A 119,595-nucleotide genomic window follows, 5' to 3' on the forward strand; every position below is an offset into this window, starting at 1 on the left:
AGAGGTACTTCAAGCCGTCTCATCATTGCTACGTTTCACATATTTGTGTAATCGGTTGTAACCGTCACATTATGCCAATTTACTGTCATGCAACCTATTTAGACAAATATAACTGAGTTTATATCGGACAGCAAACAAAGTATCCTCGCTCGTTTTAATTTCTTTGCGCAAAACTTATAAACTTTACAGCTATTCTACGTCATTTTGATGTCTCAATGTCTCATGGCACTTTGTTATTTATGAGATGAAGAATACTTTGAATAAGACACAAAGCATTCCTGGTTATTGCGGCAAACTCTTGAATTATGTAAAATCGTAATGATAAATTCCTCTAAAGGTGCGATATAGATTGTCTGCAACACGTTTGCAGTATATTTAGCTCTGGGAGTATTATGAGCAACTGTCCAAATAAAACGACATCTACGCTATATGCTAAATACCAACGTTGAGAACAAGAGTAATGTAGAAATGCACATAATACCATGGCGATATTACAAGTCAGGTTACATCATTATATGAAAAAAATATGTTATTATGGCTCAACTAATTTGATATTGAAAAGGCCAGAAGTAAAGTAATAAACTTTGGAGCATAACCGTAGGATTTAGAGGAAATTCGGACAATGAATATCAAAGTTAACACATTAGCGAATATTTTATTCAAACGTTTCGAAAACTGCTGTTTTTATCGTCAGTGAAAAGTAAGAATGAAGCTACGTTTTTACAATGGCAAAATCAAGCGAAAAAATTGCGATACAGTAGTTGAGTCACCTCGGCTAGCAAAATCAGTCACTCAACAACGATTCAACGTCGTTCAACGTTGAATCAATGCAAACGGCTGACTCCGCCAGCAAGGGACAGTATAGAGGTCTGGGCAGTTCATATAACATTAGCACAAGAAAATTTGTAATCCGGCGTCTTAATAATTGTAACGAATGTCTGCTCCCCCTCCAATTATTGTAAATTTAACTTCTTCATTTCTCAGAACACGAACAATTAAAGAAAAAAAATTTCTCACACCCTATGTTGAATTTATTTTTCTGGCAAAATGTAGTTATTTTGTTTGAGCAAATGGCCCGTATGTGCCTTATAATACAGTTCAAAATTATGGCTTCAAATGTGTGTTATGATGCAAGGCAAGCGGCAGATTTATTAGTAACCGAAGATGAAAGAGATGCAAATTTTTCGGATGGTGATGTTGATTTGCCTCTATCTGATGGTGAAGATGATCCGCTAACATCTTAGGTCTTTCCGCCATACAATGTCAACATTTTTGGGACGAAACTATAGATAAACAGCAAACTCAAATTTTCTATTACCAGTGGTTTTCATAATGAAATAGCGGATTATCATAAGATTTGTTCTTATCATGTTATCGTTGAGCAGAGATTAGATATTTTAGTCACAGTATTTGGCCATCACCGTTTCATTCAAAAGCGGGTATTTTTCTATCTATAAATTGATCGAAATATTACTTGTAAAGCTGTGCGGTTCAATTTCATTACCATTATACTTGACGATGCTAATTTACTACACTTGCAATACGGTCTGTTTTGTACAATATTTCGCACAAGTCATATTTTTTTGTAACTGGAATTTCTTGTCTTCTAAGAATTTTGATAAGTCATTTTTTTCTCAATGCGATGACGAGCTGCATGTCTTCATTTTCAATAAACAGTGCCTGGATGACATTATGTGTTTCCATTATCGCTGATAGGAATTACTTTCACAGATCAAATCTTTATACTATTTCAACGTCTGACGACGGTGAACCCCTGTAAAGCGACCGACATTTCCTGCGAAAGTTTTGCATAACAAAAAAGCATTCATTCAAGAGGAATGCAATTTGAAACAAACGCATGACTTTCTTAGGTTTATCGCAACACTGCTGAACGTTGTATCGACGGACATAAGCAAAGTATCTATGAGCTGTTAGCACTCGCAATGACACTACAGGACATATCAAGCTGTGCTTGTTTCTCTAGGATGAGAATTAGGTCAGGACAAGAGCGACAAACCAGAGTTGACCTTTCGCTGCTTGATATTTGAGCAAACAAATTATATGGTAGATTATAAATATTAGTGCAATTGCTTTGTAATGTAAAAACGCCCAAAAATGCCTTATATTTATGAGCAAAAGTAAACTTTTGTTTAGTTTAGCATTACTCAATGCTATAATTCAAAAATATGCGTTCGAACGGTCAATTTTGAAGCTATTTTCAGGAAATTAGAATAAAAACCGACTTTCTGACGTTTTTTCATCTCAAACACTTTATTTCAATAAATTTGTTGGGTAAAAATTTAATTTCTATACCCACAATACACATGACTATTATCTTGTAAAATATATTGGCTCTGTGATTTTCATAGCTCCCGTTATTAGCGATTAATTAGCACGGGGCTAAAATAGCCCGTGTCGAACTTTCCGCGTACGAAAACAGCTCGTATTAAGATAGGGTTAAAAGACAAAATTCACACAATAACAACACAAGATTGGTAATAGACTGTAAGATCAATTTTTTTCTAGCTTGGCGATATATCTTTAATCCAAAAATAATAACCAAATACGTAAGTGCCATTTAACTTAAAAAGTTAACCCATTTGTGCCGAAAGTGAAAGTATCTACTTAAAAAAAATTCGGGCAATTTAAATATTGCATAATTATGACCTAAAAACCATATCACAATTATTTTTTTCCTTATTGTGTTTGTACTTTTTGAGAAAAAAGCTGTCCTATATATAGGATGATAGGCAAATCCGTTATCAAATTTCACAACTTTCTTGTGCGTAATGCGTAAGCGTTATTAGGTTTTACTTATCGCTCAAAGTGATAAATGGGAAATGTCTTGTTCATGTCCTGTCATTATTGTCATCAAGCATTTTATTAAAATGAAAGTTCAAAAAATATGAAGATGAAAATTAGCAAAGTAACACAACATCACTGAAACAAGTCATTGCGGAATATGATATTGCTTGAAGCATTTGACATGCAGACAGGGTTGAAAAAACCCGGGTTTTTTAAAAAAGCCCAACCCGTCCGTTTTTTTTTAAAAAACCCGGGTTTTTTTGGGTTTTATTGGGTTTTTTTTAAAAAAGATGCAAAAAAAGGTAGATTTGTGCTTATTTCACCTCAAAACTACTTTTTACGAATGAAGTGCCTTTCACTCACAGTACATGCTTGCATAACTCAATAAAATAATGCACTAGGGCTGTTGTTGCTTGAATGTTGCATCATCCATTAATTTCAAGATCAAGTTGGATGTTGCATCATCCACTGATTTCTATACCAAGTTGATGCTACCGTGGTAGGAATCACATTATTGCATCATTTGCTTTAGATTTGAAGGCAAGGAGCATCATGTTTAAATACTTTTTATCATTTATATATATATTATATAATATATAGTAATGGATGAGCAATAGAGCGATTGCGTGGCCAACGGCCATTTAAGCAAATGCTCTGAAACAGCCATGCGTTAGAATCCAGAATCTGTAATTGGTAAATAGCCTCCTAAATTGCACGGTCCACGACATTAAGACAAACAAAACGGCGCGAGACAAAACGGCGCAGAGACAAAATGGCGAAGCAAAACGGCGCAGAGGCAAAACGACGCAGACAAAACGGCGCCAAAGTCAACGTAACAAGCTCAGAACCTTTTCCTTATTTTGTTCACATGTTTTGGTCAATTCCTCTTTGTCATGAGTTGCCAAGGGTGGTGGGGGGGGGACTTGTATACCAGCTCCAAAAATCCTTATTCACACATAAACTTTCGTTATGGTTGCAGTGTATTATCGTTCTATACATTGACTTTGGCGCCGTTTTGTCTGCGCCGTTTTGCCTCTGCGCCATTTTGTCTCTGCGTCGTTTTTTCTGCGCCGTTTTGTTCGCGCCTTCGCGCCTTAATGTCCTGCTTCGTAAATTGCATTTCACATCATATATACAGACTACAGTAGAGTAGTACTTTCACCAGTTTAACTATAAGGCCTTCTTGCATAAATGAGTTTTAATGTAGTATATATACACAAAGTGGCATTACTTGATTTTTGTGTACTATACAATATCCACTGCGTTTTCAGTTTATTCTTGGAAATTTACTTCACAATCACATTCTTAAGTCCTAATTTAAAGTTTGTTTTAAGTGCCTTGTAGTGTTTTTGTTCATTTTTTTAATTTTCTAATAAAAACTAGACAAATATGATGCTCTGGGTATTTTTATGTTTTTTTTTTTGGGTTTTTTTAAGTGTTTTTTTTGGGTCGGGTAAAATACCGACCAACCCTGCATGCAGACCGACATCACATTTTTTGCATCTTGTGAGTAGTTTTTGCATGACAATAGGGCAATAGGGGCATCGAGTTGTGTGGTAAATCTATGCTAAATACAGTATAACCTTTCTCATTTACCTATGCGACATAGCCTACCTCAATCAAATATTTTTATTCCCACTACAGTCGCACTCAAAAGTTTAAAGACCACCTGTCAAAATTTTGGATTCTTACAATAATCTATGGAAATCATTTTAAATGTTATGTCATATTGGGTTTTATGCCATTACTGCAGTGTTATGTAACAGAGCCTTCTGTTTAAGCCATTATGAATGAGCTATTTTTTTCAGAAATAAAAAATTTAAACTCTTTTTCAAGATTTGTTGCTGAAAAAAATGGGCAAAAAAAGGAGCTATTCAGCTGTGGAGAGGTCAAAAATTGTTATATTAAAGGAAAAAGGGTACTCAGAAAGCAAAATATCCGAAAGACTAAAGTTCAGCAAGACAGCAGTCCATCAGGCAATAGTTAAATTTAAAAAATTTGGAAGTTTAGTGGACTTGAAAAAGGGTGGTAGACCCAGGGTTACCAGTCCAACCATGTGATGAGGAGGGTGGTAGTGCGCTCACCCAGGTGCTTTAAGGCCAAATTCATCGCTAAGACGGCGTTTTATGGTAGATGTACTTACGTATCTTTACACAACAAAACCGATCTATTTTTTTTACTGGAGCACGTGGGTGAGCGCACTACCACCCTCCTCATCACATGGTTGGACTGGTAACCCTGGGTCTACCACCCTTTTTCAAGTCCACTAAACTTCCAATTTTTTAAAACTTAACTATTGCCTGATGGACTGCTGTCTTGCTGAACTTTAGTCTTTCGGATATTTTTCTTTCTGAGTACCCTTTTTCCTTTAATATAACAATTTCTGACCTCTCCACAGCTGAAAAGCTCCTTTTTTTGCCCATTTTTTTCAGCAACAAATCTTGAAAAAGAGTTTAAATTTTTTATTTCTGAAAAAAATAGCTCATTCATAATGGCTTAAACAGAAGGCTCTGTTACATAACACTGCAGTAATGGCATAAAACCCAATGTGACATAACATTTAAGATGATTTCCATAGATTATTGTAAGAATCCAAAATTTTGACAGGTGGTCTTAAACTTTTGAGCGCGACTGTAATACACTGCCTATATTGTAATTCTTATCTCATCAACTCAGCGTTCTGCCATTGCTTTAATGATAGTGTTCACAATAAAAACAAAAAAAAATTATCAGTAAATTACAATAATTATGTTACCGGTATTGTTCTAAAACAAACACGACTAATTTGACCAGCTTGATGGATTTCACAGTATGCACATTTTTACTACCAATATCATAACGCTTAAGATTACTGATAAATTTTCAAGCATTTTGCGTTTTTTGGAATTTTTTCAATTATTGTTGACTTTGCTGTACACAGCCCTTTAAGCAGAAAGCAAAATACAAAGTTTGGAATTTTTTATGGTATTTTCATTTGATTTAATTATTTGCCTACTGCACGTAAGCGGCAGTGTAACTCAATTGATAAAAGCATTCAACTGGTATCTGAAGGCATAATTATAAGTACGGCGGTTACCTCAGTGGTTTGATTCTGGATCAAGAGGTTAAAGAATCGATACCCACTGCCGCTGTTGCAATTCTATTCATGCATAATAGACTGGCCCAAAAAAAAGAAAAATCGGAAATGTCATGCTCCACAAGCATTTTCTTGTTGCATTTAACCTAAAACTTACTCCTGCCAATTTTTTTTCGATTTGAAGAATGTTTGGAGGTAACTCATAACTTTACATTTTAGGGGAAAGTAGGCGAATTTACGAAATTTGATGCATTTCCAAAATTTTAACAAAATTTTCCTTCATTTTCAGTTGTTTAGTATAGTACATTGCATATTGGAAATTTATAAGGATAATATTTTATTCTGTGTTTGATCATGCCATCCAAAACTAGAAGTTCTCCAGAAATTTGGATGCTGGGGCATTTCCAAGAAGATATTACCTCTTCCGGATTACCAACAAATAAAGAGGTCCTTCGAAAATCTATGTTTCAGCATCAAGAAAAAGGCTTGTGTATAAGTGAAAGTGCTAAAGTTGCAGAAAATGCAACAGTTAGTTTCTGGAACAAGGCACATATACCTACCCAAAGAATTGGTTCTGCTATCAGAAAATTTAACAAACTTCTCAAATATTATCATGCTATTAAAAGCCAACCAGCTCAAACAGCACGACTGCTATAGAGCAAAGGAGGGATTATTCAAAGCCGATTTAGATAATCTATTTGATATCTCAGCAAAAAATTGGGAAACAACAATGTAAATGAAGAAGACAAGAAATTCCTGCATATGCAGCAGATTGATACCACTAGCTGCAGCATGGCTGGAATTGATGGCACAGAGTCACATAAACGAATGCAAAGTGAAGCATTTGCATGCCAGATGCAGCGCTCAGCAACCGACAGCCAACAAACTGTACCACTTGCTGAAATCTTATCAGAGTCTGGTAATTCAACTGAATCATCAGAAGATGATTTCAACCAAGCAGCAAGCACTGCCATCAACTTCAACTTCGAAGATTAGAGTTGTCACCAGTAAAGTTGCAGCTTCTCTGGATCGCACCAATGTTTCAGACCGTAATGCAATGTTCATTATGGGAGCATACACCCAGGCCATGGGCTATAATCTAAATGATGTCGTTCTCAGGGAACACTATTAAAAGATCTGTATTGTAACACGTAAAGAAACAGCTGCATCAATCAAGGCACAGTTCACACCGAAAATCCCACTTGTTCTGCACTGGGATGGAAAATTATTGCAGTACTCAGTAGTGTCAAAAACGAGCCCTTGAATTTTATCTTTTAGCTTCCACTCTTCAAGTGCATTTAAGCATGAATCAGCTTGTGTTTTCCCAGTGCCTCTACCAATTTTTGGTACACCAAGAAGCTGCTCTACTTCTGTTCCTCCAGTGACTGGGATAGCAATGCAATCTACCATTCCCTGGCCACTAGCATCGAGTAATAATTTTCCATCCCAGTGCAGAACAAGTGGGATTTTCGGTGTGAACTGTGCCTTGATTGATGCAGCTGTTTCTTTATGTGTTACAATACAGATCTTTTAATAGTGTTCCCTGAGAACGACATCATTTAGATTATAGCCCATGGCCTGGGTGTATGCTCCCATAATGAACATAGCATTACGGTCTGTAATATTGGTGCGATCCAGAGAAGCTGCAACTTCACTGGTGACAACTCTAATCGTTGAAGTTGATGGTAGTGCTTGCTGCTTGGTTGAAATCATCTTCTGATGATTCAATTGAATTACCAGACTCCGATAAGATTTCAGAAAGTGGTACAGTTTGTTGGTTGCTGAGCGCTGCATCTGGCATTCAAATGCTTCACTTCGCATTCGTTTATGTGACTCTGTTTGTGCCATCAATTCCAGCCATGCTGCAGCTAGTGGTATCAATCTGCTGCATATGCAGGAATTTCTTGTCTTCTTCATTTTACATTGTTGTTTCCCAATTTTTTGCTGAGATATCAAATAGATTATCTAAATCGGCTTTGAATAATCCCTCCTTTGCTCTATAGCAGTCGTGCTGTTTGAGCCGGTTGGCTTTTAAAGCATGATAATTTTGAGCAGTTTGTTAAATTTTCTGATAGCAGAACCAATTCTTTGGGTAGGTATATTGTGCCCTGTTCCAGAAACTAACTGTTGCATTTACTGCAACTTTAGCACTTTCACCTATGCACAGACCTTTCTCTTGATGCTGAAACATGGATTTTCGAAGGACCTCTTAATTTGTTGGTAATCCGGAAGAGGTAATATTTTCTTGGAAATGCCCCAGCATCCAAATTTCTGGAGAACTTCTAGTTTTGGATGGCATGATCAAACACAGAATAAAATATTATCCTTATAAATTTCCAATATGCAATGTACTATACTAAACAACTGAAAATGAAGGAAAATTTTGTTAAAATTTTGGAAATGCATCAAATTTCGTAAATTCGCCTACTTTCCCCTAAAATGTAAAGTTATGAGTTACCTCCAAACATTCTTCAAATCGAAAAAAAATTGGCAGGAGTAAGTTTTAGGTTAAATGCAACAAGAAAATGCTTGTGGAGCATGACATTTCCGATTTTTATTTTTTTTGGGCCAGTCTAATGCATAACTTACAAAAAGTTTTGTCCCTTTACAGTAGCCTATATTATGTTCGATTTTTTGTCATGTTGATGAAAACAGTTTGTGCTGCATGGGATTGGGCAGCGCTAATCAAGAAAAAAAAAATTATCGTTATCGGACATTATCGGCGATTATTTTATCGTTTATCGTTATTGCTTAACTTTTTTTTGGTTTATCGTTTATCGTTATCGCTTTAGGCATTTTTCGTTTATTGATTATCGTTATCGCTTAACTGAAAAATGAGTTATCGCGCCCAACACTCAATCCTCGAAATTAGCGGAGGCATACGGCAATTGTCGTGGTAAATGCCGCCGCAAACGTCATAATGGTCATTCTGCTACAGCAATAAAAATGCCGTCGCAAAACGAGCACTTAATTCGGACAAAAAGTGTTCAAAATTTCTTTCTGTTTGATTTACTCGCAGTGGGAGTTTAATCAGCAGAAACATCACACCAAGGCCTCACCTCGGACTATTTTACTTGCTGTGAGCACTCACGCAGTCTTCGAAATTAGCATATTTTTACTTCGCAAAAACGTTGACAAGGCCAAACGGCAAAAGTTGAGATTTTCTCGGCAATTGCTGTGAACGTTTATTACGAAAAAATTGTACCAAAACATGTTAAACGAGAAGAGAAAAATACAATCGAATAGGCTAGTCTATCACGACTGCACTGTTTGATTTGTTATGATGTAATAATACCAAAAGTAGCGATAAAGCGAGAAATGCGATACGCACGCTGTTACGGTGATTCACGTTAAATAACTCATTGAGGGGGGAAAAAGTAAGTTATTTTGGGTTGATTCAACGTTCGAGTTAGCACAAATCGATTTAATTTTCCCGGCGGGTTATATCACGTAACAACAATGCCCAATAAGAAATTTACGTTTGTTTTACATTAATTTGACATCTAGCGACGTTGAGTTATCATGAAATAACGTTAATTGCTCAATCAGGTACCGGTAACAAATCAATAGAAGATTACCTCGATTTACGTATACAGTACACTAACATTATTTCGGCACAATTAGGATACTGCGAGCAACACAAAGTCTGTTGGATAAAGAACTAGTCGGAATCGGAATCATCGGATGCTGTATCGGAGGAAGAGGTTGTCACGTGTCACTGGATACTTCAAGACGCAAAACTGCCTGTTCATGAACGCGCGATGCCATATGATCGGAAGGATTATTTTTCTTTACTGCCGAAGAACCATTTATCTAATTTTGTATCACTTTTTATACGCGCAACCACACCGGTAAAAAATAAGCATTCGATGAAAGAATAACTTTTGCGTAACAATTAAGCCAGTAGCCTATTTATAAGGTTGCAAACTTTTTACAGTTCACAAGAGCATTGCCAGCGCATAAAATAGCTTGCGTAATGCTCTGGGTTACCGCCATGTGACACGATGGGCAATTGCCGCCGCAATCCAAGGTTTGTTGATTTGGCGACGGCAATATTTTTGCCGTCGTAGATGGAAGCTAATTTCGAGGGCTGAACACTGCCAATGTTGCTATCAACCTGTAAGCTGAAAAGAGGATTAAACCATAAAATTTTCCAACTACTTTTCCTAGATGTGCACGAGTAACGATTTCTTAGCAGGGTTGTAGCAAACTTTCTCTGCAAAACCACTTTTTATAAATCATAAACAGATGCGGTCTTATCAAATTCATTTTGGCCAAATGATGTGATTATAGTCTTTCGCTGCTTCCTGTCTTGTTGTGGAATCTGGATTGTTATGGTGCTATTTTATTCGTATTGTTTGTTCGCAATTGTATCATTACACTATTCTCGCAACAGAGGAAATAAAAGGCTTCACTAAGTTCACTCTCTCTTATGGCGGCAAATAAATTCAGCGGAAAGATTAAAAAGTGGTGATGCGGAAATAAACTTGTTGGTTTTTCAATTTAGCTGAGCATTCTACGTCTGGATGCATGCGACCTGCAGTCAGAGGTGGGCATCCGCTACCGCTACTCGGGCTAACGTAGCGCGAGCTACCGCTACCTGTTACCAATCAATAAAAGTATTGCGCCACCACCTACTCGGGCTAACTAAAGTAGCTCGAGCTACCAATACCAGAGGTGTACAGCAACCAGATCCGGACCCTGATCTTACTGCTTTTACCGGATCTGGATCTTGTTTTTTTTATAAAGGAAACAGGATTCGGATTGGATCTGGATTTTAAATTTTCATGAATTTTTAAAACTTAGTGTACAAAGATTTTAATTTTTTCATGTAGGCTACTTCTAGCAATATTTCCAAACCGGAGAAAATTTTTAACCACTGCATTTGTGGCAACACTAAAATTTTAGCAGGTTAAAGTTGATGTTGTGAGATCATAGTTTTTCCAAATTTAAATCATTAGTTTTGCTTGTTGCATGTTTACTGCAACCACCGTCATTCTGGCAGAATACTTCTGCGCGATCCGCCTAAAAAAATGATCCGTAAAAATTTGCGCGATAAACAATGCGATGACAGTAGCAACACTCGGAAGCTGATAAAATCACTTCTCGTTAACACATCAAAGCAAATCTTATACTTTTTCTATAGGCAAATGAACAGTGAACACAGAAATTTCAATAAAAAAGTCGGATTGTCAAAGATAAAGCAAGTGCAACTGCGAAAAGTAAAACATAAAATCGTATTGGCTATTAAGACTGCTATATGTAATTTGGCAAGAAAAGTAAGCATCACAAAAACGTCTATAAAAATAATTTCCCGAAATATTTTTCGGAATTTTATTTTTGAATCGTGTTTAAAACTAAATTTACTTTCCAGGGGTGGCAATCCCGTGGTGCGGCAGACGAAAGAAACGCGAGCAGAATGGTTTGAAAATGGGGTAAATATCTTACGTATTTAAAAATAAATAGAGATTTTGACGTTCATAGACGCCTTCCATTAAGCGTCTATAAAAATATTTTCCCGAAATACTTTTCGAAATTTTATTTTTGAATCGTGTTCAGAATTAAATTTACTTTCCAGGGGTGGCAATCCCGTGGTGCGGCAGACGAAGGAAACGCGAGCAGAATGGTTTGAAAATGGGGTAAATATCTTACGTATTTAAAAATAAATAGAGATTTTGACCTTTAGAGACGCCTTTCATTAAAGCGTCTATAAAAATATTTTCCCGAAACATTTTTCTGAATTTTATTTTTGAATCGTGTTCAGAATTAAATTTACTTTCTAGGGGTGGCAATCCCGTGGTGCGGCAGACGAAGGAAACGCGAGTAGAATGGTTTGAAAATGGGGTAAATATCTTACGTATTTAAAAATAAAGATTTTGACGTTTAGAGACGCCTTCGATTAAGCGTCTATAAAAAGATTTTCCCGAAATATATTTCGGAATTTTATTTTTGAATCATGTTCAAAATTATATTTACTTTCCAGGGGTGGCTATCCCGTGGTGCGGCAGACGAAGGAAACGCGAGCAGAATGGTTTGAAAATGGGGTAAATATCTTACGTATTTAAAAATAAAGATTTTGACGTTTAGAGACGCCTTCGATTAAGCGTCTATAAAAACATTTTCCCGAAACATTTTTCTGAATTTTATTTTTGAATCATGTTCAAAATTATATTTACTTTCCAGGGGTGGCAATCCCGTGGTGCGGCAGACGAAAGAAACGCGAGCAGAATGGTTTGAAAATGGGGTAAATATCTTACGTATTTAAAAATAAATGGAGATTTTGACGTTTATAGACGCCTTCCATTAAGCGTCTATAAAAATATTTTCCCGAAATATTTTTCGGAATTTTATTTTTGAATCGTGTTTAAAACTAAATTTACTTTCCAGGGGTGGCAATCCCGTGGTGCGGCAGACGAAGGAAACGCGAGCAGAATGGTTTGAAAATGGGGTAAAGATCTTACGTATTTAAAAATAAATGGAGATTTTGACGTTTATAGACGCCTTCCATTAAGCGTCTATAAAAATATTTTCCCGAAATATTTTTCTGAATTTTATTTTACATTATTTTCTGGGTGGGCCTGGCCCACCCACTTTTGAAAGCCAAATTTCTTTGAAAAGGTAGCGAAAGCGGCAAATCAGAGAGGGAGTTCCAAAAAAAGGTCTTCACTCATTTGATACACAGTAGTTTGATTATCTTTGATAGCTCAATGATAAAATCCAATCTTCAAACTTGTCTGTTGAGTCCATTATTTGTGTGCAGCACGTAGCCTACGTGTGGGTGTGGTTGCGTGTGACTGGTGGAGCAATCTATCGATCAATATAATTATTCTCTATGCTCTCTATGGTTAGAACAGTGATATCATTAGGCCTACATATGCACATATCATACTGTATAGGGGAGAGTGGGGCTAGTCGGAAAGTTTTTTTTTTAAAGGGAAATTTAAAAAAATTGGTGCATAACCTGACAACTTGAAGCTGCTTAAATTATCACCTATGGTGTCCGTTACCATACAATCAAAAATAAGTATTGAGTCATATCAGCTTTTAATAAAAATTTAAAATAAACAAACATACAATTGATTTTTCAACTAACCCCATGCCTGGGGTTAGTTGAAAACCGTCAGTTTAATGTCCACTAATAAACTAGATATTATTTTTTCAACCAACAAACATTTACATGGGGTTCTAAGCAAATATGTTTAGGCCTACTTGCTTTAAAATCAAAATGCAATCAATTCTATACCAAATCATCGTAAAAACATTTTTTAAATAAACGCACTGTTAAACTTGTGATGCCGCCTATAGCACTTTCCAAATTAAAGTTTTACAATGTATGTCTGCTTAAAACAAGTAAATTGGAGCTTATACTACTTATTATCATACCACGACGATATACTCGTATCATACTACATAGTCATACCGTTATCAAAACATTGTCCAACTAACCCCACCCACTATTTTCCAACTAGCCCCATTAGCATATGACAAACTATTTTCCTAAAATATTCAAGCATGGTGCATTGGACTAAAATTTGTTTATTTCTTAGTGTTGTAGAACACCTACAGCTGACACACACCAAAAAAATCTTGCCTATCTTTAACGATATTGACGCATGGGATGTTTTTTAATACGCCAAAAATTTTACTTCGAAAGAAAGAAAATACAAGATTGTCAGCCAAACAGGCATACCTTGACCCAACAAATCGAAACTAACATGGATTAAGTGTTTTTATAAAGTACGGTACTTCACATGTTGGCAGTAACTTACATATTTAAAAAAATTATCGAGAGTTAAAAAAATGATAATTTTTCAACTAACCCCGCCTTCCAACTAACCCCACTCTCCACTGCTTCTTATTAGCCTACTCCCCAGGTGGTATTATACAGAGATGTACGTATACGCCGCAAATTCTACGCCGCAGACGTGCGGCGTAGACTTTTTGTTTATGCTAACGCTTGCGGCCACATTTTTTGGATAGTTTGTGCTTGAGGCTACGCCGTAAAGTTTTCGCGGTTTTTTAGCGCATAGCGTCAATGCATACTTTTTATGTATTTTTTTCGCTACAACACGCCGATACCTTCCAGCACTGCAGTTGAAAGAATGCTTTCAATGGGCAAAGACATATTGGAACCAAAACACAGCAAAATGTCAGATGAACGCTTTCAGATGCTTGTGTTTCTTCGTGGAAATTCAAAATAAAACTTGTTTGTTTCGAGTGGTTTATATACCGTGTGAATGTTTGGCACCAAGCAAACAAAATTAGTTTACGTTGCTGTATGCGCCGACGCCGCCAACTTTTTTTACAAGTTGCATAGCCTACGGCGTATGGTTTTTCGAACGTTTGCGTTTACGCTGACAGCGTCAATATTTTTTGTATGCGCGTACATCACTGGTATTATAACTGTGTGTGTGTTGTTGCCTTTTTATTTGTGTGTAGGCTACATCTCCACATTTTGTACAGTGCTGTAAAGCAATTCAACAATTTTGTAAATTTTTTGACCAAATCCGACCCAAAAATGAAAAATTTTGCCTGTTGGCACGAAAGGCAATTATGAAAACGCAATGTGTAAACCAGGGGTCGGCAACCTTTTTCTAACAACTGGCCAAAGCTAAACTTTACATGGTCTTGGCAGCCGTAGCCTATTAATACCGTACCAGTATTGATAGATTCAGAAGAATGATTTCAAGGCGTTGAAGTAGCCTAATGCTTTCAGAATATCGGCTAGTAATATCCTTGACGGGAATCAGCTGAAAAAATTCTTAAACATCAAAATCTTTGTTTACTGCACGCACAAATACTGCCAGCTCAGCTGTAGGCTTATCTGTCGTGTTTGTGCTCTTATCTATTGCCATTGCGTAGAACTGCAGATATAGGCTACAAGTACAATAACTTTTTGCTAGATGTTACGTTCTCCGATATCTCTTCTTTTTGTCTAGTTACGGTTCTTGATGAAAGACTTAGGCCTAACTTATATCTGAAAAATAGTTTGTTTTTTTGTCTGGACATATGTTTTCAATAACATCCATCTTTCATCTTTTCCCAAATTCTCCATCACTGCATACGATTTCTTGTCTTTTGCTATTGATTGTGCTATCTTGTAGCTAGCAAAATAATTTTCTGATTCATTGGTTTTCCTTTCCTTTGTAACAGAGAAATTTGCTGTTTTAAAGCTATTTTTGAGTAAATTAACTTTGCCGTTCCTTGTTTGACCCATTAACTTGGAAAAAATAATATGCTTTGTTTCATAATGGTGCTTCATATTGAGTTCTTTGTTTACAAACAGAAACGCTGCAAATCAAAGACGTGGGCCTACTAAAATGATTAATGAAAACTTGAAAAGTAGGCTATACTTGTTCTTCTATTCGATTATAGCCTACTGTAATAAACCACTGGCCTGGCCACATATTATTATAATTTGTAAAGGAGCGGTGAGCTGGATGATTTTTCTTGGCGGGCCAGATTCGGACCGCGGGCCGTACGTTGCCGACTCCTGGTGTAAACGATTTCAAATATTAGGAATGCAACAATGCTATGGAGGGCGAAGCCTCCCAGAAGTTGGATTGACTTTGACTGTTGCGCCTCTGGGCCCACCTACTTTTAAAATGGTTCCTCCATCCCTGCAAGGCCTGTCCGCTACTCAGGCTAAAGTAACCAGCGCTACCGCTTTCCGCTACCAATCGATAAAAGTAGCGCTCTACTCGCTACCTCTATTCGGGCTAAAGCACCGCGCTCTACTGCTAATATTTTTTTAAACTAACACAAAATGCACTTTATTGTAACGTAAAAATGACCTTCTGTCATATATTGTTTTTTCGTTATGATGGTCAGAAATAAAAACAAACTGAACTGAAAATCTACGATATCATTCGTTAACATTGTAATTTCAACATCCTTAGAAAACACGTTCTAGTTGAAATTTATTGTTACGCATCTTTTAAAAACACTAACATTTAGAAATGCGAGTCGCTGAGTCCTTCCACTTGGTCTTTTCCAGCAGAGAAAGGTCTCTCCATTGCAGCACTGGAAGCAATGGGGAGTTACATTTACTGAAGAGACGTTTTAAATCGTCACTGGGAAATCTCGAGGACTTGATTCTGTCTGAAAAATTGAATCCGTTCACCTAGACCCGGATATTGCTTCTTTTGACCGGATCTGGGTTGGAATCTGGATCTCGCTTTTTTTTAGCAGTTTGAAATTGATAGGCCCAAAAATAAGAAATGATTTACCTTCAGAAATAGTCGGGGCTACGATTATAAAAACGTTCACGAAAACACTTATATAAAATTCATTGCATGACTAAACTTTGTCTGTGATTGTTTCTATTGTCACAACATTGGCGGCTGTTTTGTAATTTGTTTCGGTTTTAACATTGTTGGTAGGCTACTACAGTAGGCTATGTAGGCTAACCTACTATATAGGCTGTCATCTTATTGACTGTATTTAAGTCGGCCAATATACTGACTGAGTCTTTCTTTTCCAGGTTTGGTGCAGTGGCGTGACCAGAAAAAAATTTGGGGGCGGGCAAACATTTCAATCAATCAATCATTTTATTTTTCGTCATTAACGCGTCCGGGACGAAAAAGATAGCCTACTAACTACAAAAATCGATATAAACCTACCAGCACGTTAACGAACGGGAAAAGGTGGCAAAACCTTGAAAGGTTTAAAACGTGCCTGAATGAAACATTATGTAGTAGGCTATATATCAGTAGTTAGCACGGGCGGCCACAAAACCCAAAAAAAAAACAAATAGCAAAAAATAAAACAAGAACAGAGAGAAGCACACATGTAGTAATGAATGACAGCCTATAATGAAAAGTGTTGTGGATTGAATTTGCCAGTTCCAATATTGATGTGGATGAGCAGTCATAATAATAATAATAATAATAATAGGATGGAGAAAGAAAACCGGACATAAAAGAAACCAATCCTCAGGCAAAAGCCCGTTTCAATGTGGCCCAGGAGAGCAGGTGTTGAGCTCTTTCTATGGTTAGACTGCACATCACACAGTAGCCTAAGACGATTGAGGTTTGATATCCAGTTTAAGTTATTGTTTCTTGTCCTGGTGGGTGACGGAATGGATGACCTGGTAGATGATGATGTCCTGATGGTGTTGATGAAGCTCTCATTCCCTTTTGCGACGTGTCGTGTTGATTATGGAGTATTGCGTTTGCTGTTAATATCTACAAACATAAAAGTACAGCACAAGCAATCGATATTATTGTTAGGTAAGCCTAATATTTTGTAAATAATTTCGGATTTCTACTAATATCTTCACAAGAATGCAAGAAAGCCTTTCTACGTTGTCTTTCTATTGCGTGTCCGTTTTGCTTAAATGTTGTTTTAGTTTGTGAATAAAAAGTGACTTTGTATCAGTCTTTCTAATTGAAGAAGGAAATTCGTTCCATGTTTTTGCACCTGTGAATTCTATTGAATGTTGAGTAAGCGTTTTTGAGAAGTATGGAATGTTGACACCTATATGGAATATAGACACCTGTTGCAATTTGATGAATTGAAGATAACGACAAAGTGTTTGATCAAAGCCATCGCCCTCTGATGTGCAGTGGCGTATCCTGGTGGGGTTGAGAGCGTGCCCAAGGCACGCGTATTCTAGGGCATAGCATCTTTTCACATATAAACTAGGTGGGCAATTGCCCACCTAGTCCCTTTGCTTGCCCCCCTAGCCCTTTCTTTGCCCACCTAGTTTGAAACTAGGTGGGAAATTTTTAAGACTTAATTTTTGTTTAAGTTAGATCCAAGTTAAAGAATGAACAGCTAAATGGAAAGCTTCAGCATACATTTAGAACTTATCAGCCTACCTTTGACTTTACTTATAATTTCCTTATAATGTTCCATTCAAGCAGATTAATTATATTATCAATTTGTGTTGTGAGTACCGTACCTCAAATTTTGTGTGAGATTCTAAATGTCTGAATTACCGAAGTTTCTTTCCTGATTTTCATTAAAATAAAATACCAGCTCTTTAGAATCATCTAATTCTGCAAAGATTCAACTCACTGTAATATCTTAGCAGTTGTGTTTCATAAAATTATCATCGCTGTTTCTTTTATGGCTATTATCATAGTTGTTCAAGTAGCCTATATCAACTAAATGTCGCTAGATTAAATTTTGTTAGATTATTATTTATAAAATATTGTGGGCAGGGATGAATATAGGAATCAATTATGGGTCTCAAATGTTTAGTCTAGGTCAGGGTGGTCCAAGACTGCGAACATGAAGGGCCACATTAGGGTCTGAGAAAAACTTCACGGGCGGCATAGTGAGAAATGATAACGCGTTGCTGAAAGTAGAAACGTTGTGAAATAAAAGCATAACTAGGTTGCGATTTGAACTTCTTTTGTATAGATTTCGATCTGTTTTAGCTATATTCTTACTGTTCGCACACTGCCGGATTAAGGGTCTGCTGGCCTGTAGGCACATTTTATAAGTGGCCCGAATATCAGGGTGGCCAACTAAAAAATTAGAATTATCAGTGTTGCCAAATCATTGTTGCAATTATAACACAGGGTACCGTGCAAAAACTTGGCCATATGCCTAACTAAACAAAACACCTTTGCTCGTTTTTGCGATTGAAAACGCGTTAACTAGTTTTTGGAGGTCAATCTTACGGAGTAGATTGCTTTCAATACACAAAAGTGCCAGAGTACCAAGACGTTGTTGACACATTGTTGGTCGTTTAACGTCTTCAATTCGTTTCAGTTGTTTAAACGAGCGTTCCCCCAAGCAATTCGTAGCCATTAGAAACAAGTAGCCTACATTCTAAATGCTACTTCAGTGTTCGGAAATGCATTATAAACACCAGTAGTGTGCAGCATTTTTAACATCATCTGAGCACTTCCTGTTGCTGCTGTTTCATCGCGTCTTTGCTCTTTATAGTCTTTATACCAGCACATGAGCTGACGAAATTCTGATGGGAAGTCGGAAGACAGGTCTTTTGAATACACACCAACCAGACCTGCAACAGCAACATCGATGTCTTTAACAGACTGTAATATCTGTGCATATATATATTTTATTAGCACGAAGCCGTTCTCCCAGTCATTCACTTACATCAGACAAACTGGTGGTCAGGTGACCTCAAGTTCAATGAATACACGTGGAAGGCATTCAACCGTAATAAAATAATAAAGCAGTGTTGCAGGGGTCGGCTACATATAGAACATCTTCCCCAACAAAAAAATGAAGCAAATAATAGTAATTGTAAAGAAAAGATAATCAACAACAATTTCATATTTTTGTTCCTCACCGTCATCAAAGCGAAACGAGTTATAAATTTCTGTGGCATCCTCGCCCAGCGAATATAACAACAGCGAAGTCTTTATCTTGTCAGGCTTTGAATCGTAATTGATGGCGGTTACGTAAAGGCGAAATCTTTGAATGAACCTATCCCAATTCTTGCTGATATTATCAGACCACTGCATTTGAGCAGGAACTGGCACTGTTCGATCCATGCTGTAAGCTACGTAGGCTATACAGTACTTTAATTCACTTCTGACACCATGTAATATCTGTGCATATATATATTTTATTAGCACGAAGCCGTTCTCCCAGTCATTCACTTACATCAGACAAACTGGTGGTCAGGTGACCTCAAGTTCAATGAATACACGTGGAAAGCATTCAACCGTAATAAAATAATAAAGCAGTGTTGCAGGGGTCGGCTACATATAGAACACAGACATGGAGTCGTACTCAGTCAAAACCCCAAACCTCTGCAGCACCACGGAAGAGTGCTTTACAGAAACGTATCGATGCATTGATACGTTTCTGTAAAGCACTCTTCAGTTGGTCGATGATCACATAAAACGCTAGGAAGTTCATATCAATAATCAAGTAAAAACTTACATTTTTTTTCTTAGAAGCATAAAACGTCCGATAAGAAACGGTTCACAAGTCACACTCACAGCTTCAATTGCACTATAAAACTAGTCTATGGAAAATTACAAATATAATCGTTAGGATCTGCTATACAGTAGCCTAGCCTAAATGCACTCGAGACTCAATCTTGCACTACCTACGTCCAAATAGGCTACTCAATATGATCTGATCATCATTCTGAATCTTATTAAAAGTTAGTTCTAATTTCTTAACACAACACACAACGCCACGTTTTTTCGTTGCGTTACATAACGGAAATGCAAATTTTTAAAAACATCAAAAAGGAAGTGGCAACATGTTTCAATTTGTCTTTTTTAACGATTTTTGCAACCTTTAGAGTTTAGATCATCTGGAAAAACAGAACTATTAAGATAAATACTTAATACTAGTTTAGAAAATAATTATCATGAAAACAAGACTAAATTTTTACTGATTTCAGAGTGGCCTGGATTTTTGACTGGCCTGTAGGCACGTGCCTACTTTGCCTAATGGTTAATCCGGCACTGTGTTTGCAGGCTATGAACATTAACAAATCTTGTCGCTGACAAAATACAGTTGCAATGAAAGGACTGAGTTTGCTGTTCTGATCGACCTAATGTTTTGGTGCACGCATAACTCACTTTTTAATCTCTGCTTGCGACTCAAAAAGTGATTTTCAGCTAGTAAAAAAGATACCATACATAACACGTCAACAAATTAGCAAACCAAAACAATTTATTGTTTTTTGCTTTTGCATATAGTGTCGATCTCTGGTTTAAATTCAGCGGTCGACAGACGTAAGCAGGCATCCAGGGTTTCATCAGCTATTCTGTTCCGTGTGTCGCTTTTTAATCGCTTCATAACGAAGCTATTTAGGGTTGTGGTGAATGTAATGTATTTATGAAACGTAGGTTTATTTTTAAACCTTGGATTTAGCACTGATTATTCCGGCATGCACAAAGTGTTCGCGGGCCGCATGCGGCCCGCGTGCCCGGGTTTGGACCACCCTGGTCTAGGTATAATATGCCTTTTTAGTTTTTACCCACAATTAGCCTGAGAAATCTACATTTTTAAGCTTACGTAGTTTACGCTCGGGAAAAAATGCCCTTTTTCCCATCATCTACGCGCGAAAAGTGCCCTTTTCAACATAACTCTCGCGCTAAGTGCCCTTTTTTTTTAAATTTGCCCACCTAGTCCCAATTTGTGAAAAGATTCTATGTTCTAGGGGGGTCCGGGGTCATGCCCTCCCGGAAATGTTTTGCAAAATTACACTCAAATAATGGATTATAGCGGTTTCTGGAAACACTCTTAGGGTAATATTTGTATGAAATTTATTAGCAGATTAACAGCTATTAACTTATTAAAGGTAGCTCTTACACACAAACGGGCAAAAACTGCGGCTAAAATTAGAGAACACCAAAAACTCAGCTACACAATAACTCAATAATTACACAAAAACCCAACAGAGTAAGCCATTCTGAAATTGCTTCCACAAATTAGTTAAAAGAAACGTGTAAATCGCTTAAATTTTGCGCGATTTACGATTTGCAAAATTTATTGGTGTCTTTCTGTGTGTCTAAAACAAGTCCTTGGGGGTGTTAACAGTGTTGTACGCGTCAATGAAATAAATTGACGGCGTCAGCGCGAATTGCCTAAAAACTTTACGGCGTAAAGTAGCCAACTGCGTCAGCTCTTAAAGAAATTGACGGCGTCAGCGTCAACGCTATTTTAGCCAGGGTATCACAAAACAGAAGTATTTCAACCAAGTTTAGGCTAACAATAGTTATAAATAAAGACCAGGTTTTATGCTTTGAGACTGTATTGTAATTAGCTGCTTTAGCTTATTACAGTACAGTAGAATTTGCCTATAGTGACTTTGGCTATAGTGACACTTCGCCTATAGTGACACCTGTTGCAAAGTCCCGTTTGCAAACCATATGTTTTGCATAGAAATGACTTCGCTTTTAGTGACTTCGTGTATAAGAACACTTTGCTTACAGTGACACCACATTTCTGTCCCTTGGGCTCAAAAATTTCCGTATAAGGACACTTTACGGTGTATTTCCACTTTAAGTTGGAATCATATTTTGTCCTTATCAGCATTCGCCAGTTCCCAGCCAGCAAATCCATCTTTTTACATTGATTTAACGTAGGCTATGCAGATTTTGAACCATAATGGATTGATTTGCTGACTGGTTTTGAATTAAATCAACATGGGATGCGCATGCGCAGATACTGCACAAGTGAAGTTATCAACGACGTCATCATTCGTCTATAGTGACACTTCGCTTATAGTAACACTTTTTCCGCGGTCCCTTCAGGTGTCACTATAGGCGAATTCTAGTGTAGTTATTTCTTTGTAGAAACACAAGCATTTCAAAACGTTTGTCTGAAAATCTGCTGCGTTTGGGACGCATAATGTCCTTTCCAAGCGAAAACATGCGTTCCACAGCAGCGCTGAATTGTATTGGTGTGTTGTATTTCAAAAACAAGTCTTGAAAACGTTTACTCGGAAAGGTATCACTGTTCCAAGCGTGCTGTGATGGCTTAGCATAAATCTTTTTTTAAAACGAGGTCCACTGCACCAACATCACTCTTTCAGGGCCATAGAGCTTTTGAAATGAAGTTTCTTCAACCTCCGCGATGACATTCATTGATTTTTCGCTTTCTCTCTCTGATCTCTCGTTCTCGATACTGCTCACGATATGAGTGATCGCCATTTGGCGAACTTCTTCCGCTTGTATTCCAGGTTGCCATTCCAACCAACGCGAAAGCGGAAAATTCGGATGAATCGCGCTGGCCAGAATACATTGTGGAACTCTCATTGTGAAACGAGATTTTCCATGAAAAAAAAAAATGATGCATAGCGCTTGACGCAATTGGAAAAATAGTTGACGGCGCTATATCACTTCCGTCAACTAAAAAATAGACTGACGGCGTTAGCCTCAGCGTCAACAAAAAGTTGACGTCGTCAAAGTACAACACTGGGTGTTAATAGCCAGATTAGCCTGTCAAAACCGAACCTCGACCCGGAGCGCTCAGCACAAGACCCCACGAGAACCGCTCTTTTCAGAGCGCGGCAGTCCCACTGTCGACAAGTACCGTCGTCCCACCATCTTACAGCTGAACGCTGAGGGCATCACATCCAGCAAGATTGATGTGATCGAGCAGCTCGCTCATAAGAACCGAGCTCTTGTCATCCTCCTCCAGGAGACCCACTGCACTTCTGCAGACAAGCTAGTAATTCCACACTATTCACTAGCTGGGTCAACCCAAAGCAGGAAACATGGCCTCGCCACGTTCGTCCATGAGAGCTTGAACTGGACGCTTGCAAACTCCTCAGTCAATGAAGAAATAGAATGGGTTTGTGTGAGCATTGAAAATTACAACATCATCAATGTATACAAGCCACCATCCTCACGCCTGAACCCATCATCTATAGGCTACCCGCATTCCCCTCACCCAGTATCTATGCTGGTGACTTTAACTGCCAGCACACCGACTGGGGTTACAAATACATCAACAGCGACGGAGAAAGCCTGGCTACTTGGGCTGCGAACAACAACCTCGCCCTCCTCTACAACCCAAAAGATCCAGCCAGCTTCTGGTCCGGACGCTGGGGAACGGGCACCAACCCTGACCTGGCCTTTGCAAGCATGGACACAGACAGCTCTCTTCCTGACAGACGTGTGCTGGAGAAGTTCCCACGTTCCCAACACCGACCTTCGCTCATCACTGCTCCTAAGCTTGTCTCTCCCATCCCAAGTGCCCCAATGAAGCGATGGAACTTTAGAAAGGCCAATTGGAATCGCTACAGCCTCATAACCAATCAAAATGTGGCGGAACTACCATCACTTTCTACCGCCAACGTGGATGAGGCCTACCAAGACTTCTGCCGTGCTATCAAATCCGCAGCTAAACAAGCTATCCCTCGCGGCCGCCGAAAGAACTACACGCCGTGCTGGGATTCAGAGTGCGAAAATTTATACCGCTCTTATGTTCGTGCCTCACCAGGTGCTGCCTCTACCTCAGCCGCAACAAAACTGCTCGATCGGCTAGACTCAAGGAGGCTTGAGAGATGGAAAAACACCGTCAACACTATCGACTTTACACACTCTAGCCGGATAGCATGGAGTACTGTCAATAACCTTACAGGTCGTTCAGCACGCCCCTCCCGCCAATGCCCCGTTACTGCCAATAACATCGCATCAGAACTGGTGAAAAATGGGACCTACAAAATAGGCGATCGCAAGTTCTCCAAACTTGTAAAGAGGGAAACGTCTGATCTCTGGAAAATCCCAACACCAGACGAGGAAAGCATCTCTGATGAGTTTACGTCGGATGAGTTCACCGCTGCCCTACAATCTACTAAGACCCGTAAGGCCCCTGGTCCCGATAACATCTGCCCCGAACTTGTACTCCATGCTGGCACCGCCATGAAGTCTTGGCTGCGAAAATTCCTGTCTTCCTGCTTATGCCAACTCAAGATCCCCAAAATTTGGAGACGAGCCAAAGTAGTCGCGATCCCTAAGCCTCATAAGCCACAAGAGGATCCGAAGAGCTATCGACCTATATCTCTTCTCTGCATCCCTTTTAAAATCTTCGAACGTCTTATCTACACTCGAGTCGAACCAATTATAGACCCACTCTTGCCCCGGGAGCAAGCTGGTTTTCGACATGGAAGATCTACTGTGGACCAAGTCACTCTCTTGACTCAAGACATCGAAGACTGCTTTGAGGCAAAGAAGAAGGCTGGTGCTGTGTTTCTCGACCTCACAGCTGCATACGACACTGTATGGCACCAAGGCCTCACCTGCAAACTGCTCCGCCTGCTCCCGGACAGGCACATGGTCCGCATGATCATGGAGCTCGTTTACAACAGAAGCTTTACTCTCACCACCGGAAGTGGTAAACCAAGCAGGTTACGACGCCTTAAAAATGGCGTCCCTCAGGGATCTGTCCTGGCCCCCCTTCTGTTTAACATCTACACCCACGACTTGCCAATCACGGTATCCGCAAAGTATGCCTATGCCGATGATTTGGCCATTCTACACTTGTCGAATCATTGGGAAACATTAGAAGGGACTCTAAACCAGGACATGTCGACACTTTCGGCATACCTCCAGAGATGGAGACTGAAGCTCAGCGAAACCAAAACAGTGACGACAGCCTTCCACTTAAACAACCGGGAAGCAAAGCGTGAGCTCAAGATCAGCACCAATGGAAAAACCCTGCCCTTCTGCCCAAACCCTAAATATCTAGGGGTAGTCCTGGACAGGTCGCTCACTTACCGTCAACATTTGGAGTCACTACGCAAAAAGATCTCAACACGCACAGCTTTGCTAAGGCGTCTGGCCGGCTCTGGCTGGGGAGCCGGAGTTGATACCCTGCGCATTGCCACCATCGCGCTAGTTCACGCTCCAGCAGAATACTGTGCACCTGTCTGGAGCCGCAGTGCCCACTGCCATCAAATCGACACTGCCATAAACGACGCCCTGCGTATCGTGACAGGATGCCTGCGACCTACACCATCGGAAAATCTCCCTGTCCTTGCAGGCATCCAACCAGCTGAGCTTCGTCGTGAAGAAGCCATCCTGTCTCTCTCTCGTCGAGCTATGAACCCCAACCACTTACTCTACTCAAGTCTCTACGAGTCTGTGAACGAGAAACCTCGGCGACTGAAATCGAGACACCCATTTGTACGTGCCGCACAACTCCTGATGAAAAGTGCTGAAGACCAATCCATCAGTGCGGCAACCTGGGCGGACCACCAATGGAGCTCGGAGTGGAAGAAGAACTCCTCAAGACTCCAAAGTTTCATCTCCGACACCAGCCACCATCCAACCGGAATGCATTTGCCCAGGAAGGCCTGGGTGCGGCTCAACCGCCTTCGTACTGGCGTCGGACTATTTCGCTTCAACATGCACAAATGGGGGATGGCTCCATCCGCGATCTGTGAGTGTGGCATGGAGGAACAAACCGCAGACCACACCATCTGTAACTGCGCCATCTACCATGCGCCAAATGGTGTGCGTGGACTGCGTGAACTGGATGACGAATCAATTCAATGGCTGCTCGACACCTGCCCAAACATTTAAACCGCGTCGCCGCCACTGCCCAAGGGTGGTAAAAGGCAGAGCCCCTCGACCCTTGAAGTGGCGAAGAACAAGGTTCAAACAAAGAAGAAGAAGAAGAATAGCCAGATGTCTGAGAAAACGTTATAAATTTCTACAAATTTTATTATATTTTCAGCAAAGGGTTCAACTTCGGAATTCAAAGTTTGAAAATTTGGAGGGGCCATGGCCCTGTAGCGGACGCGTCGGTTAGTGCGCGCGCTCATATGCTGCCGTCCGTGCTGACGGCGACATTCCTGGGCAGAACGAGATTGGGACTGGCAAGGAATGACCAGGACACGGTGGTCTTCACACTGTCTATTTACTAACTGGCTTGACAGCTAATGCTTGACTACGAGATTGAATTCTCCAAGGCTCCGTCGTTTATTAATTGATCCACTATTTTCAGGAGAACAGAAATTTAAACATAGCGAACTAAGAACACCGAACTTTCAAAAAATAGAACTTCAACTTGCAGAAATCAAATAGCCAGCTTGGTTGCAACCAGAAAATAATAGCGAACCTTCTTGAATCGTCTCGAATAATATAGTTGAATAGTAAAGTAAAATCTATTACAGTAAAGGTCTAGTAAAGTTCTCAATTACAAGTACCATATCCTTTACACCAAAACTAAAATTCTCTGTCTGTCGAATGGTTGGCCAAAACGCGATATACATAGTCGCTGAGGAATGAAACATCTGTAAGCTATAACGTTGAAAAGACGAAAACTACGCATATGTGATTGAAGCTACAGGTTGTAAGAATGCTTTTAGCTGATTGGCGAACGATTTCTTCAGAGGCAAGCAAATTCCTAATCAAATTCCTAATCATACTTCAGGAAGCCCGAAGCATACTTGCCAAACTACCTGAATTGGTTGACTTACAGAGTAACATTACATATATGCAACAGAACGATGATATCAAGGCGGTAACAAGCGTTAAGGAAGATTGAAAAGACCTAAAGTGAAAACGCAGGGCGCTACAGCCCCTTTCGTCCCGCTGGCTACGCCTATGGTTTGTTGGTTGTGCATTTTTAAGATATTGTTTTCCAAACAGTGTTTCATCGATGCACATTTTAAACCTTTAGGTTTTGTCATCTTTTTTTTGTTGTTGTTGCGAAGAAATTTGTGTATTTACCTTATCGTTTTCTACATGTTCGCGCCAGCAATGAAAAATAAAATGAATTGAATTCGACGATGCTTGACATTTGCTACATTAAAAATACATTAAGCAGCTGACTCGATGACTTATATGGTCTTTCGCTGCTTTCTGTCTGGTCTGGAATATACATTGTTATGGTGCTGTTTTATTCGTAATGTTTATAATTGTACCACATACGATTCTCGCAACAGACGAAATAGAAGGTTTCATAATCTCTTTCTCTCCATCATTTGTTTGTTACGTGTTCATGCGTGACCTTACTTTTTGCAAAAACATACGCTTGAGTGCGTATGTCATGCTCGAGCGACGTACGGTGAATTTAGTCAGAGAGGTTATTATTTTCACCAAATGTGGTAATTTTATCCGAAATAGGCTAATACCGGTAAGTTCACTTTGTGCTCATTGTAACAATATCTGTATAATTAAAAATGCATCAACTGCAAAGGATAGCTAGAAGCAGCAAAAAACACAATCATTGAATAGATTTTCAAATTTAAGTAAAGGTTTCATTCCTGCCGAGTCAGTGTCTCCACTTGGCTTCATCAACTGATTGATTGATTGAATCTTTATCCTCGGACTGGGAAAGCTTCTTGCAGAGCTTAATCCTGGCAGTTTCGCATACTTGTAGAGGCTTTGAATTACTGACGCAGGCCCGGTCACCGAGATTGACAGAGTGAAGTTTCCGATTGTTGACGTCTTGTTGCCGGGGAACTATTCCATCCATTAGATGCCGCTGAATGGAGAGCAGTCCTTAACGTGCGTTTCTCAAGTGCACACCCCGAGAGTCGAACCAGCGCCGCTTGATTTTTGAAGCTTCTTCGTGCCAGAATTGAATCTTTGTCCTCAGACTGGGAAAGCTTTTTCGAGAGCTTAATACTTCCAGTTTCACGTACTACTAGTAGAGGCTTTAAACCACTGAAGTAGGCCTGGTCACCGAGATTGACAGAGTGAAGTTTCCGGCTGTAGAAGTGTTGTTGCTGGGGAATTATTCAATCCATTAGGCTGAATGGAGAGTGCTCACTGCTCAGGCACACAGCTTGAGAGTCGAATCAGCACTGCTTAATCTTGAAGTTTTTTCATTCACAAAGTCATGCTCTAACCAACTGAGCTATCAGGGTGCATATCTGGCTGATATCTACAACTGGCACACATCCAAAAATGTTTTTCCCGCACTTTTTCAGAGTGAACAGCAAAGTTTTTGCTCTCCAGGTCTAAATATATAAGTTGGAATCTAGAAAAATTTAGGCCTGGAGAATAGCTAGATTTTTACAAATTGAGAAAGGAATTTAATTGTGGTCATTTTAGTCGAAAAATTTTCAAAATCGATAAAGAACTCACGGAGAAGGGACAATTCAAAGAAACCTTGATTTAGCCTAGCTAGTAGCTACAGCATAAAGGCCTACCAGTGAATTCAGCAGCCATTTTGTTATTTGCATATTCTGAGTAGGTTCGCTCATAGATAGCCACTTTTATTATTGAATTTTGAAGACAAAGTAAAGAGAAGTCACAAGAAATGTTTTTGGCCTTTTTATATTCCACCCAACCGTAGTCAACCTTCATTTTCACTCAACCAAGTTCAAACCCTACCCAGGCTTGGTGCTGCAATCATCAACTCAAAAGAATGTTGTTTATGGTTACCAAATCAAATTTTTAAAGAATTGAATCTGGACTGTTCATTGTACTGTATGTTACAACCTCGTTTTTGTTTAATTTTGTTTTTGTTGGCCAATAGTTTGTGGATCTGCGCAATTTTGAATTTAAAGGAATGTAATCAGCTTGGTCTGACTGATTTTATAATTTTTGTCTAGTTTTCATATTTTATGACGCAACAATACAATTTTTGAAAATTGGACCTTTCGAGCTGTTCCTTTTCTTGTTTTTTCTATTTTTGTTTTCCCATGTTACAGTAAGCCTAATTGATGTCTTCGTCGTTGTCGTGTGAGCCTCTGGGGCCGCCCGAGGGTCTACCGTATCCTTTTACCATTCCAGATTCACGATGTTCCCGGACTGCACTGGAAGGCTATTAGAGAGCAGCCAGTCTTTGGTTTCATCATCCATGACACGCAGACCTTCCACTCCATTAGGTGATTTGAAGATGGAACAGTCATTGATGATGTAGTCTGCGGTCTGTTCCTCGGCACCACATTCACAGGAGGAGGAAGAGGCCTTTCCCCATTGGTGCATGGTTGAGCGGAAAAGCCCGACGTCCGTACGAAGACGGTTGAGGCGCACCCATGCCTGTCTAGGTAGTGTTAGGCCCATGGGGTGTGTGTCGGCGTCGGGGATGAACGAATGAAGTCTGGTGGCGCTTGACTTCTATTCAGAACTCCATTTATGGTCTGCCCAAGTAGCCGCAGAGATGTCTTGTACATCAGCTTCGTTGATAAGAAGTTGAGCGGCTGGCACGAATGGGTGTCTTGATTTCAGTCGATGGAGTGCTCGTTTGGGAGAGCAGAGATCTTGTGGTGGAGAAGGTGGTTAGGCTCCAGTGCCCGTCGACCGAGGGACAGAGTGGCTTCTTCGCGACAAAGCTCAGCGGGTTGGATGCCAGCGAGAATGGGGAGATTGTCCAATGGTGTGGGACGCAGGCATCCGGTCACTGTGCGCAGGGCGCTGTTTATGGCAGTGTCGATGTTGTGGCAGTGAGCACTGCGGCACCAAACAGGTGCACAGTACTCTGCTGAAGAGTAGACAAGGGCTAAGGCTGCTATACGTAAAGTGTCAGCCCTCGCCCCCCAGCTAGAGCCTGCCAGGCGCTTGAGTAGCGCAGCACGGTATGTGAGTTTCTTGCGCAGTGACACCAAATGGTGGCGGTATGTGAGCGATCTGTCCAGTGTTACCCCAAGATATCTTGGTTCGGGGCAGAAGGACAGAGATTTTCCGTTGTTCTGGACTTGTAGCTCACGATCAGCTTCCCGATTGTGGAGGTGGAAAGCTGTTGCCACAGTTTTGGTTTCGCTGAGTTTCAGTCGCCAGTTCTGGAGATAGGCTGAGAGAGTTTTCAATCATGTCCTGGCTCAAGGTGTCTTCTAGATTTTCCCACGACTTTGTGGAGTGGAGAATTGCCAGATCGTCCGCATAAGCGTATTTTGCGGAGACCGTAGTTGGCAGGTTGTGGGTGTAGATGTTGAAAAGAAGTGGAGCCAGGACCGATACCTGTGTGACGCCGTTTTTCAGCCGTCTCAGTCTGCTTCCCCGTGAGCTACCGGTGGTGAGGGTGAAGCTTCGGTTCCTGACAAGTTCCATAATCATATGAACCATATGTCGGTCAGGAAGCAGGCGAAGCAGCTTGCAAGTAAGGCCGCGATGCCATACGGTGTCATAGGCAGCTGTGAGATCTAGAAAGACAACGCCGGCCTTCGTTTTTGCCTCAAAGCAATCCTCGATGTCTTGAGTTAAGAGTGTGACCTGATCTACGGTGGATTTTCCGCGCCGAAACTCAGCTTGCTTTTTTGGAAGGAGCGGGTCGATGATTGGGTTGACGCGGGCATAGATCAGTCTTTCGAGGATCTTAAAAGGAACACAGAGGAGGGATATCGGACGATAACTCCTTGAGTCCTCTGGTGGCTTGTGAGGCTTAGGGATCGCAACTACTAAAGCTCTTCTCCAGATTTTTGGGATTGTGAGGTGGTGCAGGCAGGAAGAGAAGAATCTACGTAACCAGGACTTTAGGGCATGGTTACATAGATTCCTCTTTAGGGCATGGTTACGTAGGGCAATCTGCGTAACCAGGACTTTAGGGCATGGTTACGTAGATCAAGTAGCCTAATTAAGACATCAAATATTGATGTCTTAATTAGGCTACTTAATCCATTAACTGCAACAGACCACATTTTGTTTTCAAAGCTGCATTTTAATTGCGTAGCATTTTAACCTAATTCATTTGTTTTAATACCACCGTTTTAAACTGAAATTAAATGATTAAAGTTTGAGTAAAAAGTAGTACTGTACATCAATTACAGATAGGCTAATATTCACTAATTACCTTAGGCCTATATGTTATTGCGCTCAATTGTATCTTTATTTTTTTTCTACAAGTTGTGCGGTCACGCTGAACCGGTTTCCTTAATTTTTTATCTTGCGGCCCGGGTCTTCTGTAACATCACAATTCATTTTTTAACTTGCCTATGAAGACTCAAAGTAAAAAGTTCAGGAAACTTGTAATTTTTTTAATTTTTTTTCAATTTTATTTTTAATTGTTGGCACAAACACGTAGTGAACGGCAAACTAACTAAAGGGAAACTGGAAAAATAACTAAAACGTAATTTACCGTTGCTTGACATTTGTCACATTAAGATCAGGGAAGCAGCTGACTCGATGACTGATATACCGGTAGTCTTTCTCTGCTTCCTGTCTGTTGTGGTACCTAGATGGCTATGGTGCTATTCTATTCATGTTGTGTATAATTGTACCGTGCTATTGTTGTAACAGACAAAATAAAAGTTTTCTCTCTCTCTCTCTCCAGTTGCTTTCTAAGGTATGTGTAGCCGACTGTTTCTTTTATCTATGGTAAGTACTTCACCTGGTTTAATGGCTGTGCTTAGCTGACTTTAATCTACGTAATCTATATCGTGTGCACTTATTTGGTTTTGATACCTTTTGGTTTTGTTCCTGAATGATAACCTATTTTTTAGCTTTGTCATTTATATACTGTTGTACTGTAGTCCCACAAAGAAAAATAAATTGAGTGAAACCTAGTCTCTTCACAGAACTAGAACACAGCCACTGCAGACATGCCGCACAGGTGGATGGATAAACTGATGATTTACTGTGCAAGGTTTTAAATCTAGCGTTTTTTTGTTTGTTAAAGAGTTGGCGACAGAAAAAAGCAAGAATCATGCTGAATGTGGTTTGGTGTCCATCGCCTTAAAGGCTATGTATGGCGGAATGGCCTGTTTCGGTGAGTCCGATTCGGTGAGTCCGATTCGGTTAGTCCGATTCGGTTAGTCCGATTCGGTGAGTCCGATCCTTTAACCGGGGATTTTTTCAATTTTTTTTAAAAATTATCGGGTACCATGGCCTAATTATCAATGCCGTTTTAGGGTTAGGGGTTAGGAGTTAAGGTTAGGGGTTAGAAGTTAGGACCTCACCGAATCAGACTCACCGAATCGGACTCACCGAATCGGACTCACCGAATAGTAGCAGACCCAGGTATGGCTACCATATATATACCGTAGTAAACCGTAGGCAATTGTGTTAAACTTTGGGCACCAGTCACAATCATAATAAGCCTAGGCTATTTTGTGATCACTTTTTAGACCATTGTTCACATGCTTTTTTCGCTTGGCTATACAGTAAGACACAAAAGGTTTTTTTTGTGACCATGCTAGCTACAGACATATACCAGTCTAGACCAGCGATTTTCAATCTGGGGTGTGCTAACCCCAAAGGGTCCACAAAACTTTTTCGAGGGGTTTGTAAAAGTTTTTGAATTTTTAGCATGATTGATGAATTACAACACTTAAAAATTGGTGATGTTTTATTTGTGCTTTACAGTAATTCTGAAACTGTGCGTATGGTACGACGTATGAAATTTCAAATGACGTTGTACAAAAGTTCAGTTTCCTACCTAAAAAAATTATTAACAAAAATTAAATCTTTTGATAAGGCTATGTACATTACATACTGTATGTTCATCTTAATTCTTTTGCGACAGCAGGTTGTTGATTATCGCTTAATTTAAAAAGTGCAGATGTTGGTTAGCAGCCTATTAGCACTCACAGTTTTGTCATGGCACGATTAGAACAAAATATAAAAGGAGAGAAATTCTTTGTAGATAAAAGACGCAAAGGTTTGTTTTAATTCTTGATATAATTCATAGAAAAATATTAAATCAGCATAAAGAATCCTGGACTATATGTATATATTTGCAGATAGAAAAAAAGATTAACAGTTCAGTTTATTGTTTTGCTGGCGATAAACAAACAAAAAGTACATATATACAAATTGAGTGTCCATCAGCACAACAGGATGGCAACGAAAGACCTGTAAGGTCATCTATGTCAGCCGGAATGGCCCGTTTCGGTGAGTCTGATTCGGTGAGTCCGATCCCTTAACGGGGGATTTTTTCAATTTTTTTTTTAATTATCGGGTACCGTAGCCTAATTATCATTGCCGTTTTAGGGTTAGAGGTTAGGGTTAGAGGTTAGGAACTCACCGAATTGGACTCACCGAATAGTAGCAGACCCATGTCAGCTGCCACCGTAATAGTGCTAAAGTTTGGTTCATACGAAGAATAATGGGAATTTCCTGGATTGATAAGATCATCGATGAAGAAGTGTGGTGTCGCTTTGGGTGTACCTAATGTGTACGTACCTCTGCCGTACGCATTAGAACTGCTATAAAAAGGCAATGACATTTATTGGGCACAGAATTGAGCACTCGGTAATGATAGAGCAGCTTCTGGGTCAGAGACAACGGGGACGTCCACATTTGGAAATTTTTAAGAAGCTTTTAACATGGACAAATGTCGGGATTTTGTAAATTTAATAAAAACAATACACGATCGATTGTTGTGGAAAATCACTGTAGCCGACACCTTATTTAGGCATGGCCAATGATGATAGGTTACTAATTTTTGATCCTTTGTGCCAGCATATAGCTCATAACATAACTTTGTCAATGTTATTAATCGTCACAAGTGTGGTCGCTTGTTCAGCAAATTTTTCTAAGTGTAATAGTGTATCCCTTCGAAATTTATAAAACATTTGTTTCTGTTACTAGATAAACTTTTTAAGAGTCCGTGACTGCTTCAAAGCCACCAGAAGGGGTCCACAAAAACAAAAAAAGTTGAGAACCACTGGCCTAGCTTACATGAACAACTACTGTACCGTACATATAATATATTTAGGCATGTCTTAAACCTTTTAAGGTTTTGCTACATTTTTCACTTCATTGATATGTTGGTACACTGGTACAGTATATCGATTATTATATATCGCAGTTGGTGCTATTTTGTTTTGAACACTTTAATGACGGTGAAAGATGTTCCGAAATCTCATGACAAACTGCTATTACTACAGCAAAGCTCCAGCATTGCCATCAGGAGTGGAGCCGGAGCTGAAGTAGTGGTATGAAAGAGCTCTGGAGCTATGCTCTGTTAGAAGAAAGCTCCGGAGCTGGAGCGGTTTCATTTTTATGCCGGCTCCAAAGCCCTGCTGATGAACTCCTTCCATTTCGTTCAATCTTCAGTTTTTATTAGTATTATACTAACTCTTAAATGTTTTTCAGTCTCGTAATTGGCTTGACGTGTTGAAAATATTTCAATTTTGTGATCATTTTGTTTGTTTGCCTTGCACCAGTCAATATTGAATTTTCCAATGAGTTGCCCCTAGAAATGTGTCCAAAATATCATAGTTTTCTGAGATTAATGTTGCTAACTAGATTTCAGTTATCATTTATTTGTTGGGTAACAAATTCATTTGTTTTCTTTCCATTAAGCCAATGCGTAATAGCCTCCTGTGACACCACATTCCAAAAAGTTTTCAAGTCTCTTTTTTGTATGTGTCAATTAGGACTAAATGAGAGTTTGCAGTAATCTTAATTTTGTTTTTTTACCAGTTAACCTTGTTTTCCCACTGCTGTTGGTGATGTTACAGCTGGTTTTGCTTTAGCAATCCATCATACAGAAACAGGAAGCGCAATAATCAAATGCTGAAAAAAACAACCATATTTGCCACTCCTGTATTTCAGCTGATAAGGGTAGTGTGGTATAACTTATCAAGTCTTGAAGTAAACTACAGCACCTGTAATCAGAAATGTCAAAGCTGAAAAAGATTGTTGATGAAGCAAAAAATCATAAGCTAAAAGAGATTGATCTCAGTGATCGGGGAATCCAAAACATTAATGAAGTCCCTGGATTAAGTGAGTGCTTGGTATTTTTTTACATATTATAATATAGATTATTTTATAACTGCAGACAGGACGTCACTTGTTCGACCCTAAGGTCTCATCAGTGCAGTAAACGTACACTAGACCTGAATGCCTTATTACTATATTAGAACTTCAGATTATTTTATAGGTGGGTGAAAATATCCAAATATGGTTCCTTGCGTAGCCTATCACAAATGGAAAAATTACCACACTGAATTATTTATATAGTAATAAGGCGTTCAAGTCGAGTGTACGGTTACTGCACTGATGAGACCTTAAGGTCAAAACAGTGACGTCCTGTCTGCAGTTAGATTATGTTATATATATCTGTACACTGTACAGTTTTACATAATTTGTATATATATATAATATATTTTGTTTTAACAATGAACTGAATCTATTCACCAACATTTCCAACCATAAGAAAAATATATGCACCTGGTTGTAGAGTCAGTTAAATTGTCAGGAGGTTCTTCAAAGACACATTGTGCATTTCTTATTTAAGTGGTGCTCAATATTTTTTTGTCATACACTCATTTCCTAGAACCATCAAGTGTACAAACCTCTAAATTTCCTATAAAGATCTTGTCCTGTCACTCATGGAAACTAAATTTGGCACTTAGTCCTTCTTGTCGCCTTATTACTAAGTGACTGAAGCCTACAAATACCAACAAACTTCACCTGCTTGCTGGTATGGTATTTGAAGAGATGTTATCTGTGAAGCTGAAGGGTGAAGGGCTAAAGCAAACATGTGATGAAAGACAAGCTCTGTAAAAACAGGGTTGATCTCTAAGTGGTCAAAACTGGTTTTGACCACTAAGTGGTTTAAACCTGGTTTTAACCGGTCAAAACTAGGTTTAAACTGGTCAAAACCCAGAAAAATATTTTTATGTAGTGAATGTTCAGCTACCTGGGCTATGGGCTATTTAGGAAATATGTATATATATATAATATAAAAGCAGTTGTGAGTTGTGACCATTTTGATATGCAGGCCTCGAAATAGCTGGCGGCCATGGCCGCCTGAACTTTCATTAATGGCCGCCAATACCGACCTGTCAGGCAAAATTTGATGGCAAATGTATTTCATAAAAAAAAATTTGTTGGAATAAATTCTTGTACTTCAGTTGGCTGTGCAATTTGTTCATCGTTCTACCAAGCATTTTTTGGTTCATCAGAAACTTATTTTTAGAATTTGAATTTTCTCAATAATTAAATACCCATATTTTACGGACCATAAGGCGCAATTTAAATCCTTTTTTTCCCTCATAAATTGATCGTGCGGCTTATAAGCTGGTGTGCCTGATGTATGGATCAAGTAGTGCTTTATTGCCTACACTCAAAACCAGTACCGATACTATTATTATATAAATAAACCACTGTCTTACACAATAAATTACGGTAAAAGCAACTAGCAACTGTGATATCCACTAGGCCCATTTTTTTCTTTTGCTCATTGTACTATTGTGGGAGCAAGTCTTTTAGGCGCAGACAGTTGGGCGCCGGTCAAATAGGCGCGCACACTGTGGCGTCTGGATATTTAGGTGCGGAGCACTGTGGCGCCCGTTTATTTAGGTGCTATTCCTAATCCAGTCTGCAGATTGTATCAGCTTGGCAGGTAGGGCAATGCTTTTCACACAAAATGTTGTACCTATTGAACAGAAAAATATGTCATGACTTCCATGAGTGAAGCTGCTTAAACTGGCAATGCTTTTCACACAAAATATTATATTGAACAAAAAAATATGTCATGGCTTCCGTGAGTGAAGCTGCTTAAACCGGCAATGCTTTGCACACAAAATGTTACATTGAACAGAAAAATATATTGTATTTTAATGCGCGTGTTCGGCATTTATTTGTTGTAAGTCCAGGTTTGCGTCGGCAAAGGCGTTATCAATAAATTATTCAAGTTTCCGCACATGACTGAGTTCACTTTTAGTGAGTCAAATAATAACTACGGTACACTAAACATGATCACTTTGATCAGTGAAAAATATACCGTAGCCTATATTCAAGCGGGTGGTAGGCTTGAGCGAAGAGTAACTTAGTTTTCCGTCAAAACCCTGACTAGGTTTAATAACGAGCAAAGTCGCACCAGTATGCTTGCAAGTTGTAGCCAGAGTTCATATGCCCTATAGAAATGTATTCATGAAGTAGTGCGTTGTCTCATACGTACTCGCCACACGACCAATCCATCCCGAGTAGAAGTTATTGCGAAAGATAACAGATTAAGTAAAGTTCCATCTGGCTGCAAGCTGTGTTCAGGATGCATAGCAAATGTCCTGTGGAGATGTGCTAATATCAAGAGTATTAGAGCGTTGTCTCGCACATCTCCACAGTCTACACTCCACACGCGTATTAACAAAACATATTTTTCTGTTCAATACAACATTTTGTGTGAAAAGCATTGCCCTACCTACCAGGCTGATACAATCTGCAGACTTTACTAGGAATAGCACCTAAATGAACGGGCGCCACAGTGCTCCGCACCTAAATATCCAGACGCCACAGTGTGCGCACCTATTTGACCGGCGCCTAAAAGACGTGGACCCAATATTGTGACTTGCTTACATTTCTTACGCATTGTTGTTTAATGAGCTTTATATAGTAACCCATACTCCTTAAAATACGTTGCGTTCTATAGCCCTGTGCGCCTTATGTCTGAAGAAAAAAATAATCAAAGCAATTTATTGACAGTGCGCCTTATAATCGGATGCACTTTATGGTCCGTAAAATACGGTAACCAACTGATTGAAATATCAAAAATAAACAGAGAAATTGAATATTTTTTGTTCCAAATCCAGCATTTAGGTTATTGTTGATCAAAACAAAATATAGTTGAACATCATTACTAAACATGGAGGGTAATATTTTTAATTCAATTGAAAATCAACTTGATTCATACACTAAAGGGGTTTTGATCAGTTTTGACCAGTAATAGGTAGTCAAAACTGCCAGGTTTTAACCGGGCGGTTTAAACCGATCAACCCTGTGTGAAAAACTGCTGCACAGTGCACGTCTTTGGTTGAAGTAAAGAACAAGCTTTCTAACACACGTACAGCCATTATCCTTAACGGAAGAAGAAACAAGGTTTAAGCAATAGAACATAAGCAACTCAAACATACCCATTCTACACTGAAATGAAGGTTCCACAATCAGAATCCCTCCCTTCCCCCCTGGAGCTAACCCCCTCGAGTAAAGTGGGAAACACTAATTCGATAGAAGTGTTGTTTTTTTTCAAACCGTTGGAACTTTTATGCATTGATTGTTGAAATATGCTCAAATCAAATCATAATTAAAGAACAATTGTAGACAAAAATAAGTTTAATACAAAAGATTTGTTTTAAAAAACTTACCGTACCTTTTAATTTTATTTGTAACACTGCAATGTCATCTGCATCACTAAATGTGTCAGCAAAAGGCAATTGTATCATAGTTGCATATAGTGTTGAACTGTTGAAGTATAAATACATTTGTGTCAACTCATAAATACTTTGTTTAGTTATGCTCGAGCATTTAACTCATCTTACAATGAGTTACAACAAGCTATCAGCTGTACCTCCAAGCATTGGAGAACTTGTTAATCTTGAGCTGCTTAACCTCTTCAGCAATTCCATCGAAGAATTGCCAACTTCACTGAGTGGCATGCAGAAGCTGAAAATATTAAATTTGGGGTGAGACACTTTACATTTTAGTATAATTTGTATGAGGAGCAATAAATCAGCAATGATATAATCTGATTTGACATTGTCTGATGAATGAATTTTTTGTGGTCATTTTAATCACGTTGATTTATACATCTAAACTACATGTATTGTATATATTTATGAAAAAAGTATTATTTGTTCCTTTTTTAGAATGAATAGATTGGGTCATCTTCCAAGAGGTTTTGGTTCCTTTCCAAAACTTGAGATGCTTGATTTGACGTACAACAATCTTAGTGAGCAGTCACTCCCGTCCAATTTCTTTGTTATGAGTATGTATTTATGCATTTAGTTCTTGACTGTGAATTTTAAAGCAACATATCAAAATTTTCATGCTTTTACAGAAATGATATTTTAAATGCGAGATGTGTTGCTGTAATTATTTTGTGTGTAGTTTTTGTTTAATTTCTAAAAAGGTGTACAAACTTGCCATTGCTGTGCTTCCTTCCTACATACTTTATCTTGCAATATCTTAGAATCCAGTCGTTTTTTTTAGGAGTGGTGATTTACAACCATCATATTCATATGACACCATGGATTTGTGATACTGCTTCCAATTTTATGTTTATAAATTACAATAGCAGTATGCTCCATCGAATCACTTTGTTTTTTTTGTATGCCGTAGGCTATGTGTTAACCGATATTTTGATGTTTCCAGCTACTCTTCGAACTCTGTACCTTTCTGACAATGATTTTGAAACTTTCCCTGCTGAAATATCAAAATTGCAAGATCTTCAAATTGTATGTTGTCGACTCTTCATTTTTTGTGTCTAAAATTACATTTGTAGTATTGGAAAAAGTTTGTTTTATTATATTAAAGCACTATAAATTGATTTGGAATACTTTGTGTTGGGTTGTTCTTGGTGTATTTATTTTCTGGCTAAGTTAAGGCTCCACTTAACAAAAGTATTCCGTACCTAACTACGTATATAATATCCCACCATGTTTACAGGCTACAGCCAACAGGCGCTTTAAATCACTGATGCCAGCTAGATTACCGCAAAAGGCATGTTTAAACTTCAGGCATTAGCTCAGTGCTGTTGTCTGTAAACTACCAGTATTCTATCTTTTATACTTCTTTGTATGAAACTTTCCTTCAAGTATGTTACTCTACGTCCTCGTTAATTAAAATCGTTGCCAATGAACGTTTTGTTTTGCAGTAATGAGTGTTTGTAAGGCATAGATGAACGGCCGGTCTCTTTCTCTCTAGGATAAGGTAGCCTACCCCTTTTAAATGAAACATGATCCTTGCGCATAGTTTTTCCGCACGAGTAACTTGCTCTTTTTTATCAGCTTGCCTTGCGAGACAACGATCTCATATCGATTCCAAAGGAGATTGGCCAATTGAGCAAGCTCAAAGAGCTCCACATTCAAGGAAACAGGATGACAGTTCTTCCTCCTGAACTAGGTATCATCATCATTTTCAGCCTGGGCAATGGGCATCTGTGTTCAGTGAACAACTTTCGAACTTAGGTTAATCTGATTGTGTTTTTACTAAATTGGATTGCAGATAATGAGCTACTAAATGTTTCTCCACTGTACGTATAATTTTCTGCTTTTCCATCACTAAAGTGTAATGATATACCCAACTGAACTACCAACAAGATTTTGTTCAATATTTCACTCCCACTACTAGAGCAAGTTTGGTTGTTTGCTACATCAGGATTTTTATTGTTTATTCGATCTTTGTGTCAGGCAACCTCGATCTCACTGGTCCCAAGAACGTGTTCAAAGCTGATCGAAACCCGTGGGTATTCCCCATCCAAGAGCAGTTCATGCTCGGCGTCACCCATGTCTTTGATTACATTCGCTCCGACACCTACGGATAGTGAGTCGCATTGTTTTTACTTCATAGTTGGCCCGCTTTGTATCTTCACCAGTATATGTTCGCTTCTTCTGATCATTATTCTTTGATAATGCGCTGCTGTTCCACGCATCTTTTCTATAGCAATGGTTACAGCTATTGCTACAAAAAGAAGTTAATCGTGAACACTCAGGCTTTTCAGCATTCAATTTTCTTGCGTAGTTAATCCTCGTATTTAATTCAGTATTGAGAAAGTGCGATTTCATGAACATACAGTAGATACAGCGTTTTAAGTTTTTAGAGCTGTACACTAATTGAAACACCGTAAATGAATAAAGACCAGTCTTACATTTCCGTTAGGTTTCTAACTCACGTCGCCCGCTTATGTTCTAAATGCTGTCACGGAGACAACAATCTAATAACGTTATACTATAAAGAAAACTGCAGATAGCGTCCATACGGCACCGCATCCATTGCACATTGCACAAACTATGTCAGTACAAAACGACCCAAGAACTCTGCTAGCGTGGATAAACGCTGGGTCTCATGTACTAAAGTTGAGACAAACGAACAATGGTTCAGGTTTTATTGTCGTATCCAGGCTTATACGCACGCTGGTTTAAGGTTTAGATTAAGTTGGACGCAAGGAAGCGAATTTTCATGTCCACCTTCAGGCATGCTCTCAAGTATTCAGCTAAAGATACATACGCATTACGCATGCTCTTGAGCGGTGTCGAACCGGCGCTTTTTAAAGCATCCTACCAAAGCTCTCACTACTTATCCATGCAGCCGACGTATGGCTTAGTTGCTATCCCTCTTAACATCCACAATGTTTTACTGCATAGTTTGTACAAGCGACACATCCACGCTGATCCTGCTCCTCCTCCGAAGAAAGATGACAAATCCAAGAAGATCAGTCGAAAACCCCTCAAGAAATAACACGGGAACGATTCATGCCTTTTTGCCTCTCGCTGCCAGCAAGCTCATTAGTTATCTTTCAAGTTGTACCCAGATATATCAACAACTATGTGAAAATTTATATTTTATATTTTTCAATTGGAATTTAAGTTGCTGCTTATCGTGATGCAAGGTACTAATTCTAATAATTTTAACTTTAAAAATCATTTTAAGATTTCTTTTGACAAAGCCGACGTATTGCTTGGGACCCCCCCCCCCCTCCCCGGTCTTTATAGCACACATTTTGTAAACACCTTTTATAGATAGATGTTTAATTTTGTTGCCGTTGATTCGATGCGTCATAGCTTTCACGACAACCAAATATAGCTATTTTTCTTTATATTCTAATCATTTCTTTGCCACCTCCAAGTATATACAAATGTGTTCTTGATGTTACAAAGGATCTATGCGCGTACGTTAAAGCAGATCAGAGTAGCGCACGTTTTTTATTTGAAATATGTGAGCCTATATTTTCACGTACGACATTTTATCGTCACCATTAAGACACTTTATAGCAAGTACTTCACTTGTACTAATCATCAGATGCGGCTGCTTTGTATGTGCAGAATTATACTCTTCGCTGCTATCAGAATGCGCTACTTTATATGCTCACCATAATAATATGTAATGATGAAATTTCACTATTTCCGTGTTGCCTCGTTTTTTTTTCATTTTGTTTGCACACGGCAACAGGTCAGGCAAGTTTGTATGTACCGAACACTTCGAATGAGAATGGAACATTAGATTTTATGTGGTTTCGTTTCCTTTGTCGTTCCCGACAGAGACGTAAACGCATTTCAACCACACGTTGTAATGCTATTAAACTGGCGTGCTGTTGTGTATTTTCGTCATTGCATTTTGTACGAAAGCTTATTATATTTACCGTTTAAACAACCCACTATCTAAAAGTTGTGCTGTGCCGTCTATCGACGAAATCTGTCTTTGTTACTTCCTCCCTTTTTACAGTGTCAAAAAGGATGGGATGTTGCTAGGTGGGTAACTAGGTACATTTATTCTTGTTATTTTCATTTCCATTTTATCAAGGAATAAAATCATCTTCTTGTTATTGATCACATGACCAAATTACATTTCAAAAGCCTTTTGTGTTATCAATGGAATCTTGACAAACGACTTATTTCAAATGGTTAACAAAGTTTACACCCTCGTATTTAATCTCGTTCGCATGTTTTATTCTTTGTGCAAACTGATATTTCTATACTCAGACGCTTGCTGGTCGCTGCTTAACAGAACAACATAGATATAGCACATGACCAGAGGTGGGCATTTGCCACTTTAAAGGAGCCCGCTACCGCTGCTCGGACCAAAGTAGCGCGCGCTACCGCTACTTCTTCTGCTACTTTTGCTTAACTGACGCTAGGGAGCACTATTCAACCACCTTGCAAAGTCAAAAATGACCTTGAAAACGAATGACGTCATTGTAAATGGCAGTGTATGTGATGTTAATCGTTTACACTGTCATGTCAACGTCGCAATGGAAAACACGTTCTAGATGAAGTTTATTACGCATGTTTCAAAAATACTAGCATTTCAAAAAAGGAGTCAGTCGCTGAGTCCCGCCTGTTTTAGTTTCAACACGTCCTTTCCAAACGAGAAAAGTCTCTCCACCGCAGCACTGGAAGGAGTGGGGTGTTTGAATGGACAGATATTTTAACTTGGCATTGGGAAAGTCCAAGGCCTTGCTTCTGTCCGCAAAAAATACTTCCACAAGTGACTTTTCTTTCCGTGCCGACGTTTCATGAGATAGCTCCAACATATTAAACAATTCATCTTCGGAGTTCTGACTGGTGTTGGTGTCACTTTTGTGGGTCGTCGTCTGAGCTTCTGGGGCCGAGGGTCTATCCTTTTACCACCCCAGATTCACGATGTTTCCGGACTACACTGGAAGGCTGCTAGAGAGCAGCCAGTCTTTAGTTTCATCATCTATGACGCGCAGACCTTCCACTCCGTTAGGTGGCTTGAAGATGGTACAGTCATTGATGATGTGGCCTGCGGTCTGTTCATCGGCGCCACAACGTGGCTTGATGTTTTCCTCAATAGTCGAATTATTTCTACTTCGATTCTTTTACGCATTATTTCAATAAAAAAATCTTTAAAACGAGTATTTTTTCTTCTTTAAATTGAAAAGTAGCGGAGTGCACAGAAAGAAATGTAGCGCCTCTCCGCTGCCGCTACATTGAAAAAAGTAGCTGCACTACTGCCCACCTCTACCAAGTTTACTTAACACAGTTTTGTTAAGTAAACTTGGCAGCCCTGACAGAAAAGACGAACGCTTGTAATTTACCCCGTTGGATTAACTACCCTTGTTACGATGGAACTTTTTACATAATATTCTTTACTTACATATTTTGGTGTAGAAATATTAGGACATTCTACTTGTTTTACTCAGAAAATTGCTTCTCACTTGGTAATTTTAACATCTTGTAAAATTTGTTAAGAAATAGATGTGACCTTTAAAGCTCAGCAACCCAGTATTGTTTCGAATTCTGGTACAATAGACCCTTATTTTCTAAAGTGTTAGCACTGCCAAGTGCACATGTCGTCTGTACCTTAGCTTTTCAGTTGTAATTTTATTGTTTTTCGTGACTAGTTTCTGTTTCACAATTTAATCTTTCGAAAACTCGCGATCATTCATATTCCATGTCCAAGCCTGATGATTACAATGTCCTCATATTGCTCTTTCTCTGTCGAAAATCTATGGGTCACCCAAGGCTACCGGGAGTCTAAAACAATTGCCCATTTGGATGCGCCTGATTAGATAGCGTGCATTAGATTTAGGCTACGTTTGAGCATTTAGACATTCAAGTGAAGTAGGATATCCTTTGGGACGAGTGATCTCAGAACCGGTAGCCTTCCTTGCTTCTGCAAGTGGAATGGAATTATTTTGTAGAAAGAAATATATAAAAGCTGCAGGTTTTTCACGTAAATTATCCTACTAAAATAATTTTTGAGACAAAATTAACACGGAAAACTCCTGAGGTTTGTAGAACTTTGGTTTGGTCCAAATCTTTTTTTGCTTTTGAAACAATGGGCTGCTTTTTTGTTTAATCTACATTGCACCGCTCTAACTCGAAAATGTTTTGTGTCGCAAGAAATATTACTGTTCTGTTTCTTCAGCAGAATTTCTGTAGTTTTTACAAAATTGAATAACTACCGTGTTGATGTTACTGCTACAAGTAGGAATGTTACTCAATTAGTAACGGAGACGTTGCGTATGATAATTACTAATTCAAGATTCTCGGAATACTTATTTACAGTTGTTTCAATTGTCCGAATGAGATCAGCGTGTTTTGGTTATGAGAAATCGTCCATGTGTTTCGATTTTTCGCATTTTATTTGGAAAATATTCCGTATGCGAAGCAAGAAATATATCACGCATCAAGATCAGATTATTGTGGTTGTAGAAAACGATTTTCACATGAGATTGGGGTGACGATGCACCGGCGAGGTGGGTCCACCAGCTTAGGTCGTGGCACCCACTTGTAGCGAGTGATCGAACGGATAGATGCAGAGAGTAGATCGAAAACTCCATAGGACCCGCCCGCAAACTTAAGAATGGCGGACCAGGAAGACAGGTTGGACTTTTCCGCAAGGCAAAAAACTTAGGCGGCCGGTAGTGGAATGGTTGGAATCGGCAGTAATTTGACCTGCGTGCCGCGAACATGACTTTTGCATCGGGTCTGCCAGAAGGCAGGCTCGAGACTCAGGGTCTCCCACTAGGAGAAAAAGCTGTTTTAGGTTACTTGATAGCCAGGTCAACCCATTTTGATTAGGCTATACATTCACGAGCGGTGTTGGCTACGGCATTATAAGAAAAATTACAGTACTTTTTCCCTTGATTCTGGATAGTTTGCCTGCAGCATAATTTTAATGGCAAATTAAACATTAGTAAACGAGTAGTTCAAAACTTAGGTCGGCGTGCGATAGGAATTGTTAGGATACCACCCTTGCAAAGCTACCTAATGTTTGCTTGGAATCGAGCAATGTCCAATCTGGCTAATTCTTTTTCTTGCTGACACTGACATCAAATCGATAAAAAATTAACTAAGCTGTGAGTAAATGTTTGTTTTTCGTAGTGGTCAAAATCGTTTAATTAAAAATGAATGCACGGCAGGTATGGAACACATTGCGTTGCTATTTTCAAAACAAACAAATTTGTTTGTCATTTGCAAATTATTGTAATCATGAACAGCGTAAATAAAAGCAATATTTTTGGGAAAGTTGTAGCACATGCCCTGGTGACAGTTGTGATCAACAGAGATGAAATTCCATTTAGGCTTGCTCGTAATTTCCTTCTGTCTTCATTGGATATCAGGTGGATAGGCTGCATAATAAGAACCTAGGCCTAACAATTACAGATTAGTGAGTAACAAGAACAAAAGTGTTGGTATAATGGTAACTTATCTGATTTGCTTTATCAGATGTAGACCAAGTTGTTTCATAGGGCACTGTACTTGCAATGTAGCCTAATAGCCTACTCAATTAAATGTTTCGTTCTGGACTGGTAGCCTTCAGCTCAGGGCCGTAGCCAGACCGCAGAGCAAGGGGGGGGGGGCAACTTTTTGTTAGAGGGGGCCGAAAAAATTTAAATGATTTTGGCATTTTAACCTCTTAAATACAGGTATCCACAAAAATTGCAATATATCAGATTAGTGTTAAGACCAACACTGGTCTCTTATTTTATCCTCTAGTTAATCACGGCAACCATATCACAATGACCAACATAACACAGCAATTGTTAACTTGTTGTATAAATAGCGGTACTTGTTATGAGCAAAAACTTTAACTGGCTCGAAGAAGCTAGTGCCGAGGATTTTGATATATATGCTTACATTCCGCCTATACATCCGTGAGCTAGTCTATTGTAATTGCAGTCGCGGATGTTTGGATGCAAACCGTCTCACAAACAAGTCTAAATCGATAGATTTCGATACAGAATGTTCAAAGGCCATAAGCACCAAGTTTGCCTGTCTTGGTTGTAACATGCCCCGTCTAGTGGGAGCGTCAACCCTTGTTAACATTGAGAATCCACACTCACAAACAGCAGTGCTAGATCCAAATGTAGCAATATCTGCTGCAAGGTTGAACACTTCACAGATCAGAAAACTAGAAACAAAATTTATTTATACTGGTTGGATTGAAGAGAAAAAATAATCGCTGCTTAAAAGATTACGGTTTATATTTTGCATGCGTTGTCTTCTAAAACCACTTGCTTTACCACTGCACATTTTGCGATTTATCACTGTACAAATTGGTTAGCACTGACCCTTAGAATTAGGTATGGTACCGAGAATAGCGACAGCTGATATCAAATAGCCTAATTTGTAGGCTACCGGTTTGTAGGCCTGCTGGAAAACCATTCCCTCTTTGTTAGGTTATCATTCTTTCCCAAAACATTTTCATTTTACACAGTTTCTGACAATTTTTCTACCAACCTAACACGTGTTAGCCTTGGTTGAATTGAACATGTTGAGGTTGCCAAACGAGGGGGGAGGGGGTGAAATTGTTTAATCATCTTAGCTGTTAACTAAACAAAACAATTGTAGTTAATTGGGCCTAGGTTGGAGCTCTATAACCGGAAAGATGGGCAAAATCATTATAATTGTAACTGTTGCTCGATAATGTTGGGATTTTGCCAGGGGGGCGAAATTTTTTCAGGAGGGGGGCAAAGCTTCCCCTGGCCCCCGGCTGGCTACGGGCCTGCTTCAGCTCTGACGAAAATAGCAATAAGCTTAGGCTACTGACATCTTATAAGTCATCGCGGTACGGCCACTCAATGTGATGCATGCCTTCACTGGATTGGTGATCGATCAAACCGGTCTAGTGAATAAATTTATCACATTAGGAGGTTACTTGGAAAGAATGTGAATTATTGCACTTTCTCAAGTCCATCATTTCCGTTTTACGCTTCTTCTTAGTCTCCACAACAGTGTAGCCCACTTTGATAACACATCCAAATGTTATCAATGTGTCCTTTTAAACTATGCACAGTAGCCTACCTAAAGCGTGCTCAGAAGTAGAGTAGATAGCAGTAGGCCTAGGCTATAGTAGATATTTCGTATAGTGTAGCTGCTTTTTTCCGTTCCTTATTTTTCTTCTACTTCTGCTTCCCCTGTTGCTAGCTTACCCCATTCAGAGTCGCCATATGAAATGTAGGAAAGTCCTAAAATCCTTTATAGTCTAGCTCAAATAATTACTTTTAGGTGAAAACGTTCCATTCCAATGCAACTTTGAAACTGATGGTTGTGGATTCACTTTCGATCCATCTGGCGAGCTGAGTTGGGAATTAGTGTCTGGCTCCACTCCAACAGATCACACAGGGCCAGATGCAGACCACACAACTGGAACTGGTGAATAACTGAATATAGGCTACTGTGAGCGTAGAAATAGAAAAGTGCGTAAACTGAGTGCTCTCTCAAAGTATAGTGACTCTGCGGATCAAAATGACTGCTTTTTTTTCGTTGATGAAATCGAATATTGACAATGTTCAGTTCAGTTTTGTTTTTATTTGGTTAGATTACAAGGGACAAAAATTTCAAATTTGCAATTTTTTCAGTTATATTTTGGAAATAGCCTACTCTGTCTATAATTGTTTAGCACCTTTTGCATGGCATTGTTGTTGATTTGATCAAGTTATCTGGTAAAAATTATTTCGAAAGAAAAAATTCGAAAAATAACCTATCGTAAATGCATATGAAATTAAAAACGCATATACTAACTAAAGCCTAAAGGGGACGGCTTCTATAACAGAGGAGCCAGGAAAATTGCTTCATTTGCCTTTACCTAAATCCAACTCAGAGTAATAGTATTCATTTTTACTGTAATTCAAAATCTGCCGGCGTATTTCGACGTAAACAGGACCAAATTTTCTAACGTGGTACCTACTCGGATAAGCTTCCTCCTTAAATGGAAACTGAAGCTCGGTGAAGGCAAAAATGTGACCGTCAATCTCATCAATTGGAAAGTTATATTGTAGCCTACCTGTGCTGACAGTCATCGCTAACAACAGATCGATAGTGTTTTAATTTAAAGTTTAGCTAATGTCGCTAACGGTTTGTGATATTTTGTGTACTCTTCTAGGAAGATACATGTACATGGAATCAAGCAGAGCAAAGAATGGGGATTCGGCAAGAGCAATAAGTCCACAGATTGATGTGGCAATGCAAACCTGCACCACAATTTCATTTTATTATTATATGTATGGCGATGATATTGGGTCTCTCAACGTTTATATTGTCTTGGGATCTCCTCAAAGTCAATATCAAAATCCGGTATGGGGAGTAACGGGAGATCAAGGGAAAGGCTGGATGCGGGCTGAGATTAACGTGACTCTTCCCGAAAACTTTAAGGTATATGTCTAGTCTAAGGTGTAGCACTTTGTTAGATACAGTAGTTTATTTTACACACACTTGGTGCAATAGGCTAAGATGATTACAGTTGGTTAAGCTATAGGCCTAACCTTAATTCCCGATAAAAGTTTTTTGTTGCAGAGGTGTATTTTCGTATAGAAAGAGAAGGAGCGTATGCAAACAGGCATGAGTTTGTTTCCCTGGAAATTAAATTTACTGTACAGTAATAACATTCTCGTTCCTTTGCTTATGCAGTATTTTGTGTTAGCTAAAAATAACCAAATTACATCATAAAATGTTGTAGCCGTACGAGTTCCTTTGGCTGTGCACTCTTCCTCGGCTTTCAGAAAAATATCAATTGAAACACTGACTCAAGACCAGATAAGTTATTGACGAGCAATATGTGTCAATGCAGAATGTTAGAAACGCATTTGTTGCAAATTAAACATAAAGCAACACCATTGTAATTGTTTAATTGCGTTATTCATATTAGGTTTGATCACCCTGTATCATCAATGAGCTGATCTAACTTGCCCACGTTACATGTTTCTAAAGCCAATACAATTATGTGTTTAGTTAGTTTTCGATGGCATTGCAAAGTTAGGCATCTTGGATAATACTGGAGACATTGCAATCGATGATATTATGATAGAGATTGGGAATTGCGGTAAGTAGCCGATTAATAAAACTATTTGCACTTTATTCTACTGCACATCAGGCAGCATAGGTTGCATGAAAAGAAGGTTACGCAGCTAGAAAATAAATGTAAATTAGGCTAATAAGTTCCCAAAGTAGCCTATATCTTTATAAAATTTCTTTTTGGTTTCTTTTTCCTAACCAGTAAGAAATCATAGACTGAAGGTAAAAAATAAACTTACATAACTAGTTTGTTAACTAGTTAGATTCTATTTGAATAAGAACCTTCTGATGATCCGTTTAGATAAAACAGGTTGTCAAGGATTTAGATAGTAGGCCTAATAACTATATTTGATTTAATTTACATAACTATACACCAGCTTCATACTTTTAAAAGAAGGTAAAAAAGTAAAACGAAATAAAAACACGTCGGATCGACAAATAATTTTTTAATCAGAATGGGCGTAAAGTTAGAGACAAAATTTTAGGCCGTGGTTACTACAAATGCTATGATTTGGAGTAGGCCTAACCACGGCCTAAAATTTTACAAATGCTACGAATACAAATGCTACAAATGCTTACACGGTACAAATGCTATGATTTGGAGTAACCTCTAGCAACTTCTAAGAAGTCTTCAATTCGGAGATTTAGAGAGCTAAGTCCTTTATTCCCCGATAACACGTTTAAGTGAATAACTGACAAGTGATAAAATGTCGGTAATTTCTTTTCACATAGTTGAATGTAATGTACTCTATTTCAAGTTCATTGTTTTAACTGTTCATGGTTCAACGCGGACTGAAGGGAAATAATAAAGTTATTGTTTTATTTATTGTCGCTCTACAGCAGCTAAGATCTTTTAGCGACAGAGCTCATTTTTAATTTTATATCTGGTTGAACATGTCATCACATTATTATCCGACTTATTCTCATTGCGTTATGCAAAAAAGAACGCAATAATCGGTACCGTTTTTAAAGTCTTCGGTTTCACCCGACCTGGAATCGATCTCAGATCTACCAGCACCAGAGCAGAAAGAAAAACCACTCGGTCACTGGGCTGGTACCAAATAAACTTTATCCTGAAAAAACCGCAGCTTTTCAAATTGAGAAAAGCCTAGCAAAACGCTGATTGATCAGCCGAAATTTATATTTAGGAATACAATCCAATCCCAAGCTGGCATCAGAAACACGAGGTGTTTTACAAGTTTCACGCTGAAAGATATACGTAAAAAATACTAGAAAATTATGTAACACAAGATCACAACACTGTGATGAAACTTTCAACAAACAATACAATTCATCACTGTGTGGTAAAGTCTCAAAGCACATATATAAATTCTAAATTTTCCGCCTTTCATTAAAACGTTTTAACCAAAAACAACTTTGAACTGAATTACAAAAAAATCGAAAACTATAATCTTTCACTTCACATGGGAAGTTGATAATTGAAAATCTACAAATTAAAGTCTATGTTTTTGTGAAGACTGCAGTATTGTAATGAAAATAGTTTTATGACAAGATCTTTTGTTCCAAATGCAGAACCATTAGTGTGCGATTCCACGATTTCTTGGTGCCAGAACGGAGGAACTTGTATTGATGTCACAGACGACACGTCATCGGACGATTATTACGTATGCAAGTGTCTCCCTGGCTGGGAAGGTGTGCATTGCGAAAGTGATGTGGACGAATGTGCAACGAACCCATGCAAAAATGGTGGAACTTGCACGCATGCTGTCAACAGTTACCAGTGCTTTTGCGATTTGGGCTTTCATGGAAATGATTGCGAATACAGTAAGAAATTGTGTGGTTTATTAATCAGAGATATGCTTATTCACTCTGATAGTTAGAAAGTCTATTACTTTTTGGTTATTGCGTTTCCGATGCCCACGGTACATTCCTCATTTACTTTTGGATTCGTTGTTTAAAGTTCAAACTTTACGAGACAATTAATTGCCATAGCCTACAACTCATTTTACCGTTTTAATTGTAGTATATTTCTTAAGAATTGCTAAGTTTCTAGCTTACTGAAAAAAAGACAGTAAAGAGAAATAAGCTTTATGCATAATGTAGGCTGCGTAGATTAGCTAATAGTAATAAATATGGGTTTACATTAAATGTTAAGGCTCAACATTAGGCCTGCTTGGTTTATTTTTATTAAGCTGTCCGCCCGAGTGGTTACGTTTCTGGGTCAATATCACGCGGCGCTGGTTCGACTCTCGGGGTGTGCGCTTGAGCAACGCATTTCAGGACTGCTCTCCATTCAACGGCACCTAATGAATGGAATAATTTCCCGGCAATAACACTTAAATAATCGGAAAACTTCACTCTGTCAATCTCGGCAACTGGTCCTGCGTCAAGAGCCTCTACAAGTATGCGAAACTACCAGGAATAACCTATCAAGGCTTTGTCAGTCCAAGGATAAAGATTATGTTGACGAATAAGGAATAATTCTTAATATGTTGACGAATAAGGAATAATTCTTAATTTCACAAGTTTAACTGCGTTTATGCATATTCTTTAGTCGACCAATGCATTAGCCCTGAACTTCACCGATGCGAGAACGGAGCCACTTGCATTCCAACGGGAGTTACATATAACTGCACGTGCATGCCCGGCTTCTCGGGAAGCTATTGTGACACCAACGTTGATGACTGTGCTCCCTTGCCATGTGTTCATGGAACATGCAATGATCTTGTGAATAGTTACACATGCTCATGTGAAACAGGTTGTGCATTCATTAGTTACGATCTCTACCAAGATAGCAAATTAGTCATTTTTGGCATTGCTTCAACGTCTGCAAAAAAAAAAAACTGATTTGCAATCTGGGTAACAAAATTTGAAAATGTGACTGCTCATGGTCTGCTACCTTTGCTCTTCTTTATGGATTTATGTTTACTTCGCATTTAGGCTTCTTAATCCGGTGCAAATCTTTACTAGACCAATTCCAGATCTACATAGAAACAGCTTTCTTAGTTAAAAACACGCCGTAATCTACCGTAACAAGGGGTTGTTTAGTAACAACTTTAGGTTGTTTAGTACGGTACTAAACAACTTTGGGTTGTTTAGTACCGTAACAAGGGGTTATTTAGTTTCACGGGGTCTGAAAGTGCATTTATTTTCAGGGAAAATACAATAATTTAAGCACTAAAAACCAGTCTTCAAAATTTTGAGATAATTTTTTTGTAGACTTGATAATAGCCTACTTGATAAATGGGATCCTTGATGTGGAAACCACTGGTTCAGAGAATAACCAAGAAACTCTGTATCAACATAAAACAAACGGAATTAAGTGATGGTGGAGATGTTGGAAAGGCAGTTTTTCATTTTGGAAACCAAATTCTTCACAAATATATGTTTTGTTTGCTTTGAACAGTATCAGTCGATAGAACAATAAAGTAATTATGATGAGACACGACAGATCACTTAGTGAAGGTGTCAATGCTGGTTTTGTTGAAGCTCAGCCATCAAAACGAGATTGTTAAATGGAATTCATATGATAGATTTATAATACTCGCTATTGTGTTTGCTTTGTGCTAAATTGGTAGGCTTTTATATGTTATGATGAGTATGTTATGATGAGTAATATTTTAAGCTATGCTTGTTTGGGTCATTCCGGACAACAGTGGGCCTTGGTCAAAGGTAAAAAAAAAAACTTTAAAACTCTGTTATTAAGGATGGACTGGATACAACTGCGAATTACTTGCTGGGGAATGCAATTTTGACTTGGGGGCCAAAGTATGCAACTACAGCACAACACCAATTGTTGACTATGAGTGGGAAGAAAATACAGGGTCTACACCAAGCTTTGGAACAGGCCCAGATAGAGATCATACAACAGGAGACGGTGAATAGCTAAATATTTAAAATCATAATTCTGTCTATGTTGGTTTCAGTTGAACCAGGGATTCAGAGTTGAACACTGGCAAATGTAAAATTAATCATTCACTAAATTGCTAAAACATAATTGGTTTGTTGTGCAATGGCAGCAGGGCTGCTTTTTTAAGTTTTTTTTTTTTTTTTTTTTAATTCTGATTTCTTCATGAGAAAACAGACAGTTGCATTAGCCTACTATGCGATTTTGAGTATTGTAGTATCTCGTGCTATCAATTTACATCTAGTAACCTTTGTTTTCTTTTCTTGACTTTTTGATCATGGACAAACTACAGTATTGGGCAGCCTATTCCAAACAATGTCACCCTTTTCTACTTGGATCTTTTTCGGAACCCTCCAGATTTAAACCGCTCTCATTTAGTTTCCATGCTTTTACTACAAATTTTTAACATCAATGCTCTGATTTAGAGATCTTCTGCCATGTGGCGTATATTGCAGGGATCTCCAAACATACGATTTGCCCTGACTTTAACTTTTGGTCCAATTTTGTCCGGTTCAGATCAATCTGTCTCTGTCGCAACACACCATAGTTTTTCTTTTCATTGTTGATGGCATTATTTTGTTAGGAGTGTATATGTTTGCGGATTCAACGTCTCGAGAACAAGGAGAAAGAGCTCTTCTCTACTCTCCGATGTTAAGCCCTCAAACCGTTGATGTTTGTACGGAAATCAAATTTTGGTGAGTTATAAACATTTTGACAGTTTAATGAAAAACTAACAATCGGAACATCAAATTGGATCGAAAGTACGTACGGGTAGGGAAATTTTCTGGACTGACTTTTTGTTCTGTATATAGTCAAAACTTTAACTTTAAAAAACGATTGATAAAACAATTCTCGAAAAATTTTTTTACTTTCAACCGAGTAAAACATTTTGAAAAGATTTTCGTTTCATTTTACTTTGGTCGCTGGCGTAGCCCAACAGAGATCCTGCCAAGTTCTTTGATGAAACATTTGTTTTGCACCGCAACATGGAGCCTACTTTCTGCCGCACAATCAAAGTAACGGTTCAAACACTTTTTTCTTCGTGTTGACAAGAGTCTAATTTACGATATATTATTCCTGCAGCGGGTATTTGCCATTAGCTTCCTTCTTTTAAAAGGCATAGAAGATCACAACGACACAATATAGGAAATCTGCAAAGTTATATTTTAATCAGAAATCAGTAGCTAAACCATTGAACAAAGATGACCATCTGTTGGATTTGTTAAAACCGCTTATAGTTCAATTTTTATAGGATCTTATGGTTGATTAAAAGAAGTGCATAGTAGGCTACATCATAGACTGAACTGTTAAATAGTGGTAAAATTTAATTGAAAAATTGTATTGAAATTTTACTGTCTATACTCTATATTGATATCATCCACCGGCCATGCTTTCAACAAATGACAAATGGCTTACAATTTTAAACGTAGCCTACCGTATTCTCATACATTTTGCCACAAGATTGGAACAATTGGTGCAGATCAACGTCAAAAAATATATTATTTATATGTTTAAATCAAATATAGCTATTACTCTCTACTAAACCCTTGACAGCCTGTTTCACCTAAAAAGAGGATCATCAGAAGGTCCTTATTCAAATAGAATAGAGACAACAGCCGCATACTCTTGAGCGGTGTCGAACCAGTGCCCTTTCTAGTACCGTGCCAAGGCTTGTTGGTTTTTCTGGTCATTGGAGTTTTTTGGTCTTCAAGTCAAAGACGTTTCCAGAATCCCACAAACACAAAATCTTCTAGCAGCAAGTTTTGTACTAAGCTATTGCGTAAATAAAGGTTATTGTAGAACAATGACACTCGCAAGAATTACACAAATAAAATAGCACACTTGTTAGAACATATAATGTAGCTTGCCGTGGGGGTATGCCTATTGATTGTGACAAATGCTAAAAAACGATTGTCAGGTATTATATGAGCGGGAATACTGTTGGCACACTTAACGTATATGCCTCCGGTACTGGGAATAATGAACTGGAAACTAATCCTATATGGACAATATCTGGAGAACAACAAGACCAGTGGCTGCCTGCAACGTTTCAATTAAGCTCCAGTGTTCCTTATTCGGTAAGTTTTAAACAACATTTTTTCTCATAGACCTAGACTAGAATACAATTTTGGTAAAGAGGTCACTTTCTTCAACCACAGACATATGCAACCAAGAAACCACACGGCATTTAACATAATCCATTAAAATTGAACATAAGCTATAAGCTACAAACGTTTTCGGCCATACACACGTTAGCCCTTATCAAGTAACCAAAAAAATAACTGCTTATCATATCTACAATGAAAATGAATAACTGATCTAAACACTGAATTGAAAAGCGAAATGCAAAAAGAAACGGCAAAGCATAGGAGAAAAGCACAACCTAGACTAGAGTATTTTAATAAAATCGCTTTATTTTTCCTATTACTTCTGAAACAACATATCAGAGAAGTCCTCCATTATTGTTGCAATCAGTTTATTGTCTCGATTTACAGTTTTTACTAGTTTGTTGTTTAGGTGTCTGTTTCTTCGCAATTGTTTGATTGTTATGGACACGAATAAAATATCAGCCTTTTATGCCTTCAGATTATTTTCGAAAGTGTAGCAAAAGCTGCTATTACGTACAGAGGAGACATTGCAATTGATGATGTGACAATTAGCCCAGACGTGTGCCGTGAGTATAAAGTTATTTAACCAAAACAAAGCAGTAAAGTTAATCGTTTTTAATTGATTTGTAGCAAAAATTTCTGAAATAAGATTATACTGTATTGCATATTGGTGGACGGCCGACAATAATGGTCGACGGTGGACAAAGCACGCTTAGCCCAATTCCTGCTTGACGAACTGCCGGTTAGAAAATGTTTTGAATACAGAGAGACATACTACAAACTACACCACCTGTCAAACACATCATCTTTGCCTCTTGGATGAGGAAACCAGCAAAGAATGAATGTTTTCTTATAGTTTGTTCATCTAACTAAGACCAGGAAACACATCAACACTGTGGAGCAATAGGTTTTAAAGGTTTTATTGACTGAAACAGCGACCATGACCAAAACCCATAGCATTAAATGAAGAAGAAGCTTTATAACAGACCTTTTGAGCAGATGTGAAAATTTCGTTACCTATAAAAAAAATACTAACATAGCAACAAATAATTAAGATAAGGTCTTACCATTGGTAAACAATATAAATTTCTCGGCCTTATAATAAGAAACCAAAAACTGGAGCATCTCTCTTTAACTGGTACAATTTTTGGGAAGCGGGCATCTGGCAGACAAAGACAAACTCATCTGAAACAATTTAACGATAAGACAGAAACAATTATTCATGCAACATACAATAGGAATATTTGGTGTAATTATTTATTTGAGGCCGTCGATGCCTGGTTCAGGCAAGGCAATTGAAAAAGAAGAATCCGCTTCTGCAAAAAAAAGAGAAGAAAGTAAGCTAGTCCAAAAGATAAAGTGATATTTAATCAGGTCGTGTTACACTCGTATGAAAATGTGCAATTAGGTGTTGCACTTTAATTACAGTATAATAAATTATTATTCCATAGCCTACATGACACGACACGATGGCAGTCGCGGATCCAGCAAGTAGCAGCGGCGATTTTAACAATACACAATGTTTGTACAGTAGATTTACAATAATTCGACCATGAAAATACAACCATGAATAAAGTTACTTTACTGTGTTTTTTAAGGGAGCGATCACCCCAATCCTTAGATCTGCCACTTCTCGGAAGTGAATAAAATTAAAAAAAACACAAAAAAACGTGAGTTATCAACCTTTCTCACTGGACTAAATTGTTTAAGCTCTCCACATTTTAAAAGCAAGCTTTTCGCTAAAAGCCATACTGCCAAAAAAAAGTTTACTTCTAAACACAAGAATTTAACCAGGAACAGTTCAAACAAACAAAGAGTACAAAAACGACCTTTTTATCAATTGTCGTAGTATCTTGGCAACTACACGTACGAAAAAGCGTTGGGACACTTTACAAGTAACGTAAAATTAGAGCAAATGTCTTTTGCAGCTTTTTTACACTGCTCTGGGAGGCCTTGTCAAAATGGGGGAACTTGTTTTGAAGACAACGCAGGGAGTTATACTTGCGCCTGCAGTGAGTTGTGGACTGGAACGACTTGTACCGAAGGTTGGTTGCTTTCCTTAGACGAAAGAAGTGTTTGTAATTATAAAAATGAAAGTGAATATTTGTATCATGCTAATAACTTTATAGAGTAAGCTACATGAATAATTTTATTGCCATTGTAATACAAGAAAGTTAGGAAAGAAGTTATCTCTAAATGTTTCATATGCAGAAAATGCTGTAAAGCTAACCAATCAAGTTTTTTTTTATTGATATTCAAGTAAAGCTTTGGTGAAGAGTTTGCTTTTTTGAACCATAAACAAGCAAAACAAAGTAACCTTAGCAGGTTTAACATTATGTACACACAAAAAATATATAACATATAACATAACATATAACATAATAACTCAATCGTTTTCGACACGTACGTGTGTCCTCATCAGGAATTACATAAATCTGCGTCCTGCAGAGATAAAGAAACTAAAAGTTTTAAGTAGCCTACTGTAACATGAAGCTATTGAACAAATTCCGAAGCCCAAAACAAATCTTTTTATGTGTTACAGATTCCAACCTATGCTTGCAAAACCCATGTCAAAACGAAGGTTCATGTTTTGACGAAGAGAAGGATTTCAGTTGTGTCTGCGACAGCTTGCACGTAGGAAAACACTGCGAGCATTGGACAGGAAGCTGTGACTTCGAAGATTTTGACAAAGGGGGATGTAGATACGACGATGACCACACAGGTGACTGACTTGATTATTCGTTTTTAAAAACGTGGGAAACGATTAACTTATTGCTTTAGACCTGCTTTGGGATCTGTAGAATAGCACAAAATGTAGCCTAACAATTAGCCTATCATAGGCCTACAGGCTAGTAGGCCTACGTTTGTTCAGTGTAAATTTAGGCTATAGAAAAATTTGAAGGCTTTTCCCGAAAAAGCTTGCTTTGAGAGTTACCTGTTTGCCATATCGTACTCACGATAGCTTGTAATGAAACAACAAAGTTTCAACTCAGGGAAAATAGTGCCAACTGTTTGTTGTCCATTTTTGGCAAGGAATTGACGTAATGATGTTCCAACTGAAAAAACAGTTGCACGCTACAGATGATTTTTGTGATCCTGCATAGCTTAGACTGCTACAACGAACCTACTCCAACGACTGTCAGTTTTTATGGTTTAAAAATAACTGTGATCAGATGAACTATAATCACCGAGAAAGAAGTGCAAGCCGCTATTGACTGTCAGGAAGATGAATGTCGATATTGAATGCTCAGTTGATTGTTTGTGTATGAATACAGAGCAGGGGTTTTCAACCTGGCGGTCGCGAGAAGCCTGAAAATCCAGTGTGTTGTTTTCAATTAAGTTTTGTCAGAAAAAGATTAAAAACTGTATTTTTCCCAATCGACCATTCAAGGGAACTTGACATGAGGTTATTCTATAAAGCTTTCAGACGTTGCAAAGACTTTGAAAATAGAAAAGCAGTCGATATTTTTCACCTACGAAAGTTCTTGTAGGCCTACGTTGCTTTGTGCAAACTAAAGTTAACGAATAACGCTATGGCAAAACAAGGTTATTTGGAATCCCATATCAAATATAGACGTGTCAGTATCGTTTCCAACGCATTGAAAAAATTCAGTGCGTAGGCTATTTTGTTTAAAAGTTCTTTCAAGCTTGCTAAAAAATGCCGCACCAACCATCTCATCGAAGCTGATTTGAATAAATTATAAAAGATTGCAGCAAATTCAGTCGATAAAATTTCGAAAATGTAACTTATCATCATTATTTTTTTCTCCCATAATTTTGCCAAGCTTGATAGGAAATGGAAATAATGATAGGAGGAAATGTAATAAAACCATTATAACATCGCGAAAAGACGTTTTTGGTTTTAGTAGTTTGCATTAGAACAGGGAGATGAGACAAAAATGGATGTAGTCGTGAAACAAATTTAGTAAAACTTGGCATTAAATCTGTTTTTGTTGAAGAGTTTTATAGGGTGGTCGTGAGGCTACGTTGAGTGCTCTGAGGGGTTGCGGTGAAAAAAAAGGATGAAGACCCTTGACATAGAGCAAATCAAACAGTGTTGGTTTAACTATCTGGGTATGCGCTTGAGCAACCAATTTCTGGACAGCTCACGTTATGTAGTTGCCTTGTGGTGAAGCTTTTACAGGCAACAACTTGTCAACAACAGGCGTAAACGTCGCTTCGTTTGTTAATCTTAGTGCTGAGTTACCTGGTCTGCTGTGTCCTTGGTTTAAAGCCTCTGCAAGTAAGCGAAACTGTAAGAATTAAGCTTCCAAAGAAGTTTTCTAATTAAGAGGGTAGAGCTGAAGATTTCCAGTATTAATCACTCAATTGTTTAATTAATACCATGGGCCTACATACATTTCAGGAGATTTTTATTGGGAAACAAATACTGGAAAAACACCTTCAGCTCAAACTGGGCCAGACAACGACCACACCACGGGAAGCACAGGCTACTATTTGTATGCGGATGCTACTGACAAAACAGCTGACCAAAAAGCCCGTGTGAAAACTCCCACAGTTCCAAAAAGTGGAAATGATTGTACGCAGCTCAGTTTTTGGTACGATATGCTTGATAGTAGAAATATTAAACTTCAACGATATTTCAACTGCTTCGACGTCGCTTTGATTAGTATGAGTATCTTTAAATATGTACTTTTAACATAACAACGCAGTTTATCATTTATCTAAGTCGGTTTTCAGCAAAAAAAAAACTCGGGCTTGAAATTACTAGACAATTCTTGAACACGGTAGTTCAAATAAATGTGCAAAACTATTCTGTAGACAGGAAAAAAACACGTTTTAACATAAAAGTTTGAGAACGTTTAGATAATATAGTTATCCTTCAACGGTTCTCTACTTGCAAACTTTGGTATGCTGCATTTTGTTGCTTTTTAAAAGTAGACCATAATGGGAACTTGTAATCCTTGTCCATGCAAAAAGATTATCCTGATTCGCGTTTTTTCTGCAGTACGTTAATGGTATTTGTCGAGAATGTTTTACGAGTGAAACAAACATTGTATTTTTCTGTAAAAATAAACATATACATGAAAACGTTCAATAAATGATTGATATGTGCTACTGGCAGGTACTACATGTTTGGGGCATCAGTGGGACAACTAGCTGTTTATCTCGAGTTTGAAAATGAACCGTTGGCCAATCCAATATGGACAAAAATGGGAGGGGACAGAGACGGATGGACGAATATCAAAGTAAACATTAGGTAGCCAATTTCATATTGCTATTTTAAATACTTGTGATAAAAATAAATAGCTTTTAGCACAACTTTTAGTCAGCTGCAAAGCCGAGTGGTGAATGACCTTATAGGACGTTCGAAAGATAGTAGTCATCTGTGATAGCAGTCATCTGTGATAGATGTTTTTTTGCAGTATCGGGAAAATTGTAGCCTATCAAAAAATATGAAATCAACTGTTCTTCTCACCAGGTTTCTAGTCATGGCGCGAAGCATCTTGAAATTTTCTTAGAAATACTCAATTGAAAAAACTATTGCTTTCTCTTTATCTAAAAAAAAAATTATTCTTGAATTTCTGCAACATCAGTAGCTCATATAAAGTGCTTCATATTGTTTACTGCATTGTTCCGTACGACGATTTACATATTTTACTGCACAGTGCTCCTCAAGATTATCTGGTGGTATTTGAGGCCACCATGGAAGACAAATCTCTAATAGATTCTGACAATCGTGGTGACATTGCCATTGATGACGTAGAGATACTTCCTGATGTAGGATGTTGTAAGTAATGAAATTAAACTCTTAGAACTGTTATTGTTTTTAATACAAATAATGAGTCTACGGTATTATGCAGTTTTTGCAATTTACAGTTTTAATTCGTACTTGGCTGATATTCCGCTCGTGAGCTACTAACTTTACCCAAGAAAGTATTAAAGTCCTTCGTAACTATTAAGGAATACTACAAAGCTAATTTTATGCTCAGGTAGAGAAGTTTCAGTACTTGAAACATTTTTTATGAAAATACAATCTAACGTTGGGAGTGAAATGAAATCAATGCATTTACAACAAACCAAACCTAAAATCATTTCAATCAAATACTTAGGCCACAACAAATCGGCTGCTTGGCCAAGTGGTGCAGATGTCAGTTTGATGTTTATCGAAAACACACGACTTTGTCTTAGAACTTACAGACATCCATAGAGTGGATGTAAAGGTTTAATTGGTTTATTTTCTCCCCAACTCAAATAAATCTTGAATCACAAAGCATAACATTAGTAGATGTACTCAGTTGATGTACTTATAGTGCAGATATGCTCAGTTGCGCCTCTATACGGTTGCATTGACACTATCTGCTTAGTAAAGCTCTGAGCAACGCATTCTGCGATGGATACAGCGCTATATAAAGACAAGCATTAATTTTATAGATAAAAAAAAAATTCTGCGCTTCGTTTGGCCACGTAGGAAAAAGCCTGCAGCAGAAATATAAATTATTTTTCAAATTTACATTCGTTTTAAATCTACGAGATTGTGCACAACGGCTTGCCATAACATTTTTGATGATTTTTTTTCAGCTTACGACGGATGCTTCATTAAACCATGCATGCATGGTGGGACTTGTATTACTGAAGACGCGAATTCATTCACGTGAGTTTCAATTGGCTATAGCTCGGTTTCATATGAAAATGGCAAAGTTATGGTTAAAAAGTTACATAATTTTATGTCACCCAGTCGTAATTAATTGTTTGTCTTCATTTGTGGGGTTGATTTATTTGCTGTATTCTGTTAATGACAACTTATGCGCCGCATCAGTGACCCTAAACTGACCCATGGGTCAAGTAGGATGCTCTACAGCTTAGTTTAAGGATTGAATTGATGTCTACAATCTTAAAGATAAATATAAATATTGAGAAATGATTGTTAGACCAGTGAAAACACTTACTCCAATCAAAGTGGTTTTTGAATCCACAATAACGGTTTCTGCCTGCCTGTAGTGATGTAAAACGTTTGAAAGAAAATCACGACGAAGAATTCGTGCGCCAAGACATATTTTGTTTTCCTTAAAATTGATTCAGAAATATTTTCATTTGGACCTTGCAAGCATCAGCCGCTCGCAGAATAGTCCACGCAAAATTCCTATTTCGTGTTTAGCTGCCTCTGTCCAAGCGACTACGGGGGTACAAGATGTGAAGTGTTCAAGCCATGTCAACCCAACCCGTGCAAAAACGAAGGAATATGTGAGATTGGAAGTGACGGGATGTTTCAATGCCTTTGTCCGAGTGGATTTCTTGATCAAACTTGCGACAAAAGTAAAATTTTCAATACCTTGGTTATGTATCAGCAAAGTAACCTAATTTTTCATTCGGGATGAGTGTGCATACGTGGGCTACAACTTGAAGACTTGATTGATGGGGCAAAACTTAAAGATGATAAGGAAAAAGGTGTATCATGGGGTTTAGGCTATAGCTTTGCGCTATAATCTACCTTCTCGCTGGAAAAAAGTCTTGTCGGCTGATTTAAGTTACAAACTTCTAAGTTAATTCTGAATCAACGAAACCGCACCACGTTGGTATAGGAGTGAGGTGCTGTACTTTCGTACGTATCATGATATTTTAAGCCAGTTTTTGGAAGTATTTTCGCATTGGTAGAAATTTCAACATTGGTAAACACTAGCAACAGATTTGTTGAAGTTTTAGAACAAAGGTTGTACAGTAGCCTACTATCAATGACACTGTAATTTCTCACCGTATTTGTAAGTTACCTTATTGTAGGGAAACGATTTTGGCTGAAGCATAGATTTTATTGTTTTGCATTTCAGTCGATTATTGTACTAGCTATCCTTGCAAAAATGGTGGTACTTGTACTTCGGAGGACTACGCTCACAACTGTGCATGTGTCGATGGGTATGAAGGTGTCGATTGTGAGAAAGAAATCGACGAGTGTATGGTTTACAAGCCCTGCATGAATGGGGGGACTTGCATTGATCAACTTAATTCCTACTCCTGTGATTGCCTTTCAACATTTGTTGGTGATAATTGTGAGAAAGGTAAGGTTTACAAGACAAGGCAAGCTAGGGCAAGGCTACAGAGGACGCTGAACTGATATATTTTTGATGAAATATTTATTTTTACATTAATCTTGGCTGCTTGTAATACCAAACCAATGAGGATAACCCATCAGACTACTACAAAAATTACTAACCAATAGTCATCTTTTTGAAACTACTTGTTGCTGGAAGCAATAAGCAGAATGGCTTTAAGATGACGAGTGATGTAAAAATAATAAAATGCACATATTCCCTTTCTTACTTGCCTTGTTTCACCAATGGCAGGACTTATTCAAAGCGATGAAACACAAAAATTGAACGATCAAACCTGTTCACCTGGTAAAACAGTTTGGCTTATCGTCTTATTCAAAAACTTTTCCGCTGGCTTCCTTCATGGTTTCACATTAATACAATTTTCACAAGGAGAGAAATTTCATGTGCAAAAATGTTTTGATCAAAGTGTGTAGTTAAATGGTACCTACAGCTTTCTGTGCTGTAGTGCACATGCCTGTCATCCATGGTACACTTTCTGCTTCACCTTTAACACGATTTTATCATTCAAACAGTGTTAGGGAGTTGCAATTTTGAAGGACAATCTTTTTGCAACTGGGTCAAAGACACCACATCGGATTTTAGTTGGACAATACATACTGGCCCAGGTTATAGTTATCCGCTCAGCGGCCCTCAAATGGACCACACTTACCAATCAAGAAGTAAGCTTTGGTTTCAAAACGTTATTGACAATTAAAATATGCAAACTATATTAGTTTTTAGGCAGTTATAAAATATGTTATATTTTACTTGGCTGGTTGTTAGCTTACTATCCTACTTCTGTGGAAAAAGAAGTTTATTGTAATTAGCCTAAGTGGTGAGAACGTCTATGTGACGTTTGAAAGGACGTGGGATCGACACCGCTCCAGAGCACGCGGGTATTTGTCGGCAAATCACTTATTGGCATGACAAAATAATGGAAGCAGCTGACTTGATGTAGGCTACATATGTTCCTTCCACTGTGTTGCATCCGTAGTTTACTGTACTGTGCAGCGTATACATTTTTCTGTGTGTTGTCGCAAAATAAAGCATGATTGTTTTTAAATTGCAAGCAAGTTCTGGTCATCTGTACTTCTTGTGTATTGAAAAGATTCAAATAGCATTTTAGGGTTGGAACTCTTAAAAACATAACTAATCTACTATTTACAGATCAAGGGTACTACATTTTTACTTCCTTGTCCCACGATAACCCAAACGATGGAGATCTGTTCAGACTTCGTTCACCTTACATTTACCTTGCTGACTACGCAAACAACATATTCGATTTGGAACTATATTACCACATGAAAGGAGATGGAATTGGAATTTTTAACATATATATTCAAGGTATTTGTGGAAAGATAAAGTTCTATTTCTGTATTTGCATTCTTGTATTTGCACAAGAGGTCGGACGTTCTTGTAGTCGCTTGCTCAGTTCGCAACTGCAGCTGACTTGTAGGAGATTCGAATCACGAGATATCGGACGCACGCCAACCGGATTATCTATTAACATCCTGGCAGTAGTTTATTAACTCTTTCAGTGCAGTGATATAGCTTGGTCTGCGCAAAGAAAAAGACAGTAGCTTTCAGTCTTACCTTATCTTTACCAAGACATACATAAGTTACTGAATTCTACCAATAGCCTACTAGTCTTGTTGACTTATAAACAAATAGAATTTCTACTTTTAACCAATCCAAAAAAGACAAGAAAAATTATGTTAAATGTTTCAGAGTCAGGAAAACCGGAGTATTCTATTTTACGGCTTCAAGGGGAGCAAGGAAATCAATGGCTGAGGTTCAGTCACACCATTGAAGCAGCAACGGATTGGGCCATAATCTTGGAGCATCAAGTAGTTAAAAATCTGCTTGATTTGGGAGATATTGCTGTCGATGATGTGTCTATAACGTTGATTCAACGTAAGACAATATCACCACTTTTATTCTTGTTTAACACTTTTTATTCTTAAGATGAAACGTAGGCTATTGTGGCATAACTAAATCCATTTATGCGTATTTGAAGTTTTCTAATTAATGCTTTGAAGTTGTAGCCTAACACTACAAATTTCCAACTAGCGCATTTTAAATTTCCGTTGACACAGCACAATCCATACAAGTAACATAAAGATGGTGGTCCTACTTTTTTTTGGACGATTTTCGTTCTATGCATGTAAAAAGGTAACACAAAAAAGTGGTTGAAATTACGACAATGTACGGTAAGCTTCAAAGTGCGGTGTCACGTTCAACAGTTTTGAAACAAATCTTTGTAAAACCTTGGGTTAACTATATGAACTTGCTGTATTGTACGTTTTATCAATTAAACTTTGCAAACCTGTAGCTCGTTCCTTCTTAGTGACTCTAGTTTCCCATGCTAATAGGTTTTAACAAATTGCACACAAACAACACTGACGATGTTTTTTTGTTTTTGTTTTTTTATCTTCTTGCAATATTTTCAAGTTTTTTATTACCAGATATTTCTCAATCATCTTTCGTTTCTTGTGAAAGCAAAAATTTATGCAAAAAAAAAGGTTGCGATTCTTTTGCAGAGCCCGAGACCACTACTCAAGGAGATACGACAGCTATGAAAAGTGAGTATGTGTGTTTAAAACGTGAATGACTTTCCTGTTTTTAGTATGTTTACACAAATAAAATGCTTATATGAAAAACAGTGAAGTGAAACGTGACGTATTATGATAAACAATAAGAGAGAAAAACAGAAAATAAAGTTTTGCTTACATTATCGTAACACTACACCACCGATCTTCAAACAGCGAAAGATGGAAAACTAAAAAATTAAATAGAGTCCGTAAGTTTGATTGATTCCATAAGTGGAATCATGGCCGCCTAAAGAGACGGCCTGATTTGTCACATTGTGCAGAAATTTCCAGATTTTGCTAACTTTGGGCGAATGTTTAAATAAATTTTTCTAAAAATTATATTTTTTCGCCTTCTTTACTGTTTTCCCCAGACGACACAATAGGTTTTAACATCCTCACATGTTGGAAAACTAAGATAATTTGATTTGGAAGATTTTAGTCAGACTGTTAATTTTTGAATAACAGTCTGATTCAGCTTTTTTCAACTTACTTTTTCTCATTTTCTACTGCTTTCCCAAGACAACAAAAAGCTTTTATATAATTAGGAGACAGCAAAAAGTAAAAAAGTCTCAGAAAATGTCAGTCAAACACTAGCAGTAGCTGTAATCAAAATCTGCAAAATGTGACAAATCAGGCCGCATCTCCAGGTGGCCATGGTGGAATACAGATTTATTTATTTTTTTTAATCTGAGGTATAACCAAGACTGCATGTAAATTAACCACGACAACACACATTGCATATTTTGTTCAATGATTTATAATTTTATTATACATTGTCTTATATTGGATTTGGTTATAATGTTGCAGCAACCACCAGTCAATCGATGACAAGCAACGCAATAACAACTACAACCGTGACAACAACTGCAACAGTGACAACAACAGCGTCTACAACCCTTCAGAATTCAATGCCAACAACTTCAACGGTTTTGTCAACCAATACAACAAGAGAAAGTGCAGCCATGACAACAGGTATGTTGACGTAACGATATATTCTGTGTCACGTGATGCTGAAAATTCTGATAGAAAGCAATTGACTTACCTGTCAAGACTACACAATACATAAAAAACCAAGAATATTGCTTTCTTGTCATCGAAAATAATATTTTACTGGCTGCATTTTTCAAAATAGTCATCTAAGTTTAATTGTAATTGAATTGTAAATATTTCAAGTTTCAATTTTCTGGTCTCTTTTTTCTTATCAGTCCGTATCAATTTCAAGCTAAAACATAATTTTGACATTCATCCAACGTATGCAGATGAGCTGTGCATTGTACTGTGTTTTGGAACTAAAACAAGTGATGTTTAACATTAATTTTCGTTTAAAACTTCTTTTAAAACTGATAGTATTAAAATGAACTATGTTACATTAGATTCTGACATCGATGAACCACCTAGCGGCGGCAACGGATTAGATGCAGGTGCTGTAGCTGGAATAGTGATTGGAGTTTTGGTTGCTGTTGTCCTTTTGACCGGAATTTTGTATGTCATGGTTTGGAGACCACAGAAGCTTGAAATTGAATCAAAAAGGAAAATTTACGTAAAATCATACAACGCGGGAGTAGACAACCCAGCCTACAGTTTGTAGCAAGGATGTGACATTCTAATTTAGTAACTTTACAAATAAACCAACAGTCTCCACTAAAATGTCTTGGCTACAGTTAAACCAACTTTTTTAAAGTCTGAAATAATCGGCTAATGAAAAACACGTGGGCTTTTTTAGTGATTAATCACCAATTTTGTACAATTTAAAGCATTTTATTTTTGTTAAAGATAGTACGTACATGATCCGAAAATCAGCTGACATGTTTCCAGCTGGTAAATGGTGATATCAGTATTATATTATTGTAGGCTACGAATGTACAGTGTATTGTTATAGACTATAATATTAGTATTATATTGCAGTAAATATTTGTAATACATAATTAATATTACACTACAACCGTTGAGCGATAACTCTTAAATATATTAAGGTTTTAAACGATTGCCAATTGAAATAGATTTTAATCACTTCATTTCGTTTGAAAGGTTTCATTTAAAGGAGTTGCATAAGATTGTACATATTGTGAAGTGCAGTGTATCCGTTGTAAGCAAGAGCCTTATTCACAAGGCACTTCCACTACTAAAACAAAAACCTGAAATTGAATGCGTGTCCTGTCGCCTACGATAGTTAGATGATGTCCAGCTCATTTTATATCAGACTCAAATTCGTTGGTATTATGTTCATTGCTATAGAAGCGTCACTGGTGAAAAGTAAAGGTGGTCTCATACTTGATTCAAGTGTCGGCTATGAGAAGATAAGGTTCTACTTGTACTAGCCTTTGGTACTAAAGAAAGTATAGGGTGACCAGCTGCCTTTCTTTCAGCAACTACGCCCACTCAATTTATTACACCCTAGGTGGAGGTGAGCGGCGTTTTCAACAACCAGCTTAAGCCGGGTGTCGAACCAGGTTTGCATTATCGGAAAGCCAATGTCTTATCCGCTGCGCCATCCCATGCGTCATTAGAGATGAAGCCTAAAGGAATTAGCAGTGCAGGTAGAATACATTGGAATAGAGCACACAAAATCTTGAAAACAGTAGCTGAGGACTTATAGGTCAATATAAATGATTGCGGAGATATTTATGACACGACTGAAGCTTGATTCTTGTTCTTACTACCAACATATAATAACGACTAATAATAATGGTATTATTTGGATACGGTACGTAGATTTATACAGACGTTATCTAACTGCTCAGGTCTTTTTGCGACAACATTTGTTTTCAGTTTACGATCTGAACAAGCTAATTTCCCAATTTATCCTCATTTTTAAAATAGAAAGGTAGACTATGTCTTTCGTAATGACACGACCTGAAATCGAACACAGACCTACCAGCATTACTAGAGCCGAAAAAAGAAATCACTCGGACACTACCTAACCTGGTGTCTGGTGAAACCCTTCATTATACTGTAGGTCACTTCGGTACGTTAATCAGGCTAATCAACTGTCCGTATGCAACCCACCTGCTTTAGGTAGTCTAGTTCTAGTGAGTTGCAGCAGCTGTCACGTTGATGATTTTCAACTGTTTGGGTTTGAATCTTTATCCTCGGACTGACAAAGCCTTGATAGGTTATTCCAGGTAGTTTCGCATACTTGTAGAGGCGATTGACGCAGGGCCGGTTACCGAGATTTGCAGAGTGAAGTTTTCCGATTGTTGCCGTAGAATTATTCCATTCACTAGGACTAGGTGACGCTGAATGGAGAGCAGTCATAAAAGTGCGTTGCTTAAGCGCACACCCCGAGAATCGAACTTGCGCCGCGTGATCTTGAGCCGGACGCGTAACCACTGAGGTAACGGGGCGGACAATGAAAATGAACGAACGGGCTTAGTGGCAAAGCTCTAGTAGTCAACTAGTTTGTGTTTAAGAGGCAGATGTATGCTTCTGTAGCGAAAGGGTAGATAATGTAGAAGCTAGTTTGTTGTCTTGGTCAACTCAATATATAGTGTGATGTCACACTTACTTGATATGATGCTGTTACCCACTGCACCCACTACAAATCTAAATGAAAATCTGTCTTTTGAAACTCGTTACTTAGCAAGCCCGGAATTGAACCTCTGTCACTTGATCTTATTGTGTTTCTTTTACACTTGAGCGGATGCAAATTGATTGCTTTGTTATAACACATCGTCTGCAAATGTTGAATCGATATTGAAAAGACTAATTTTACTGGCTGGTGATGTCTTGTGTAGTGAGTCGAAAAGACTTCGGCATAAAATCTTTTTTATTGAAAATGGAGACCAGATGTTCAAAACAACAACAAAAATTAGATTAAGACTATAAAATGAAAAAGTACAATTTGCAAAATTATGAGATGCAAATTACAGGCAAGTTTTATGGTCTTGTTTTAGATTTTCACAATTATCACGAAGGCGAGAAAAATCTGTCACATCATCATGCTATGTTTTCTCATTAATGATAAATAAGACGGAATTTTATTGTTTTATAAGATTTGAATTAAATTCCGAAAACTGTGCGATAACTGATATCGAAGACAGCAATTTTCGATGCTGCTTCGGCAATTTATTTATAAAAGCTTTCCTTGCACTTGACGCAAGTTTTCAAGTCACAAGGCAGAGAAAGAACTCTCAACAAGTCGGGAGTTAGTTTCAATTACAAAAGTACAGACTCAAGCCAAACGCCAGAAGGTGATGACTTCTATTTAAAAGATGCAATGCTACAATTTGAAAAATTCACTTGGCAGCTGAAGAATACCACAACCGAAGCAAAGCTATGCAAAAGAAGTAACTTCGTCCATTATAGTTTATGATTCATCCTCAAAGAAATTCAAGCTTGTGGTAAATATGCAATGCATGACAGTTAGACCTAAGCATTAACCCTGATAAAAAAAATAATTACTTAAAGTTTCGCAATCATTGTTATGTTGCTTTCATGAAGTAACGGGCTAGCGTTAAAAATGCAAACACAGGGAAACACTCAATAAAACAACAATTAAAAAACATAAATTTGACGTATAAAAGTATTATCAATATGCCAAGGGAAAACAAAAAGGAAATATTCCACAAAGCGATCGAAGATAAAGTCATGCGTAGCAACAGGAAAAAACCAACGTTACAACGATGTAACTATGATACTGACAGAGCACTACAAAAATGACTGACATGTGGCTTGTTGAAGACTTACAGTGGCCTGAAACTGAGAGTAACAATCACATAGACATCGTTTTTCAAAAACGACGTTTTGTATTTGTTACAATGATCAAACACATCTTTTAACACTTGATAAATTTGTAAGCTATGTCTTATTTTTACCCAGAACAATTAGAGTTGAAAAAACGTGGTGGTTTGAAATGACTTACATGTTTAAAACAAAATCCTGGTATTTTATGAAAACACATTCACGTCCTAGTGTATCAGGAAAAAAGAGAAATCAAACCTATTGTCTTCCTTGTGAAAGTGGAAAATCGTTGGGAGAGGCAGCAAAAACACAAAACTAAAAAAGAAAAAAGTGACAAACACATCTACACAAATGGTAAAGATTTCATCTTACAATTGCACCACGCTCGAGTTGTCTGAATCCTCTGGTTCATTTAAGAGCGGTAAGGAATCTAGTTTTCCGGTTTTACCATTTTCAACAATTTCGTCGGCCATATTGTAATCTAGTTTAAAACTAATCGGTTCTTCATAGCCGTTTGAAAGTGATTCGTTACACGACTTCTGTTGCATGGGCTCCAAAAGCTCTTCGGATGGACTAGAAATATAGTCTGTTATATGATTTACCAACTGAGAAAAACTTATTCTATCTTTAACCTGTGGATTCCAACAAGGGTACACAATTCGATGCCAGACTTCAGCAGAGCAGAAAGCTGGCTTCGTAAGTCGTGTTCCTGTTTTAAGCAAGTGATAAATTTCATGGTTAGCAACTCCAGGGTATGGATTTTGGCACAAAGTGAGTATTTCCCAAAGCGTAACACCAAACGACCACACGTCAGTCTTGGAAGTATAAATGTTATCTGATAAACTTTCCATTGCCATCCATTTGACTGGAAGCTTGGTGATATGTGTCTGACGGTAATAACTTTCCGAGTACAGGTTACGCGACAGTCCAAAGTCCGAAACTACAACTTTGAAGTTTTGTGTAAGCATGCAGTTTCTGGCAGCAAGATCTCTGTGCACAAAATTACGATCGGAGAGATATTTCATACCGTTGGCTATGTCTAAAGAAAACTTCAGTAGCTTAACAAGATTCAGTTTTTCACTGTTTCCTGACGTTCTGATTGCGAACAGATAACTTCTCAAATCGCCATTCGCCATAAAAGGAAGAACCACCAATGGTGAAACGTCATTTGAAGTTCCTCCAAACTCACTGAAATCGGACAAACATATTCCAATTAATCCCATAACATTAGGATGGTCAAGTTCTTTCATCCTTAAGCCTTCATTTACAAATTCTTCCTTTTCTGAAAATGATGTGTAATCCATTTTTATAGATTTGATAGCTACATCAATTGCTGTTTTAGAGCTATCGTTGGGTTCAATTAAGTTAAGTTTTCCTTGGTAAACAACGCCGAATTCTCCTTTTCCGAGTTCTTTTCCAACAAACAAATTTTCTTTTTCTATCAAGACACCACCGAGCTTTTCTTTCAAAAGACTTGCTGCAGAAATCGACACAATTCCAGACATGGGCGTATAAGCGTTCGAGGTCGAGTGTATTGTTGCACTGTTTCCATTGTGACATATTGGTCGATCATCGTGAACAACCCCAGTGCCCATTTTGCGGGTTCGGCATCTTTTATAAGCTAACAATCCTATACAGATGACAGCAAAAATAGCAAAAGCAATACCAATGGAAATGTCACGGGTTAAATCTGACTTGTAAATAAGAGCCGTAGGACTTTCATCGCCTAAAGTAGTTGTAAACTGTTCGCTTGTATAAGGGAAACTATAGTCACTGAGCGCAAAACGTGCATCAGAGCCTGGTCCGCAGATATCGAGAGCTGCACACGCGGACACGATAACTGTGTAGTCGACACCACTGACTACAGGAACCATCAGGTCAGGGTAATGAGCTGTCACAGAAATAATCTCCCCATCTTCAGGAGTCAGCTCCACTTTGTAAAACAATACTTCTTCTGGCAAAGAAGTCCATGATATAACAGCAATTGAATTATTTAGCAGATCACATTTTACATCCTGTACTTTCGCAGGAATAGTTGGAGCAGTTTGTTTCGTTGTAAATGCCATAGGGAAACTTGGCATTGAGTTTCCAACAACATTTGTGCAATAGATAGTGACGCTGTAGTTTGTTTTACTGTTCAAATTTATTAAGCCAACTTTTTCCAAACTGTTAGTAGTAACAGATAAAAGAAGAAAATCTAGAATATGATGATAAAAAACGTTAGCTTGGCACTGAGTGACAGGAAAGTCGTCAATATCGGAGACCGCAAAATAAACAGATGCCGAGTTCTCTTCGGATACAATTCTAGTAATTATAGGCGTCGGAGGAACCCGAAAGTTTGGAATTACAAGAGTTGTGTTGCCACTAAAAGGACCACACCCGACTGAGGTAAAGCCGCAAATTGAAAGTGAATAGTTTGAGTTTGAAGTTAGATTATAAAACTCGACGCATTCTGATGAGACGTTAAGAAATCGCGATATATCATCAGAAGCCAAATGTACAGTGTAGCCAATCAAGGTTCCGTTCACTTCAGTGCTCGGTATGCGATCCCAACAAACTGTAGTTAAGTTCTGTGCGTATTCTACTGCAACGTTTCCAGGCTCTTTGCTTGGTATGCCTTCTTTAGTGACAAAAGGATATGGCACGCTCCATTGTGAAAATCCAACCATGTTTTCACACCTTATTTTAACAGTGTATCTAGACTTCCAGTTTAAGTTATGTAAAATAACCGACAACTCTGAGGCAGCAGATCGATGGTAAGAAACAAAATTAGTTCCATCTTTTTTCCATTTCACATCACAAGACTTTAAATTAGAAGGGCTTCTCGTAAACCATTTCACAAAGGCGTTATGTACTTCTGCGCGCACCAGCAGTACAACTGGCCTTGTCGGAACAATCAATAATGTCACATTACCATAGCGGGAAGTTGCAGTGCCGAATCGGTTTCTTGCAATGCATCTGATTTTATACCACTTTATATTTCTTTCAAGCGCAATCTTGGTTTCTGGAAGTTTATCTAAATAGAAACCATCGGTACTTGGAGCTTTGACCAATGAATTAGAGTGCTGAAGACCACGTACCGAATACATGGAATATTCCCATTCTATTTCAGTAGGTCCTTTATCAGCTTCACACGGCATTCTAAGAGATTTAGTGTCCGGTCGAGCTTGCTTGTCATATGGTTCCCTCACTAAAATTGGAGGCTGATTTCCCACAATGGTCACCCTGGCTATATGTGACACTGTAGAGCTATCACGTTGAGAAAAGAAAACTTTACAACGATACAAACCCCTGTCTGTTCCAAGCAAACTGACAAATGAAAGAGTGCTGACGTGAGTCTTTAACCTATCCTGAATCACGATAGTGGATTCGCTTATTCGAGGTGCCAGTCGTTCAAAATCAATAGGGATGTTATTTTTCATCCATGTAATCTTTGTGATGCTTTCCCCAGTTACGCTACAGCGTAAATTATTGTCTTGGGAGCTGATCAACCAAGATTGGTCAGAAGGCTGTGAAGTGAATCTTGGCTTCCCTGAAAGCGCGTAATTGTAACAATGGCACAGACACATCAATATAAAATAAAATCTCATTGTGGGCTTCATTAAGAGTAAATCGAACAAATAAATCCTTATTACTTTGATTCTGAAACAAAAAGTACATAATTGCAGTAAAATAAGTTAGTGGGTTCCCCTTCTAAATCGAGAGGCATGGGTTCGATGCCATGTCTGGTCATACCAAAGACTTTTTTTAAATGCTACTGAATATTATTTCTGCTTGGCACTCAGCAAAAAAATGTATTCAGGATAATAATGTAGCTACTCGACTGCGCCTCTATGGGCCCACATCTGCACTGGCAATGTCTGCTTTGAAAAACAAAGCGCTGAAAGCAGCGCGTACCTGCGATGGATACAGCCAGGGCCGGATTAACCATTAGGCTAATAAGGCTATAGCCTTAGGCCCTGAAAAAATTCGGCTCTCAATTTTTTTAAGGTTAAATTTTTGTAAGGCTGATAGCGATACAGATCCAGTAGGCTACAGTACAGTGTTTGCTTAAAAACGAATGACCGAGTTGAGTCAATACATATGAAGAGCTCATTTCCTTAACCACGTAGGCGCCACTTTTTTTTTCCGAAATTGAGTTTAGAGCAGGGGTTGTCAACCTGGGGGTCGCAAGCCGTTTTTCGGAGAGTCATGAGGCGCTTGAAATTCCAGTGTATTCTTTTCAATTCTTTTTTGCCAGAAAAGATTAAAAACTGTGTTTTTTCGCAATCGACCATTCCTCTAGTTGAGGTTGTTATATCGTTTAAGCTTTCAAACGTTGCAAAAGGCTTTAACTATAGGAAAGCATTCGATATTTTTCACCAAGTTCTTGTAGCCTACGTTGCTTTTTGCAGACTAAAGTTAACTAGTAACCACGCTATGGCAAAAACCAAAATTATGTAGAATCCTATGCAAAATATAGATTTCTCAGTATTGTTTTCAATGGCATTGAAAAAATTGTTTGAAAGTTCTTTCAACAACAGGTGCACGCATTGACAAACTTAATACCGGTACCGTAGTTAAAATATGCAGCACTAACCAAAGTAACCATCTCACTGAAATGGATTTAAATAAATCCATAAAAGATTGCAATAAATTCAACCGGTGAAAGTGCGAAAACGTAGATTATTCTCATTTTTTTTCTCCTTATATTATCTAGCTAAGATTGATAGAAAATGGAAATAACAATCGAAAGAAATGTAATAAAAGCCTTAATAAGATCGTTTTTCGTTTCGGAAGTTTACGTTGGAATAGCAAAACTAAACATAACTGGATGTCGGCATGAATCAAATTTGGTTAAATCTTGCATTACGTAGCCTATATGCTTTTGTTGAATACTTTTATGGGGGATCGCGAGACTACATTGATTGCTCTGAGGAGGTCTCGATGGGAAAAGGTTGAAAACCCCTGGTTTAGAGTGTTATTAGGTAGAGTATTACCATAGGTGCCTACTATCCATTTCTTTCCAAAATCTTTTTCATCTGCTTCAAATTTGACAGAAAAAATTGCGTTTGTTTCCAAAACCAATTACGAGCTATTAGCCATTTTTCTGTTAGCCTATATTTATGTTATTTTGCAGTAAATAATTTGAATATTTTTTGTATCTATGCTTATTACTTTTTGTAGCTTGGTTTGCAAAATTAGGCCCTTCTCTAGTAAACAGCCTTAGGCCTACAGTACCCTTAATCCGGCCCTGGATACAGCGCTATATAAAACACAGATTGTTATTATTTTTACATCCGACTTGATTGTTGTTGTTTGTTGGCACAACTTTAATTAATTTTTATGTTAGTTTTATCTAGGATTTTTGAAACAAAAATATTTTATAATTACGAGGAAGGTTTTGCTGTGACCTAAAATCTTTGTCCTAACTTTAATTCTTTGAGTTTGAATTACAGTTTCTTTGTAACAAATTTAGCTTCAACCAAAAATTCGTTTTAAATTTAAACTTTAATCTCAATACTACTGTACAGTGTACACTTCCAGTAAAAAGTAGCTTAATGTTCAATCAACAATATGTCAGCTTCCGACAGAGTAAGTCTAGCCAAATAAGAATTTAGCCAGTTTGCTATATAGCTAAAACATAAACGTATTCTATAGAAAATGATAGATTACCGGTTCTGTAGCCCTCATTCAAACAATAATAAAACAACGTTGATTTCCAAATAAAAAAGTAGTCAGGCCTATTGTTCTAGTCCTAGTGTATTTTAACACTGTTGCAGCATCAACGCGGTCTTTGACTGTCATTCATGGTCACATCAAATTTGGAGTGCAAAGGTGTCTAACATATATGTAGCATTGACGGGAAGGATATGGGAGCATTTTTATATTCAACCCCGGCATGATTTAGGGGCCTAGAAGTTTTTAAAGGGCCTAGGAATAAAAAATAATCACATTATTTTGCTGCAATGCATTAACTTTGTAATGCACTAAATAGTCGATTTCGTTTTAGAGATAACTCCTCCTTTTGGGGTAAACTACCTCTTTTTTCATTAATCTTACTTGCTTTTGCCCTTATTAGTTATTTCTTTTCTGAATAATTTATGGGTATTGCTTTTTTAGACATATCGTGTTTAAGGGTCAGGGATTTCATTGGTACTGGGACAAAATTTATCCTTTCAACGGCCCTGGTTGTAAGTAGCCTAACTCATGTTGTCTACGGCTAATAAATAAAATCTCACACTGTGCAAAGCTGCAAATTTTATGACTTTCAGTGTAGGATTAAAGAAGCGCTAAAATAAATTAATATCTGTTCTCGGTTGTCAAAACATACTGAGAAATTTTTAAATTGAAAGTTTTTGCTACTCTCTTTTTTATGGTGACATAACAATTTATTAACAGCTTCACATTTACGCGATTTTCGCTTTCTTTCAACGCAAAACTCTGTCGTTTTGAAGATATTCTGTGCTCTTTCAGATGTAGTGTCTCAGTGAAGGATTTCTCATCAAACTGCATTCTAAGCCTATACGTCTATAGGCCAGGCCCGTAATTGCCGGGGGGGGGGCTTGGGGGGGCATAAGAGATCATTTTGGCTGGAATTACCCATGTTTTGGCTGGAATTATCTCAATCATTCAAAATTACTGCTATCTAGCACCTTGTGACTTTATAACGTATGCCGTGCCTTTTTCCAAAAAACCGCAAATTAGACTCATTGCAACTACAAATGTTATGTGCATAGCCTTTTACTTCGCAACAGCTTTTGAGCCCCCCCCCCCCCCCCAAGCTAAAATGTATAATCACGGGCCTGCTATAGGCGTAATAGCCTACGTCTAGGCGTAATAGCCTACTTTTAGCAATTACTAATATTGCAATCACTTGAAAATTCAAGATTTCTAAAAGCTCTGTACATTGGCAGAATAAGGCAAAATTATTTACTGCATGAGCCCATTAAAACTAAGTGATTGTGTCAGTTCAATGGAGTGTACTATTTTAAAGCTAGGTGTCGATGTCCTATAAAAACTCTTCAGCCAAGTTTGTTCAGCTAACAGCAAAAACCTAAACCTAAACTAGAATTAGCGTTGGCTAAATAAAATAAAACAATACTGTAAAACTACTTAAATAGTCACTATTAAAGACCTTTAAACTTTTCGTAATAAAATCTTTCAACTAAAACTAACTAACTCTTCTTGAACATCACACAAAACCTGCTGATGTAGGCTACGCATACTTTGCACGTCTACTCAGCAGTTAGCAACAAACATGCTTTCGTGGCATTTCATGCCCATGTCCATTCCTCTGCTGATTGACAAAAGTAATTTTGTCGGTTTTAACTCCCTTGGCTTAGTGTTAAAATCACGCAATCAAACTACACAATATTTTCTTGCTTATTTCGTTAAAGCATGTGAAATAGAGTCATTTTGTTGCTAACTTAATATTTACTTCTACAAGTTTGTACTTCTGTAGCCGCCTAACACCCTCAGGCTGCAAACAACGCTGGGAAACAGAAGATGGTGTGATGCAATCAGAAAGCCTGAAACCGCGTTTCGCGTTGTCACCAGCCACTAACCAAGCGAGAACTGTTGCCGTAGAAATAAATTCTTTCCATATTTTGAATTGCAAATTCTTAGTGGTCATGTCATTTTTAACATGGTTAATTTATTTTTCGCTGGTGACTAATGAGGTCTGGGGTGAATCTAGTTTTTTGACTTAAATTGAACCTTGGTGGTTAAAAGAAACATAAAAACATCACCAAATCGAGTATTAGATGCCATTATTTTCGATGAATAAAAGTTTTCGTTTTGGCGTTTGTAACACTGCTGCCTCTGCGAAACACTTTCTCCATTTTTAAAATCATTTCTATTCAACAAGCTTCATTGCTGATAGCTTTAGCCTATTTCTGTTCATAAGATTTTTGGTTTGCTTTTGAATCTTTATTCTCGTACTGATAAAGCCTTGATGGGTTATTTCTGGTTGTTTCGCATACTTGTAGAGGCTGTTGACGCAGGGCCGGTTACCGAGATTGGCAGAGTGAAGTTTTCCAATCGTTGAAGTGTTGTTGCCGGGAAATTATTCCTTTCACTAGGTGCCGCTGAATGGAAAACAGTCCTGAAATGTGTCACTCAAGGGCACACCTCGAGAGTCGAACCAGCACCGCATGATCTTGAGCGACGCCTGGCGGACAAGTATACCACCTATAGTCAATTAGTTATGTCTCTGAAGAATTTAAGAGGATGTCATGGTTCCTTTACTCTTTCGTTTGTTAATTGAACCATAAAAGTGGAACGCGCTTAGCTCTACCTTATACCAATCTATTGAACCTCAAAACACACAGAAAAGGCAAAAACAGAAATTATGGTTTCCTCAATAGATTTTACATGTGGTCTTGCTTCAACGTCGACTAAGTTATTTTCGTTTTAGAGCACGCTTTTTAATTCAAATAGCCTATTTGTGCTCATTAAGTGAACCCCAATGCCCAACACCACATTGCCTAGTAGCCTACCAATCGAATAGGTCTATTCTCTTATAAGTTTAGAACAGTGGTCACCAATCTTTTTGTAGTGCACTTTTTAAAGTATCAATCCCCCAGTTTTTTGAAGGTGTCTATCTTATGGCAGAAGTTTTTGTGATGTTAAACTTAGATGATTGAATTTTAGTGTCTTAATTTTAATACCCAATAATGTAATTTTAATCGATAGGGTTTGTTGAATTCATTGAAGGTAAAATCAATGAATTCAACAAACCCTATACAAATTTTCAAGGACTTTTTGAGGTCAGAATAAGTTGGAGAAAAGTAGGGAACCATTGACTTAGAAGATATAATGGTAGCCCATCGCATTTATGGTTATTCCTTTTTGCAACTTGTTATTTCTGATATCAACCTCAATGGTTCAGTCAATAGAACAAGCCCTTTTCCGCAATAGCTCCTCACTTCTTCTTCTTTTGTTTGAGACTATAGATCAAATCAAATTTCAGGGCAGGTGGTGGAGAGCCAGGTGAGTGTAGCTTCGTCCAGCGTTGCTATACCATGCGTTTCATTTGGTGCCTTGTAGATGGGGCATTCGAGAACGACATGGTCAGCAGTTTGTTCCTCCGCGCCGCATTCGCAGGCCGATGAGAGAGCCAGATCCCACTTGTGCATGTTGGAATGGAAGCGACCGACTCCGGTTCGGATTCTGTTGAGCTTGACCCAAGTCGGCCGAGGCAGGTCCATACCAGGGGGCGCGCCACCGGGTGGGGTATAAAACCATGTAGTTTGGTGTCGGTGGCGCACCACGCTGCATTCCAAGTGTCTTCCATGAAGTGTGCTGCGCAGATGGCATGATCGCTGAATGGATGTAGTAATTCAACAGCAGCTGGCACAAAGGGGTGTCTTGACATTAGTTGCCGGGGAGATTCCTGAGGTTGGATGTTGAGTTTTGCATGAAGCAAGTGGTTAGGATTCCCCGCCCGGCGAGCCAGGTGTATGATGGCTCCCTTTCGGCGGAGCTCAGCAGGTTAGATGCCTGCAAGGATTGGTAAATACTCTGTTGGAGTTGGGCGCAGGCATCCAGTCACAGTTCGCAATGCGTCGTTGATTGGGCTGTCGATGAGGCGGGTGTTGGCACTGCGGCACCAGGCAGGGGCGCAGTATTCAGCAGTGGAGTGAACCAAAGCCAGGGTTGCAGTGCGCAAGGTGTCAGCACCTGCGCCCCAAGTTGTGCCTGCCAAACGTCTCAGCAGGGCGACGCGAGATGTCAGCTTTTTGTGTAGTGGCTGTAAATGGTGACGGTATGTGAGTGACCTGTCAAGCGTAACCCCAAGGTATGTTGGTTCTGGGCAGGGCGGCAGAATTTTGCCGTTAACGGTCACTTTCAGGTCACGTTTTGCCTCCCTGTTGTTGAGGTGGAAGGCTGCCGTCACAGTTTTACTTTCGCTGAGCTTCAGTTTCCATTGATGAAGGTATCCACATATGGTCGTCATGTCTTGGCTCAACGTCGTTTGTTATGATTGCCAGTCTTTCGCAGAGTGCAAGATGGCCAAGTCATCAGCATATGCATATTTGTCAGATGTTGTTGATGGTAGGTCGTGCGTATAGACGTTGAAGAGGAGGGGAGCCAAGACTGATCCCTGTGGGACATCGTTTTTGAGTCGCCGCAGTCTACTTGGTTTTCCGCTTCCGGTAGGCTGGTAAAACTCCTGTTGTGGATGAGTTCCATGATCATTTTGACCATGTGCCTGTCAGGGAGTAAGCGGAGTAGCTTGTAGACTAGGCCACGGTTCCAAACAGTGTCATAGGCTGCTGTTAGGTCGATAAAAACAGCCCCCGCTTTCTTTTTTGCCGAGAAACTCTCCTCAATATCCTGAGTTAGTAGTGTGACTTGGTCTACAGTTGACCTCCCGTGTCGGAAACCAGCTTGTTCTTTCGGAAGCAGTGGGTCAGTGAGGTCCTCACTGTTCAGTAAAGATGGTTTAACGTTCGGGCTGTTCAATTTAGTATCGCATTTCATAGTTTCCCATTCGGTCTCCTTCTGTACGAGTTAGTGTGCAGAAAATGTAATGTATTTCACCAACGAGATGCCACTGTGTGCTGTAGAATGTTTACATAAACTTTTATTTGCCGTATTGTCTTTTCAAAGTCACTTCTTACAATACTGCGGACGCATTGCAAGAAGAAACTCATAAGAAAATCTTATGTTAGATGAGAAATGGAAGGCAAACGAACAGAAAGACCACAAAAAGAAAACTAGACAACATGAAGCAAGTAATAAGAATGAAATGGAATGTTAAAATTATTAACAAAAACGATAGATAGAAGAAAATGGAGGATACAGCTGATCAAGCATGGTCAATCTGCCGTAGAAGAAGAAGGAGTCACGTTTTGATTAACCACTTTAGCTGTATAAGAAAAGTGATTGATATTATTGGTTGATAAAAGATAATGGTCTGCATAAACCTTTTAGCTTGATTTTTAGGTAAGACCTAAATTTTGTACTACTTTTAAAGATATTTGTTTAGAGGGTCGGCTTACCCGGCTAAAATAGCATACCTTGATACATAGCCTACCTGTACGTAAGCCTAATGTGTAGCCTACTACTGTGCTGTACTCGGGTATTCATGTTTTTTTTAAATATTTACAAAATAGTTTAACATTCAAACGTTTTAGGCTTAACCTAAGCCCTCATCAGAAATCTGAAAATATTGATAAAATGCAATAAATTTCAACTTCTTGAAGGTAACTAGCTAACTAATTGTAAGCATCAAGAAATACGCAGCGGTTAAAAGCAATAGTGTGGAAAACAAACAGACGGACGGAAAAGAAAATTACATTAGAAAAAGGCAACCAACATGACTACAAACGAATTAGCACCACAGGGAACGTGATCCATCTAACTTAGTAAATGTTTAGTAGAATGGACGCGCCGCCAGCAAATAATTGTTTGTTTAAATTTGGGTTGTAGCGTTTGATTAATAGCGCTTCCTGAATTTTTGTGTCAAATTGGGATTTGCCTTTGCGTAAAATTTTAAATGAGTCAGCAGAGAATTTTCGATTTGTGCAAAAGGAACACTCCATAATATGGTCTTTGATGGCACTTTTCTTTAAGTCTCTAAAGTTCAAATGCTCCCGTACTCTCGTGGTCAAATGTCTGGTGGACATACCGATGTATGTCAATGCCGAATCACACGGACATGTAAAACTGTATACGACATTTGAACAGAGAGGCGAAGGCGTCTGGGACTTTAGTTGAAAATACGAACTGATTTTGAATGTTTTATAAACAGGAAAAACGTCCACATCAAATTTACTTTTCATAAACTGTCCGATTTTGCGAGCAAACGTTTTAGAATCTTTTCCCACAAACGGAATGGACAAACAATGCTTCATATTTAACTCATTTTCAGCCTTTTCTTGTTGGTCGGAATTCGTGAAGATAAAGCGATTCAATATTTTTTCAAAGTATAATTTTGGATAACCATTGTTATAGAACATTTGTTTTAATTTCTCTGTTTCAATATTAAAAAGAGCATCATTACAGCAAATCATTTTAGCCCGAGCTAATAGGCACATGATCAGACCAGATTTCCATTTCGATGGGCATAGTGCATCAAAATTCAAAAACAAACCAGTATGGGTTGGTTTGCGCCAAACCCAAGTATCAAATTCGGTAGCATTAATTTTAATTTCAACGTCCAAAAAAGGCAAAGTTTCGCGTGCTTTTTCAATTGTAAATTTGATGTCTTTATGTTGAGAGTTCAGCAATTCCAAAAAGGCCGCACAAGACGTCTCCTTATTAAATACCTATACGGTACATTGATGACATTTTTGCGGTATTTAATAAGGAGACGTCTTGTGCGGCTCAACCCTGTGGTATTGTTGTGTCTTGCCTGCCTTTGGTATAAAAAAGCAAACTCTCTCCCGAAACTATATTCATGGTTTCTTTTCGAAGACTCTTTTTGTTTGTAAACAATGACGTAAGTTTCGGTTTGTTACGTTCTTGTTCGCAACACACAGCAAATAAAATACACGTCAGAAAGCGATAAAATAATACACAAATTACACATGTATAATAAAACTGGTCAGACAATATGCAAAAAATATTTGGCAACACGGAAATTAATTGTGGCACTCATTTTTCATTATGTCAATCTTCTGGTTTTATTTTCGGTTTATTTTTGATGTCAACCCATACTCAGACAGCAAAATCCGCCATTTTTACATTGATTGAACGTCTGTAGACGTTGAATCTGCCATTTTTACATTGATTGAACATCTGTAGACGTTGAATCAATTGAATCGATACAATGAATTGCAACGATGTTTGCGCTCAGTTCAGCAACCCGTGCTCATCAGAACCACGGTTTCAAAAGCTTCAATGGTCAATAAACCCAACAATGCGTAAACGAAATTGGAACGATCTTTATTTACAAAAACAACGTGCTTCACTGAAGCTAAACATACTTAAATATCCACTTTTATGTGTGATAATTGTTTTGTTCTGGTTAACTTAAGAGAACAATTATTTAAGGGTAGGTGTAAAAATGTCTTGCATATACTAAAGTATTTTTCAAATCAAAACCCAGTTATAAAAATGTTACAATATAAAAGGTATGTAAGCTACGCGAAACTTTGTTTCAAAAAGGCACAAAAAATTAGAAAACTACAAATTTGCATGTATTAGTCTTTCTAGTATACAATGAATGAAAAACGAGCTGAAACTTCCAAAGCATAATAAACAATTTTTCAAAGACTATACACAAGAAGATTTCTTCCGCGCGTAACGATTGCTCTGTAAATCTGTTGATGTGATATCGCTGCATTTTGGAATGAAAATAAATAGAAGCTAAAATGAAAAAAGTAGGCCACTTATTTAAGTTGCTTCCTTTCATTTCTCACAGAGCACACCTCGCAACGAGAGTAAGACAAGTCTGTATGTCTTTACTGCACTTGATAAGAAATCTGTATAAAAATGCAACATTTTTTCGTAGTGTTGTACAGCTTGAGTAACAAAAACAAACTGTAGATGAAAATGATCCAAATCATGAAAAAGCAACTAAATCAGCGCACTGTTCACGTGGAATTTAGTTTTATGTCTGACTTGCTACAATCGTCATCAGCAGGAGAAATGGCTGTGGCACTGTATTGTGTCACTGCGGTGGATTTGAACGACAAATTCTGGAGTTGGGGAAGTTTCAATGTGATGGTTTTGATGTCAGAGAACTCCTTCAAGCCTTCTTCTCCCCTGAAACAAAACATTATTAGATCAAATCTAAAAAAAGAGAAAAAAAACATCTTCTTCTATCGAGCCTTTTAAGTTTGGTTGATACACCACAGATCGACACGTCTTTTGCGACGGAGTTGTATATTTAAATATCCCACTTGCTACACTAGGTGGTATCTTGAGTGCAGGGCCGCATTTAGCTGATGGGGGACCCGGGGCACTGTTAGATCGGGGGCTCCGTGCAAATTTTTTTTTCTGCACCTGCACCCTCTGTCCCCTCTAAATCCGGGCCTGCTTGAGGGCACACAAGAAGATGGTTTGCTGTTTCAGGCTTGGTGCCACAGATAGCCTACATGCACTGGGCCCATGCTGTAGCTCCACTTAGCTATTGCAGTTGTTTAAAAAAATATTAGTAACAGGTTGCAGTTTCAAAAAATAAAAATGAGTCGTCAAGTTTGTTGCCTTACATTTCTTTGCCTTGTCCAGATAACTTCAGTCCTCCAAACGGGCTCTGTACAGCAAATGCGTTGTAGCAGTTGATCCTATAAATGTAGAAAAGTTTTAAAAGCTCGAATAATAATAAAAGGTAAACTTAAAAACTGTGACTGTGATAACTGTGAAAAGCTTTTGCTAACGCAGTAGCCTACAACAATAAAGTTATGTCAGATATGGCGTTTGCCCTTCAATGTCAAGTATCCAGATCAAAGCCAGTGTGTAACGTTCAAACGTCGGTCTTACAAAGTTTCAGTTGAAAAAGTTTTTAACTGCTAGAGCCACTATAGTTTTTAATATCAATAATTTGTTTCCTATAATCAGCTTGGCTTGAAAGTTCCAGAAAAATTTCATAAATTGAGAAAACAGTCTTCCCAAGCAATTAAACTTTTCCTGCTGAAAATACCAATTTACAAAACCCAGAATTTGGAAATTCAACCATGCCGTATTCTGGCTATAAAGCTCTGGTAAAATACTGCATGATAGATCTGGCCGAGGCTTACCAAACTGTCCCTGACTCTAAAGCTTTGGCCATCTCCAATGCTGCTCCAACATCCCCTGTAAAAATGCCTGCAGCCAATCCAAATTCGGTATTGTTTGATCTTCTCACAACTTCTTCCACCGTTTTGAATTTGAAAATGCATTGAACAGGTCCGAAAATCTTAATAACAAAAAAGTCATCTAATTTGTTTAGCGTGTTTTCGCAAGGTTACAGCGATTCGAAAATTGTAAATAACATGATAAGTAATGAGGCGTATACTAAAAAAGTCAATTCTACCTTTAAGAAGATATACGGTACAGTGTAATTTGCAGGCTAGGCTGTCATAATGAGTTCAGACATGGCGATTCAGATCAATTGTTCAGAATTGTGTTGCTGACTTTCGTTTTTTTTTTTGCCTCCTGAATTTATTGCGGATCAAAATCCAAGTAAGTGGACCCACATAGCAAATAAGTGCAGGATAGATGTACTCATTTGCTTTTAGTTAGATCATTACTGTATTCGTTTTAAGTTTGATCATTATTGGAAGATCGCACCAGAAGCTCCATTCAGAGCCAACGTTGTGGTGGGGCAAAATTTTATAACAAAAGTCAACGTTAGTGTCAATTCAAGAAAGTGATTTTTGAACTATTCGTTTAATCAATTTGTTTGTAGTCCACGTATAAGTTTTAGTATAGCTTACTCATTTTACCTCTTCTTTAGCAATTCGCATATGATCTTCAACATCTGAGAAAACTGTGGGCTGAATATAATATCCCCTTTCGCCTTGTCTTTTTCCTCCACATTCCAATGTTGCGCCTTCCGCGATTCCCGACTCAATAAAACTCATGACATGATCGAAATGTTTCCGACTTATCTGTTGAAAGAAGATTGAGAATAAATATTATTCAAAAAAATGAGAGCTTTGTCGTACTTCTCAAAATATTGTTTTTAGTTTCATTATTCCAAGTTGTTTCAGCCTTTTTTTATTTTAACTACTGTATGTTGTATGTTGAACAACGTAAATTTAAAGTTTCTGAATGACATTTTATTTAGTCTACATTCTGGTGAGGCACAGCTATGAGAAATGCACAAAGATTTGAGTATTTATTTTTCACTCTACTTCTACAATATTGATGGTAGTGTGGCTTCTAATTTTGCTCAGGTTTGCTTATATCATGTAATTTTGTTCAGTCATATTTCACAATGATTCAATGTCCACACACGTTGAATCGTTGCAAAAGACGTCTTATTTGCTGACTGAGAAAAAAATTAGCACGTTTCTTCAGACTTTTCTTTTTCCCTGTTATAAACAGTGCGGAGTGTGGTCACAAGACAAGATAGCAAGAGGTAGCAACATTTATTAGTTTTCCATGAGGTAACAATCATGGAAAACTACTGAACAACACAAAACAAACTTAATTTAGTAAAATTACGTTTGTTTTATGTTGTTCAGTAGTTTTCCTTGATTGCCATAATGTTGCTACTGCTCGCTATTTTCTTTTTCATTTGAAGAGAGACTGCTGAAGCGTAAAAGAAAACGAAAAAAGGCAAACTCTTCAAAAAGTGAAAAAAGCAATTGAACAAATTTACAATGGTTGTGTCAAAGAAGACTTTCTTCAGGAGCTTCAACTGAGTTGTTTTGTAGAACAGAAACAAGTCAAATCTAAATGGCAAGCAGTTGGGTGGTGTGTGTTACAGCTGCCTTGGCACTTCTTGCCTGTGAAACAGTCAGTGAAAAAGATGGGTTTTATGGTTTCAAAGTGAAAAATATCAGAGGAGAAGAAGAATTTCTAAATTCATATAAAGGAAAGGTAGGTCAAGTTGTTATTAAAACAAAGCAATTGGGACTAAATATTGCTTTCTACACTGTGTTTGATCGTAATGATGATGTGCTGTTAGCCTGTTACCAAAGCTAGCACCTAAGATATGGCAAGTCTGTTTTGGATGTGTAATTCAATTTGAACAGCAAAGTTGGCTAGCTTGTTTGGTTAAACCAATGACCTTCAATACTGCAAATTCCGGAAACCGAATTTATAGCAGAGTCGCCACTTGCTATGGTAGCTGTTGTTCCCTACAATACGGTTGTGAAATACACTCGCATTTTCAAGTTACTTTCCAGTCACAAAGCAGGAAGTAGGCTTCTCCGCAATTGTGAGCAGAAAAAAGTAATTTCGATTAACAGCGGTTTTGGTACTGAAATTGGATTTGGAATTTTCAACTCATTACTGTTGTTCAAAATAACTGGCGTCGGCCGCTTTCGTTCGGACATGCACAAGTGGGGCCTGGCTCCTTCATCAGAATGCGAGTGTGGTGCCACGGAATAGACCGCAGACCATGTCATCCACTATTGCCTAACCCACCGGCCTCCACACGGTGCGCATGGTCTGAGGGTCCTGGACGACGAGACTGCCGAGTGGCTGAAGATTTCCTGCCCTACAATCTAGCTTGGAAAGATCGCTCATACGCCATCAAAACAACATAAGCCTATTGGCTATTTTTCATCGCAGAAAGATATGCTTAAGTCCATACCTCTAAGCTTTGGAATTTTCATTATACACTCAAAAACACCTTAAGTAATTTTGCATTTTAGCCCTTTCTCATGATTGGTTGAAGAAGTTTTGTAAGTTTCTTGAGAAATTTCGTTCCTCTTTCATCTTTGATAGAAGCGTGAAGCGCTTCTTGCTTTGTTATTGGTCTTCGGAGTAATGGTGCCAAGTTTAGGCTGATAGTTTATTCAAATAAGTATTAAGTATACTGGTAACTTTTGTTTTCTGCGGTGGGAAACCAACATTCCCCAGCAAACAAATAAACCATCGATTTGCTGGCTGAGTCAAAACGCAGTGCATTACATTGTAGTGGTTAATATTGGATTGCCGTGAAGATATATTTTTCTCAGACTGCGAAAACCTCTTTTCAATCTAATGTTTGTAATTTCGTGCACTTTAGTTGAACTTCTTTTACACTTGTAACACTCTTGTATATTAAGTCTGACAACTACCTTAAAATCGCTTTAAAATACATTGAATGCATTTTCTTAAATCATCATGTGTGAAGCTTGTTTATGGCCAAGTCAAAGATGAACATGAAGAACACAAAAGTTGATTTTACGCCTTATTAAAAGACTGTTGTTTTAAAATACTTCTAATGTCAAATTCTTTGTACTTTTCCCCTAGGTGTCGCTGGTAGTCAACTTAGCCAGTGAGTGCGGATATACTGATGATCACTACAAGGCGCTAACAGCTCTGTACGATGACCTTGCTGTCAAAAAGAAGGAGCCGTTTACAGTTCTTGGGTTTCCTTGCAACCAATTTGGAGAGCAAGAGCCACATGAAGATAACGACATCGAAAATTTCGCTAGAGAAGGTTACGGAGCTGCTTTTCCACTTTTTTCTAAGCTGGATGTGACGGACAGAAGTGCCCATGCAGCTTTTCGCTTTCTTGCAGGTAATCATCACTTGCTAGTTTTCAGCATTTTTGTGATCTCGTTCGTTTTTTTATTGCATTTTACCTTTCACCGGCTTTTAGTTTGATTAGAAAGTCGTGTTTTCGCTTATGAGTCAGCAAATATTTGCTTCACCATACAATAGCCTACTAACGCAGATATTTTGAAGTTTCACTCTTAACTTAAGCCTACTCCGTATCATTTTTTACTACAGTATAATATATCCTCAACAGCTATTTTCCTAGTCAAATTTTGAAATATTATGTAATTTATTTCTTTGAGAAACCTTGTTTACCATCGTGTTAGACAATTATTTGATTTACGTACAGTTGCTGTACTTACTTTTTAAAATTGTCTACATTTAAACTCTTGAGCAATATTTAGTTTTATTGCAACTTAAACGTGAAACATTGCAAATGATTTAAAATGTTCCACCATATTTAGAAAAATCTGGAAAAACGCCAACGTGGAATTTCTGGAAATATTTGATTGATGCTGACGGGAACGTTGTAAATGCATGGGGCCCGAGAATCCAAGTAGACGACATAAAACCAGACATTTTGGGGGAGATCAAAAAAGCGAAATTAGATCACAATGAACTGTAAGCTTTACAAAGCCTTGTGAAGCATTTACTGTAGTTAATGATTTTAAACAAAGAATTCTACTAAATGAAGCTAAAGCACGATATACTCTAACACAGCAGCATTATAAAAACGCTTGACCATGCACCACAGCAAAGCAAGAAGCAAGTCGCTCTTATAAGTCAAGTAACTGCTTCCAGATATGTTTTGCCCAAATTTAAGTATCATGCTCTTTAAGTGTGTGTTGTTTTTTGGCATTCACCACTATCCTACAATACTCAGCATTAATTTGTACTATTTGTTGACTTTATTCATTCGGTCGTTTTTCGTTATTAAAATCTTGTTTACTTTTTTGTTGTTGGAAAATTACATTTCCATTGAAGACATTTTGAATTATTTTACCTGAGGTCCTTGTTCGGAGTATATTTGGAAGGGGTCAGCAACCATCTTCTTTGAGGCTCTGGCAACACTTTTTTGGACGAACTCGGTATAAATGTCTTCATGCACAAATGTCCTTGCTCCTGCTGTACACATCTGTCCTTGGTTCATGAACACAGCCTGGTGGGATTGTTCGACGGCATAATCAACTGAAACAGAAATCAATCGGCCAATCAATCGGCCGATCGTTCCAGCGTTGTTTCCACGCCTCGATTGAACGCTGACGTCACATCACATGGTAATTAACGTAGGTGGAAACTCATAGCAGCCTATTCTAAACTAAGAGGCTATTTGCATGCAATGCACACCTACGCTTCTACAATAGATTGTCATATTCCCAGTTATTGAGCCTCGGGAAATGAGAAGATTAGGTTCTCATCATTCTAAGCCTTCGGCACTGACGAAAGTATGAGAGAGATGTTGGTATGGTGGTTAGTTCCTTTCTCTCGGCCGCCTTTCTTTCAGCTACTATGCCCACCCAATTTATTTCAACCAGGATAGAGGTGAGCGGTGTTTATTAACAAACAGGGTGAACTGTCAAACTATGTTTTCCATTATTGGAAATCCAACGCCTTATCCGCTGCGCTATGCCACGGCCTACAAGTGGTTCACTCATTGCAGGCTAAAGATGGAACACTTACTGTCAGCATCTGCAAACACGATATTAGGGCAATTTCCGGACAGTTCCAGTGTTAGGCGCTTTAGGTTTGTTTTGGATGATGATTCCTTAATTTTTCTACCAACCTAAAGGTGATAAATATAAGAGTTAGTTTTGAATTCGACTTGCGACGTTTTATCTTTTTATACATTGAACCTAATCAGGAAAGGTGTAAAAATAAAAACAAGTCATTTCAAACTTTGCCCTGTAGGCTAATTACGTAACTAGAACTCAAAACAATTTCTCTTGTGATTCATAATTCCATATAGTTCAAATAGCCAACTGTCGCCTCACTTTTTGCTTAGTCAACTCTACTCTGGTCCAATGTATTTTTTGCAATATTGAAAAACAAGGCTATTACGGTAATTAATTCCTCAAGTAAGCTATTACATGTTAGTGAGGCAAACTAACCTCAATCGATCCGGTGAAAGACACTTTGTGAACATCCTCGTGCTTCACAATGGCCTCCCCTGCTGTTGGGCCTCCAGTCACAACGTTGAACACCCCTGCCGGAAACCCAGCTTCTTTTGTCAGTGACGCAATGAAGAGAGTTGTAAGAGGGGTTTGCTCATCTGGTTTTACCACAACAGTGTTTCCACAGCAAAGGGCTGCACCAATCTTCATCCCCAGTGATATCAACGGCATGTTCCACTAAATATAAAACAATTTATTTTCAAGGTAATAAGTATTGTTGTTGGTCGCTGAAATACATAGATAGCCTAGTTGTAGGTTAGTTGTAGTTTAAAAAATGTGTTTAACCCAAATGTAGGCCAGCTTAATATAAAATTATCAGACTGAGTCTCTTCAGCATGTTAGAATCGAGTCCAGGAAACTTTTTGAGTATTTCTGAAAGTACTTGACTCAGTCGTAGCCTACATCCCGAAGATGAACTACTAATTACCCTACAACTTGTTTAGACTGGATTTGTCAATTGTGGGACAATATCGATCCAATATTGATTTGCCAAAAACCACTTTTATTTCAACAAAAAGAACGAGTTATTTTACCCCTTGTTGACTGGTCAAGACATAATCTCAAATTAAAAAATTCACAAAAACACCTAAATCCGGTACCGTATTATTTATACGGTACCTGGATTTAGATGTTTGGTATAATAATAGTCAACTCACCGGCAAGATTAGTCCGCAGACACCCATAGGCTGCACTATAGTGTAGCTGAGATAGTCACCGTCAACAGGAACAGTCTTTCCATGAATTTTGTCAGTCCATCCGGCGTAGTATCTCAGAAGTTTTGATATTCCTGTCGTGTCCATGAAAAACGCGTGCATGTACGGTTTACCACTGTCCAGTGTCTCCAAACACTATAAAAATATAAAACGAGTTATTGTGGCCCAATTTCACTGTAGTCCAGAATTTCATTCATACATTCTGAAAGGTAGTTGTAACGTTTTTTTAAAGTAACATTGGTCTACAAAAAAATTAATTTAAAAAAAAAAAAAAAATTATAGGCTAATAGGCTACGTTGGTGAATATGCCAGAATCTGAAAAAGCAACAAAAACATAAATTCTTTTTAAACCATTTGAATTTAAATTTAAAAGTTCATCACCTATAGTAACTTTCCCTAGAAATTTCAAAGCTTCATTGTTAACTTGTAGGCTATATGTTAGCCTATGGCCGTAAGCTTTTGATTCATATGGAGATCCGGGATTTTTTTCTAGGTTTGGTTTTGATTTGATTGGTTTGGTTTTGAATCTTTATTCTCGGACTGACAAAGCCTTGATCGGTTATTCCTGGTGGTTTCGCATGCTTGTAGAGGCTTTTGACGCAGGGCCGGTTACCGAGATTGGCAGAGCGAAGTTTGCCGATTGTTGTTGTCGGGGAATTATTCCATTCACTAGCTGCCGCTGAATGGAGATTAGTCCTAAAATGCGTTGCTCAAGCGCACACCCCAAGAGTTGAACCAGCGCCGTGTAATCTTGAGCCGGGCGCGTAACTACTGAGCTAAACGGGGTTGCCTCCCTGCCCTCAATTTCTCTGTGGATGGGGGGACAGGGGGGGCAATGGTGCCCTTTTAATATCATGTAAGCTACTGCACATTTTGCAATACGATATAACAATTTGCAATACGTTATAACAGTCTAGAATGCGTAAATTGGACATCATCAACAATGAAAAAACTCACTACCTTCCAAAATCACATCATGAGAAGCATGATCAACAAAAGGTTACTTGATCACACGAAAATAGAAGATCTTCTAACTATGACAAAACTACATCCAATTGCAGCAATAATAAAATCAAAAGTTTTAAAACTGTTCGGCCACACTAAAAAATCACAATTCGGAATCAGCAAAGTTTGCACAGAAGGCAAAGTAGAAGGAAAAAAAAAACGTGGCAGACAACCAAAACGATGGTTGTCAAAACGATGGATGGTTGTCACAATCAATGTGCAAAGCCTCGCGTCGGGCTGCTTTGCGTCTTGACAGAATGTGCTGTTTTCATTATGGAATTCTTGAGCGGTATGTTATTATTGGGTATTGACCTAAAGTAACCTCTGATGACGAAATCTGTATTATGTAACGTGTTTTCTACAACCTTCGGCCCTACGTGACATTCTAGAGATTTCTGTTGTTTACATTTAAATGCTACGTGACCGACGATGAGTTCGTGTGATGCAACACTACGTGGCCTTCTCGAAGTTACTGGACTGAACAACCAACTATATAAATAGTGGTGTAGTTTGTATTATTACATTTCTGAGATATTTTTATGATGATTATTATTGTGTTGGTTATGAGAGTTGTGCTATGAGTTGTGGATTGGTAGTTGATGCAGAAATTAGAGTTATTTGAGAAGCCGTTCGTTAAAGTTCTTCAAGAAGTCAGATTATCATTTCGCTAGTAGAATTATCCGAAATTTAATTGACTGCTTTTCGGTTTGACCCATTAAACTACGTCATTGAACCTTTCCAAGTCGATAGCTCAATTGGTTAGCGCGTCACTTCTGGAACGAAGAAGCTTCAAGATCAAGCTGCGCTGGTTCGACTCTCGGGGTGTGCGCTTGAGCAACGCACGTTAAGGACTGCTCTCCATTCAGCGGCATTTAATGGATGGAATAGTTCCCCGGCAACAAGACTTCAACAATCGGAAACTTCACTCTGTCAATCTCGGTGACCGGGCCTGCGTCAGTGATTCAAAGCCTCTACAAGTATGCGAAACTGCCAGGATTAAGCTCTGCAAGAAGCTTTCCCAGTCCGAGGATAAAGATTCAATCAATCAATCAATCAATTTTTCCTGGTAAGAGATAGAAAAAAATCGTGACATTCTGGGGGCTCGTCCGGGAATAAACCGAAAAAATTAACCGAAAAACCGAAGAATATCGAAGATTTATTGAAAGAATAATAAATTAATGTCAAGATGGCGGATACTGTCAAACATGAGATGATTGAAGACTTAGGGAGCATGGCTGAACGAATGGGGCTGACTGGTAATGAGAAGTCTCAGTTTGTGATAGAAGAGTATCACAAGATAATGGACCAAAATGCTCAGCGAGAAGCTGACGAAAGAGAAGATAGAAGAGCTGCTCGTGAAATAAGGAAAGCAGAACTAGAAGCTGAGGAAAAGCGAGCACAACTTGAAGCTGAAGCAGAGGAGAAGCGGGCGCAGCGCGAAGCAGAGGAGAAGCGGGCGCAGCGCGAAGCTGAAGCTGAAGAAAAACAAGCACAACGAGAAGCTGAAGAAAAACGTGCTCAATGGCAGTACGAAGCAGAAGCTGAAGAAAGAAGAGCGCAATATGAATTGGAAAAGTTAAAACTTGAATTAGAAAGACAAAAGCTGGACATTGGTGAGCGATCTAATTCTACTAATGATAATGCTCGAGATGTTATTGTGGCGCAAGTTAGACGTCCAGATTTGCCATCATTTGTTGAAGAAAAAGATGAGTTGGATAGTTATTTGTTAAGATTTGAGAGATATGCTACAATAGCCAAATTGGAGAAGTCGACGTGGGCTACCCAGTTAAGCATGTTATTATCGGGACAAGCTCTTGATGTATATTCAAGACTTTCGCAAGAAGAAGCCATGAACTACGATAGATTGAAGTTAGCTCTGTTAAAGCGATACAATTTTACCGAGCATGGATACCGTCAAAGATTCCGTGAGGCAAAGCCTGAAAAACACGAAAGCCCAGGTCAATTTATTGAACGTTTAAGAAACCTTTTGTTAAAATGGTTTGAACTTTCGGGGGCCGAACAATCATTGGACGGATTGGCAAACCTTATAGTTAAGGAACAATTCACAGATTCATGTTCAAAAGATCTGTCTGTTTATTTAATGGAGAGAAGTCCAAAGACTCTAGAAGACATAGCCAGTGTGGCGGAACAGTACTTAGTTGCTCATGATGAGAAGTTGTCGACTGAAGAGACGTTGTCATGCGATGATGACGAGGAGCAAACAAATAATTTTAAAGGAGGTGCTGTTCCAAGAGAAGTACGTTGTTTTAATTGTAATGGCTTAGGTCATAAGTCTGTTAACTGCCGGAAGAAGACTAACAGAAATCATCAGGAATCGAGGAAGTGGTGCAATCGTTGCAATAGGCAAGGACACGAAGCGAAGGAATGCAAGGACAAGTCGTTTTCCCTACCCAATCAGTCTGGAAAAGATAAAGACACAGACGTTTATCGATGCGGTTGTGCGTTAATGATTCCTGAACCCAAGCTTGACGAGGAGAAACCGGATGAAGATGTTTGCGGAAAAATAATACCTGAAGATTACCTGCCAGTAGTGGATGGAAAAGTTGGAAACAAAAAGGTAAAAGTTTTACGTGATTCTGGTTCTACGGGTATAATAGTGAGGAGAGATTTGGTTAAAGATAATCAGTTAACGGGAAAAACTGGAATTGTGATGTCGATAAATAACACTTCAATCCAAGGACCGTTAGCGAAGATATATATCGAAACTCCATATTGTAGTGGGACTGTGAAAGCGTTATGTTTACAAAAATCTTTAGTTGATCTTATAATCGGAAATGTTATTGAGAGAAATTCTGAAGTTACTTGTTATTCTTGTGGCAAGAATGATCACTTTGCTCGAGATTGTTCTGTAGATAATCAGCAACGATCTCACGATGACGGATATTACGAGCGCGATGAACCGAGGAGAAGAGGCAGGCGACGACCATTTGGAGTTTGCTATAGATGCGGTAGACGCGGACATTTTGCCAGGGAGTGCGTTGCTGACGGCGGACATTCGGAAAATAGACGTTGCCGTGACAACCACTGCTACCGATGTGGGGAGATTGGACACATAGCCAGGAGCTGCCCTTTTGGTGAAAAGGCTTGCTACAATTGTCATAAAGAAGGTCATCTAGCCAAGGACTGTCCGGAGAGGAGGTGTTTCCGATGTAGGAAAATGGGTCATCTTGCTCGCCGATGCACTGAAGATGTTGAGGACGTTGGAGACTTTCGCCGAAAACGTGACTATTGTTTTGAGTAAAGCTATCGTTGGTAGATCATGCAACGATGGACTTATGAGAACTGTTTTATTGAGTAATTAATTGTTTTGTAGTGTGTTTTGTATTGATTGTGTTGTCATATTGTTTGCAACAATATTCTAAGGGGGGGCGTGTGTCACAATCAATGTGCAAAGCCTCGCGTCGGGCTGCTTTGCGTCTTGACAGAATGTGCTGTTTTCATTATGGAATTCTTGAGCGGTATGTTATTATCGGGTATTGACCTAAAGTAACCTCTGATGACGAAATCTGTATTATGTAACGTGTTTTCTACAACCTTCGGCCCTACGTGACATTCTAGAGATTTCTGTTGTTTACATTTAAATGCTACGTGACCGACGATGAGTTCGTGTGATGCAACACTACGTGGCCTTCTCGAAGTTACTGGACTGAACAACCAACTATATAAATAGTGGTGTAGTTTGTATTATTACATTTCTGAGATATTTTTATGATGATTATTATTGTGTTGGTTATGAGAGTTGTGCTATGAGTTGTGGATTGGTAGTTGATGCAGAAATTAGAGTTATTTGAGAAGCCGTTCGTTAAAGTTCTTCAAGAAGTCAGATTATCATTTCGCTAGTAGAATTATCCGAAATTTAATTGACTGCTTTTCGGCTTGACCCATTAAACTACGTCATTGAACCTTTCCAAGTCTTTTTCCTGGTAAGAGATAGAAAGAAATCGTGACACAAGACAACATTCAATCATGGACCGGACTCAACTTGACGACACTGGGCGAGTTGGCTCAAAATCGCCACTCTTGGAAGCAAATAAGCCATGTTGATGTGCAATCTGCCGCAGGCGGAGATGACGACTGATGATGATAACAATTTTAGCTTTTACTCTAAGTATAATCTTTCATTTCTGCCTCAAAATAATATTCAGAACACAAAATTCTGTATCACAATAGGTAATTAGCTTACATCATCATAACATTACATGATGCCCTCCCGTGCCATTGTTCTTTGCATACCGGACACTTGTAGTCTATCATTACTCGATGATGAGCATTATTGCTATATCTTATCTTAAAACTTTAAAAAAAATTGGCCTTTCAGCAACAAATGTGCCCTTTTTTCATAATCTTGCCCCCCAGTCAAAAACCGTTCCGGCGCCCCTGCCTACTTGCCATAACATTGCATGGGACTGAAAAAGGTAGAAGCGACAAAACACAAACGTTAAAACATGATACAACATAAAATGTAAAGCATGACCAAAATGATGTACTAAATAGCATACAAGGTTCGCTACGACAACAAACCAAACCAAGACACCCCGCAAGCAATTGCATTGATTGCAAATCTGAGCAGTCGACTGGCAACTACTGTACGTTTCCAAACACAAAATGTTTAACTACTTCTTTCAACCATTTCTTGAATTTCCTGCTAATTGAATGCCACCCTGCGGGTGACACGCAAAAATACTCCGTGGGATAAAACGTAGAAACAATGACCACCCTTCAACTGTGGCCGAAAATAAATTTGTTGCTGATGATGGAAATATGTTTTACCAACAGCTGGTAGTTTAGGGCGTGAGACACAGAACCGTTTGCTATGTAGGCTTTTGTATTTTGCACATTTCAATTTATTGCAATACTGGTTTGTATTAGAAAATATCCATCAGTAGCATGCTGAACAATATTGACTATCAATAAGACTACGAGATAAATTAGCTCACGTTGTTGGCAACATGGATGTAATTTGAAGTAAGTTTTGCGAAGGTTGGGGTTTGCATGATGCTTAGGCACCAGCCCCAAGGTAATTTTGTGTGATGACAATTTCAAAGCAGTAAGGATTCTTGACATTTATTTTAAAATATACATACTCTCCGAATAGTTTGTTACAATTACGCAGTTAGTCTGAAATTAGAACAACTTTAAAATCTTTCAAACTATTAAAAGTATTATATCCAGTGTCGAATTGCACACAATACCACACAACTAGGGTCGTAAGTAAGAGATAAGGAGGCAAAAAGTCTCTAGCAATTGATGCTGAAACTGGACTCATCATTAGTTCATGTTATATTTCGAACATCAGTTCACACAAGGTTTCAGAGATTGTCTTTTTGACATCAAACCCACGCTGGATACATCGCCCGATTGGATTGAGTTTTGTTAGAAAAAACTGATCCAACAAAAAGTAGTGAAAAGATAAAATGTTAAAGGCAGAAATGGTATCCTACCATTTTAAGATGAAGGGATTTTCAAAAAAACATGAATTTCTGCTGAACAAAGTAAAAAGTGAACGGAGACTAAGCAAACCAGGAGGTATTTTGTTACTCATTGTTTTTATATCTGCAGACGTTGAATCAATGTAATAGCGGAACACTTGCTAACTGAAAGTAGAATGTGAGGCGGTTGCTTACTCCGAATAAAGAAATAAAACCAAATATGTTTTAACACTGGAATAAAATTATGGCCCTGAAGCTTCATTTCGTTACTCCACTGTAGCTAACTTACTGCAAGATAGTGTTTGTTGGCATCGATGAGATCTGCAAGTTTATTCAATAAAACACCACGGTCTGATGCATCCATTTTTCTCCAAGCAGATCCTCGCTCAAAGGCAGCTTTTGCAGCTTCCACAGCTTTGTCCACGTCAGCCTGATAAAGTAGCAGGCTATTAACTAACTGTTTGTAAAAAGGGATCCCAGTCTCACTCAGTCAGTGTAAATGTCGTGCAGCAGACCTCATGCCTAAGCTTTTGACAAGGCAGCCAAGCCGCAATTACATTTTATCTCAATTCTTGTAAGTATTTTTGCTCTATAAACTATAAGTAGTAAGTCTGTCTTTCCCAAACAACAACAAAAAAAGTCAGCGTACCAGTATGTTATAAAAAGCTTTCAAACTTTCGAACCTTGAATACTCAGTTTACAAACTAGCTCTAGTTGAGCACTTTCTTTTGATACTGCGATCCAGTTTACAAACTATACGTCACATATAAATTTATTTTTAATATTGTAAAATGGCCTATATTTGTTTTCAGACATTAATTTTCAGCAGCTACTGTTCTATTAGCTATGGATTGATTGGTTATAGGCAAATTGTTCGTAAGCAATTGTTCGTAAAGCAATTGTTCGTAAGCAATTGTTGGTAAAACAATTGTTCGTAAACTGTTTTTCGTAAAATCAAATCCGTAAAACAATTCTTCGTAAAGCATTTCTCCGTATACATCAAATTTTAACTGAATGCACGAAAAAATGCTTTAGGAAGAATTGTTTTACGAAGGATTAATTTTACGAACAATCGTTTTACGAACAATTGCTTACGAACAATTTGTCGGACATCGGATTGATTGATTGAATCTTTATCCTTGGACTGGGAAAGCTTCTTGCAGAGCTTATCCTGGCAGTTTCGCATACTTGTAGAAGCTTTAAAGTTTGAATCACTGATGCAGGCCCGGTCACCGAGATTGACAGAGTGAAGTTTCCGATTGTTGAAGTCTTGTTGCCGGGGAATTATTCCATTCATTAGATGCCGCTGAATGGAGAGCAATCCTTAACTGTGGAATGTGTTATACACACGTGGGATGTGTTACAGACTTTATTTTACAAACAAACAATCGCTTACAGACCTTGGATCCTTCAGGGAGTGTCGCTATCACTTTCTCGGTTGCAGGATTAATGTCTTCAAAACTTTCCCTTTCGACAGATTCATGCCAATCGTTGTTGATGAAAATCTGTGGAATACAAACGGATCAAATCATGCAACGACATGGCCTTGAACATAATGTAAACAAATAAACTAAAAATTAGAAATCGTTTTCGGCACACACGTGTTGAATATTTGAGTAGTAAAACTTTCCTTGGGTGGCGTTTGAGAGCTGCTTGATTGCCGTGTGAGTGGTGGAAAGCACCCATGTGATGTTGTAGCACAAAGTATCCCAAATAACAAAGTGTGTCTTCAAAACATTGATTCTACATTTGGAGACTTCACCATGCCATTACATTGTGCAAGGTATGCTTTTATAAGAAAGCTTATGACCTTTAAAGCTGTGTTTTGCAGTTGGGTTTGATAGGTGGTGTACTAAATATTTAGAGTAAACGCCTAAACTAGTTTGTGCATCGCTTACGACAAGATCATTATCTGGCGTCTGCAGAACTTTGCATTGGCTCTGCAATGTTGAGGTACAACAATCTCAAAGCGTCCAGTGACCGACGTGAAAGGAGAATTTTCCAATATTTTAACGACAAGCGTTGAGAGCAGTCATTCGTTAATTTAGAAACCTTTTAAATCCATTTGACATTTTTCTAAAGTTTAAAACAAAGTGAATTGAATAATGTTGTATGATAAAAAGTAATGGCACAATTTGAATTTGTGGAACATCATGACCTTTTGATATAAATCTAACGTCGTGTTGAGTTAGAATTTGTTTTGCAATTATTTCTACAGGTAAAGCACTGACATAAATTAAAAATGGCGTTCTTAAAATTTCAGTCGATTTTTCATTGTCAGTGAAGTTTAAAGGATGAATGTTATCTCAACTGTTGCAAAAATAGCAAAGAAACATTTGTTTTTCCAAAACTGCTTTACTGCTTTTGTAGCAATTCTGCATAGCATCATAATGGATGAACAGCTAAACCGCCATGGTTTGGAAGGTACATTCGTTTTACGATGATCATTTGATCAAAAAAATGATCAAAAGTAGACCAATCGGACCAATTAACTCTTCTTTCATTATGCAACGATACCTTGTCAGAGTAACTCACCTCAAAATATTTGTATCACTACTGAGACTTAAACAGTGTGATCCAGTTGATAGTGATGCAAAAAAAAAAACATTAAGTTGAAATTTGTGTTTGATGTTGCTTCAGGTACCAGGCAATTTTTTTATTCTGGTAAACGCCCATTACAGGATATAGATGAAACCGAGATAAGATTCATCTGAGATTTAAGACCTTACAAGAGTTTGATACGAGCCAAAGTATGCTGCAAAACTGCAACGTGAGATGTTATGGCAACACAGTATGCGGTTTTCCTGACCATCGCACGCAAACATACAGCTACGAAACTTGTGATAAGAACTTTGCGTTGTCGAATATTGGCAAAATCTTATAAATTAATAGATAGATTTTCAGCTGTGATTGTGTTTGTATGAAGCAGCTAATAACCGTTCGTCGACAAAACCAAGTCAAAAAAATGCTTTGCACTTCATGTGTTATTCAAAAATATGGAAAAATCTCCTTTCGATTTGAGGATAAGACCAAATAACAGCAGTATATGCAGCATGTGTTGGTATAAATTTATAATGGAAACTAAATTCGTAGCCTTTTGTATGCTCGCTACGGTTGTGTTTGCTGAGCCATCGAAGACGAGTGAGTTTTGCGAAAACAATTGTGCAGTTTCCCGAAATTGAAAAAGGAAAAACAAAACATAACTCAAAGAGGCGTGTTGGATTTTGCAACAAATCGAAAAATATTTTCTTCAGAAGGATATAAAAACATTTTGGTGCACTTTTTGAAAAACGAACTTAAGCTAAATGTGTACGTAGTGTGTCCACGGGTGTGGCGTATTTGGATATGAAATGTTTTATTTTGTAGCCGCTGATGCTGTTTATTGGATGTCGGCTACTAGGTAAATATCTTTTTTACAACCAAGTCAAGTCCAAACTTCCCACCTGGAAATCGGTTTTGTTTTCATCATGAAAAGACGTTCGTTTATTGTTAGAAAACATTGTTCCAAAATTGCCAAGCAATCGAACTCAGATTTCGTCTGCCAAAATATTTCCCTTATCAAGAATAAAAATGACTGATCAGCGTTTAAATCGTGCAAGGTGCGAATTCAAATTTATGGCTGTTAGGTTATTTTCAAATTTTATCACTTTTGAGCTTTGCATTATACAATCATCACATCTGCATGTCAGTTTTCTAGAATTATCTTTGACAGTTATGTTGACATATTGGGGTTGAAACATGATATATTCACTTTTGATAAGCACCTGGCTTTAACAAATTAAAATATTTGATTTAAATAAATTTCGACAAAATTATACTGAAGTAATGAAATGAAAGTATATCCCCTGCATTAAACATGAGCTACCGTGTTGGTAGAAGTTTCATTAAATTGTTTATCTGTTAAAATGTGTGATTAAAGCTGTCGGTGAGATACCTAAATTAAAATAAGTTTTTACTCAGGCAAATACTTTTAAACATTGAAATAAATAGGTGCACTTTTGCATTGTGTGGCAATACTAATTTTCGGACTACATCAGAATAAAATACAGTACTTTAAAAATGGGAGATAAATTTGAAGGTGGTTTGATATCATTAAATGATGATAGGAAATCTTTCCTTTTTTTATTGTGTGCAGTCTCTTCTGGAAGGGTTTAGCTTTTTCAACGAAAGTTACACAACCTTGATTTAATCAATAAACCTCATCCCCTGCAGGCATTAACAAACCTTCAAATATTGCGGTTTAACAAGAAAGATGTTTGTGATAAAACCAAAAATTAGCAAACTGCCACCACCAAAAATGGGCAAGTTTCTGAAACCTGGAGTTTGACTGCAAAATTGTGATTTGTAGCTGCAAACGCACAAAATCTGGTGGTTTAATTTAAGGACAAGGAAATTACAACCTGCTTGCAAACCCTGGCTTTTTCTGGTTTTCGATAATAATTGTAGGCCCACATTTTTTGTTGAAAAGCCGGGCTGATTTCAAAAGTCAGGTGAACTGAACATTTGCAAACTAAGCTACGGCAAACACAGAGAAATTTTGTTTATTCCACCATACTAGCGACAACTAGTGTTGTCAAGAGGAGAATCTGTGAAACACACCAAGCGCACATATTCCTATCAATACACAACTTGAAATTGTCTAAGAAAAATTGGCTTTAGCTGCGTTATAAGATTTTTGTATTAATCAAACCGAGTTAAAGTTAATCGGTTCAAAACGTTTGAATTGAAGAACAGTCAAGCTTTTGCTGATTGTGGGTTTAAGTAGACCAAGGTTTATCATACAAAATAAACAATACCAATGCGTTCTTAATCCAAATATTATTGTGTGAGTTGATTTGCTTCAAACGCTTGCCTTTTATTTGTCATAAAGTAATTGACGCCGATAAAAAGAAGCCAGAAACGACACATTGTTTTTAAAATAAATTTCTTTAAAACTTGCTGGAAACTTTAAATACTATGTCTCAATGTTGCAGCCGTTTTTAATGTGTCGTTTTTAGAGATTTTTTGTGTGGTCTACGAAAATGCATGGCGTACCCATTGTAACCTACAGTAGCCTACTTGGATAAGGCTGAGTATAAATATGGAGAAAACGTATAACCTAGTACCAGAGAGAGGGGGAGAGGGTTAAGTTTAATACTTTAGCCCTGGTTTTCGAATACAACAGAACATTCCGTCCAAAAAACCCCTACCCTGAAAATTACTTTTCGCGTAAAATTGCCTTTTAATGCATTGACGTCACTTTTTGTTTATGTCATCTGAAGTTCAACTATTGCTTGCTACTGCACCAAAACACGTTAATAACGTTGAATGACAGCCGCAATCAGTTTTTCTGGACTTGGTTCATTGTAAAACACGGGAAAGTGGTCATTACGATTTGTGCGCATGACTACGCGCATGCGCAACAACGTACTAAAAATACGCATATTTTATATTGAAGAAATAGAGAATAGGCTACCACATTAAATTGATCCAAGGGTATTGCATAGCTTTTGCCACACAAGCATGGCTTAAGTTGCCTACATGTATCATTCTTACAAAAGTAGAACATCAAACCTTCTTTGATAAAATATTATATGCAGTCACTAACGAAACCACCTTTGTGGAGCGAAAGCTTCACAATACACTTGAATTTATCAATTTAGTGCGGCACCCTACTCGCTACTTCTTTGATTAGTATTGATCGCAGTACGCATCCATTTCGATCCTTGGTAAATTCAACAGAAGATTAAAAAGTTCAATCACGAAGTTTTATTTTCGAGTTTTGCATTGAGCTGGCTAAATTAAAAAACAAAGTAACTAAATCCTTATCCACGTAAAATCCGTTTCGAAATTTCCAAAGGCTTTTTGCTTTTTCGTATAGTGCATGAATCTTTCTGTAGTCTCATATTATGTTTGTGAGAGTAGACTACATGTAAAAATCTACTCCAGATAATAGTCCCTGACGGTAATCCGTTTATAATAGGCCTAGTCTATCCACCCTTTTTTCCTACGATAGAAATAGCCTACTTTCGGGCTGTAAATAATTTTTCGGACAGCAAAGTCAGACTGTCCATGGAAATGTTTACGTAGATTATATTTAAAAACTGTAGGCGTTTAATCATGTTATAGCCTATGTTGTATCATAAAATTACTTTTTAGACACTGTGAAAAGTTTAATGACAAAATCCGTTGCATTGCTTTTGGGTTTTGGACGGAAATGTAAAAAAATTCCAGAGGCTTTAAAATGTCCTGTTGTATTCTAAAGCTAAGGTTGAATTAAAAAAAAAACGCCGATTACCCCTCCCTTCACCCTACTAGCACAGATACAAGTAAATGAGAAAAAATCAATTGGTATATATGTGGTGGTGCATCTATAGCCGCTTTAGTCTGTTCAGAAAAAGAGCATCCAAAGGATTTCAATGTAAAGCATAAGCTACTTTCATTTAACAAACGTCAAAGCGTGGTGAAATTGCAAAGGGTAGCTACAGTACATTGAAAGACTCACCTGCGTATACTTGATCTCCAATTGAGGATTTGGGGGTGGTATTGGCCAGGGGACACATGGAGGGGCTTGTTTGGTTGCTTGTTTGGCAACACTTGGCAACATTTGAGGTTCAGTTACTGCTGATGTCATGTTGAGAATTGGGATGCAAACAATACAATAAAAAAAATGCTTCTAATAATTTTCCTAAAAATGAGTTTCATCGTTAGTGTGAGAATAAACAGAGGCAAAAGAGACGAGAGTGACAAAAACTACAAACTGGTCTCTATAAGCGACAGATTTAGGCTACCTGCGGCCTATTATGGTGTAATTTTAAAATAGCTTTCCATGTCAAATGAAACTAAATACGTTCTATTTGCTATTACGTATAAACCAACACAGCTTCAGAAGAATATTTGGTATTTTAATCACTTAATTGTTTAGATCGTGTATCACTCTGCCAAGGTTCGGTTAGAACGAGCGACTATGAAAAACTTTTTTATACATTTACAAGCACCAAGAAGTTGATACGATATCAACTTTACTGATACTGTACTTTGTTCTTTGTCTAAATCTAAGCTTTCAAACATTGTTCATGAGACTTAATGGTTTTATATGACCCCCAAAACGTGAATACCTAAAGTTGTTTTTCACTTTCAAAAATAATATCACATACATCTTGTGATAGGCACTGTAAAATTTGATATATGCTAAATGTTCCAGTTTAATATATGATTTTTACATCATTTTTGCCCATGAACGCCTAATTATATAGCAACAATGTAAATTACCATTGTGTACTATCATATTGTCAATTATTCATTTTTGCTCGTGACAAAGCTTTTTTGTGCAAATATTTGCTGCCATTCGTGTATTTGCAAAACAATTCAAAGTACCCAGATAGGTTGCGTATTTTGGCTTGTGCTGAGAATAATAAACATAATTATGAATTTGAGTGTTGCCAGAGTAGTTCTAATATTTTTTACTACTAAATGAACTAAACATCTTACTCTGTAAAGTCAACACTATCGGGAAAATAATATGTGAAAATTTTTCTTGTTTTGTTATTGTATGAAAGTAAGACTTTTTACAACAAGAGTGAATGAAGAATTCAAATTCAATCGGCAGGAACAAAAAGCAACGTTTAAAAAGGCTTTACAAAACTTCTTACAATATGGAAGCTCTGATCATTTTGTCTTTCCTGTCGCTAACGTACAAAAACAAGACTAGTCTCAATTTAGGCTCGATCGAGTTGTGCGCTTGTTTTGTGCAAACAGATTACAAGCGTTACAAACAGTTCCGCATATTTTCCGATGCTATCAGTCATTTTCTTTAAAAAAAACTAATTGCTTGTTTTGTTGATTCAATGCGTGTTGGTGATGTTCAAATGGACACATCAAGCCATTGAACAATTTATCTGCTGGTAATTGAATCTTGCTCAAAGCATTGGATTTGGCTCATTTGACTAATTTTCAGATTTCGAAATATGAATGCATTTCAATATCCTTTCAAGCGTTTTTTCCGTTGAATTGTTGTAAAACTTAATGATGTGTAGTTCTATGGAAATGAAAATAAAATATAATCGCTTTGGCTTTAAATACTTGTAAGTATATCAAGTAAGCAACATATTTGAATTCCTACCATTTTATTCTAGTTGATCAGACACGGTAAAGGTGGCATTTAATGTTTAACTAAACTTTTGAGCAAAGTCTGCTAAAAGTTATCTATTTCAATAATTTTTTATTGATAAGGTATCAGGTGACGACTGTATTTATATCATTAGCCTTAACCAGGTGGGAAAATAGCTTAGTTTCTGATCAAATCTAGAAAGTGACTTTGTAAACTGATAAAAAGTTAACTCTCCCAAAACAAAGTACAATTATTTGATAAAGTTTGCCAAAGTAACGAAACAACATTTTTATTGAGTTCGTGTTGCGCATTGAAAAAATACATGCACTTATCGTATTGCATAGAACTGAGTGAAAAAAATAATAAACAAGTTTGGTAAAGAGGTGACTTTCTTCAACCATAGACAGATAAAACCAAGCAACCACACGGCATTTAACATAATACATTAAAGTGAACATAAACTATAAACTTAGTTATAAATATATAGTTATTATAATGCCGTGTGGTTGCTTGGTGTTATCTGCCTAAGATTAAAAAATAAACGTTTTCTCTTTGTCACGACTCCTTTGTCATTTTGTTTTCTTGAAAGAGGGCTGATTTTTTGACTTAATAAACAAGGAGAGTATGTGTTGCCAGATAATTTTGGAATTTCTACATAACATTATTCTGCAAGCTATTTGTGTTCAACATAGGAAGCTCTTGATGTTATTCTAATTAACTTTTACTGTAGCTTTAATGAGGGTGAAACCGTTTATACGTGAACCCTCTTTAATTTTTTACAATTGTACCATTTTTTTTATATACTGCTGTTATATTTACCGAAAGGACATCATCATCATCATTTTGTTCCTTCCTCGTATGGAGGGTTGGATACAATGCGCCATTGTTCTCGACCATGAGCTGTGCGTACTGCACATTCATAAGTTAATTTTGTCCATTTTGTGATGTTTGTTGTCCAAATCATTCTTGGTCTGCCTTTACTTCTTTTACCGTTTATCTTCCCTTCTATTAATGATCTTTGTAAGGAATTTTGCCTTATTGTGTGTCCGAAATACTTCAATTTTCTTCTTTTGATTGTTCGTAAGAGCATTTTGCTTGAATTGAATTTGGAGAGTACTTCATCGTTAGTGATCTTTTGTTTCCATGAAATTTTTAACATTTGCCTGTATGTCCAGAGCTCGAAGGCATCGATCCGTTTCTCCATTTTTTGTGACACTGTCCAAGTTTCGGAATTGTATAATAGGGTCGACCAGATATAGCATTTTAATATCCTGAGACGAGTTGATAAATTTAAACGTTGTCTGCTCTCTCTGTTGTACTAACGACAACTTTCCACAAACGCAGAGCTGGCATATAGTTGTTTGAGTTTAATTTTTAACCGCAAAGCAACAGAGAGTTGTTAAATTTGAATCTATTTTCATCAGGCTAACTACAGTAGTACCCGTCTTTTTGATTTTTTTTTTGACTTGTGGCGACTAAAAGTCCATGTAAAAATGATCGGTTGCTCTCAGTAGTTCAAAACAAAACACCTCGCTTAAAGACTTTCCAAAACTCTTCACGATAGGTTACCACAGATAATGAAAGTCCTGCGTAATAATTAGCTAGAACAATTCGTTTCTAAAGTAACGTTAAATTTTGTTATTCATGTTAAAAAACTAGGATGCGAAGCAAAGATGAGGTAACATTGCTTTTAGCATCACATGAAAAACAAACTTTGCACTTTGCAGACCTGCCTTAAAACTCTAGCTTGCACTAAAAATATTTCTCTTAGTCTTTAACAGTTTTAGTGATGTACAGTTGTATTTTTTATGCTTATGTTTCATTTACTTTTCCGTTTACGCTTTCACAAATGTATTTAATTTTTACCATGTCAAAATTAAAGTAACAATTTTTCATGCAAGGCAATTCGGAATTTTTAGCTACAGTATAATAAAACTGTGAATATATTGTATTCTCACTAAAACCTTTTAGGTATTTTAAGCTCATCTTCCCGTAATGTTAAGAGCTCAAATGATGCTCAATTTGCCGTTTCGTTTGTTTTATAGGCTTGCTTGCGCAATGAGAACATGTCTCCGCTCCGTAGGTCACAGAAACTTTTTCACAATATTGCGGATTCATTTTGCCAAACAACTTTTCTCTTGCATTCAGTTTGTGGTTACACAGACACCTAGCAAACATTAGGTTGATGGCCTACTGTGTCCCTAGCATAACTAGAAATATTTTATTGTGTTTTTCGGAGGAGAAAATCTACATACACGCCCAATTTGTGAGTTTTAATAGTTCTTTAGCAAACATTGTGAATAAGTTGCCCATGTTTGATATCAAATGCGGTGTTTCACAGGTGACAATGGAAAGCCACTTAAATAACCAAACATTGTTGTGAAAAGAAGCAGTTCCTTTTACTTATCCATCAAACTGCTACAAGTTCTATTTGCTTACGTAAATGTTTTAAAAGCCATGAATAAAAGTTAGTTTTGCCACTTACACAGACAGCATCGCATTGATAGCTTTGGTTGTTACATAAAATCCTTTGAAATCCGTTTGTGGCATATAGTTTTGTTGGATAAAATTAGCCTATGATGTGCCCGCACGAAAAGTTTTCAATTAAAAAAGAATTTGGAATGGTGTTATGACGTGATATACTGTACTGTAAACAGACAAATAATTCTCAAAACTAAATTCACAAATAGCCCAGTTCGGTCAATAGCATTAGCAGTAGGCTACTTCTACAGCAGGAAAAAAATAATTAACTCCGTGTTATACAGTACATAAACAAAAAAATAACAATCATCTTATGACTTTCAATGCAACCACCGCCTTTTAGGTGCGCCCAAGCTTAATGTAAGCCAAACTAGATACTCACTGCTAAACAATTCAATACATTTTGTTTATTAATTGCTTATTTTAGTGGTTAGCTTGAGCAACTCTGACGTATGTAGATGATCACAATAGGTAAACACAATTTTGAATCTGTATGAATTTTCAACAATTGTTTTAGAAGTAATTTGCTCGATAGATGTGTTTTTACGGGTTTTTAAAATGTAATTGGGACTTGACCATCAATAGCCCTTGTTTAAGGCCGCCTATTAGATACTAAGTAGCCTAACTATTAGTGGCACATTGCTTCTACTAATTAACGCTGTCAGTTCAGAATCCTGCAAGAGTCTTTACTTAAATGCACATCAGTTAATGCTTCCGCTTTTTGATAAGTGTACTTAGTTGCTTTAAAAAAAATTTCCCAAAAAGTTTAGTCAGCTGTGGATGCACATGAGAATTGTGTGTCAAACCTTTTGATAATACTGTACGTTCAAGTAAAATTAACGTGTAACAACGTCAGAGCACTGAAATTGATTTCACGTATCGAATAGTCGGGTGTCCTCACATCCGCCAAGGAACTGCATTGTCAACACGTTCGGCTGATTTTCGGTATTCCTAATGAGATTCTGCGGCCATGACAACATTGCAGAGCGGCGCTAATTACTGAAGAGCCTGTTCTTCACATTGGCCACCATTGGTATTTCTTCATGCCTCAAGAGATGAGCTGTTATTTGATAGTTTACGCTTTAGAGAAAATCTCCTTTGTGGGAGGCAGACACGATGCTAAACCTTAAGTAGTTAATCTGTTCTGCTGGTGGTCATGACTTCAGTACAAGAGCAAGAAACGCCTTTTTAAACTTATCTCACAGTTTAATTTGATTTACCACTTGTTCACATGAAAGTCATTTAGGTTAGGTGCGGTGTTTTCGAACTATTCTCGTCTGTGGTGTTCTTAGAGACTGTAAAAATAGGTACAAATGAAAACAATTGTGATGTGCATTTATATGGCCCAGTTTAATCGTACAAACACCAGGACGCAGCTTAGGCTACTTGGAATTTTTTCGTTGTCTTCAGGGCTGACCAAATTCGTTATCTTTTCATTCGAAAGTTGTATTTTAAAGTGGCAAAGTGTTATTAAATCACTGCATGGGAACACAACAAAACTATCGACCTTTCAGGAGTCTTAAACTTCTGTCATGAAATTCAGCCTATTAATTATTGAAACTGCATCTGCACATAGGCCTACTTATTCATAATGTTGTGTGGTCTTGTTTACTGTACTGCGTTATTACATGTGTACTGCAGTTGAAAGCGATATCACTTCATACAATCACGCCTGCTCATAGCTGTGCTAAAATTGTAGCCCATTGCATTTTTGCAAACCACTTTTGTGTTTATTTTGTATTTTTGAAATGGCATTTTTCAAGCATGATAAAATAGCTGAAGACTGTTAAGTGTGTGTATATTTTTTGCTTATTAAAGTCAATGTAAACTCGTGAGAAGATTACGCGAAGAACAACGCAGCCTTTTCCCAGTAACTCACACGCTGATTGTTTTCAAATATTTTCTTCTGTGTTTGCAAAGGAAATTTGTTTGCGCTGTAATGTAAACTACACTAATTAGGAGATTGTGTGTTGGTGGTAGCCGGTTATACAAAGTACTCAATGGTTCACTTAAACAAGATTTGAGCTAAAGTCCTTTGGCCTTTAAATTAAATCAAATTTATGAGAAAAGAAAGATATCAACAAAACGTATTCAGAAAGTCGTCAGGTAGAAAAAGGACACTGTCAAAAATTAGTAGCCTATGTTTGTGTTTTAAACGCTATCATCTTGCTTTCTGCAAACAAGCATATTGTAAACTGCAAAAGCTCGTCAATCTGCGCCAGGGGTTTTCAACCTTTTTGCCACCGCGACCCCTTCAGGGCAATCAACGTAGCATCGGAACCTCCCATAAAAATATTCAATAAAAGCATATTTGATGCAAAATTTAACCAAATTTGATTTACGATGACATCCAGTTATGTCTTGTTTCGCTGTCTTGATGTAAACTTCTGGAACCATAAACGTCTTTTCACGATATTTTACGGCTTTATTACATTTCCTATAATTATTATTATTTCCATTTCCTAACAAGCTTGGCTAGATTAAAGGAGAACAAATAATGAGAATAAGCTACGTTTTGAATTTATTGCAATCTTTTATGGATTTATTTAAATCAGCTTCAGTAAGACGGTTTGCATGTCTTGGCTGAGGTTCCTCTCCACTAACTGCCAATTTCCTGCTGAGTGCAGGAATGCTAGGTCGTCTGCGTAAGCATATTTCCTGGAGATGGTGGGGGGCAAGTCGTAGGTGTATATGTTGAACAGGAGAGGAGCCAAGACTGAGCCCTGTGGGACGCCGTTTTTAAGTCGACGTAGTCTGCTTGGACGACCGCTACCGGTTGTGAGGGTAAAACTGCGGTTTTGCACAAGTTCCATCATCATATGGACCATGTGTCTGTCAGGGAGCAGACACTGACAGGGAGCAAACACTATCAGCATACCTCCAGAAATGGAAGCTACAGCTCAGCAAGTCAAAGACAGTGTCGGCGGCCTTCCACCTTAACAACCGGGAGGCACAGCGTGAGATAAACATCAACATTGATGGGGAACGCCTGCCCTACTGTGCCGAACCTACATACCTCGGCATTACCCTGGACAGGTCACTCACGTACCGCCGGCACTTGAAGTCACTGCGAAAAAAACTATCTACACGCGTCGCATTTTTGAGGCGATTGTCTGGTTCCGGCTGGGGAGCTGGTGCTAAAACTCTTTGTACAGCTACCCTAGCCCTTGTTCATTCCACCGCTGAGTACAGCGCGCCGGTCTGGTGCCGTAGTTCTCACACCCACCAGATTGATACCGCCATCAACGACGCACTGCGTACTGTAACTGGATGCCTGCGCCCCACTCCAACGGACTGCCTACCCATCCTAGCAGACATCCAACCCGCTGAGCTACGCCGTAAAGGAGCCACGATTTCTCTCGCTCGCCGCGCTCTGGACCCCGACCATCTCCTCCATGCAACATTCAAGCGACCACCACCTATAAAGCAGCGGCTGAAATCAAGACGCCCCTTTGTGCCTGCCGCACAACAACTACTTAAGAACGCAGAAGAACTTGGTTTAAGTGCGGCACACTGGACGAACCACATGTGGAACACGGAGTGGCAAAATCACACTTCCACGCTCCGTGACTTCATACCCGACGCCGATCCCCGTCCACCAGGGATGTCCCTCGCAAGGCTTGCGTAGGTCAGGCTTAACCGCCTGCGAACTGGCGTCGGCCGCTTTCGTTCGGACATGCACAAGTGGGGCCTGGCTCCTTCATCAGAATGCGAGTGTGGTGCCACGGAACAGACCGCAGACCATGTCATCCACCACTGCTTAACCCATCGGCCTCCACACGGTGCGCATGGTCTGAGGGTCCTGGACAACGAGACTGCTGAGTGGCTGAAGATTTCCTGCCCTCCAATCTAGCCTGGAAAGATCGCTCATACGCCATCATCAGTAAGACGGTTGGTGCTGAATTTTTTTTATAAACTCGTCAATGTGCAGATGATGCTTGTGATCTGATGCAGACGTTGGCGATTATGGTTTTCCAAACTTCTCTGTCGTTTGTCATCCTTATGAATTCGTTAAATGAAAGAACTTTTTAACAAAATAACCTACACACTAATTGTTTTCAATGCCACTGAAAGCGATGGTCTACTGACAAATTCATATTTGACTTAGAATTGCAAATAATCTTGCTTTTTTTACCATAGCGTGGTTACTGGTTAACTTTAATTGTCACAAAGCCCAACGTACAAGAACTAGGTGAAAAATATCTAGGGATTGTCTTTAAAAATATCGAACGGTTTTCTATTGTTAAAGCCTTTGCAACGTTTAAACGCTTGAACAATAGAATAACCTCAGGTCGAGAAATGGTCGATTGCGAAAAAACAGAGTTTTTAATTTATTCTGGCAAAAAATAATTGAAAACGATACATTAGATTTTAAGGCGTCTCACGACCCTCAGGTTGAAAACCCCTGATCTACGCAATTGTTTGAATGCGTTTTCGTAATAAAATTACTTTATTTTATTAAAAGTCATATTTTGCAGCATAATCTTTGAAACGTGAGTTGATTTTGTTTTGAGTTTGTTTGGTTTTGAATCTTTATCCTCGACCTGACAAAGCTTCTTATAGGTTATTCCTGGCAGTTGTGGAGGCTTTGAACTATTAACGAAGGGGCGATTACTGAGATTTACAGAGTCAAGTTTTTCTCTTGAAGTGTTGCTGCCGGAAAATTATTCCATCCACTAAATGGCGCTGAATGGAGAGCAGTCATGAAACGCATTGCGCGTACACCCCAAGAGCCGAACTAGCTCCGCGTGATCTTGAGTTGGTTGCTGAACCACTGAGCTAACGGGGTGGTGACAATTAGACAGAATTAATCGAATCAAACCCCTCAAAACATGATCTTCTCAACACTTGTTGCATTTATAAAAAAAAACTTTCAAAGAAGTGTATTTAGTATCCACAATTATAGTTATAGTTAAGATTTTGTATACCAAATTATACTTGTAAAAAAAAAGAAAACAAACTGTTTATTTAGTTTGTTTACTTAAGATATTCGAAAGAACCATACAAACATAGGCGGTTATGGAAAAGTATTATCATATTTTCGATTGATTTTTTTTAGTTTTTGAAAGGACAACAATCTCAATACTCTTCACGTGCGAGTAGCCTATACAAGGGGTGCTATTGTTACAGTAGAAGTTTATAGTTATTTATTAAATCGTTTATTTGAGTACAAACCACTTTTGCCAAACAGCAGCAAGTTAAAAAAGATCACTAACAGATTACATTATACTGCCTATACCCTGACATTAACGTTTTATTAAATAGTGTTCAGGAACTGAAAACACATCATTTGGCAGCATCGATGTTTTCGATATTTTATATCCACAAAAACACGTAATCTGTGGTCAGGTATTTATATTACATGCTAGAGCACAGCGATCTGTTTTGATGAAAATTTTAAACTGACGTTTGTCCTGTAAGCAAATCTGATAGGCTATGTTGTTGATTGTGGATAGATTATATGAAGGCACACCTTTTTGAAATTTGTTTGTTTTCATCACTGCAGAGAATAACCTACACAAATTTTGATTATAAAATAATATCCTGAAATATGTTTACATATCCTATATAACAAGTTTATTAACCAAACGGTAAAAAAATTACAAACCCCGCAGTCTTCTCAGTGGTTGTGCGCGGAGTTCAGGAGCGTAGTCAGGGGAGGAGCAAAAGAGGCAATTGCCTCCTCTTGAAATATTTTTTATATGCAACCGACTAACAGGCGAGTAAGCCATTGAAAAGCTATAAGAAAGTTTATCGAAAGAAGATCAAGATGTATGTCTATGATTAAATTTAAATTTATGCGACATTTAGCCATACAACACTATTGCTGCTAATAGTAGTCTGAGGCAGTGATATGCAATTTTTTTTGTGTAGCGTTTATGCACCGGTAAACTAGCCTATTGTAATATTAAATGTTTGTGTCTACATACGGCGTAGGCTACATCTCTGTTCTAATGTGAGCATTAGATTTGCACTGTGTTGTGTATTGTGCGAAAGGTGAGCTATTTATTGACAAGCTTAAGCCTACTATTCTACCAACCATTATTATTGGCCTATACTCAGTTTATGCTTACACCTGTTTTGGTTTTGTGTAGGCCTAATTTAAACAAAATTTTACTCCTTGTTTCAACATTATTGAACATAAATTTACTATGAATTTAAGTGAAAGTATTCTCAGATGCGTATTTTTAAAATATCTTTTTTTAACTTGCTAGGAGAGGCTTTCCCAGACTCCCCTCTAGATGTGTCGCCTTTTACGAAAAACTGCCGAGTTTCGCCTGGCGGACTCACTGACCTGTGCAATTATATTAATGTTTCCCCCACAGAAAATTTCGGCTGGTTACGCCTCTAGTTCAGTTAGTTTTTAAATGTCAACAAATTTAGAGAAAAAAAAAGATGTTTACATGGTGTGGTTGTTGCTCTCCCTGAAGGAATGGGAGTGCCATCCTGTTTCCTTATTAAAAATATCTACAAAAGTCTCTACAAAGACAAAGTAATTTACTTGTAAGCTACGCTTCTTATTTTTTCTATCCAAAAAAAAAACTTTTCATAAGAGTATTTCTGTGTCTATTGTGACCAAGCCCATGAGTTAGTTGCGCCTATGCCTTCAACTATTTAGGAATAAACAATTATTTTTTACATGCATGTTGTTGTGGCAATTTAATCACAGTAACGTATGCAAATTTTAACAATATTAAATAGCACTTATTTTAATATTGGTTTGGTTTTGGTTTTTGAATCTTTATCCTTGGACTAACAAAGCCTTGGTAGGTTATTCCTGGTAGTTTCGCATGCTTGTAGAGGATTTTGACGCAGGGCCGGTTACCGAGATTGGCAGAATGAAGTTTCTGATTATGTTGAAGTGTTGTTGCCAGAGAATTATTCCATCAGTATTACACTTGAACCAATTCATTATTTAGTATTGGCTACAGTCGTTACATGACATGTCTATCAATGGTTGTGGTTTAGTAGAATAAACATGAAATTATGAATTTTCTATCAGAATATTAATTTGAGATTCAAAAGGATGTGACTTAAGCTACCGCGGTGTAACAAAATCTACTTTCACGCATTGTTAATATGTGAGATTATTTACCTTTTATCTGCATGAATGTCATTTTGCATTGCTTTTTCTGACTATACAAAGACAGTATCTAGACAAGATAATAAATGCAATTTTTAATTCAAACTGCATTTTATAAAAATAGAAAAATTTCATGGTAACTATTGAATGACTAGTGTATGCTTAAGGCGCAGTTACCATGTTTGATTTAATCAGAAGTGATCTAAAAATGACAGTAATTTCAAACATTATAGAAGATTGTCATCATAGCGATAATAGTTTTGAATTTTCGTTTTCAAACTTGGTTTTGCATTCATTATCTCGTCTGTGGTGAAGACCATGGAGCCTTTCAATTGAAATCTAACATTTTAATTAAAATTCACAGTTGCAAACACGGTAAACATAATCAACTTGCATTGTTTGTAAACATGTAGGGTAGGGGAGTGAAAATTCTTTATTGTTCTAATGCGAAAGATTTTGTTTATATTTGCCTTTAAAATGTATGATAATCAGATTGGCTTATCTATAGTAGGCCTATATGAGAATGATCATTTTTGGCTTTGAAGTGTGCTTGGTTGAGGCTTTTGCGCTTAGGTGTAATCTTTCCTTAACTCGAACCTAAAGCAATTTGAAGCTGATGTATTGCATCGGTGTATTTTTGTCGTATCTAGGCTTACACCCGGTGGTTGAAGATTTAGATTAAGTGGACGGGAAGGCAAGGAAGCCAATCTTCGTGTCCACCTTCAGGCATACCTTTAAGTGTCCTGCCAAAGACACAGCTGCATACTCTTGAGCGGTGTTGAACCGGCGCCCTTTCGATTGCCGTTCTAGGGCTCTCACCACTCGGCTATGCAGCCGATTATTTATTAGACTAATTATTTTTTCGGTGATTGTACAGTAGGCTAACATTGAAGAACTTTTTTGAATTTTGACGGATTTTGGTTGAGTAAAAAATGTGGTGATCTCACATAGAACACCATACACACCGTGTTATGTCGTACTAAGCCATACTCAGCGAGGTAATCAAATATTTGCTATGGTTGGTGGAGCGACTTAATAAATGGCAAGCAGAGATTGCACAAAATTTTTTCAATTTGCAAACCAGAACGAAATAAAAATTGAATAACAAATAATTCAAACCTACAGTAAAGATGAACTTGTGTACTGGCTGGTAATCGAAGTAGCGACATCGACTTCATAGAATGTCTGCTGTTGTTTTAAATGTGAGGAAACATCCAGATATACTTTATTTATTCTTTACATTTTTTTGCACTTTTTATTTGAAATTTTGATTTATTGTACAGTAGCAGGCTATACGTCAAGGTACACAATAAGATTTATTGTATCTTTTATGTTCTGTGTAAGTTTATATGAATATATGTGGCATCAGTTTAAATCTCGATTTGCTTCTGCGTTTACAAATCGATCGTCCCCTTACGGTTACAATTAATTTTCTTCTCAGTTTACAAATGCTCGGTGGTGGGTTACAAAAGTAATCATTGTAAACAAGTCAGTTTGTTAGCAGAATTTATACAAGCTGATATAGAATTTCTAATTGAGTTAAAAAAAAGACAACTTTAAAATTCTTGCTCGTTTTGTTATTCCGTTAGCTTTCGTATAAGTGCATTGCACAAATTTTCATTTACACTTTCTCTGGTGTATTGCACTGCATGTATATTAATGTTGCTTTGCGGACATGCTGTTACAGTGAACCCAAAGTAATACTAATAGTTTATTCTACATTAATAGCGAGTCTCTAAAATCTGAAATTTTCAGTTAATTTTCTGCGTCGTGGTCTGCAAGGGCTTGAAACTTCCACATGAAAGTTTGTGCGGGCCGGCTTTGCTTTCGTTTGCCCTTGGTCAATTTAGATAATGAGGATGCGCATTGTCATGATGCGCGAAACGTCATGAAGCAATAAACCATCTTGTTTGTTGTTAATTTTACTTTCAATTTCATCAGATGAACGTAGCAACTAGTGCTAGAAACAAGAATTTCAGTGTCAACAAAATCTATCGGATGTCTTATTCCACGCCTCAACCTAAGAAAATTGACGTTCGCCGATTTGTTGACTCAGAAGAATTTCTCCAAATACAACGAGTCGTTGTGAATATGCTCAATCCATAGATTTAGCAGATTTGCTTGAAGGATGCAAGTGGAATACGTTAATAATATTTTGAAGTGGTCAGCATATGTAAAAATGAGAAGAATGCAAAAAAAAATTTAAATGAAAATTTAACCGCCGCAAACTTAAACTGCACTTTTTCCTTGTTGAGCTCATGCAATGGCAAGAATATGGTATGAAAAAGTTTTGATTTCAAGATATTTGTTTTATTGCAATTATTATTCTCTTAAAAAGAATAATTTTGTTCTCAGTAGCAGTAGCCTACTTTAATTTTGACACACTGAGCTTTCAAAGTTAAATCAAATCCTTCTTCATTTACCAAAAGTTACTTTTCTCAAAAGTTTGGAGCTTCAAATAATGTTTAAAACTCTAGTGATGTTGTAATGTTTGTTTTTAAAGTTTGATGTGGGACATTTTTTCCACTCGGCAAATTTCACGTGAAAGCATCGCACATGTGCAGAACAGTATAAAGTTTCACTACTTTTTCTTAAAATCCACCTGAAAGGAGACATTTTGACAAAGAGTTCAATTTTTTTATGTGCGTAACTATTACTATTGTTTGTCTGTGATTTGATTAAAATGCTTAACGAAGATTAACGGTCTTTGACAGTCGCGCTTCCCTGAAACTAATCAGGTGATTAAAGAGCTCGTAATGGTTTAAGCACCTCTTGTTGTTTACTTATCTCAGCCTGTCAGAACCAACTGTAAACCCCAAGCAAAAAGCATAATAATCAAAGCAAGAAAGGATAACTTTTACTTGCCAAGATCTATGGGTTTTGCCCGTGACGCATTGTAAATAAAGCAACTCGCGTTTTTTAAACTTATTTTCTCAATTTAGTAAGAAAATATTCTGTTTTAAAAACACGGAAGTTGATTACAATAGAAGTTTTTCTCACAAAACCCAGGAAATAGAAGCACAATTTTATTTTATTCATTATCTTGTTTGAAATTTTTTATTCCAACTGCTTATTATGAGGATTAAGTTTTATTGCTACTACTGTATTTCTTTGGAATGTTGTGCTGATACAAAAGTAACATTTTCACGAAATTTTAACCCTTATTTTAACAAATCAACTAAAATTTTGAGACGTAAAATACTTAAGCAAAATAGTTAAGTGGTTAATTATTACAACTTTATTTATTTGGGGAAGTTTTATTATACACTTAAAAAATAGGTTCTCAAGCAGTTCATCCATAACATCTTAAGCCAAAACTGTAAACAGATAGTTTTTTTTATTCATACTATACAGACGCTGTTGTAAAAAATTAAACAAGCAAAGTACTTCACACTATCTTCAATTCAACTAGATGCTAATAATTCTGTTGATGCGCGGTGAATATTTCCAATCTTTTAGCTTTCATAATAATCAATCTTTTGGAAAAAAAAGGAAAATTGTTTATGAACTTAATCATGAGCTTTCATTAGGAAATCTTCATCAAATCATCCATTATTTCGGTGATTTCGACTTGCACACGTACAGCTGCACAAGCTAAATCAACGTCATATTGATCCGGATCTGTGGCAGAGATAAGTGAAAATAGCTTATATATATCTTCCATTTCAAAATCAAAAGAAATTATTTCAAGATTAGATTTGTGGTTTGCACGTGGATTTTAAAAGAACCTAAACAACAAATCAATCATTTTTGCATTCATTTTAACGTCCACAGACGTTAAATTAATGCAAAGAATGACTGATTTGTTAAGTGCTAAGTATATTCATTCCTCTTTTCAGGATGTTGTCGCAATGTTATC

The 119,595-nt window shown here is 37.9% G+C and overlaps 5 protein-coding genes across 5 annotated transcripts; 3 read left to right on the forward strand and 2 right to left on the reverse strand.

Annotated features, from left to right (window-relative positions):
- The first annotated feature begins 34,735 nt into the window (after positions 1-34,735).
- On the forward strand, positions 34,736-44,064 carry LOC145775206 (ras suppressor protein 1-like). The gene is made up of 7 exons (XM_082586447.1): positions 34,736-34,899; positions 38,408-38,579; positions 38,763-38,881; positions 39,268-39,350; positions 39,903-40,017; positions 40,305-40,437; positions 41,259-44,064. The coding sequence occupies exons 1-7, from the start codon at positions 34,794-34,796 to the stop codon at positions 41,350-41,352; spliced, it is 822 nt and encodes a 273-aa protein (XP_082442573.1). The 5' UTR covers positions 34,736-34,793; the 3' UTR covers positions 41,353-44,064.
- Positions 44,065-45,050: 986 nt separating this feature from the next.
- LOC145776206 (MAM and LDL-receptor class A domain-containing protein 1-like) lies at positions 45,051-68,266 on the forward strand. The gene is made up of 24 exons (XM_082587607.1): positions 45,051-45,126; positions 47,592-47,738; positions 48,469-48,737; positions 49,314-49,404; positions 50,910-51,161; positions 51,892-52,095; positions 53,044-53,214; positions 53,828-53,939; positions 55,163-55,322; positions 55,831-55,918; positions 57,281-57,397; positions 57,895-58,074; positions 59,719-59,911; positions 60,439-60,573; positions 60,983-61,104; positions 61,896-61,968; positions 62,473-62,630; positions 63,140-63,367; positions 63,934-64,080; positions 64,568-64,744; positions 65,129-65,314; positions 65,941-65,982; positions 66,799-66,963; positions 67,365-68,266. Exons 1-24 carry the CDS (start codon positions 45,051-45,053, stop codon positions 67,577-67,579), a joined length of 3,708 nt encoding a protein of 1,235 aa, XP_082443733.1. The 3' UTR covers positions 67,580-68,266.
- Positions 68,267-69,947: 1,681 nt separating this feature from the next.
- LOC145776207 (tyrosine-protein kinase receptor TYRO3-like) lies at positions 69,948-74,240 on the reverse strand. The gene has a single exon (XM_082587608.1). The coding sequence runs from the start codon at positions 74,238-74,240 to the stop codon at positions 71,040-71,042; it is 3,201 nt and encodes a 1,066-aa protein (XP_082443734.1). The 3' UTR covers positions 69,948-71,039.
- Positions 74,241-83,112: 8,872 nt separating this feature from the next.
- On the reverse strand, positions 83,113-104,743 carry LOC145775113 (aldehyde dehydrogenase, mitochondrial-like). The gene is made up of 11 exons (XM_082586319.1): positions 104,567-104,743; positions 99,483-99,587; positions 98,372-98,512; positions 91,571-91,762; positions 90,852-91,091; positions 90,424-90,526; positions 89,747-89,931; positions 86,031-86,195; positions 85,344-85,501; positions 84,816-84,890; positions 83,113-84,369 (listed from the first exon to the last, which is right to left on the reverse strand). The coding sequence occupies exons 1-11, from the start codon at positions 104,693-104,695 to the stop codon at positions 84,198-84,200; spliced, it is 1,665 nt and encodes a 554-aa protein (XP_082442445.1). The 5' UTR covers positions 104,696-104,743; the 3' UTR covers positions 83,113-84,197.
- On the forward strand, positions 86,930-89,733 carry LOC145775114 (glutathione peroxidase 7-like). The gene is made up of 3 exons (XM_082586320.1): positions 86,930-87,132; positions 88,495-88,765; positions 89,208-89,733. The coding sequence occupies exons 1-3, from the start codon at positions 86,989-86,991 to the stop codon at positions 89,366-89,368; spliced, it is 576 nt and encodes a 191-aa protein (XP_082442446.1). The 5' UTR covers positions 86,930-86,988; the 3' UTR covers positions 89,369-89,733.
- Positions 104,744-119,595: the final 14,852 nt, after the last annotated feature.

The sequence above is a fragment of the Aplidium turbinatum genome, chromosome 8, assembly GCF_918807975.1.
Source record: "Aplidium turbinatum chromosome 8, kaAplTurb1.1, whole genome shotgun sequence".
In the NCBI taxonomy this organism is placed as follows: domain Eukaryota; kingdom Metazoa; phylum Chordata; class Ascidiacea; order Aplousobranchia; family Polyclinidae; genus Aplidium; species Aplidium turbinatum.

What these genes read in the sequence shown, in the direction of transcription:
- LOC145775206 (XM_082586447.1), top strand. Translation starts at nt 34,794, where the DNA reads ATGTCAAAGCTGAAAAAGATTGTTGATGAAGCAAAAAATCATAAGCTA. An exon ending in CTGAAAATATTAAATTTGGG is followed by an intron (nt 38,580 to 38,762) that starts GTGAGACACTTT and finishes TTCCTTTTTTAG; the next exon opens with AATGAATAGATTGGGTCATC. An exon ending in AATTGCAAGATCTTCAAATT is followed by an intron (nt 39,351 to 39,902) that starts GTATGTTGTCGA and finishes CTTTTTTATCAG; the next exon opens with CTTGCCTTGCGAGACAACGA.
- LOC145776206 (XM_082587607.1), top strand. Translation starts at nt 45,051, where the DNA reads ATGACTTTTGCATCGGGTCTGCCAGAAGGCAGGCTCGAGACTCAGGGT. An exon ending in TGGAACGACTTGTACCGAAG is followed by an intron (nt 57,398 to 57,894) that starts GTTGGTTGCTTT and finishes TATGTGTTACAG; the next exon opens with ATTCCAACCTATGCTTGCAA. An exon ending in ACTTCCTGATGTAGGATGTT is followed by an intron (nt 61,105 to 61,895) that starts GTAAGTAATGAA and finishes ATTTTTTTTCAG; the next exon opens with CTTACGACGGATGCTTCATT.
- LOC145776207 (XM_082587608.1), bottom strand. Translation starts at nt 74,240, where the DNA reads ATGTGTCTGTGCCATTGTTACAATTACGCGCTTTCAGGGAAGCCAAGA.
- LOC145775114 (XM_082586320.1), top strand. Translation starts at nt 86,989, where the DNA reads ATGGCAAGCAGTTGGGTGGTGTGTGTTACAGCTGCCTTGGCACTTCTT. An exon ending in TAAATTCATATAAAGGAAAG is followed by an intron (nt 87,133 to 88,494) that starts GTAGGTCAAGTT and finishes CTTTTCCCCTAG; the next exon opens with GTGTCGCTGGTAGTCAACTT. An exon ending in AGCTTTTCGCTTTCTTGCAG is followed by an intron (nt 88,766 to 89,207) that starts GTAATCATCACT and finishes CACCATATTTAG; the next exon opens with AAAAATCTGGAAAAACGCCA.
- LOC145775113 (XM_082586319.1), bottom strand. Translation starts at nt 104,695, where the DNA reads ATGACATCAGCAGTAACTGAACCTCAAATGTTGCCAAGTGTTGCCAAA. An exon ending in TGCGAATTGCTAAAGAAGAG is followed by an intron (nt 85,502 to 86,030) that starts GTAAAATGAGTA and finishes TTTGTTATTAAG; the next exon opens with ATTTTCGGACCTGTTCAATG. An exon ending in TCTGGACAAGGCAAAGAAAT is followed by an intron (nt 84,370 to 84,815) that starts GTAAGGCAACAA and finishes GTTTTGTTTCAG; the next exon opens with GGGAGAAGAAGGCTTGAAGG.